General features: G+C 40.9%; 3 protein-coding genes and 1 non-coding gene across 9 annotated transcripts in view; 1 reads left to right on the top strand and 3 right to left on the bottom strand.

Moving 5' to 3' along the window:
- Positions 1-13,682: 13,682 nt before the first annotated feature.
- GTF2E2 (general transcription factor IIE subunit 2) lies at positions 13,683-88,411 on the top strand. Of its 3 annotated transcripts, none has more exons than XM_019921397.3 (8): positions 13,684-13,911; positions 18,208-18,377; positions 35,279-35,370; positions 41,517-41,624; positions 51,430-51,612; positions 57,145-57,238; positions 86,536-86,651; positions 87,908-88,411. In XM_019921397.3, the coding sequence occupies exons 2-8, from the start codon at positions 18,212-18,214 to the stop codon at positions 88,022-88,024; spliced, it is 876 nt and encodes a 291-aa protein (XP_019776956.1). In that variant the 5' UTR covers positions 13,684-13,911; positions 18,208-18,211; the 3' UTR covers positions 88,025-88,411. The 3 variants fall into 3 exon arrangements, with proteins under 3 accessions (XP_019776959.1, XP_019776956.1, XP_019776957.1); XM_019921398.3 differs by lacking the exon at positions 13,684-13,911 and adding an exon at positions 14,181-14,198; XM_019921400.3 differs by lacking the exon at positions 41,517-41,624 and having other exon boundaries at positions 13,683-13,911.
- SMIM18 (small integral membrane protein 18) lies at positions 24,559-24,888 on the bottom strand. Its single transcript, XM_019921407.2, has one exon. It carries the CDS (start codon positions 24,886-24,888, stop codon positions 24,592-24,594), a length of 297 nt encoding a protein of 98 aa, XP_019776966.1. The 3' UTR covers positions 24,559-24,591.
- Positions 34,609-34,715, bottom strand: LOC117310068 (U6 spliceosomal RNA). The gene has a single exon (XR_004524326.1). It is a non-coding gene; the product is annotated as a U6 spliceosomal RNA (small nuclear RNA).
- A 9,909-nt stretch (positions 88,412-98,320) lies between the features above and the next one.
- The window catches only part of RBPMS (RNA binding protein, mRNA processing factor), a 185,812-nt gene continuing 172,282 nt past the window's right edge, over positions 98,321-111,850 (bottom strand). For 2 of the 4 annotated variants that reach the window (XM_073798560.1, XM_073798559.1), the window contains 4 exons: positions 110,604-110,673; positions 104,932-105,363; positions 104,235-104,336; positions 98,321-98,426 (listed from right to left, as the gene is read on the bottom strand). In XM_073798560.1, the coding sequence (XP_073654661.1) occupies positions 105,330-105,363; positions 110,604-110,673 (104 nt within the window). In that variant the 3' untranslated portion in view covers positions 98,321-98,426; positions 104,235-104,336; positions 104,932-105,329. The remainder of the gene's footprint in view (positions 98,427-104,234; positions 104,337-104,931; positions 105,364-110,603; positions 110,674-111,850) is intronic. The other 2 variants (XM_019921405.3, XM_019921403.3) reach the window with 1 other exon arrangement.

The following is a 111,850-nucleotide window of genomic DNA, read 5'->3' as shown; positions in this document are numbered from 1 at the left end:
TCTGGTTAGCCATGGCTAGGCTGCTGCACTGACAAATTAAGTAAGTCCAGTTTCAAAGAAAGAAAAATACCACTGGTAACCAGGTAATGTAAATGTTGCAGCAAGCAAACAGGGTCTAAAAACCCGGACGTAGACTGACATGACACTGCCCCCTCTCCTCCACCAGCCTAAAAGGTAGTGGACCATGGTCCTGAGCTCCACTGACCTGGTGGGTTTCTCACTCTGCACAGGGCCCAAGCTTTGGGTGTGATTCCAGAAGGAAAAAGGAGAGGCCCCAGCGGTCATGTGTACTCTCACACCATGTGTTTTTTTTCAAGTTATTTTATTTTATTTTATTTATATACTTATTTTTGGCTGCATTGGGTCTTCGTTGCAGCACACGGGCTGTCTCTAGTTGCAGTGAGAGGGGGCTGCTCTTCGTTGCGGTGCACGGGCTTCTCACTGTGGTGGCTTCTCTTGTTGTGGAGCACAGGCTCCAGGCACGTGGACTTCAGTCGTTGTGGCACGCGGGCTCAGTAGTTGTGGCTCACGGGCTCTAGAGTGCAGGCTCAGTAGTTGTGGCGCACGGGCTTAGTTGCTCCGCGGCATGTGGAATCTTCCCGGACCAGGGCTCGAACCCGTGTCCCCTGCATTAGCAGGCAGACTCTTAACCACTGCACCACCAGGGAAGTCCACACCATGTGTTTTTTATCTCAGGAACCCTCTGCGCTGCTTTTTTTCTGGTTCTGGAGTAAACCAACCTGGAAGTAACCTTTTCCAAGGGTGGGTCTTCGTTCTCATCAGTTCTCGGCTCAGTCCAGCCCGCGAGCTGATCTGACCCTTTGCCGCCTCCGTTCCACAAGGCACTGGGGAAGGTACAGGTACACAAGGCAGCACATTGTAGGTGCTCAGCAGATGTTTATCGGAGGAAAGGCATGGTACTTGCTTTCTTTGAATAACCATATAATCTAGAATAGGAGAAAAAATTCTACACAACGAACTGCAGTTCAAAGCAGTGCATTAAGCACGGGGTGACCTTGTGATTTATTGACTAGGATGGGACACTTTGGGGAGTGAGGGGGCCACCGTTAATTAATTGGGACAGTAGACACAGATTTGTACTGTTGGAGGAAAATGGGACAGTGCCACCCTAGGGAGGCATTGGAGAGGTGGAAGTATACAAGTTCAGAGAAGGCAGAAAGTACCATTTTGCTGGGAGAACTGAAGAAGGCTATGAGAAGGAAAGAGGTCAGGTAAGATCTGGAATTTGGGGGTTGTGCAGGAGGTCAGAGCGTGGGGCAGGCACAGTGGGGCAGACGTGGGCCACGTATCCGTGGGGAATGATAGAGCTCAACTTGGTTGGAGCGCAGGAGAATGTGATAGCCTTGTATGGAGTGTTCTTCCCCACTTGTGAGCCTCATGATCTGGTTATATATTGCCACATAACAAACTACCTGGAAACTTAGTGGCTTAAAATAGCAATCATCATATCTCATGATTTTGTGGGTCAGAAATTGGAGCAGGACTGAGCTTGCAAGGATGATTCTTCTGTTGATGTTGATAAAAATCACTTGGTGGTAGTCAACTGGAGGATGGGCTGGTCTAGAGAGTCTAAAACCGTCACCCACGTGTCAGGCACTTGGGCAAGGATGACTGCCTGGAAGGCTGGCCTCAGCTGGGACTGTCAACCAGAGTTGCCCACGTGTGGCCTCTCCAGCATGGTCGTCTCCGAGTTAATGGACTTACGTGGAAGCTCAGGGCTCCCAGAGATTGTTCCGTGCTTCCTAGGCAACCGCTGCAAGCTTTATGACCTAACCTTGGAAGTTCTAGAATGTCACTAATGCTAAGTGTTATCAATTAAGCAAGTCACAAAGGATTTAAGAGGGAGTGAATTGGACTTCAGCTCTCAGTGGGAGGAGGGGTCAATTTGTGGTCACCTTTAATCACACACACTAACAGCAATCTACTCATTTTACAGGGCTTGACTAAAACCACCTTTGCGAAGACTTTTCTTTTGTGGTCTTATGCATGTATTATGTGTTCCCATAACACCTTGTCACATATGAGGTCTACACTCTGTGTTCATCTTGTGTATGTTACTTTCTACTTAGTGTCAATCATTTCTGTATTCTCTATTTCAGTTTCATAATATTCCTGGTATATCATACAGTAACTTTGGCTGCAAGAGGACAAAGGTTTGTTATTGTGTGATTTTTGACACTAGGATCTATAGTATAAAAAAGAGCCAACATTTTAATCCTTAACCTTTTTGAAAAATGGGTAGGCAGGATTTTCAGGTCTTCATCAAACTCTGCATGAATCTTTCCGTGAATCTGACCTCCTGGATATAAATGCAGAGCTGTAAGAGGTGGATATAGAAGATTTCCATTGTGCCCTACTCTAAGAAATACTATTTTATTGCCATTACCATTGATACAATAATTTAGCATGTTGATTCATCAATCAAGACCACAGTCAACATTTTAAAGGTAAGAATAATTGTATACAGTCATTTCTGGGTTTTATATAGTGTATTTTAAGTGCTATTTAATGTGTTAGGAGCAGTTTCAAAAAATAAAAAGTGGTGGATGGTAGAGCTGGGGTTAAATCTAGATTTTACATAAAATTTTTATGCAAAAAATTCCCCTTTAAAGTTCTTTCTCTGTAAGTTGTGTAAGTAGACATTTGTCCTTTTTGCCTGTTCAACCTCAAGACTCCATAAGTTTGGGGAATGCCAACCTTGTGAGCCTTGGAGACAAAGCCCAACTCCCCACATAGAACCCCAAAATGCTAGGTGCGTGACTTCTCAGGCTCCCTTGCAGCTAGGGAGGAGGCATATGACATAGGCTTGGCCAATCAGATGCACCCATTCCTGACTATTCAGAAACCAGTGATGCAAAGAAACAGGTATAGGAGAATCCATTCTAGTGGCAAGTGATGGCAGTTGTGGCAATAATATCAAGGGGCAGCCTGGCGGCGGTCCCAGTGCCTGCCATGTTGGTTTCTAGCTACAATGATTACAACACCATGACAGCAATGCTGACCTCACTGGCCCATTTGAGAGTCATGGTTTTGGCCACTGTGTCTCTGGCTGCCTAACTTCTGAACCTGGGTCACCAGCCCTCCCAAAATTCTGTGAGGTAACGTACATAGTATACCATTCCTTTGACTTAAATTAGCCCATGTCAATTTTCAGTGGTTCTCTAAGAACTGTGACTGATACAGTTTTATTTTCTTAAATTACAAGAAAGCTTATCCACCTATTACAGCGCTTGTGCATTGCCATTAAGTATGTGTCCATGTACCTGTCCTTTGCTCCTTTCAAAGCCAGGGAGCACGCCCTACACATCTTTGTACTGTGTGTTCCTCCTGTTTACTGCAGTGCCCAGTACTGTTGAATTGAATGACTGGGAGTAGTGGAAGATGACACTAGAAAATTAGGTTGTGATGTTTGGAGAGGACCTTGATAAATGGATGAAAAGATTAGCAATGAGGAATTATTGAAGACTGTGAAAGGAGGAAATGCCATCAAAGTGGGATTGGAAGTTGAAGGTGGAAATAGCAAGAAAGTAGAGACTTGGGTGGGGATGAGCAGTGAGGCTGTGACTGTCTTTGTGTGAGTTCATAAAGGGCCTGGACTAGGGTGGTGGTAGTGGGAATGGAAAGGAACACGTGCAAGAAAATTTGCAATAGAAGAATCTGCAGAATTTGTGAACTGATTTGAGTCTGGGGCTTGAGGGAAAGGGAAGAGTCAAAACTAGCCCTGACCTTTCCAGCATGAGAGCTGGGAGAAGGATGATACCATTAATAGAAAGACCATTAATAAAATACCAAGACAGACAGAAACTGGTTGAAAGGGAGCGGGTGCTAAGTTTTAGACATGTTGAGTTTGTGGTCTCAGTAGGGATCTGGAAATAAAAAAGCTGGAATTTGGGAGAAAAGTCAGGACTAGGGAGACAGATTTGTGAATTACACGCCTGGAGGTCATAGTTAAAGCCACAAGTATATCCATGACCCTTAAGACAAGGAGTGTGAAGAGAGAGAAGAGGCCAGAGCATCAATAATGCCCACATTTAAGGGATGGATAAAGGGCGAAGGCCTCGGAGGAAAGGGACAGAATAGAAGTAAAGTCGTGGGGAAGGAGCTCCAGGAAGAGAGAGAAAAGGGTCTTAGGCCACTGAGCCTAAAGGCAGAAGAAAGTTCACAGCAGTGTCAGTGTTCTTCAGCCAAGGGCCACAGGAATCTCTGTCTTTGAACAAGGTGGGTTATTACTTGGTGGTGGTGAGGAGTGACATAGAGGGTTATGGGGCGTGTTAGTAAGAGTTCTTTCTGACAGAACCTATTATAGGATATGGGCTTTCACTGGGTATCTTTGGGGAGGGTCTCAGGAAGCAGAGGTTGGCTGTAGACTGATAGCAGAAAGCGGGGGGCAATTCTATGACTGGGTATTGCAGTGGGGCGGCAGCTCCCCTAACCCCCATTACTAATAATTGGTAAAGAAGCAGCATTAACTCATTCAGTAAGAGAGGGGAGGTTTGGTATTTTGTGCTGCACAGCGACCTTGTCTAAATCTATGAGATTTTTGTCCAACAGGAGAACGATATGGTTCAGCTGTGAGCCTCAGATCCATTCTCAGACATCAGGGCTGTTCTTTTCTTTCCCAGGAGGTTATTGGGGACTTTTGAGATTCCAATTTTAGTAGATTTGTAGGGAGAAAGAGCAAAATAAAAGTGGCTAAAAGGAGATTCCATGGTTGAGAAAGCAGCAACTTCAAACTACTCAGTCATTCAAAAGAATTCATTTTCTGCCTATTAAGGCCCATCTCTGAAGATAAGAAGATTGCTAGGGAGGGCTGGGTGAAACTATTTGAAGATGAAAAAAAAATCTGCGTATTTTTCCTGAGGGGATGGAGCCAGTAACCAAGGAGGGAGGGGAATTGATGCTGACACAAGAGGTGATAATGGAAGGAATAGACTCTTTCACAACAAACCACAACAAACACTGAACATTTTTTAATGCCTCTTTTATTTTTTGGCTACACCATGCCGGCTTGTGGGATCCTCGTTCCCTGACCAGGGATCAAGCCTGGGCCCTCGGCACAGTGGAAGCATGGAGTCCCAACACCTGGACCGCCAGGAAATCCTCTTTTAATGCTTTTTAAGATGTCTTTTTTTTTTTTTTCATTTTGTGTGGGCAAAAAGATCTGTTTGCTTCAAGATTAGGGATAATGATGTGTTTATCCTTATTAATGCCATGCCAACCTCCGAGATAGATCCATGGTTCCTCAGATAGACAACCCCAAACTTGAACACTGGCCCCAATCTACCTTTCCAGCCTTATGTCCCATCTCAGACTCCACATTCCAGCCAGACTGGCAGGACAACTCTTCCATCCTAGCCAACACCTTCTGTCTGGTAAAGATAATGTATTTGCCAGTTCCAGCACCATCTCCTCTCATGGCCTCTTCTGGGTCTTTGCCTGTGCTATCCTGCACTTCCCTTCCATAGCACTGACTCCTGTCTCCCGGCCAAAGCACATTCTCTGACCTCTTTCCAAAGCACATTCTCTGACCTCTTTCCAAAGCACTTTTCTTTTTTTCTTTTGGCCTGGCCTCGGCTTGTGGGATCTTAGTTCCCCGACCAGGAATTGAACCTGGGCCCCAGTAGTGAAACCACTGGTCCTAACCACTGGACCACCAGGGAATTCCACGAAGCATTTTGATTATACCTTCTAGAGGACTTTTCACAGCCTGACTTGCACTCAAGATCTTTGTTAAACTCTTCGAAGACAGAAAGCATGTTTTTTTCACTCTAGTATTTGTTTATTCCTCCTCACACTCAAACATCACAGATGATAAACGTTTATTTGTGGGATCAAAGTACACCGGAGACAAGTGAATCAAATTATCCCAAAACATTAAACTTCTCCCTGTTGATAAAGTTAACACTTTTTGACAGGTCTATCTATCATCTGTCTATCTAGAGATTTCTCCAGTATACTGGTATCCAGTATATAGTATATACTATACATAGAAATAGAGATGTATCTATATAGAACTCTCTCTCTTTCTGTATATATATCCTATAAATTAATGAGAAGCTGTTCATTTAAAGTAGGCAAAAGAAATGATCAGACCATTCACATAAATGAAAACTGAATGGCTGGTATATGAGAAAATGTTCAACTTCTCTAGTAATCAGGCAAATAAAAATGGGTATAGATGCCCATTAGGTTTAAAAAATATATGTCTGATGATATATTCTTCTACATACATGGGCGCAGACCGTGGTGATTATCTGCTCAGTAATTACTCCCCTTCTTAGTTCTGTTGGCAAAACCTCAATTTTGTTCTAAATTTCACTTTGCTTATTCATGCACTCAAAAAAGGCTACTCCCTTCCCACCCACAGAAAAATGAATCATGTTTGCCTGAGGTTGTCAGTGGTTTCTTTCCCTTTAATAGTGATTGGTTTAGACAAAGGCATGAATCAATAACTTCATCCCGGCCAAGAGCTACCCAGGAGGAAGTCTGTTTGTGTGTCGAGGTAGGGGATCAGAGCTCTGGTAGAGGTTTTCTTTATCCATTAAAAGTGATACAGGGGGGCTTCCCTGGTGGCGCAGTGGTTGAGAGTCCGCCTGCCGATGCAGGGGACGCGGGTTCGTGCCCCGGTTCAGGAAGATCCCACATGCCGCGGAGCGGCTGGGCCCGTGAGCCATGGCCGCTGAGCCTGCGCGTCCGGAGCCTGTGCTCCGCAACTGGAGAGGCCACAACAGTGAGAGGCCTGCGTACCGCAAAAAAAAAAAAAAAAAAAAAGTTGTCTAGGCATTCTGTCAGTTCTCAGGCATTCATCCCGACCACATTATGGAAACTGCCCTTGTGAAGGTCACCAATGACTATATGATACGAAACCTAATGGTTAATTCTCGAGTCTCATCTAGCACGTCCTCCCACCAGTATTTGACATTTGGTCAACATTTCCTTCTTGAAATATTTCTTCACTTGTCTTCTGGGACACCCACTCTTTCTTGGTTCTCTTTCTCTTCACTGCCCCCTTCTCAGCATCCTTGGTGGTCTTCCTTCGTGGGTCCTAGCGCTCAATCCTTGGCCTTCTTTTCTTCTCTATCTTCATTCACTCCCTAGATGAGCTGATCCAGTTCCATGGCTTTAAGTACCGTCTCTAAACTAACTCCTATAGCCAACTGCCTACCCAACAGCTCCATCTAGGTAGCTAATAGGCATTGTCAACTTAATGTGGTCAAATGAACTCACTTCCTCCTCCAAACCTTCTTTCCCGGTGCTTGCCATCTCAGTACATGGATCACCGCTCACTCAGTTACTCAAAATAAAGATTTGTAGTCATCCTTGACTTCATTCTTTAAGTGAAAGTTTTTCTGATGGCTTATAATGAAGGCGCTGCCAGGCAAGGGGTTATTGGGACAACTCACTTTCATACTATGGACCCTAATTGAGAAAAGGATGGTGTTAAAGTAGAGAGAGACTAACTATAGATGTTGTGTGGGGAGATCAGTTGACTACTTAGGAAGAGTTTTGATGAAGTCAGTAGGACATAGGTTGGTATTTAGCTTTATGGGAGCAAAAGCTAAAAAGTTTCAGTGCATTCACACTCTGTCAGGCTAGGGATGAACTCAGTGGCTTTCAGCCATGAAGTTTATTTCTCATACATGCTACATGTCTATTGTGGATGGGCCATAGCTCTGCTCCATGTCGTCTTCACTCCAGGATTGGGTTGACAAAGTGCCCCAATCTGGAATATGGCAGGGGAAAAGCAAGACGGTGAATCACAAGCTAGCTCTTAAATTAAAGCTTCTCCTTAGATGTTACACATGTCCATGAGCCAAAGCAAGTCATATGCCACGCCTATGTTTAGCAGGGCGGACAGTATAATCTTCCTTCAGGAAGAAGAGGTGAATCATTATGAACAATTATACAACCTACCACAGAGGCCATTGGATTTGGCAATTGGGAAATCATCAGTGACCTTTGAAAAGAATTTAACTGGAGACTTGGGTTCTAATAATAAGAATAACTATAATTTAGTGATTACCTGCTATAGTCCACATACTGTGGTGAGTTCTTTACATTTATTATCTCATGTAATCTTTGTTACGGGCTGCATGTTGGTGTCCCCCTCAAATTCATACATTGAAACGTAACCCCCAGTGGGATGGTATCGGGGGTAGGGTCTTTGGGAGGTAATTAGGTGGGTGGAAGCTTCATGGTCGGGTTAGTGCTTATTAGAAGAGACAGGACAGGGACTTCCCTGGCAGTCCAGTGGTTAAGACTCCGTGCCTCCACTGCAGGGGGCATGGGTTCGATCCCTGGTCAGGGAACTAAGATCCCACATGCCACATGGCATGGCCAAAAAATGAAAAAAAAAAAAAAAAAGAGACAGGAGAGAGCTTGTTTCCCACCAGACACTGGTTCTTTTGCCACCTTGATATTGGATTTTCCGGCCTCCAGAACTGTGAGAAAGAAATGTTTTTTGTTTAAGCCACCCAGCCTGTGGTAATTTGTTATAGCAGCCCAATCTGAGATAATCCTTTACATTACAGGTGAGGAAATGCAGGTTTACAGAGATTAAATATTGGTTTAAGGTCATATGACTACTGGTAAGTGGTGGAGCAGAGATTCAGGCCAGTTCTGGCTCCAAGGCCAGTATTTTAACCCCTGCAGATTGAAACTTATCAAGCAGAGGCAATAGCAATTTTTTTTTTTTGAGAAAGCTTGTGAGAGAGAGGATTGTAGGGTCGCAGAATGTGCCAGCACAAAATATGCCACCTGGGCTTAAGGATTGTTTTGAGCTGAAGACAACTGAGGAGAAGCAGATATAAGAAAAGCTCTCTGTCCTCCCCCTGTTTGCCTAAAAGTAGGACATAAATTTGTGAAGGTGTGCCCCGTCCTCTCTCTACCAGGAAGGACAAAAGTTAATCAATGGAGACAACTTTAGACCCTTCTCACCCCAGAGATGGCACCAGAGGAAGCTATATAACAAACTTTACTAACTAGCCCTTATCTTCCATTAGTTTCCCCAAATGTTTGCCTTTACACAGCTTACCACCCTAGAAACTCAACGTCATTTTTGCTCAAAATCTCGTCACTTCTCTAAAAAAGTATTGTTCTTTTGTTAAGATGCTAAGTAAGAGAATTCCTTAGCAGTCCAGTGGTTAGGACTTTGCACTTTTACTGCTGAGGTGCGGGTTCAATCCCTGAATCCTTGGTCGGGGATGTAGAATCCCTCAAACCGTGGAGTGTGGCCAAAAAAAAAAAAGATGCTAAGTAAGCTCTAGTTCTAACCACCCCTTCTTTGCGTTACTCATCTCTTGGTACTCGTGTGTGTGTGTGTGTGTGTGTGTGTGTGTGTGTGTGTGTGTGTGTGTGTGTGTGTGTGTGTTGCACATGCTAATAAACTTCTGTTTGCTTTTCTCTTGTTAGTCTTGTTAGTCTGCCTTTTGTTAGTCTAATTAGAGGGCCCGAGCCTGAGAATTTAAGATGGATTGAGAGGAAAAAGACTGTTTTCTTCCCTCACGGGATGAATGCTTGAGACAGAAGCGGATTGGGCAGCCTGCATCAGAAAGCCGGGCAAAGGGGCTTCCCTGGTGGCGCAGTGGTTGAGAGTCCGCCTGCCGATGCAGGGGACGCGGGTTCGTGCCCCGGTCCGGGAGGATCCCACGTGCCGCGGAGCGGCTGGGCCCGTGAGCCATGGCTGCTGAGCCTGCGCGTCCGGAGCCTGTGCTCCGCAACGGGAGGGGCCACAACAGTGAGAGGCCCGTGTACCGCAAAAAAAAAAAAAAAAAAAAAAAAAAAAAAAAAAAAAGAAAGCCGGGCAAAAGGCTCCAAGGGAGCAGAGACTGTCGATGCTAGAGAAATGTAGGACAGGTGATGAGCAGAGTATTGACTACAGCTCTTGATCTGGGTAGATGTGGGCTAATTTGCTTTGCCGGCTATTTTGAGAATGCAGCTATTTGTTTAATTAGTTGAGATGGATTAACTGGTGAGGGGAGTTGAAAAGCAGTTGTTATTTGATGGCAAAATGAAGTGAATTTATTTGCCTTACCTCAGTTTTCCTCTGCCAAGCAACTGTTTAATGCGAAAAATTAAAATGTAAAATTAAGGCACCGCATTAAAAAAATGAAGTTCTGATACATGCCACAACATGAGTGAACCTTGTAACCATTACATCAAGTGAAACAAGCCAGCCACAAGAAGACATATACTGTATTATTCCACTTATATAAAATATCTAGAATTAGGGTAAATTCATAGAGATATAAAGTAGATTAGAAGTTACCAGGCGCTGAGGAGAGGAGGAAATGGGGAGTTATCCCTTAATGGGTACTGAGTTTCTGTCTGGGATGATGAAAAATTCTGGAAATAGTGATGATAGTTGCACAGTATTGTGAATGTAATTAATGCCACCAAACTGTACATTTTAAAATGGTTGAAATGGCAAAATTATATACATAGACCACAATTAAATAAAATAGCAAAAAAAAATTATGCAGCATGTTGAATTAATCATGTGGTTATATTGAGTTGTTTTGGGGGATGGGGGGGTTTGGACAGGCCAGGAGGAAAGGATGTTTTTTAAAATATGCAAAGTATATTTCCCTGAAGAAGTCACCACACTTTCTACTAAAGAGTATGCAATGTATTATAAGCATTCATGAGATAAGACATAAATTGTTATTGCGTGAATAGCTTGGATCCTTCTTCATATAATTTGACGTTCACCACACCCTTCTGATCTGGAAATACCGAGGCTGCCAATATGTAGATGGTTTTTATTATAAAGGTTTATTTTATTTAAGCATCAGTGGTGGAGACTTTGTGTATATTACACAGCCATGTCCTTATAAATAGCCATGGCCCTCACCTCAGAGTGAAATGTTTTTCATATGTCTTCCCTAAGCCCTGGCTAGAGGCTGCTTCAGAAGCAATTCACATGGTGTCTATATTGTGTAACAAGGATGAGAAGGCAGAATAAAAGTCTATATGTTTAACTCCAAACCATGAATTCTGTGAAATCTAGCTAATTTGGGCTGATGTTTGGCCACGTGGTTATCATGCAAATCATCATGTAGTCAACATTACCAGCAGACAAAACAGAATCCTTTTTAGTTCATGTGTAGTGTGGTGTCCATGTGTAAGTACATTTGACACAAAAATGGCCTAATTACGGGCCATATAGGGAGCACATTTTTCTCTTCACTTGAGGAGTACCTTCAGAGTGCAGGAAGTCACACCAAAGTATTTTGAATGAGTGCAGTCATCGCTTTCAGTGCAATGACCTAGTCACAGGCAGCAGGACGTATAAAGAGGAGTGATGCCACTGCTTGATGACATTGATCATGTATAGATTTTAATGGTTTGCCGGGGTGTGTAGGGGAGGGTGTCCAGTTGGGCAGTGATAATAATGGCTAATATTGGGGTAAAGGCGGGGGCAGTTGACATTTGAGGGTTTGGATTATAAATAACATATTCTAATACTGGCATTAGAAGGCAGTTAAGTGTCCTATAGCTGTTCCAACTGGCTGAAATGAGACAGGACATTGAAATAAAGGAATACTTGTGAGCATTTTGTCCAAGTAATTAAACAAGGAGGCCATAGACTAAGGTGGCTTCAGAGCCTTGGTAAGTCTACACGTGAAACCACAACCTACGTTGGAGTCACTGGAATCCGAGAAAACAAAATTTAAGAACTAATCACAAACAGCCAACCAGGATTTCCGACTAAGGCAACTGCTTAAGAGCTGTAGCCAACCAATACTTTCTTTTATTTGCTTCCTCCTCTTCTCTGTAAAAACCTTTCCCCTAGCTGCTGTCAGTGGAGTGTTCCTAACCATTTTTGGTTTGTTTGTGGCTGATTTGAATTGCTATTTGCTTAAACGTTTCAAAATTTTAATGTACCTTAGTTTATCTTTTAACAGTTCATTGTGTGCTCTCTGTGTGGTAGATCTACTTCTGTAAAAGCATGAGTCGCTAATTGTTAAACTCCTAAGTTTCAAGTGACTAGGTAACGAGCATGTGTGGAAGTTTTATTAAACACAGTGGAAATAAATGAAGACCACTCACGTGAGAACAGAGACTGCAACCCTTGCTATGTAGCAAGAGATTCAGCCACCATCTCTTTGGCACAGACTCAAAGGCAATCACAGAGAGGGGAAGTGTTATAGTGCAAAAAAGGGGGGGGGGATGCTTCTGGTATGTTCTGATTAAAGTTTGTTGGCAGGGGAAGCTGGGGGAAGGGTGTCTGAAATAGGGAAGTTTGAGTAAATCCTTACCATTCTGAGCTAATTGCTGCAAAGGTTGTGGCTTGGTTTTTTAAGTGGGCCAGAGTTTTATTATCATATTATCATATATGGTCTAGCCATATGTGGTCTAGTTTTATCATATTATCATATTTTATTATCATATATGGTCTAGCCATTGTCCATTTGTATATAAAGTCTCTCATTCATTAATAAGGAAGCTAACAGAACGGTAGAACTGATTCCACAAGGATATGGTAAATTGGGATTTATAAAATCATTGGGGAAAGGATAAGATAAAACTAAATTGATACAAAACTGGCTCATGTTTCTCAGGACAATGCAATTTTAAGCTTTGGGATTTTTTTTTTTTTTTTGCAGTGGATACCTGCTTCTCATTACACCTCATCAGTTTTTTACCAGTTAATCTCTGATTCTCCTGGGTTATAAAAACTCTGAGTCCTCATAAACTGTTATACAAATGAAGCTACCTTTCCTGAGGGTGTCAGATGAACATCAAGTGAGTTTATTGCAAAATCCTGTAGAAAGAAATCAATTTTAAAAAGACAATCGTCTTTTGGCTTTATTTCCAAATTTTGAATAAATATTTACGTATTATCTCATACAATCTTCACAACAGTCCAATGAAAGTAACGTATTGTGGTAGTACAATTATTATTCCCATTTCCCAGACCTGAAAACCGAAACGCAGGTTAAGTAACTTGAGGAGTAACCAGCACTAAGTAAACGACAGCTGTAGAATAGTTGAGCACTGGCTATGCGCAGCTTCAAGTTGGAGTGAGGAAAGGTCAGCCACACGAAATTTGACATGCTCCAATACTTTGCAGGTCGTGCGCAAGGCCAATTATTTTTTCCGTCGCCTTGTTTCTACCCCTTATGCAGCTTCTGAATCCGAAATCCTTTTCCAAGAGAGTTTACGGGGGGGGGGCGGTTGGGAGTTCAGAAACTGAACTTCACGTCAGGATTTGCCTTTGCTAGCTGTGCTGTCCCGAGCAAGTTATTTAGTTTCACTGGGCCTCTTGTTTCCTCAGTTGAAAAAGAGAGAGCTGGAACAATGTTCTTCGAAGTTTAGGTGATGGTGACTGACATTTGATGTAAAGTCACAGAACATCTGATAGACAGTAACTTGAAAAATCTCGTCGCCATTTGGGTTAAACAGATCCCAGAGCACGCTGCAGGAGGATTTAGTAGCTTTACAGTTGTATTTCTGTGAAGGAAAGATTTCTTCCCTCTCAGCTGCGGCTACTTAACTCTCACTTAAGCCCCGCTCCCAACCACCCTCCCGTTGTCATGGAGACCAGGGACGCCCCAGCTCTGGATTCCCCTCCCCGGGCAGGGTATATGAGGACGCATGCGCGTTCTCGGCGGCCGAAGGGCCGCGGTGGCTGCCGGGACTGAGCTCCGAACCCGCGGATCAGGAAGTGGCGGGCGGAGCCCGTGGCCGAGTAGCCGCCTGAGGCGCCGCCGCCGCCGCCGCCAGTGCGGGAACCCCGACCTGGCGGGGTAGCGCTGGGCGTGCGTGCGTGCGAGTGGGGGCGCTGACGACGAGCAGGAAGCGGCGGCCACGCAGGCGTGTGCGGCTGTCGAGGAGGAGGCTCCGGGAGGCGGCGGCCGGGCTCGTGGGGCGGCCCTCCTGGCTCAGGTAGGGGCCGCAGCAGCGGGGTGAGGGGCGGGGAGCCCCGGCCTGTTGTTCCTCCGGGCCGCCTCCGCCCGGGGGCGAGCGGGCCTCCCACCCCGCGGGAGGCTGGGACAGCCGTTACCGGCGCGAAACGCTGAAACCTGCTAACAGCTTCTCGGGAGCATCGTCTTTTAGGCCGGAGGTTCATTGAGCAAAGTTTTGGGTTAGAAAGAGGGGAAATTCACATCGGAGAGCTGATTGTGCCGCTTCCTGGCCCCCCAGCTTGCATTAGCAGCTGCCGTAGGAACCAGGTGTGTGGAGTTTGGGGAAACGGTGCCCAGCTACCCAAAGGCTGGGATGTAGGTGCTTCTTTCTGGACTGTTGTTTTCAGCTGCCTTTTGGAGACCTACTTTGGAATGATTCCTAAGCTTTAGTTATAATGGTTGTTTCCTGCAAAACCTAAAGACATTTCCCGAAACAAATAGCTGCGCTAACCACTTTTCCGTCCACCTCTACGTTTCTGTCATTTAAGAGGTGAGCAAGTGTCTATTCTCAGCTCGCCGGCTATTCATAGCAGTGTTGGCACCTGCGAGGCGCAGGCGGGAAAGAAGCGAGAGAGGAAAGAGCAGAAAGGTTGAAAGAAGTCAAATGATAAAGTGGAAAGAATGTGGGCTTTGGAGCCAGAAGATTTTCTTTTAATTTTTGGCTTCTTATTGGGGGAACACGTGGACTCTCTGAGTTATGGTTTGTTTTTTGTTAATGTCAGATGGGCAGGATGATGTGTCCTGTCTACAACACAGGTCAGTACATGTAAAACTCTACAGGTACTGCGTAGTCTTGTGAGGAAAAGTTAGGCGGAACATGTGATGGTGAAAGACCTTAAACCTGTTCTACGTGCCATTGAACTTGACCCATAACCACACAGGTCGCCTTTGCTTGGGAGGCCTTTACCAGTATTTCAGGTCTGGAGTGAGGGGCATCTGATTTAGGAGTCAGGATATTCGTGTCCTGGCTCAGGTACTTTCAGCTGTGTAACCTTAACGATGCCTCTTCACTTCAGATTTCACGTATTAAAATAGAAATAACGCGAAGTACCAGTTACCTCGTAGAGTTGTGAGGATCAAATGCTGTAAACATCAGGTTTTTGTAAACTGTAAGGCTTTTGTTTAAATCTGTGTTAAAATCATGGTTATAACAGTCGGGGTTAGTTATCTGTCTTTACAAGGTGAAATAAACAGATAACAGATGTTTCCTGTTTTAGGCTTGTTGCCCTCCCCTTATCACTGGGGAATTCTTTCTTCTTCTGACACTTTTCCTCCCCAAGACTGCCTCCTGCCTTCCTCACCCCAGCGTAATCATTCGGTTACTTCTTTTCAGATCCAGCTCGAAATAATAGTACTGAAATAACATATATTTTATAGCTTTACTATTTAGAAAATCATTTTCACAAACATTTTCTCAGTTTATTCTTACAGTTGGGCTAGATGTAGACAGCATTGGTAGTACCCTTATTTTACTTATGATAAAATTGGATTTAGGGAGGTCTAGTGGATTGCCCAGGTCATGTTGCTATTTGGGATTAGAACTGAGGGAAGAAGGCAGGTCTTAGATTCGAGGTCCCGTGCCAGTGATTCTTTTTTCGTTCCTTAGCTGAAGTTTACTCTGATTATTTCTTATCAATGCTTTTATATATGTATATATTTTAAATTTTATTGAAGCATAGTTGGCTTACGATGTTGTGTTTAATTTATGCTGTCCGGCAGAGTGACTCAGTTATACATATATATTCTTCATATTCTTTTCCATTATGGTTTATCTTAGGATATTGAATATTGTTCCTTGTACTATACAGTGGGACCTTGTTTATGCGTCCTACATATAATAGTTTGCATCTGCTAACCCAAACTCCCAGTCCTTCCCCCTCCCCCCCACCCCACTGCTTGGCAACCACAAGTCTGTTCTTTATATTTGTGAGTCTCTTTGTTTCGTAGATATGTTCATTTGTATCATATTTTAGATGCCACATACAAGTGATAGCATATGGTATTGGTGTTTCTCTTTCTGACTTCGCTTAGTATGATAATCTCTAGGTCCATCCGTGTTGCTGCATATGGCATTATTTCATTCTTTTTAATGGCGGAGTAATTATTCAATGCTTATATTTTTAACTTTTAGCATGCTAAGTCACGTTTTATTTATTCATTGCTTTTTTAAAAATAAATTTATTTGATTTATTTATTTTTGGCTTAATTGGGTCTTTCGTTGCTGTGTGTGGGCTTTTCTCTAGTTGCAGTGAGGGGGCTACTCTTTGTTGTGGTTTGCGGGCTTCTCATTGCGGTGGCTTCTTTTGTTGTGGCTCACGGGCTGTAGGGGCGCGGGCTTCAGTAGTTGTGGCGCACAGGCTCAGTTGCTCCGTGGCATGTGGGATCTTCCTGGACCAGGGATCGAACCTGTGTCCCCTGGATTGGCAGGCGGATTCTTCACCACTGTGCCACCACAGAAGTCCCTATTCATTGCTTTTTAACCGAGGTGCTCAGTGCTTTCATGTTCTCAAATGTAAGCTTATTGAAGGCAAGGATTTATCTTCCAGAACTTTTCATAGGTTGTAGTACAGTGCCTCACAAACAGAAGAAATTTTTTTTTAATATATTGGTTTTTTTTAATTAATTTAATTTTTAAAATTTTATTTATTTTTGGCTGCGTTGGGTCTTTGTTGCTGTCAGCGGGATTTCTCTAGTTGCCTTGAGTGGGGGCTACTCTTTGTTGCGGTGCGTGGGCTTCTCATTGCAGTGGCTTCTCTTGTTGTGGAGAATGGGCTCTAGGTGCGCGGGCTTCGGTAGTTGTGGTGCTCGGGCTTAGTTGCTCTGTGGCATGTGGGATCTTCCCGGACCAGGGCTTGAACTCGAGTCCCCTGCATTGGCAGGCAGATTCTTAACCACTGCGCCACCAGGGAAGCCCAAACAGAAGACATTTAATAAAGGATTGTAAAACCATTAACAATGAGGCTAGAGCAATTTAAAGATGTTCTTCTGTTCGTTATTCACTTAAATATTTATTGAGCTACCCCATGCTTGAAGGCTTTCAAAGTATAAGAGTCTTTTTCCTCTGGGACTTTGTTTCCCAACTTATGAACACTAGTCTTAGTAGTATAGAAATCATTTTTGTAGTCAGCTTGTGTACTTCCGAGACTCTCCATGGGGTTCTAGGGAGAGTTCAGACAAGAGAGGAATGTTATAAAATACTTGTTGAATGACCTGTGGCTTCCCTGGTTGTACTGAAGTTGCTTAGAATTGTAGAGTTTTTTTTTTTTTTTTTTCCCGTACGTGGGCCTCTCACCGCTGCGGCCTCTCTCGTTGCGGAGCACAGGCTCCGGACGCGCAGGCTCAGTGGCCATGGCTCACGGGCCCAGCCGCTCTGCGGCATGTGGGATCCTTCCGGATCGGGGCACGAACCCCTGTCCCCTGCATCGGCAGGCGGACTCTCAACCACCGCGCCACCAGGGAAGCCCAGAATTGTAGAGTTTTAAAACTGGGAAAAAACCCAAAGAAGTCTAGTCCCACCTCCTTCCAAATCAGGAATTTCTGTAGATATTTCTGACATATTAATCCAGCCTCTTCACTACTTATGAGAGTCCACCAGTTTTAAAATATACCTTTTAATTTACAAGCAATTCTGATGGTTCTCATTTTTTTGCAATGAGCCTAAATTTGTCTCCTAATTTCCACCCAGTAGTCCTGCTGTTGTTCCTAAAGCAGCATTGTCCAATAGGAATACAGTGTGAGCTGCAAGTGTGAGCCACACATGTAATTTAAAATTTTCTAGTAGCCATAATTTAAAAAAGAAAAAATAAGGGAAATTAATTTTAATATTTTACTTAACCCAGTATATCCAAACTATTATCACATTAGCGTAATCAGTCTAAAATATTTCAGTAATTTAAAAAGTTCTTTTCGTTGTATTGAGTCTTTTAAATGTGGGTGTATTTTACACGTAGAGTACATCTCAACTCTAGTCCCATTTCAGGCGCTCAGTCAGCACTTCTGCCAGTGGCTGTTTGTTATATTGGACAGTGTAGTTCTAGAGCTTTAGAGAATAATCCTATTTTTCTTTACTAGTGCCTAGCACAGTGCTTGGCATATAACAGGCACTAATTAAAGAATTTTTTGAGTGAATGAGTAAGTGAATAAATACAAGTGCTAGAGAACCAGTAATAAAAGGTAATTCTGTTTGGGAAATAACTCTTGTTGAGACCTGTGGATTTGGCACATAGATTTGAGTGGCTGGAATCTGTATTAAAGAAACTTATTTTTATCTTTGCAGCATTATGGATCCAAGTCTCTTGAGAGAACGGGAGCTGTTCAAAAAACGAGCTCTTTCCACTCCTGTAGTAGAAAAACGTTCTGTATCTTCTGAATCATCTTCATCATCATCAAAGAAGAAGAAAGCGAAGCTAGAACATGGAGGATCATCAGGCTCTAAACAAAATTCTGGTTAGTAGAATTGTCTTTTTTTTTTTTTTTTTTTTTTTTTTTTTTTGCCGTATGCGGGCCTCTCACTGTTGTGGCCTCTCCCGTTGCGGAGCACAGGCTCCGGACGCCCAGGCTCAGCAGCCATGGCTTACGGGCCCAGCCGCTCCACAGCATGTGGGATCTTCCCGGACCGGGGCACGAACCCGTGTCCCCTGCATGGGCAGGTGGACTCTCAATCACTGTGCCACCAGGGAAGCCTGACTTTTTAGGACTGTTCAGCTTTTATTTTTCGGGAAACCATTTAGTTCATTTTTCAGTTCATCATTCATATTGTTTGTTAGGTACTTTGTTAAGTGTAAGGGATGGGATGATGAGAATATTTTGCTCTTAAGATGTTAATAGTTGTTTTGTAGTTAGAATTTAGGTTATTATCTTTAAGAAGATAAAACACTTCACTGAGGTTTAATCTATATACTGTACCGTTCACTCGTTTTAAGGGTATAATTAAAAGATTTTTAGTAAGTTTACAGAGTTGTGCAACAACTATTACTACAATTGAATTTTTGTTCCCACTTCAGCCCCTGATAATTAGTAATCTACTTCTTTCTCTATATATTTGCCTTTTCTGGACATTTCATATAAATGGAATTGTACAATATGTGTTCTTCAGTATGTGGCTTCTTTTACCTGGCATCTGTTGAGATGATAATGTTGTTGTTCTTTGTTAATGTGGTTTATTACATTAACGGATTTTCAGATGTTAAACCAACCTTGCATTCTTGGAATAAATCCTACTTGGTCATGGTGTGTAATCCTTTGTTGTGGGATTCAGTTTGCTGACATTTTGTCCATGATTTATCCATGTTGTAGTATGTATCAATATTTCATTCCATTTTATTGCTGAAGAGTATTCCATTGTATGATATATACCACAGTTTGTTTATCTGTTCACCAGTTAATGGACATTTGGATTATTTCCACTTTTTGGCTATTATGAATAGTGCTGCTGGGAACATTCACATACAAGTCTTTGTATGGATGTGTATTTTTTTCCTCTTGGATAGAATTCCACTTAAGAGTGGGATTTCTTGGTCATGTGGTAAATTTATGTTTAATTTTTTAAGAAACTACCAAAATGGCTCTACCATTTTACATTTTCACCATCAATGCATGTGGGTTCCATTTTTTTTTTTCTTATTCTTGCCAACACTTGTTATTCCTTGTCATTTTGATTGTAGCCATTCTGGTGGGTGTGAGGTGGTATCATTGTGGTTTTAATGTGCAATACCCTAATGACTAATTATGTTGAACATCATTTCATGTGTTATTGATCATGTGTCTTTTGGTGAAATGTCTATTCAGAATTTTTTGCCCATTTGAAAAAATTGGGTTGTCTTCTTCCTACTGATTTGTAAGAGTTCTTTATATATTCTGGGTACAGTTTCTTGATCCAATATCACAAGTGTTCTTGGTGTCATATTTAAGAAATCTTTGCCTAACCCAAGGTCATAAAAAATTCCTCCTGTGTTTTCTTCTAAGAGTTTTATAGTTTTAGCTCTTAGATTTAGGTCTGTGATATGTTTGAGTTGATTTTTTTATGTATGGATTAACATAGGGTGTAAATTCATCTTTTTGTGTGTGGTTATTCAGTTATCCCTGCACCATTTCTTGAAAAAACTTTCTTTTCCCCATTGACTTGCATTGGCATCATTGTTGAATATCAGTTGACTACAAATGAGAGTTTTTTCTGGAATCTAAATTAGGTTCTGTTGACTCATGTCTGTCCTTATGCTAGTACGATATTCTCTTGATTGCTGTAGCATTCTAGTGACATTTTGAAATTAGGAAGTGTGGAAGTAAGTCCTTCAGTTTTGTTCTTTTTTGCAAAGTTGTTTTGGTTTTTCCTGGAGCCTTTGCATTTCCATATAAATTTTAGGATCAGCTTGTCAGGTCTCATCTGTAAAAGAGCCAGCTGTGATTTTGATAGGGATTGCATTGAGAATTGCTATCTTAACAATATTAAGTCTTTCAGTCAATTAACATGGCTCTCTTTCTGTTTTTTTAGGTTTCTAATTTCTTTCAACAATGTTATGTAGTTTTTAATGTATGTCTTGCTTTGTTAAATTCTAAATATTTTATTCTTTTTGATATTGTGAATGAAATTGTTTTCTTAATTTGATATTTGGTTTGTTAATTGCTAGTATATGGAAACACAGTAGATTTTTGTACACTGATCTCAAACTCTGCAACCTTGCTGAACTCATTATTTCTAGTTTTTTGTGTGGATTTTTTAGGATTATCTATATGTAAGATTTTGTCATCTGCGAATAAGAACAGTTTTACTTCACCTTGCCAATATGAATGCCTTTTCTTTCTTTTTCTTGACTGTTAATATTGGCTAGTAATAGAAGTAGTGAGTGTGAATATCTTTTGTTCCTATCTTAGGGGGAAAGCATTCAGTCTTTCACTATTATGTATGTTAGCTGCAGGGTTTTTGTAGGTGCCCTTTATCAGGAGTTCCCCTCTATTTTTAGTTTGTTGAGAGCTTTTAATATAAATGGGTAGTGGATGTTGTTAAATGCTTTTTCTGCATCTATTGAGGTAATCATGTTTGTTCTTATTTTTTATTAATATGGTATATTACATTAATCTGCTTTCAGATGTTAAACCAACCTTATATTCTTGGAATAAATCCTACTTGGTCATGGTGTGTAATCCTTTTTATTTGTTGTGGGGTTCACTTTGCTGAATAATCTACTTCTGTAATATTTTGTACAGAGTTTTTGGTGATATTTTGTACAGGATTTTTGTATCTGTACTCGTGAGGAATATGGTCTGTAGTTTTCTTCTCTTGTGCTTATTGGGGTATTTCTGGCCGCAAACGGTTTGCGAAGTATTTCCTTTTCCTCTGTTTTCTGGAAAAGTTTGTGAAGGTTTGATATAAATTTCTCCTTAAATATTTGATAGAATTCACTAGGGAAGCCATTTGGGCCTGAGCTTTCCTTTGTGGGATGCTCTTGGTTGAAATTTCTTCTTATAGATCTATTCAGATTTTCTATTTCTTCTTGAGTTAATTTGGTAGTTTGTCTTTTTAGGGGTTTGTCCATGTCATCATCTACATTGTCCAAAGTTTTTTAGAGTATTCACTTTTGATTTCTATAAGGTCAATAGTGATATCCCTCCCTTCTTTCATTTCTGATTTTAGGAATTTTTTGTTTTATTTGTTTTTGTTTTGTTTAGTCCAGTTTAAAGGTTTGTCAATTTTGTTGATCTTTTAAAAAAACAACTCTTTGTTTCACTGATTTATCTGTTTTTCTGGTTTTTAAAAATTTCATTTATTTCCACTTCAGCATTTATTATTTCCTTCCTTCTGCTTATTTTGGGTTTAGTTTACTCTTAGGCTATTATCTTTTAGACAGCTAGGTCAGTGCAACTTAACTCACAACAGAAATTATTTACCTCCTTCAAAGTGTAGCAGTGTAATCTTTATTGATGTCATCTTGTTAGATGTTCTTCAAGCTGTTGTACTGATGTTAAAGCAGAGCCAGTCTTTTTACCAAAGGAGGTTTATCATTCTTGTTAGCACGTGCATTAGGTTTGATTATCTCTCATTACAATGAAATTTACATGAATTCATAATAAAATTTTACAAATTGTTTTAAACATTAACAGAGACCTGCCTTAGACCTGGTCTCTTTGATCTGCTTAAGAATATCCTTGCTCCAAAATCTCAGTGGCTTAAAACAACAAAGGTTTGTTTCTCTTTCATACCACATGTTTATCATGTGTTGGCAGGGGTCTTAGCTCATTACAGTCACTCAAGGACCCAAGCTGATAGAGTGGCTGATATTTCAAATGTTGTTGGTTTTGTTTCAATGCCCGAGGGAAAGAGAGCTCTGGAAGATCTTGCCTGGCAGTTAAATGCTGTGGTCTGGAGGTGATACACATCAACTCCTCTCACAGCTCATTAGCCAGAGCTAGTCACAGGGCTCTACCAGCCAGTTCCATGTGCTCAGAAAGAGGGGAGCTGGAAATACTGGGTGTAAACACTAAAGACTACCATACCACCCTAGCTCGGGGCACTACCATTGGATTGCCCAGTCAGCTGCTTGTCAGGTGTCCTGGTTTAGCTTCCCTACTGGCCATTCTCTGTACAAGTCAGTGATTTTTCTAATCATGAATCTGATGATGTCATTCTCTGTTTAAGGCTGATCATTGCTTTTCAGACAAAGCCCACCTTTTCCTGCAGCCTACATGCTGTACTTGATCTTGTCCCCTTATCTATTGTGCCCGTATCTCATTTTTCTCCTTGTACTCTGTCCTAATGATACTGGCTTGTTGCTACTCTAACATGCTTCACTCTCTTGCCTCCTGGCCTTTGCTCATATTATTTCATCTTCCTGGAACGTTCTTTCTTACCTCCTTCCCTCTTTCCTTTGGTTAACTCCTATTCCTCTTCTAGGTTTCAGCTTTAAAGTCATTCCCACTTTCCAATTTGTGTTTATTGCTTGGCCTTTGAATTCCCAGAGCACTCCCTGTTTCTGACAAAGCTATGTGTGCCACTGTAATTGCATGATTACTTGTTTGCCATTGTAACCTAATCCCTCACACATGGAAGCACTCAGTACATATTTGTTAAATGGCTAAATAGATTACAGGGTAGGGTAGGGAAAAGGTAGTGTAGGTTATCAAAAAATCTAGTTATCAAAGGACCTGTATGCTTCCCATCTATGGCAAGGACCCCAAAGTTTTCCATTTATGAAAACGTGGTTTTAACAAGTGCTCAGAGTAGCTCTTGGTTACCAGAATATTTTGTATACCTAAGTTCCACAAGTCCTTTGAAAGTTGGTTATGTTATTTTTTTCTAATGTTAAAAAAATATATAAAAACATTGTGTGGAAAAGTGATTTCGGGCTGGCATGTAGGGCTCTTTAAGTTGAAAATGACAGATACTTATTTTTCACTTCCCATATCAAGTATTTTCTGTTTTGCCATAATTTTCAGTTGCTTCTTAATGTTGATGAGACACATTTAGTTAAGTGCCGTTACTTCCAATTATTTTGTTATTTTGAGTAATGCTATTGTAAACATCTTTGTATCTTCAGTTTTTTCTTTTGAAGTAATTTCTCAGAATAAATTTCCAGGAGTGACATTTCTGGTCTAAGGGCAGTTATAGTGTAGTGGTTAAAAGCATATTTTGGTTTGCTCATGGGTAGCAGCAAAATAGTGTCAGGGTTATAAAATATAATACTGTACAGCCTTTGGCATTCCAAGAAATAAGATTGCCATATTTCTTAACAGGTGTTAAGTGGTCCTAGCTTTTGACTTGCTCTTGACTTTTTTGGCAGTCTTTTTTTTTTTTGGCCACACTGCGCGGCTTTCGGGATCTTAATTCCCAGACCAGGGATTGAACCCAGGTCCCGGCAGTGAAATCGTCCAGTCCTGACTACTGAACTGTCAGGGAGTTACCTGGCAGTCTTTTTGCGTTGGGTATCTTAGTCTTTGGGAGTGTGAATGCGAGAGACATAATGAAAGAACAAGCTCAAGAAATGCAATTTAGGGGGGTATGCTAGAAAGTTTTAGTTTGAAAACAGCTCATCTTAGACCATGTATTTCTTACTGAACAGTAAGTCAATTTTATGAAAAGTTTATGCAAGTGTCCTTGTGACCTTGTTGAGTATTTTGAGTCTTTTTTTTCCACACTAATCCTACATAAAACTTAAATCTTTAAAAATATTTTAGTTGTCTTCAATAAACTAGAAAGTATTGCTTCTTAGTAAGTAGGGACTTACGTATAAGTGGGAATATTTTACTATGGATTTAGATAAGTATTTTAAGTAGCATTTTAATTACCAAAATATATGAAGGATAGTACTCTGTTTTTTAGTTCACATGGTTTGTTTAGGTATGTTATTTTGGGATCATTAGCCTTTCTTTTGGTTTCCAGTTTACTTTTTAATGCCTAGTATTGAGCTCTAGGAATCTTTTAACTAGTTTTTGAAGTGTTATTTTAAATAGATTGGTAAATTATTCACATTTGTGAAAGTTTTACAGTATATTTAATGAAATCGATACACACACAGAAAGTGCATATTTAACTTGTTTTTCCCTTCTAGTAGAAATCTTTTAATTATTCGTAGTCGGTTTTGTAATAACGGTTGACCTCAGAAATTTTTCTTTTTTTCTCAGTAATTGACGGCTGTTTTCAGAGCTTTTGTTCATCTTATGTAGAGTACTAGACCACTTCAGTTTCACGTTTTCTGATGTTGTCCATCATACTTCTAAGAGGGTTCGGTTCATTTTTCAAGTCTTTCACAGTTTTGTTTTTTACACAGCAACAGCAGTCAAGCGCTTCATAAAGGAAAGCCAGCACCACTAAAGATACCACTGTAAATATAAATAAAAGCAGAATGACAAAGCAGGCAGTGTTCCAGTTATCATGGAAAGGGTAAATTTTTTGAACTTGAAAACCAAAGTACTGATAAACAGATGTAGTTGTTTCATTCCAGAGGCTTGAGCTCTGGGAGGCCATTCTTAGAGATTCCACTTCTTATATAGCTCGTTTGAATCTGTAGAAAGGTAGAAAATGAATATATGTAACCAAACTCTACAGATTGGTCAATTCAAATGTCAATTTCTAAGATTTGTTAGTAAATTTATATAGGCTGCATGAGTATTCCTTATTTTCTGTCAGAATTAATGTCTGAATGGTATTCTTGAAATTTTTTCGATATTTATGCAGTGTACTCTGTAAACGATACTATGTAGTTTTTAATTTATTTTATTTTTTTATTTTTATTTTTTTGCGGTACGCGGGCCTCTCACTGTTGTGGCCTCTCCCGTTGCAGAGCACAGGCTCTGGACGCGCAGGCTCAGTGGCCATGGCTCATGGGCGCAGCCGCTCTGCGGCATGTGGGATCTTCCCGGACCAAGGCACGAACCCGTGTCCCCTGCATCGGCAGGCGGACTCTCAACCACTGCGACACCAGGGAAGCCCCCATACTATGTATTTTTTTAATGTATATCATTTGTTAGACAAATATTTATGATCAAGCTTCATATACAGAAATTAACTGCTAATGGAGGGAGAAAAAAGGCAGCTGAATTGGTTTAAAATTTGATTAAAGCACCGGTCAGAGAGCTGTTATCTACAAAAAAAAATCTTAGCATTTTAAAGTTGTGTTCTTCAAACTGTCTGCAGAAGAGCTTTTCCCATTACCCTTGTGGATCCTTCTCACCTTCTTGGTTCAGTGTATTTCTGTCTATTTCCACTCCTTTAAACTTCCAGGACAGGTGATCTGAATCAGGAAATAATGGCTGAGTGAAAAATAGTAGAGAAAGAAAAGCCAAATAATGACAGTTTTCAGAATAAGGATAAAACAGTTTTAGATTAAAGTTGCCTATGAAGAGACCTTAATCTTAGGATTTTTTTTGATTATGTATATGATAGTCTTAAATGTTTCATAATACCTAAATGACCAATGGACAGGAATATTAAAAAAAAACAGGCAAATGCAGCATCCCAAAGGTATGTATTATTAAATTATTATTCCATCTCACAGAATTAACCAGTGAGTTAAAGTGTCACTGTTCTTGCATTAAGCTTTGCTCTTGTTGACCTGATACTTGTTGGACCTTAAGTGGGACTGTAAAGATTGAAGATCTGATAGTATTAAAAATAATAAATGATTTTATTATCTTAATCATTCAAAAATATGTTTTTAAGGGGACTTCCCTGGTGGTCCAGTGGTAAAGAATCCACCTTCCAATGCAGGGGACCGCGGGTTCAGTCTCTGGTTGGGGAACTAAGATTCCCACATGCTGCAAGGCTACTGAGCCTGCGTGCCTCAACTAGAGAGCCCACGCGCCACAAACCGCAGAGCCCACGTGCTCTGGAGCCTGCATGCCCAACTAGAGAGAGAAAGCCTGAACACCACAACTAGAGAGAAGCCCACATGCCGCAATGAAGATCCCGCGTGCTGCATCTAAGACCTGACCCAGTCAAAAATAAATAAACAAAAACCCCCAAAATAGCTCAAGTTTTTTGAAAAAATTATAAAATATCTCTATATACTAAGAAACTTTTTGAAATGAGAGGAAAAAACCCCATAGTTCCACTTCCCTAATTCAGTGACTGTTGTCAGTTTGTGTGCTTGCTTTTATGAAAGAAATGTTTTGTGTGATTTTTTTGCTACATAGTTGTAAATAGACTTTCATTCTTGTAAACAAATGTTTATTGATTACCTACTGAGTAACAAATCCTTTTTTAAAAAATATTTATTTATTTGTTTGGCTGCGCTGGGTCTCAGTTGGAGCATGTGGGATTTTTGTTGGGTACACGGGATCTTTAATTGCGGCATGTGGGATCTTTAATTGCGGCATGCGGGATCTTTCGTTGCGGCACACGGGATCTTTTAGTTGCAGCATGTGGGCTCTTAGTTGCGGCATGTGGGATCTAGTTCCCTGACCAGGGATTGAAACCAGGCCCCCTGTGTTGGGAGCATGGAGTCTTAACTGCTGGACCACCAGGGAAGTCCCAACAAATACTTTTCTAAGTGCTGGAGATAACTTGTGTGTGAGAGTATGTTCCATTTATAGAAAATTTCAAGGTACTACAGAAGTATGAGTATAATAAACACCCATGTGCTTATAACACAGCTTCATTGATCAATTCTTGGCCAGTCTATATCTCTGCTCACTTCCATTCCATGGATTATTTTGAGGCAAATCCCAGACATCATGTCATTTCATCTAGGAATATTTCAGTATATATCTCTTAAAAGGTGAGGACTCTGTCTTTAAATATAACCACTATATCATTTTCACACCAAAAAAGATTAAAAACTGACTTAAAACCCCCAAACATAACAATATAATTCCTAAGATTTCTGTTTTCTTTATAAATATAATTTTAAAACTTTGGGGTTAATAAACTAATATTTTCTAAGGTTTTTTTTTCGTTTTTCTTTACATTTGATTTGCGTGGCGGATCATCTCACTTCTTTGGATGGACTTGGTCTCTTCCTTTTTTCCTTCATATATTTTGAAGGTTAAATTGATGATCTGAGGCCAAAAGTAAAGGCTTAATAAATTCATTTTTTCTTGTTGGATTTAAGAATCCATTTATGGTGCTTGGTCACCTTTCACCTTGAAATGAGGGACAAGAGACTAATGGACAGTAATTGAATTAATTGCTTCTTTTCTGGGACATACAAAAATGCACTGTCTGGAACACAGGTATTTGAGTAACTTCCCGTTACATTACAATATTTCAAACTATGTCAAGAGACCCAGCCTTTCAAAGTTACTCTTTTTTTTTTTTTTTTTTTTTTTTTTGGGGTACGTGAGCCTCTCACTGCTGTGGCTTCTCCCATTGCGGAGCACAGGCTCCGGACACTCAGGCTCAGCGGCCATGGCTCACGGGTCCAGCCGCTCCAAGGCATGTGGGATCCTCCCGGACCGGGGCACGAACCCATGTCCCCTGCATCGGCAGGCCGACTCTCAACCACTGTGCCACCAGGGAAGCCCTCAAAGTTACTCTTTTATCTTTTGAATTTTTCTCTTCCAAGCACACCCTTATAGAAAGCACGCTGCTGCGTTGTACAGCTCTGGGGAGCACCAGTCATGTTTTGTTGTGGGGTGGGTGCCATTCAGGTAGAATACAGTGTAAATTGGGGTTGTGCAGTGTGGAGTCCTGATAGGCTACCCCTCCACCTCTGCGTTGTTGCTGCCTCTGAACTTAACCACCTTTTACACAAATAGTCAAGTAACCTATAGAAACTAACTCAAACGGAGACAAAAGTTAAGTCCTTTTTGATCCAGCTTTGCTGATAGTGTCATGAATGCATGTGCACAGACACACAAATGCCTGAAAAATGTTCAGCTTTGGAACTCCCTTAGGATTTTTAGCACTGCTAAAATTCAGATATTCCTGGGAGGGGTAACAAACATTGTTACAATTATTTTTACTTCAGTGTGAATGAGTTTCAGATGCTTTTTTTTTTTTTTAAAGAGCTAATAGAGGAGAGGGAGAGGAAGAAGATTAGGACCTTGGTGAAATGGGGGATTGTGCGACTTATGTGGGTAGGTAAAGAACAGGAAGAATTGCTTGAGGGTCTGTCTAATAATTTTACCTTGGCCAACCTAGCCCTCTTCAGCACTGATTAAAGTATTCCTTAGACTTTCTGTTAAGGCCTTTCAGGTTGATTCCTTTTTAAAATTTGGGAATTTCTTTTGAAGATTTCTCTGGCATTGGAACTGACTGCAGGGGAAACAATGGTAGGGGAGGGAGGAGAGAGTAGAGTGAGGTAATTTCTACATTATGCCTCTGTAATTAATCTACCCTATTAATTAACATTAATTTAAACTGCTATTTCATTATTGATATCAAAAATATCATTACAGCAATTTAAAATAAAAATTAAAAGCATCACCTATGGGCTTCCCTGGTGGTACAGTGGTTAAGAATCCGCCTGCCAACGCAGGTGACACGAGTTTGAGCCCTGGTCCGGGAAGATCCCACATGCTGCGGAGCAACTAAGCCCGCGCGCCACAACTACTGAGCCTGCGCTCTAGAGCCCGCATGCCACAACTACTGAAGCCCGTGTGCCTAGAGCCCGTGCTCCACAACAAGAGAAGCCACCGCAGTGAGAAGCCCGCGCACTGCAACAAAGAGTAGCCCCCGCTCGCCGCAACTAGAGAAAGCCCGCAGCAACGAAGACCCAGCGCAGCCAAAAGTAATAAATAATTAACTTAAAAAAATAGCATCACCTATAATCTTATCTCTGTAACATATCAAACTTGTAATTTTTTTCTTTTATCCTAGACATTGGCTGTATAAATCTATAACTCATACCTGGTTGAAATTATACTGAATTTATTACTTTGTATTTTAATTTATTATGAGCAGGCCTTTTTATTTTTATTTATTTTAATATTTATTTCATTTATTGTTATTTTTATTTTTGGCTGTGTCCTGTCTTTGTTGTGGCTCGTGGGCTTCTCTCTAGTTGTGGTGTTCGGGTTTTCTCTTGTTGAAATGTGCGGGCTCAGTAGTTGTGGCATGCGGGATTAGTTGCCCTGCGGCATGTGGGATCTTAGTTCCCCGACCAGGGATCAAACCCACATCCCCTGCATTGGAAGGCAGATTCTTTACCACTGGACCACCAGGGAAGTCCCATGAGTAGGCCTTTTTAAATTTATGGTGACTTCTTAAGACTGGGGAGAAATTGTAAAGACTAATAATGTAGGTTACTGTTTCAAAATGAAATTTTAGAATGATTAGAAAGTTTGCTTAAGGAACTTTATATTCTATTTATTTTTGAGGTACAAGTGAACTGCTTAAAAAATTTTCAGGTCCCCTTGCTCCTAAAAAATAGAGCGGGAGGGAGGGAGGGGGAGAGATGGGAAGGGAGAGATAAGGGGAGGCAAGAAGCGGGGCAGGCAGACAGACACACAACTAAATTCACTTACTTTGAAGTTAACTTGTACCCATCAATGAACTGTTCTTCTGGTTAAATTAATGTAGTATACTCACACAGTCGGATGTTAAGCATGAATGAGGTGACTATAGTGACATGGAAAGATTTCTAGGATATGTTTTTAAGTAAACAAAGTGCAGGAGGAAAAAGGGAAATAATATATATTTTTAGTTGCTTGTATCTGCACAAAAATCTTGGGGATATATAGAAATTAATAACAATGATTATTTGTGGGGTTGGTTGGAGAGTAGAGTCGGGAGACCGGGATGTGTGTGAGACTTGTCAAGATGTGCCTTGTTATATTCCTTTGGTTTTTGAACCATTTGAGTGTATTATTTATTCAAACCCAGAAGTATTCCTTGCCTTTGGTTTTTAATAATCCATTGTGTTTGGATTACTTCTAAAAAATTAGGATTAGTAAATTGTGACTTTGGTAAGACTGTGTACTTTATCCACACACAAATATGCTTATGATAATTATACTTGTGATAGTGACTGGATAGCAGTATGTGCCATTGCCAAGGGTACTTGTAAGTTTTGTTAGGAGCATCTAAGCAGTTTTCAGAAAGAGTATATATACATGTCAGGTTTATGTTGTGAATGATGACAGTGTGCCATTTGTGAGTGTGTTGATAACTGATGAGCATCTCAAAACATTCACTTTTTGTTAGCTTCTGGGCATATCTGGAAAAAGTAAGCCCTGTAATATAGATTCATTTTCTACCTTAAATTTAATGTGGTTTATTCTTTCAGAGTACGGTAGAGCTCTAATAATTTTGTGTGTTAAGTTTAGGATAAAATCTAAATCTTGCTTTGATGAATTAGACATAATTAGATACATAGAAAGACATTTATCATTAGGATTTTCTTGTATTTTGAGACTATTTTTGAAATTAAAATGTAAATTTATGTGAAGCAAATGCTGTAACATGCCTTACGAAAAGTGAGCGCAAACAGTAAAAAGTAGGAACAGTCTCTTATATATATAATTTTTAGTTTATTATTATTTTCCAATATATTCCCATCATCTATTTTTCCTCCCATTTTAAAAGGCCCTAGTGAAATATTTACAAGGATAGGACTTGGAACTGTTCTGGAACCTTGAATTGCCAGATCAGAATAAAATTATACTTTTGCTCTATTTGTGGAAAAAGGCCTTGAATTGAATTCTCTAGTGCATTTAAGCATATCACTTTGAAATATGATCTGTTAATCGTAATAGCCTTTATATATAGAACAACGCACCCAACGCTGGAACTCTCTGGCTTAGGCCATGTCTTTAGTTAGTTTGGCTAAACAGCAATGAGCCTCCATCTGTACTAACTATAGATATATTGCCAGTAAAATGTAGGCTGATTATAATGTTTAAAAAATGTGGGTGGCAGGAGTTTTTGTCTACAATTTACCTGAAATTTGAGTTACGAGTTAACTGTTTTATTTGACAAAGTTATTTTTATTTGATCTGAGACTTTTTTTTTGAGCTCCCGTACTTCGTATAGCAAACAGGAATGTTTTCTAGGCAGTTAACCACATTGTACTGAACCTGGAGAGATCTAGTATCTTCTTACAGCAACCTTTGGGCTTTGTAAGGGATACTTTGCTCATGCTAGCAGAACACTGGTTAAGAAACAGAAGGAATAAAATTTATGAAAAAAAAAACCTTTAAAATTTAAAATAGATTTACCAGCAAAGAAAAGGACAGAATTTGGATCTTAGGTCAGTATATATAGGTAATATCCTGGAACTCTAGCATTTACTAAATAATTATTTTTTCATGCTTTAATATTGTAGAATTAGAAATTCGGTCAGCAGTTGAATAATAATTTTTAGTAGGCATGAATGATTGCTTTTAGCTATGAAAGTAATCATATTACCTTGAAAGGTACCCTCCTTCCTCCCATAACCAATTCTTCTTAGAGCATATTTTTATTTTAAAATTTAGTTTATCAAAACGACTTACTGTGTATTTTAAGTTTGGTTTAAGAATAACTTTAATATTATATACAAATACTGTGATAAATGTATATTTTTGTGGCATATGAAAAATGAAACACTGCTTAAGAAGGTTTTTATTTAATAGCATGATTTGTATGTTATAGTGATAGAGACTTTAAAATTTGACTGTAGGGAATTATTTTAATGAAAATGTATGAAAGTCTGAAGCTCTATAAATGGTCTCTTTGGTTACAGTATAATGCAGCCTACGTAATGGTACCTTTATGGTCTTTTTATTTTTATATAAAAATCACAGTATGATAATTTATTGGCATTCTCTGCATCTACACTCAAAGTCAAATAAAATTTTGAATTATTTTCTCATATTCCTTAAAATACAGCAAACTTTCTTATAAATGCTTTAAATTTGCACATATAATCAGAAAGCTTTAGTCCTGGATTTGCTTTTAGTCTAGATTTTTCTTTAAGAAAAATCCTTTGTTAAGACAAACCAAACCGCTGAAATGAAATAGCTCAGAGAAAATGAAATTTGCAAGCAACCTTTTAACATCACATGCATATGGCTTACTCTGAGGTCTGGATATAGATTAGGTTCATAGAAAATGTAATGATTTTCTGTTAAGGCACAGATGGTAAGGGTGCTTATCAAATAGCAAAGATAGTCTTCATGTTTTCATAATAAAATCCTGCCAAACAATGACATGAATACATTTCTTGGGGTCTTTAGTAGGAACAAAGCTTTCTGCTTCGTTTTTATGGTAAAATATTTATATTGTATCATAAGGACATGTATTATTAAATGAAAAGATCGTATAACCTACCTCTTGTCTGAAAGGCTGCAGTTGAAGCGATGGTATCCGTCTGTTTGTAATGCAGTCTAGTGCACAGCCAAGATGGAGCTGTGCTTCTATTGGTTGAACCACAATGGAGCTGACAGTTTCCTCTACGTGCATTTGCATTAAGTCCTGCCACCCTAGGAGTAAATCATTCATAAACTTGAATAGAGCCGTCTGGGTTCTCAACTGTCACCCCTTATTTTGGCCTTATTTTTTTGTCTTTCAGCTAAATTTCTGCACAGGAATTTGTGAGTTAGTAACAAATTGATGATTCCATAGTGCTTAGCTGTAGAATTTCAGATCCTTCAGTGATTATTTCAGTGCTAGGGCTAGAAGATAATGTCAAGAGAGGCAGTAACCTGGGAAACAAACAGTTCAGGTTTACCAGCGTGGTGTTTCCTCCATGAAGTGTAAGATCTCATAAATGATATTTGCTTTCTCTCTTTCTAATACTTGTTATTTACGTAAAACTTGCTCTCTGAAAGTGATTATTTCTATGTGGTGGTTTGATTTAGATGAAATTCTGAGGAAGAAGAAAAGAAATAAGGTTTTTATTTCTATTATTTGGGAGAAGGGTAAGTTTTGGTAGGTACACCACCTGTGTTAAGAAAAAAGCAGTCTGTGAAAGTTAAATTGCAAAAGAATCCTCAGTTGGATGTGTAGAGATAGAATGATTTTCTTACAGTGTATTAGAGTTGTGGTCTAAGCTTAACAGTCAAGGTTTTTTTTTTTTTGTGGTACGCGGGCCTCTCACTGTTGTGTGTGGCCTCTCCCGTTGCGTGGCCATGGCTCACGGGCCTAGCTGCTCCACGGCATGTGGGATCTTCCCGGACCGGGGCACGAACCCGTGTCCCCTGCATCGGCAGGCGGACTCTCAACCACTGCGCCACCAGGGAAGCCCAACAAAGTTATTTTTAAAGGAAAATTGCATATGAGGTCTCAAAAAATCATTCAATAAAGCCTTTTCACTAACTAATCTCAAAGGAATATTATGTTGCCTTCTAGAAGCTGTTCCCGTGGATCTCTGACAGTTGTTAATTTGACTTGTGGTTATTCTAATGCATTCTTTTGTTTAAATTATTATTACCAACCTGGTGCCAGAAATGGACTCTCCCCCCTTTTATTTAACCTCTTCCTTTGTGGATCAGCCACATGGGAACTTTATAATATCTGATCTGATGCCCGACTAATAGAATGTGTACTTATGAAATGTCTTCCTGGTATTTACAGTGACTTTTTTTTACTCTTCCTGCCTATGGCTAATAGAATGCATTTGTGATGCAATGGTAGCATTAGGATTTCTGCCTGTAAATATGCAACAGAATGGTATATGTTCTGAACCAAATGATCTTCTATGTAGATTGCTCCTTGTTTCATGCTACATCCTTTTTAAGTATCCACGTTTATGCAGTGGCAGTGCTTATGTGTTTTTTTTAACGTCTTTATTGGAGTATAATTGCTTTACAGTGGTGTGTTAGTTTCTGCTTTATAACAAAGTGAATCAGCTATACATATACATATGTCCCCATATCTCCTCCCTCTTGTGTCTCCCTCCCACCCTCCCTATCCCACCCCTCTAGGTGATCACAAAGCACTGAGCTGATCTCCCTGTGCTTTGCGGCTGCTTCCCACTAGCTATCTGTTTTACATTTGGTAGTATATATATATGTCCATGCCACTCTCTCACTTTGTCCCAGCTTACCCTTCCCCCTCCCCATGTCCTCAAGTCCATTCTCTACATCTGCATCTTTATTCCTGTCCTGCCCCTAGGTTCTTCAGAACCTTTTTTTTTTTAGATTCCGTATATATGTGTTAGCATATGGTATTTGTTTTTCTGACTGACTTTACTGTGTATGACAGACTCTAGGTCCATTCACCTCACTACACTCAATTTTGTTTCTTTTTATGGCTGAGTAATATTCCATTGTATATATGTGCCACATCTTCTTTATCCATTCATCTGTCGATGGACACTTAGGTAAAAATATGGAATGATTCACGAATTTGCGTGTCATCCTTGCGCAGGGGCCATGCTAATCTTCTCTGTATTGTTCCAATTTTAGTATATGTGCTGCTGAAGCGAGCACATTGCTTATTTTTTTTATTCCTAATATATCTTTAAAATTTACCTTAAAATAGTTATTGTATCATACTTTTTATTAATTCCCATTAATCAATACCCATTTATTTTTTTTAAGTTGATAAGCAGAAATTGATGTCATTGGTGATAAATTGAACTTTTTATCCCTTAGAAGTAATCCACTCACTTCTCATGGTTTTTAAGGTTGTTAGAAAAGCACTATGGATCAGATTGAGATTTGTATTGTCCTCCTGTTTAATAAACCTTGCTTCTAATTATGGTGGAAATCTAATCAGACTTAAGGAAAGGGTGAGATAAAGGTACTTATAAAAGAAATGTATTTTAATGCCTTTGAATTATTTATACTTTGCTTCCATCCTTGGTGAGAAAATAGTTATTATGCATGCAGATTTTGAATTTGTCACCAAAATTTTATAGGGTAGAATTTACTAGATAGGAAGACTCCAAAACAAATATTTTACCAGAGTTAAAATCATCTTAGTTGCTTAAAAGTCAGTAATCACATCTAATATGAAAATGTTATAATTGCTTTTTGAACCTCATTTTCAGATCATAACAATGGATCATTTAACTTGAAAGCTCTATCAGGAAGCTCTGGATATAAGTTTGGTGTTCTTGCTAAGATTGTGAATTACATGAAGGTAAGTACTTTTCTCAGCTAACAGAAATTCTGTTGACTTTTGGTGGAAGTAGGGGATTGGTATTTTCAGAAGTAAATTTGTATATACATGTCAAAATTTATCAAATTGTATGTTTCAATATTTGTTGTTTATGTTATGCCCATTATACCTCAAAACTAAAAAAAAAAAAAAAATTTACTGCCTGAAGCCTTTTACATTATATCAAGTTAGCATTGCAGTGAGTCATCTAAGTGTATTTGATTTACATTACATTAGTTCAAGTACACAATTTAAGCCCACCATTTCATTTCATAAAATTGTGCTCATGCAGTAGATACAGTCACCTCTTAATTAGTCAATAGCTGCTGACCAAACCAGTGAGAAAATGTGAACGATTTACAGGATATTACTTCCATTGATGTGAGAAGTAAAAAGCTACATAGTTCAGGCAGATGGTGGCTTTTCTACATCTTGAAGGAGAAAATTTGAGAATTACTGAGTGTCTCGGAAAAACTTTGACTCACAAAAGAATTGGAGTTTAATGTTTGATGAGAGATTTAGTATTTCTTGAAGTAAATTTTGAAGTTTTGATGGTATGACATTTTGACTTTACTAAGGATTCTGAACCCTAACTTAATTTATGAAAGTGAAATTTCATTTATAGCTAAAATGGCTAAGTGATTTCAGATTTACCCCCCTTGTCTGCCAAACTCTTATTCCCATTTAGTTACTAGTTGTATCTCTTGGAAAAAAGTCAAAGAAAGTACTGTATTTGTTATTATTTCAAATTTCAGCTATTCCTTAGTATATAAATCAAATTTTATGTGAAGTCTTTTCTTTCGTAATTTAAGAGACCTGGTGTCTGTCTAGCTATATCTGAAATCTGTGGTTTGTATTTGATTTCGGGTAGAAATGTGTTAGTTTACAATTTCCCATTATCAAATAATATACTCTGACACTTAGGCATTTACCTTTCATTCCATCCATCCATTCCCCCACATGGTAAGCAATACTAAAACCTACTATCTGCAGTTACGGCACGAATGGTATGAATACTCAGACGAAATGTATGCCCTCGAGGCTGTCAGTCTTTTGAGGGAGACTGACATTTAATGTCATGTTTTTGCTACTCTGCTAAAAACAGTTTTCATTTATCTAGAGACCCTTACTGCTTTGTTAATCTATGACAACGATCTTCAAATTTTTACTCATATGTTCCCTGAAACAATTTTGAAAAACTTTGTGTCCCTTTGCACATATTTAAATTGATAAGTGTAATTTTTCAGCAAAAGGTTTTTTTTAAATTGAAGTATAGTTGATTTACAATGTGTTAGTTTCAGGTGTATAGCAAAGTGTTTCAGGTATACATATATGTATATTCTTTTTCAGATTCTTTTCCATTATAGGTTATTACAAGATATTGAATATAGTTTCCTGTGCTATACAGTAGATCCTTGCTTATCTATTTTATATATAGTAGTGTGTAGCTGTTGATCCCAAACTCCTCACACCCCTCCCTTCCCCCTTTGGTAACCATAAGTTTGTTTTCTATGTCTGTGAGTCTATTTATGTTATAACAAAAGTCTAAATAGTGACACAGGATGCAATTTCTGGCATATTGTAATATTTCAGTAAAATACAGCACTCTTAAATTTATCTAAGGGAATCTAAATGCCATTTTTTAAAAATACGAAAACAAACTTTAGTGGTTGGAAATTTTAATTATTTTCCTTTCAACTTGTATGTCAGTTCGTTACTCCCACTGAATTTTATCCTAATGTTATGTATTTTAGTGTTTGGAAATCTTCTATTGATCATCTGTCAAACTCCTTTGTCACAATAATATGTATATAAATTTAAATTAGGGATGTTTTCCCTGTAACCATAAGGCTGTAAATATTTTCTGGTTTGAGCCATCATTGTAATTACTGTTACCACATAGTTGATTAGAATAACATAAATATATTAAAATTTTGATTAAAATTCACTTTGTATGTAATAATTATGCAACAGAAATCCATTTTTAATGAAATAAATGGAGCTGTCTTATCTCTCCAGTGGTTCTTGTGTCTGGAGATAATATATTATTTACTGATAGAATGAAACAGAATTTGGCACCAATTTCCTGTCTTATTTTGAGATCTTGTAGGTTTAAGTGCTGAGAAATAAATGTTCATATAAATAAGTTCATTCTAATTTTGTGATAGCAAAACCTTCCAATTATCAGTTGACACTTCTGTTAGGTCCTTCTTCAGTTTTGTTGAAAGCAAAAGAATGGGAATCACCTAGCTTGCCAGAGGATTTGTTACCTGGTCCTAAACCATCTACTTAGTTTCTAGGAAATGTATCAAAAAGGTTTTACCAAGACTCAGTAAATGTCTAATTATATCAGCTTCCTCTTCTTCCCCATATCGGTACTTTGGTTAATCTGATATATTCAGAAGCAATTGACAAAATAAAAATACTAGTTTCAACACACCTTTCCAGTGCAATTTTTTTTGATGAAATACTTTTATCTTAGGTGTATAAATATATTTTTGCCAGAACTGTCAGGTTGAAGGTTTAGCATACTCAGCTTATGGAAATTATTTTCTGGTTAACAAAGCTAGTCTCCATTGTCAGACCAACCAGATATACCAAACTTATTTTTTATCATATTTTAAGTAATATAAAAGTCACTGAGAAATATAGTATGGAATGAATACTAACAGATACTACTAAGGTAGTTGAGATTAAAATTATAAGGATCAAAAAGAATGAATTTTTCCATTTTTATATAATGTAAAAAATAAATACACAGTCTACCATCATGTAACATTGCATCATTATAAATAATCAAATGTTTATTAAGCAAGGATGTGTTAAACAGTGTGTTATTCCTTTTCTAAATGTGTGTGCTTGTATCTTCCATCTCTGATATTCAGCTTTTAGATATAAATAAAAGGGAATGATTCAAAAATAACTGTAAATTTTATCTTGGGGTGATTAATGAAGGAGAAGTATACCTATTGCTAAAAATGAATTGGTTTTACAGCTAGCTATGACTTATTTTTTTAATAGGAGGTAGAAATATTAAATATTTAAAGCATAATGAGAATTGACTAATTAGAATGAAAATTTCATGATATGATTTGATAAAGTAGGTTTTAACTACCACATTGAATAATGCAAACTCAATGTAAGTTCCTGTGTGGTTTTTGTCCATGGGTTTTAGGTAGCATGCTTTGAACATTTTGGTAGTCCAAGAAAGTATTTGTTATATTTGAAAGAATCAGCCTCCTTTATTGATACTGCTTCAGTTCTTTAAATGTGCGTTTTCTTCAGGCTAATAAATATTCAAGGAATGGATTTTTGAGAATTGCTGAAGAGAATTACTTATATGAAAATACCTGAAAAAACCTGTATTTATCATTAGATACTTCTTACCATGTTCCCTTTATTTGGAGATTCTCCCCTAAGAGTGATGCATTCTTGGACAGTATGGCATGGAGGTAGGGTGTGTGGGGATGGAAGAGACAGAATTGTTTACAGGGAACAGCTCTCAATTGCCCACAAACTGTAATTCATCAGAATTTAGAATGTCATAGCAAGGGCAAAATATCCTATTTTTAACTCCTAGAAAAATATTTAGGACTGGAAGAGACAAGAAGCCCCGTCTATAGTGGATAGTTTGATACCTCAATTTATCATTTATGAAGGCTTCCCCAAAACAATATTCTTTTGACTTGCCCTTTTGGTTGAGTCCCTGGAGTTTAATATACCTCCAGGTATTGCAGTCTAAATTCTGGGTGGAGGTGAGAGTTATCCCTTTTTTTTTTTTTTTTGTAAAAAGGGGCCAGGCCTGTTTTGAAAGGGAAAGAGTACATTCGGAAGATGATCTGTAAACTGATTGTTTGAAAGTCTTCAGCTGCTCCTTGTGTACCCTTTTTGAAGAGCTGATAAAACCAAGAACTCAGAAAGAAAGGAAAAAGGCAACACAAAATACTCCTCATAGTTTATTCATTTACTGATGGAAGAGCTCTTTAATTGCTCGATGAGAATTATGTAGAAATTATATGGAGAAGGTTCAAGAGATACCGTTAGGTCCATATGAGACACTGCTCTAGTTCTAAGATGACAAATCAGTTGTGCACTTTGTTTTTGATGGAATGATTTTTCTCTTGATCTCACTGTTATCCCTTTATGTGGTTGTATCTCAGTTATGTAAAAAATCATGTTGAAAAATTTGGTTAGTTTGGTTTAGCCTAGCTCATTGGTTCTCAATGTGTCATTCTCCAACCAATGGCATCAGCATCTCCTGGGAATTTGTAAGAAGTGCAAATTCTTGGGCCCCTTCCTAGATCTACTGATCTGAAACTCTGGGAGTGCAGCTCAGCAGTCTGTGTTTTCATAAGCCCTTCCTTCAGGTGATTCTGACGTACACCACTGTGCCACTTACATATGTTTTTTCTTTCTTTTTTTTTTTTAATTAATTTATTTTTGGCTGTGTTGGGTCTTCGTTTCCGTGCGAGGGCCTTCTCCAGCTGCGGCGAGCGGGGGCCACTCTTTATCGCTGTGCGCGGGCCTCTCACTGTCGCGGCCTCTCCCATTGCGGAGCACAGGCTCCAGATGCGCAGGCTCAGTAGTTGTGGCTCACGGGCCCAGCCTCTCCGCAGCATGTGGGATCTTCCCAGACCAGGGTTCGAACCCGTGTCTCCTGCATTGGCAGGCAGACTCCCAACCACTGCGCCACCAGGGAAGGCCCTACATATGTTTTTTAACTTAATAGTTTGTCCTGGTACATCTTTCCAAATTAGCACATAGAGAACCTCTGTATTTTCTTTTTTTTAACATCTGTATAGTAGCATAGATGTGCTGTAGTTTATTTAATCAGTCCTCTATTGATGGCCACTTGAGTTTTTTCAAATACAACTTAGTGTTGTAATAGTTCTAATAGTATGTCTTAATAAAACTAATGTTTCTGATTTTCCTTTTACAATAATGCTGCTTTTCTACATTGTGGTTTATCTGTAAGGTAAATTCCTAGAAGCCGACTTGTTGGGTCAGGGGTTTCAATGCATTTATATTGCCGAATTCCCTCTGTAGGAGTTGTATCAATTTGCATTCTTACCAGCAGTGTGTGAGAGGGCCTGTTTCCTTACAGCCTTACCAGTAGAGTTGTCAAGCATGGAATTTTGCCGGTGTGATAAGAAATACCTTAGTGGAAGTTGAGTATCTTTTCATATGTCTAAGGTCATTTGTATCTCTTTTTTTGTGCTTTTTGTGTTCCTGTCTTGGGTCATTTTCTTGTTGAGTTTTTGGACCTGTTAAAATATTAGGAAGGCTAACTCTTTGTGATATGAATTGCAAATTTTTTTTCTCAGTTTGTCATTTGATTTTATATAGCTACAAGTTTGAACTTGGTTCTGTCTGATTTTTTTTTTTTTTTTTTTTTTGTGGTACGTGGGACTCTCACTGTTGTGGCCTCTCCCGTTGTGGAGCACAGGCTCCAGACGCTCAGGCTTAGCAGCCATGGCTCACGGGCCCAGCCGCTCCGCGGCATGTGGGATCCTCCTGGACCGGGGCACGAACCCGTGTCCCCTGCATTGGCAGGCGGACTCTGAACCACTGTGCCACCAGGGAAGCCCAGTTCTGTCTGATTTTATAGTCCATTCTCTTCATCACTGTAATTGTACTGCCTTAAATAATACACATTCCGCATTCCTGAAAAGATTAATTTACTGGTAACTATTATTTAATGCATCTAGCATTTTACCTTTTTTTTTTTTTTTTTGGCGGTACGCGGGCCTCCTACTGTTGCGGCCTCTCCCGTTGCGGAGCACAGGCTCTGGACGCGCAGGCTCAGCGGCCATGGCTCACGGGCCCAACCACTCCACGGCATGTGGGATCTTCCTGGACCGGGGCACGAACCCGTGTCCCCTGCATGGGCAGGCGGACTCTGAACCACTGCGCCACCAGGGAAGCCCGCATCTAGCATTTTAAAACTGTCTTCCAGGGAATTCCCTCGCAGCCCAGTGGTTAAGACTCTGTGCTTTCACTGCTGAGGGCCTGGGTTCAATCCCTGGTCAGGGAACTAAAATCCCACAAGTTGCACAGCGTGCCCCCCACCCCCCAAAAAAAATCATTAAAAAAACCTGTCTTCTAATAACAGTTTCTTGCCACAATAGACACGGCATCAGCGAGGAGATACACATCCTCTTACTTTAGAAGAAATTTTGGATGAAACACAACATTTAGATATTGGACTCAAGCAGAAACAATGGCTAATGACTGAGGTAAGAATAGGCTTAAATTATTGTAAAAAAAAAAAAAATTGCTCTAACTAGGGTTTTCATATACTGAGATATGATAATTTTTGCTTTTTCTTAAAAGAATTGGTATAGGGTTTTTGTTCTTTAAACATACACATTTTGAGATTGACTTATTTTCATATAACCTTATGTACCTATTTAAAAATGTCAAAGACTTTAGCATAAAGGTTATAAAGAAGTCAGTCATTGTACCAGTTTTTAACTTTTTACAGAATAATTGATGCTTATTTTGAATTGCTGAATTTAAAGTGTACATGTTGGCAGGTTGTATTGTTTCTATATTTTAGGACATTTAAAGCATGAGGTATTATAGGGAAAGCAAGATATTTTGTTAAGCAAGATACTTGTTATACCGCTACTGCTATTATGATTTGATAGTGATGTTACTGCCTCTAGCAAATTACTTGGAAAAATAATCATGAACATTGTAATATGTTCCACACAACATTGGAAGAAAAGGAATCCCCAACCATCAGTGACCACGCTAATTTGGAAATGAGTAGCACTTTAAAAGTTGAGATATTTGTCTCTTTTCTGTTTAAGTATGAAATGACAATTTAATAAGACAACTTTCTAGGACCAGTGCTGATTCTAAAGACCAAATGTAAACTTCCTAAAATAGAATTTAATTTATTTTATTGAGCAAATATTGTTCTTGATTTTACTAATGTAAAATGAACCAGTTAGTATCGTTGTAGCTCATTATATTAGTGATATACAAATAGTGGTAATCCACATTTAAATTTTTTTTTTAATTTTTTTTAACATCTTTATTGGGGTATAATTGCTTTACAATGGTGTGTTAGTTTCTGCTTTATAACAAAGTGAATCAGTCATACATAAACATATGTTCCCATATGTCTTCCCTCTTGCGTCTCCCTACCTCCCACCCTCCCTATCCCACCCCTCCAGGCTGTCACAAAGCACCGAGCCAATATCCCTGTGCCATGCGGCTGCTTCCCACTAGCTATCTACCTTACTACGTTTGTTAGTGTGTATATGCCCATGACTCTCTCTCGCCCTGTCACAGCTCACCCTTCCCCCTCCCCATAACCTCAAGTCCGTTCTCTAGGAGGTCTGCGTCTTTATTCCTGCTTTACCCCTAGGTTCTTCATGACATTTTTTTTCTTAAATTCCATATATATGTGTTAGCATACGGTATTTGTCTTTTTCTTTCTGACTTACTTCACTCTGTATGACAGACTCTAGGTCTATCCACCTCATTACAAATAGCTCAGTTTCGTTTCTTTTTATGGCTGAGTAATATTCCATTGTATATATGTGCTACATCTTCTTTATCCATTCATCCGATGATGGGCACTTAGGTTGTTTCCATCTCCGGGCTATTGTAAATAGAGCTGCAATGAACATTTTGGTACATGACTCTTTTTGAATTTTGGTTTTCTCAGGGTATATGCCCAGTAGTGGGATTGCTGGGTCATATGGTAGTTCTATTTGTAGTTTTTTAAGGAACCTCCATACTGTTCTCCATAGTGGCTGAACCAATTCACATTCCCACCAGCAGTGCACGAGTGTTCCCTTTTCTCCACACCCTCTCCAGCATTTATTGTTTCTAGATTTTTTGATGATGGCCATTCTGACTGGTGTGAGATGATATCTCATTGTAGTTTTGATTTGCATTTCTCTAATGATTAGTGATGTTGAGCATTCTTTCATGTGTTTGTTGGTAGTCTGTATATCTTCTTTGGAGAAATGTCTATTTAGGTCTTCTGCCCATTTTTGGATTGGGTTGTTTGTTTTCTTGTTATTGAGCTGCATGAGCTGTTTGTAAATTTTGGAGATTAATCCTTTGTCGGTTGCTTCATTTGCAAATATTTTCTCCCATTCTGAGGGTTGTCTTTTGGTCTTGTTTATGGTTTCCTTTGCTGTGCAAAAGCTTTGAAGTTTCATTAGGTCCCATTTGTTTATTTTTGTTTCTATTTCCATTACTCTAGGAGGTGGGTCAGAAAGGATCTTGCTGTGATTTATGTCATAGAGTGTTCTGCCTATGTTTTCCTCTAAGAGTTTGATAGTTTCTGGCCTTACATTTAGGTCTTTAATCCATTTTGAGCTTATTTTTCTGTATGGTGTTAGGGAGTGATCTAATCTCATACTTTTACATGTACCTGTCCAGTTTTCCCAGCACCACTTATTGAAGAGGCTGTCCTTTCTCCACTGTACATTACTGCCACCTTTATCAAAGATAAGGTGTCCATATGTGCATGGGTTTATCTCTGGGCTTTCTATCCTGTTCCATTGATCTATCTTTCTGTTTTTGTGCCAGTACCATACTGTCTTGATAACTGTAGCTTTCTAGTATAGTCTGAAGTCAGGGAGCCTGATTCCTCCAGTTCCTTCTTTCGTTCTCAAGATTGCTTTGGCTATTCGGGGTCTTTTGTGTTTCCATACAAATTGCAAAATTTTTTGTTCTATTTCTGTGAAAAATGCCAGTGGTAGTTTGATAGGGATTGCATTGAATCTGTAGATTGCTTTGGGTAGTAGAGTCATTTCCACAATGTTGATTCTTCCAATCCAAGAACATGGTATATCTCTCCATCTATTTGTATCATCTTTAATTTCTTTCATCAGTGTCTTATAATTTTCTGCATACAGGTCTTTTGTCTCCTTAGGTAGGTTTATTCCTAGATATTTTATTCTTTTTGTTGCAATGGTAAATGGGAGTGTTTTCTTGATTTCACTTTCAGATTTTTCATCATTAGTATATAGGAATGCCAGAGATTTCTGTGCATTAATTTTGTATCCTGCCACTTTACCAAATTCATTGATTAGCTCTAGTAGTTTTCTGGTAGCATCTTTAGGGTTCTCTATGTATAGGATCATGTCATCTGCAAACAGTGACAGCTTTACTTCTTCTTTTCCGATTTGGATTCCTTTTATTTCCTTTTCTTCTCTGACTGCTGTGGCTAAAACTTCCAAAACTATGTTGAATAAGAGTGGTGAGAGTGGGCAACCTTGTCTTGTTCCTGATCTTAGTGGAAATGCTTTCAGTTTTTCACCATTGAGGATGATGTTTGCTGTGGGCTTGTCATATATGGCCTTTATTATGTTGAGGAAAGTTCCCTCTATGCCTACTTTCTGCAGGGTTTTTATCATAAATGGGTGTTGAATTTTGTCAAAAGCTTTCTCTGCATCTATTGAGATGATCATATGGTTTTTCTCCTTCAATTTGTTAATATGGTTTATCACATTGATAGATTTGCGTATATTGAAGAATCCTTGCATTCCTGGAATAAACCCCACTTGATCATGGTGTATGATCCTTTTAATGTGCTGTTGGATTCTGTTTGCTAGTATTTTGTTGAGGATTTTTGCATCTATGTTCATCAGTGATATTGGCCTGTAGTTTTCTTTCTTTGTGACATCCTTGTCTGGTTTTGGTATCAAGGTGATGGTGGCCTCGTAGAAGGAGTTTGGGAGTGTTCCTCCCTCTGCTGTATTTTGGAAGAGTTTGAGAAGGATAGGTGTTAGCTCTTCTCTAAATGTTTGATAGAATTCGCCTGTGAAGCCATCTGGTCCTGGGCTTTTCTTTGTTGGAAGATTTTTAATCACAGTTTCAATTTCAGTGCTTGTGATTGGTCTGTTCATATTTTCTATTTCTTCCTGATTCAGTCTTGGCAGGTTGTGCATTTCTAAGAATTTGTCCATTTCTTCCAGATTGTCCATTTTATTGGCATAGAGTTACTTGTAGTAATCTCTCATGATCTCTTTTATTTCTGCAGTGTCAGTTGTTACCTCTCCTTTTTCATTTTTAATTCTATTGATTTGAGTCTTCTCCCTTTTTTTCTTGATGAGTCTGGCTAGTGGTTTATCTATTTTGTTTATCTTCTCAAAGAACCAGCTTTTAGTTTTATTGATCTTTGCTATTGTTTCCTTCATTTCTTTTTCATTTATTTCTGATCTGATTTTTATGATTTCTTTCCTTCTGCTAGCTTTGGGGTTTTTTTGTTCTTCTTTCTCTAATTGCTTGAGGTGCAAGGTTAGGTTGTTTATTCGAGATGTTTCCTGCTTCTTAAGGTGGGCTTGTATTGCTATAAACTTCCCCCTTAGAACTGCTTTTGCTGCATCCCACAGGTTTTGGGTCGTTGTGTCTCCATTGTCATTTGTTTCTAGGTATTTTTTGATTTCCTCTTTGAATTCTTCAGTGATCACTTCATTATTAAGTAGTGTATTGTTTAGCCTCCATGTGTTTGTATTTTTTACAGATCTTTTCCTGTAATTGATATCTAGTCTCATGGCCTTGTGGTCAGAAAAGATACTTGATACAATTTCAGTTTTCTTAAATTTACCAAGGCTTGATTTGTGACCTAAGATATGATCTATCCTGGAGAATGTTCCATGAGCACTTGAGAAAAATGTGTATTCTGTTGTTTTTGGATGGAGTGTCCTATAAATATCAATTAAGTCCATCTTGTTTAATGTATCATTTAAAGCTTGTGTTTCCTTATTTATTTTCATTTTGGATGATCTGTCCATGGGTGAAAGTGGGGTGTTTAAGTCCCCTACTATGAATGTGTTACTGTCGATTTCCCCTTTTATGGCTGTTAGTATTTGCCTTATGTATTGAGGTGCTCCTATGTTGGGTGCATAAATATTTACAATTGTTGTATCTTCTTCTTGGATCGATCCCTTGATCATTATGTAGTGTCCTTCTTTGTCTCTTTTAATAGTCCTTATTTTAAAGTCTATTTTGTCTGATATGAGAATTGCTACTCCAGCTTTCTTTTGGTTTCCATTTGCATGGAATATCTTTTTCCATCCCCTTACTTTCAGTCTGTATGTGTCTCTAGGTCTGAAGTGGGTCTCTTGTAGACAGCATATATAAGGGTCTTGTTTTTGTATCCATTCAGCTAATCTGTGTCTTTTGGTGGGAGCATTTAGTCCATTTACATTTAAGGTAATTATCGATATGTATGTTCCTATTCCCATTTTCTAAATTGTTTTGGGTTTGTTATTATAGGTCTTTTCCTTCTCTTGTGTTTCTTGCCTAGAGAAGATCCTTTAGCATTTGTTGTAAAGCTGGTTTGGTGGTGCTGAACTCTCTCAGCTTTTGCTTGTCTGTAAAGGTTTTAATTTCTCCATCAAATCTGAATGAGATCCTTGCTGGGTAGAGTAGTCTTGGCTGCAGGTTTTTCTCCTTCATCACTTTCAGTATGTCCTGCCACTCCCTTCTGGCTTGTAGGGTTTCTGCTGAGAGATCAGCTGTTAACCTTATGGGGATTCCCTTATGTGTTATTTGTTGTTTTTCCCTTGCTGCTTTTAATATGCTTTCTTTGTATTTAATTTTTGACAGTTTGATTAATATGTGTCTTGGCGTATTTCTCCTTGTATTTATCCTGTATGGGACTCTCTGTGCTTCCTGGACTTGATTAACTATTTCCTTTCCCATATTAGGGAAGTTTTCAACTATAATCTCTTCAAATATTTTCTCAGTCCCTTTCTTTTTCTCTTCTTCTTCTGGAACCCCTATAATTCGAATGTTGGTGCGTTTAATGTTGTCCCAGAGGTCTCTGAGACTGTCCTCAGTTCTTTTCATTCCTTTTTCTTTATTCTGCTCTGCAGTAGTTATTTCCACTATTTTATCTTCCTGGTCACTTATCCGTTCTTCTGCCTCAGTTATTCTGCTATTGATCCCATCTAGAGTACTTTTAATTTCATTTATTGTGTTGTTCATCGTTGCTTGTTTCATCTTTAGTTCTTCTAGGTCCTTGTTAACTGATTCTTGCATTTTGTCCATTCTATTGTCCATTCTATCTCCAAGATTTCAGATCAACCTTACTATCGTTATTCTGAATTCTTTTTCAGGTAGACTGCCTATTTCCTCTTCATTTGTTAGGTCTGGTGCATTTTTATCTTGCTCCTTTATCTGCTGTGTGTTTTTCTGTCTTCTCATTTTGCTTATCTTACTGTGTTTGGGGTCTCCTTTTTGCAGGCTGCAGGTTCGTAGTTCCTCCTGTTTTTGATGTCTGTCTCCAGTGGCTAAGGTTGGTTCAGTGGGTTTTGTAAGCTTCCTGGTGGAGGGGACTAGTGCCTGTGTTGTGGTGGATGAGGCTGGATCTTGTCTCTCTAGTGGGCAGGTTCACGTCTGGTGGTGTGTTTTGGGGTGTCTGTGGCCTTATTATGATTTTAGGCAGCCTCTCTGCTAATGGGTGGGGTTGTGTTCCTGTTTTGCTAGTTGTTTGGCATAGGTTTTCCAGCACTGTGGCTTGCTGGTCGTTGAGTGAAGCTGGGTGCTGGTGTTAAGATGGAGGTCTCTGGGAGATTTTCGCCGTTTGATATTATGTGGAGCTGGGAGGTCTCTTGTTGACCAGTGTCCTGAAGTTGGCTCTCCTACCTCAGAGGCAGAGCCCTGCCTCCTGGCTGGAGCACCAAGAGCTTTTCATCCACACGGCTCAGGATAAAAGGGAGAAAAAGTAGAGGGAATTAGTAGAAGTATGAGGAAAGAAAGAAGGAAAGGAGGGTAGGAAGGAAGGAAGGAAGAAAGAAAGAAGCAAAGAAGGAAAGAAGGCAAGAAGGAAAGAAAGGAGGGAGGGAGGAAGGAAGGAGGGAAAGAAGGAAAAAAGACAGAAAGAAAGAAGATACAGTAAAAATAAAATAAAGTATAATAAAGTTATTGAGTTAAAAAATTCTTATTTAGAAGAAAAAAAAAGGGACGGATAGAACCTTAGGACAAATGTTGGAAGCAAAGCTATACTGACAAAATCTTACACAGAAGCATACACATACACCCTCACTAAAAGAGGTAAATGGGGAAAAATCATAAATCTTGCTGTCAGAGACCACCTCCTCAATTTGGGATGATTCGTTGTCTAAAGGAGGGAAGGAAGGAAAGAAAGAAAGAAAGAAAGAAAGAACGAAGGTAAATATAATAACGTTATTAAAATTAATTATTAAGAGAAAAAAAATTAAAAAAAAAAACAAACATGGACGGATAGAACCCTAGGACAAATGGTGGAAGCAAGACTATACAGACAAGATCTCACACAGAAGCATACACATACACATTCACAAAAAGAGGAAAAGGGAAAAAATCATAGATCTTGCTCCTAAAGTCCACTTCCTTAATTTGGGATGATTGGTTGTCTATTCAGGTATTCCACAGATGCAGGGTATATCAAGTTGATTGTGGAGCTTTAATCCGCTGCTTCTGAGGCTGCTGGGAGAGATTTCCCTTTCTCTTCTTTGTTCTCACAGCTCCCAGGGCTCAGCTTTGGATTTGGCCCTGCCACTGCGTGTAGGTCGCTGGAGGGCGTCTGTTTTTTGCTCAGACAGGATGGGGTTAAAAGAGCCGCTGATTCGGGGGCTCTGGCGCACTCAGGCCGGCGCGGAGGGAGGGGCACGGAGTGCGGGGCGGGCCTGCGGTGGCAAAGGCCGGCGTGACTTTGCACCAGCCTGAGGCGCGCTGTGCGTTCTCCCGGGGAAGTTGTCCCTGGATCCCGGGAACCTGGCAGTGGCGGGCTGCACAGGCTCCGCGGAAGAGGGGTGTGGAGAGTGACCTGTGCTCGCACACAGGCCCCTTGGTGGCGGCAGCAGCAGCCTTAACGTCTCCCGCCCGCCTCTGGGGTCCGCGCTTTTAGCCGCGATTTGCGCCCGTCTCTGGATTCCGCGCTTTCAGCCGCGGCTCGCGCCCGTCTCTGGAGTCCGCGCTTTCAGCCGCGGCTCGCGCCCGTCTCTGGATTCCGCGCTTTCAGCCGCGGCTCGCGCCCGTCTCTGGGGTCCGCGCTTTCAGCCGCGGCTCGCGCCCGTCTCTGGGGTCCGCGCTTTCAGCCGCGGCTCGCGCCCGTCTCTGGGGTTCGCGCTTTTAGCCGCGGCTCGCGCCCGTCTCTGGAGTTCCTTTAAGCAGCGTTCTTAAACCCCTCTCCTCACGCCCCAGGAAACAAAGAGGGAAGGAAAAGTCTCCTGCCTCTTCGGCAGGTGCAGACTTTTCCCCGGACTCCCTCCCGGCTAGCTGTGGTGCACTAACCCTTTCAGGCTATGTTCAAGCCGCCAACCCCAGTCCTCTGCCTGCGCTCCTTCCGAAACCGAAACCCGAGCCTCAGAGCCTCAGCTCGCAGCCCCGCCCGCCCCGGCGGGTGAGCAGACAAGCCTCTCGGGCTGGTGAGTGCCGGTCGGCACCGATCCTCTGTGCGGGAATCTCCCCGCTTTGCCCTCCGCACCCGTTGCTGTGCACTCCTCCGCGGCTTCGAAGCTCCCCCCTCCGCCTCCCGCAGTCTCCGCCCGCGAAGGGGCTTCCTAGTGTGTGGACACTTTTCCTCCTTCACAGCTCCCTCCCACTGGTGCAGGTGCCGTCCCTATTCTTTTGTCTCTGTTTATTCTTTTTTCTTTTGCCCTACCCAGGTATGTGGGGAGTTTCTTGCCTTTTGGGAGGTCTGAGGTCTTCTGCCAGCCTTCAGTAGGTGTTCTGTAGGAGTTGTTCCACGTGTAGATGTATTTCTGGTGTATCTGTGGGGAGGAAGGTGATCTCCGCGTCTTACTCTTCCGCCTTCTTCCCTAAAGCCTTGTATTGTCCTATGTTGAATGTCCTCTCAAAATTATTGTTTCAACTTTTCAACAAGAGTATATCCACCAATATGGTTCCACAGAGATATGACATCAGATATGACACACAGAAACAGCATTATTAGGGTAATTTTTGACATAGGAATTTCTAAATCAAAGTCTTTTTTTCCTATATCGACAAAGGCTCGAAAACTTCCCAGCTTATCCAAGTTCAGTCTCCTTCAGCGAATTTCAAACTTATTTTTCCTAGCTCCTTCTCCTTTCACTTACTACTAGAAAACCTAAGTATATGCTATGTAGTTAGAAGGCACTATTCTCCTTAACAACAATTTTTCTCTTAAAATACTTTCCACAAATTGTCTTAAACAAAGCGTCTCCCAGACAAGCAGTAAGACAACATCTAAGTCAGTATATCTACGTAGGTCCACATTTAAATTTTGATGCTTTAGCTAATCTTGAAATTTCATGGACTACCCACATTAGGTAAAGTTTATTTTAATTATTATTCTATTCTCCTTCCTTCCTTCTTTCTGCTTCTTCTTTTTATCCTTTCAGGATCAGGCTGGCAGCTGTAGAAGAAAATTAATAGGGTTGCTCTTTCTTGAAGGGCTTTCCTTCTGATACTAACTATACAACAGGACTGACTAGAAACATAATTATATTCAGTAATTTCTGCATTCCTACTCAGTTTCAATCTCAGCTGACAATGTTATAGGTAAATTTCTTATGCGCACTAGTCTGGTCCTTTTCAGTTCCTTCCACAGCTGCTAGTGCCATTTGATACCATGTGGAGAAGACTGAATATTGGTATTTTCATCCCACTGTAATGTTTCTCACATTATAATCCCAATATGTGATAAACTATACTTTGAGGGTGGGGTAGGCAGTACCCATTTCACTTTGTCTAGTGATGTTAATATGTGTTTTATTGATCCTTACCTCTTTTGTCTTCCGAAAGAATATGGGTACAGCGTTCTTCAAAGCAGTTGTAATAAAGTTGTTTCTTTCTCATCCAAAGAATCTATATAAATAATAAACAGTTTCTTTTATAAAAAATGAGCACCATGCTGGTTTCTACCTGTTGTTTTGGATCCTGGATGTCCGGTGTTTTAGATCTTTTGATATCCACAGGATACTTTTAGTTTGCCACTGTAATACGAGTATTGTGTTTTTTTTAATAATTGGTAGAATTAAATAATGTATATATGGTATTTCCTTTTGTTAATATGTCCAAATTGTGTCACTGTTACAGGCATTAGTCAATAATCCCAAAATTGAAGTAATAGATGGAAAGTATGCCTTCAAGCCCAAGTACAACTTGAAAGATAAGAAGGCCCTACTTCGGCTTTTAGATAAGCATGACCAGCGAGGCTTAGGAGGAATTCTTTTAGAAGACATTGAGGAAGGACTGCCCAATTCCCAGAAAGCTGTCAAGGTAACCTCTCTTTTCTTTCTATGCCTTAATATAATTTGAATTAATAATATCTTTTGGTTTTAAAAAATATCATGACTTAAAAAAAGTTATTTTTAAAACCTCCTCCATCATATATACTTGGGGTTGTTACGAGCCAGTTAGAGATTTGAAATTTGTGTTTTGTGCTGTAGAGCAGGACAGAGCATAACCATTTTTGTGGAACTTTTGACAGCTCCCTTTTGTGTTGTTGTGTATGATTGATTCTTCAAAATATTTCTGGAAAGATTTCCTCAAAGACAGTCTTTTTCTTATAAGTTGTTATGTTTGTATTTAAGAACTCCTTCAACAACGCTTGTGCATATTGCTAACCTGAGGGAATCAGAGGCATTAAAACACAAGAACATTTATAATTGGTTGTTTCGAATTCCTAAAGGGGCTATTAGTAAAAGTGATAGAGTCTACATTTCCTGTTTAAATTTTCAACTCTCTTGGGAAGGCTGCGAGTCTCTGTTATTCAAAATTGCTAGCGATTGATGTTAACCTGTAAGCAGGTTCATTCTTTTTGCTACCTGTGGAGAAAACATGCTTCTTTCTCTACTTCTTGGTAATTCAGTTACACACGTTAGCTTTTTTGGTATTGTCCCACAAGTCCCTTAGACTGTGTGTGTGTGTGTGTGTGTGTGTGTGTGTGTGTGTGTGTGTGTGTGTGTGTGTGTGCGCGCATGCACGCGTGCTTTTGGACTTTGTTGTTGTATTGATCTGTTGTTAATTGTACTGACTTTTTTTACCTCCAATTTGTTATTAAGCCCAATTGGTTAATTCTTTATAGATTGTATTTTCAGTTCTAGACCTTTCTTTTTTTTTAACAATCCCCTCAAGAGAGGTTTTTTGTTTTTTTTGGTTTTTTTTTTTTAATATTTATTTGGCTGCACCAGGGTCTTATTTGTGGCATGTGGGATCTAGTTCCCTGACCAGGGATTGAGCATGGAGTCTTAACCACTGGACCACCAGGGAAGTTCCATCTAGACTTTTCTTTTCATTCTTTCTTAGGTTTCTGTTTCTTTTCTGAGATTTTGTTTTTTTTCCATTCATTACAAGCATATTTTACATTACATCCTGCGTGTAATTTCTTGTAGCTGCTTTAAAATTCTCCTAATTTCAAGAGCTGGGTCATCTTGGGGATGGTCTGCTCTGAGACTTCGTCTCTTGAGTACGGGTCATGTTTTCTTTCTTCATATACCTAATTTCTGTTGAGTCTTGAACACTGAATTATATGGCTCAGGATTCTGTTATATTCCTCCAAGGAGTGTTTTTGTTTGTTTATTTTGTTTTTAAGTGGGCATTTGTCTTGACTAGAGTCAAACTTCAAACTTTGTATTCTCTGTGGTGGATGGCATACGACACATCTGTTTTGTTCTTTTAGCTCTATTCTTTTTAAAATGTCTTGTCCAGAGATTAGTATAGTAGTTTTCTTCCGGTGGGCTGATCCCTTAGGAGCTACTTGGCCATTACCAGATGAAGAACTGTTTTTAAGATTTTCACTTAAGTGTCTAAACTTAACCTGCACAAATGTTGCAAATAATATGTGACCAAAGTTGATAAATTGTGCACTATTTATAGCATGTTGAAAGGTAGAACTACTGAATCCTAGCTTAACAGTTGGGAGTGCTAGGTACATTTCCTGCTCTATTCTTTTTCCCATTTTGATACAGGCTAGTATTGTTACTCTTTGGTAGGCTTTATATTACATTCTAAAGTAGAATAGTAACGTAAACTGATAATTGCTTTTTCTATTTTAAATAATTTTGTGATGTAAAGTCACATTGTCACCCTATTTTTTTTTTTTTTAACATTTGGCTTCCACTTTTTTTCTTTTTCTTTTTTTTTTTTTTGGCTGCGTTGGGTCTCCATTTCTGCACGTGGGCTTTCTCTGGTTGCGGCGAGTGGGGGCTACTCTTGGTTGCAGTGTGTGGGCTTCTCATTGTGGTGGCTTCTCTTGTTGCAGAGCATGGGCTCTAGGTGTGCAGGCTTCAGTAGTTGTGGCATGTGGGCTCAGTAGTTGTGGCTTGTGGGCTCTAGAACACAGCCTCAGTAGCTGTGGCACACGGGCTTAGTTGCTCCGCAGAATGTGGAATCTTTCCGGATCAGGGATCGAACCTGTGTCCCCTGCGTTGGCAAGTAGATTCTTAACCAGGGAAGTCCCTGTTACCCTGTTTTTAATGGCTCTCTTCCTTAAGGAGTAGAGCTGAAAAGGGGTCATGAAAAGCACACAGTCTGTCATTTGCAAGCAGTATTATTTCTAAATTGTTTGAAGCCCCAAGTTTTTAAAAATCCTCACATTTTAAATATGTGAAGATATGTTCTAAGTAATTTCTCAAGGGAGAAATTTGGCCTAATTAAGTTAAATCCCTTCTGTGTTGTTTCCTTTTCTTCAGTTCTTGGTGGAGATAGAAGATAACTTTTACTGTCATTTTGTTGACCATATAGACAATGAGAAAAACCAGTGGCTGTTCCAGATTATTCATCTCTCAGTAGTTGTTTTTTGGGGGTTTTCTAATAATTAAATTAACTTCCAGAATAATTTTAATAACTCTGTGTTTGTGATATGGTTTAATTTTAAGATGGTGTATTGAATGAACTAAGGGTTTTTTTAATTAAAAATTCTTTAATTGTAAAAAATGATCATAGTAAGTCTGGTTAAATGCGTCACATACATAGTTATCAAAAAAATTATTTTGTGATGAGAACTTTTAAGATCTCTCAGCAACTTTCAAATATGCAATACAGTATTATTAACTATAGTCATCATAATGTATAGTGCATCTCTGACTTACTTTACAACTGGAAGTTTGTACCTTTTGACCCCTTTCTTGCATTTTGCCCACCCCTTGACCCACTCACTGCCTCTTGGGACCATCAATCTGTTCTCTGTATCTGTGAGCATATATATATATATATTTATTTATTTAAGATTTCACATATAAGTGAGATCATACAGTATTTGTCTTTCTCAGTCTGACCTACTTGACTTAGCATAATGCCCTCAAGGTCCATCCATGTTGTCGCAAATGGCAAGATTTCATTCTTTTTTATGGCTGCGTAATATTCCATTGTTTATATATAACACATTTTCCTTATCCATTCATACATCATTGGGCACTTAGGTTGTTTCCATATCTTGGCTACTGTAAATAATGCTGCACTGAACAAGGTGGTGCATATATCTTTTTAAGTTAGTGTTTTCATTTTCTTTGGATAAAAATACCCAGAAGTGATATTGCTGAATCATATGGTAGTTTTATTTTTAATTTTTTGAGGAACCTCCATACTGTTTTCCAAGGTGCCTACATCAGTTTACATTCATACCAACAGTGCAGTAGGGTTCCCTTTTCTCCATATCCTCACCAAGACTCATACCTTTATTATGTTGAGGTATGTTACCTTGGTATCCACATTGTGGAGAGTTATCATAAGTGGATGTTGAGTTTTGCCAAATGCTTTTTCTGCATTTACTGAAATGATCATATGATTTTTATCTTTCATTTTGTTAATGTGCTGTATCACATTGATTGATTTGCAGATATTGAACCATCCTTGCATGCCTGGAATAAATCCCACTTGATTGTGGTGTGTGATTCTTTCAATGTATTGTTAAATTTGGTGTGTTGACTATTTGGTTGAGGATTTTTTGCATCTATGTTCATTAGGGATATTGGCCTGTAATTTTCTTTTCTTGTAGCATACTTTATCTGGTTTTGGTATCAGGGTAATGCTGGCCTCGAAAAATGAGTTTGATGAACTGCTTCAGTTTTTTGGACGAGTTTGAGAAGGATTGATATTCTTCTTTGTTCAGTAGAGTTCACTAGTGAAGTTATCTGGTCCTGGACTTTTGTTTGTTGGGAGATTTTTGATTACTTATTCAATTTCTTTATTAGTAACTGATCTGTTCAGAATTCCTATTTCTTCATGATTCAGTCTTGATAGCTTATATGTTTCTAGAAATTCATCCATTTCCTCTAGGTTGTCCAATTTTGTTGGTGTACGTTCATAGTAGTCTCTTATTCTTTGTATTCTGTGGTATTATTTGTAATGCCTTTCATTTCATTTCTGATTTAATTGAGTTTTCTGTCCTTTTTTCTTGGATAGTTGAGCTAAAGGTTTGTCAATTTTGTTTATCTTTTCAAAGAACCCGCTCATAGTTTCATTACTCTTTTCTGTTGTCTTTTTAGTCTCTATTTAACTTTATTTCTACTCTAATCTTTGTTAGTTCCTTCCTTCTACTAACTTCATGCTTCATTTGTTCTTTTTCTAGTTCTTTGAGGTGTAAATTTAGGTTATCCGATATTGTTCTTGTTTTTCGATGTAGGCATTTATACCTATGAACTTTCTCTTAGAATTGCTTTTTTTTTTTAACCTCTCATAAGTTTTGGTATGTTGTATTTCCATTTTCATTTTTTTCAAGGTATGTTTAAATTTCTTCTTTGACCCAGTGATTAGCAGCATATTGCTTAATTTCTGCATATTGCTTAATCTCTGCATATTTGTGAATTTTCCATCTTGTAATTGATTTTTAGTTTTATGTACCATTGTGGTCAGAAAAGGTGCTTGATGTGATTTGTTAAGGCTCGTTTTGTGGCTTAACATATTAACTATCCTGGAGAATGTCAAGTGTGTACTTGAGAATAATGTGTATTCTATTGCTTTTGGATGGAATGTTCTTTATATATCTGTTAAGTCCATGTAGTTCACACATTGATGCCTATGGCTGAGATTATTGTTATCTAAAGGCTCATAGATTGAGACTTTATTTCTGTGATGAATTTTACCATCATCATTATAGTCCAGATTACTGCTATCAGGCTTTCTGCATTCTTGTTCTCATTAATTAATAATAATGAAATATCTTATATCAATTTTCTTGTCATTGCTAGAGTAGTAGAAAATGAAAAATTTTTAATTGTCAACTGTGCTCAGTGAAAGCTAAAAGATAGTAAAGACTACTCAAGTCTTTATATTTTCTTTAAAGATGATGCAGTATTTTGGGCAGTGCAGGAAGAAAACTGAAGGATGGCTATTTATCTCATAGTTGCACACACATTTTTAGGTGATTTAATCATTCTTCCATTTTCTTACTATTCTAGCTTTTCAAAGCATAATTGGAAATGATAGATGGATAATGATGAATAACAAAATATTTCAAGGTAAAGGAAAAGTAAGAACAATGAGTTTCCACAGTTTTTCTCACAGATTAATGAAAGGGTCCAGTAGACCCAAATTGTAATTGCAACATAGATTGAATTTTCTATTTAAAACAATTTTTTTCTTTATGTACTTTGGATGATCTCTAAGAATAAAAGTCTCAAAATATCAATTCTTAAAAATAGAACTGCTCAAGAAAGAAACTCAAGAATTAAAATTTGGTCTAGTGGACCCTAATGGTGTACTGAGGGTTAAAGGAAGTGGGAGTCCTTTGTTGTTTTTTAAAAAAAAAAATGTTTTTGTCTTGGGTGATGTAATTTGGAGTTAACTGAAAATTTTTTCTTTATCTTTAAGGCTTTAGGGGACCAGATACTATTTGTAAACCGTCCTGATAAGAAGAAAATTCTTTTCTTCAATGATAAGAGCTGTCAGTTTTCTGTGGATGAAGGTGAGCCTTTCTGTATAAATACTTTCTTTAATTTGCAGATGTGTTACAAATTTAGGGTGACAGAATTTATAATATTATAATACAATTATAACTTAAATTTTATAATACTGCTTTTTTAGCATTATCATCTCAACGCTAATAACTTCTATGTCTAATGTATTGTTTCTCACAATGCAATTTGAAATGTGTAATTTGAAAGATTTTAGGTACAGTCATAGTATAGCAGTTCATGATTTCTTATGCTCATAGCTCAGCTGTACCAAACAGCAGTTTATTTATTTCTGTTGTTTTACAAATATTACTTCATATCTTGATATGAAAGCTTGTTTCAGGATGGGAAAAAGAATAAACTTTTTGTGGAGACTGATAGTCTCTTAAATAACTTAGAATTTTTTGATTATGAAATTGGATAAGAAAGGAGATTAATTTTTTCTTTCTGGCAATTTTAGAGTTGTATGCTAAGCTATATGTTGTCTTGTACTAAATGTGTGATACTTACATTTTGGATTTTAGTTTAAAATATTTCATCAATATTTTCCAGTAAAATAGTAATTAAACAAGGGTTTAGTCACAAGAAATTTCTTTTCTATACAAGTAGATATTCTCATGTAAGCAATTATGTTTTACTCTAAATTTGTATTAATTTTGAAGTTTTATCAAAAGGCAAGAAAAGGATTGAATGTCATTTTAATTATAAAATTTCAAAAGTGATACAAACTCCCAGCAAAATATTCTAAAAATATAGAGGGACATATAGTACGATAGTAGTATAGACTGCAAACAGTGAAACTATTGCTGTGTCAACCTGGTAGTCATATTGACTTTTTTTAATGACATTAAATGAAAGAGTTTCTGTTGAATGAGTAATTTTGTATAAGAAGTGCATTTACAAATATTGTCCCTATAGAGCCCAAACCTGTCTTGATTATGACTTGTAATTTGTACAGTAACCCTAAGGTTTTCTCTTATGTGTTATCTGGCTGTAGATAATCAGGCTTGTGGTGCTGTAGTTTAGTCAACCTAAGGTTACTTAGATGACCATGATTTTTTGTAGGAAATAGAATATTGTATTTTTGGGAAAATCTTCATCCAGAATACCTTGTATTGATATATAGTTGGTTCTCGATAAATGTTTGTTAATTAAATGAAATTTGCAAAGTATTCCGGCTCTTCTATAATGCCATTTCTAATAAATAAGGTAAGCTTCCTGTATGTAAACAAGTTAGTAGTCAGCTCCTTCTGTACGTTGTAATGATAGGTGCTCATTTAAGAAAGATTTGGCTGAGCAATGTTTGTATTGCCTGAGTCTCTTTTACTTGGAATTTTGGTGTTATGTAAACTTTTATAATTGTCAAATTGATTTCTTCCTTTTAAAAACTTGATTTTTAAGTCCTTCTGAGTTTAAACAAAGAAACAACTGATTCCTTTATTCTTAAGCATAGTTAATCCATTTGAAGAAGATTTTCACAGTATTAAAAAAAACTTATCACAAGTATCACATGTTCAAATAGTAAGGAAGATCTTACAATAAACAGCAGATGTGCTTTTCCTTTCTCTAGTTCCAGTCCCTTTTTTTTCTGGCAAGTAACTTAACTGGTTTTATTTTAGATTCTTCTGGTGGTTTTTCCCATCTTGCTAAATAATATGCTCATACTGTTATTTTTTTAACTTGAAACATCGTCTAATGACTTATTCTTTATCATCTCTCTGATTCCAACACGTATTTCTCTTTTCTACTTCCCAATATAGTACATCGCTATTTTTAGTTTCTCTTTCATTTATCTTGGCACTTTCAACAACGTAAACCTTCTCAGTGGGAATTTTTAGTATTAAGTCTGTTCTGTAGATGGCAGCATAGTGTAGCATATCTGTTCTGGAAGTAGATGTTTAAATTGAGGCAAATGTTTGATAGGAGAGAGATTGCAGTAGCTCTGTAAGAGTAGCATGAAACTGTAGGATTTCTTGATGGTATTTCATTGGAGAAATTTTAGGAGTACACTTGGATTTAGCAGTAACCCTCATAGTACTCCTTACACTAAGCCATTGTGATTTTTGTGTGCCTTGTGTGTGCTTTCTGTGGATACTGTTGTTTTAACTTTGGTCAGTGTTTTCCTGTTTATTTTTATTTTTTTTGCGGTACGCGGGCCTCTCACTGCTGTGGCCTCTCCCTTGCAGAGCACAGGCTCTGGACGCGCAGGCTCAGTGGTCATGGCTCACGGGCCCAGCCGCTCCGTGGCATGTGGGATCGGGCCCAGCCGCTCCGTGGCATGTGGGATCTTCCCGGACCAGGGCACGAACCCGTGTCCCCTGCATTGGCAGGTGGACTCTCAACCACTGCGCCACCAGGGAAGCCCCTGTTTGTGTATTTTTTACCTACAGTTCTGTTCCTTAGTATTACCTGATTTCATTTGCCATGTTATATGGCCTTTCGCAAGGCTTAAACTCCTCCCATCTCCTCATTACTTGGCTATAAAGACAAAATGAGGATTTTCACTTTTTGCACCTCAGATTATAAAAGTAATCATATATGCTTTTTAGTAAAATCCCACACATCTAGAAATAAGTGCTGTAAATAGTTTAGTGTTTATTTCTCTAGTTTACTTTCTGTATACTACAGGTATTCAGTGATGCTGTGTGGCTATTTATTTATTTTTAGGATATTATTTATTTTATTATTTATTTATTTATTTGGGTTGTGCCAGTCTTAGTTGCGGCACATGGGATGTTTGTTGTGGCATGTGGACTTCTTAGTTGCAGCATGCGGGATCTTTAGTTGCGGCATGCCTGGGGAATCTCGTTCCCTGATCAGGGATCAAACCTAGGCACGCTGCTTTGGGACCGCAGAGTCTTACCCACTGGACCACAGGGGAAGTCCCCCTGTGTGGCTATTTAGTATTCTGTTTCATAGGTGTCTCTGATGCATGGATTTTTAAACACTTAACATTGCTGCAGCAAATATCCTTACAGACCTGATACGGTGGATATATGTATATGTATTTTTTATGTTAATGAAACAGCCATATAAATCAGGAAAATATTGGGAAGGTAAACAATAAATTATTTTTGCATCTTTTAAAGATCTTTACTGCTATTGGTGAAATACGTTACTAGATTTCTCAATATTGAACCATCCTTTTAGTCCTAGAATAACCCTTCTTTGGCGCCTGTATTTCTGTGTTCCTTTTACTAATGTATTTAAGGATTTTTGCCTTTTTCTTTTTTTGTGTGCTTTCTCAGGGTTTGGTATGGGTGTATGCTGGATTCATAAAAAGAGAAGTGCAGATTTATATTTTTAAAATTTATTTCGATATTTGTAATTGTTGAAGCACATTATACATACTCAGATATAAATGGAATATAAATGAAATAGCTGTTTACATTTTTATATAGAATTACCATTGAATGTGGTAGCTACAAGTGAACTAATGAAGGTGTGATTCATTGGCAACTTATATACCATAATTGGTGTTTTCCTTAAGTGATAAAGAATTCTTGGTAAAGTTCTAAAAAACAAAAGGTGTAGCTTTTCTGTGATTACAAAGGTTAATCATACTGTATTCATATACATTATACACTTTATATTCTTAGAAAATCAAGTGTGTATTAAACCAGTATAAGAAATACTTTGTTTATATACATAAAACAGAATTGGGTTCTAGGCTCAGTTTATTATAAATTGGTATTTATCATTAATCTGTATACTTTCTAATAAAGATAGTTGGGAGGATGCAGGTTTTTCAGTCTTGGCAGTATTGATATTTGGAGCTGGATAATTTTTTTGATAGGGTTGTCACAGTGCATTTTGGGATGATTAGCAGTATCCCTTGCTGCTTTAGATGCCATTAGCATACCTTTCCCCACAGTGTGACACCCAAAAATGTATCCAGACATTACCAAAAATTCCCTGGGGAGCAGAATTGCCCAGGTTGAGAGTTATATTAAAGGTACAGTTTATGTTCATAAAACAGAAATATTACGATATGTTGTCTTCAAGCTTCTTTTCCTGCGTTCCTTCATTCAGCACATTCAGTGATATGAGGGATAGCAAAGTGAATGAGATTTCTGTCCTTGAGCCCAGGCGGAGGGTGGAATGACATGGGTACACATATGGTACAACATGTTGCTCTGGTGTTCATACAGTGCTGTAGAGACCCTGGGGCTCACAGCCACCCACAGGATCCTCAGGGGTAAGATGCTGTTCTTTTAGTTGAAAGTGTCGGTATTGCGTAAGTCACTAATTTTAAAAACGGAGGTTTTTTGTTAATGATTAAATTATGTGTTTCCAGAGAAAACCTATTGAAAACAGATGCACATCTTTTTATATATATATATAAATTTATTTATTTATTTATTTATGGCTGTGTTGGGTCTTTGTTGCTGCTCATGGGCTTTCTCTAGTTGTGGCGAGCGGGGGATACTCTTCATTGTGGTGTGCAGGCTTCTCACTGCGGTGGCTTCTCTTGTTGCAGAGCACGGGCTCTAGGCTTGCGTGCTCAGTAGTTGTGGCTTGCAGGGTCTAGAGCGCAGACTCAGTAGTTGTGGCGCACGGACTTAGTTGCTCCGCGGCCTGTGGGATTTTCCTGGACCAGGGCTTGACCCGTGTCCCCTGCATTGGCAGGCGGATTCCTAACCACTGCGCCACCAGGCAAGCCCACAGATGCATATCTTAACATTTGTCTTTCTCACTGTCCACCTGTCTGTCTTTTTTTGTATTTTATTTCTCAAAATAATTACGCTGATCAAGTTATTTGTTTTAGCTCACTAGGTGGCAGTCTTAGCTCTAGAGAGGAAATGTTGAGTGGGCAAGCTTTCAGTCACACTGAAGATTCACCCTTCATTCTATCTGTGATAGAAGCAAATGTCCAAAAATGAGATATAGCATAAGTAAGGAGAAAGTCTATTGTGTAGTAATTTAAAAAAATTAAATAGGTAAGTGAACCCAGAGTAGTTGGACCTAGGTATGTGTTTTATTTCAGAGGTATTTATTTTCTTAAATCAGAATCTTATTCATTAGAGGCAGTATAAATGCAGTGGTCAAGAGGATGGTCTGAGTAGTTGATCTGTAGGTTTAACTCTTGGCTCTGCTCCTTACTAGCTTAGGCAAGATACTGCCTAGTAATACTTAACCCCTCTCTGTCTTAGATTCCTCACCTATAAAATAGGAATAGTGCTATCTGTACTTCAGTGGTCCTTATGGGGATTAAATGAGCTAATATAAGTAAAAATGCTTAGAGCTTGGAACGGAGCCTGGCACATAGTAAGAATAGTAGTATCAGCAGGTTAACTATTATTAGTAACATTAAAAATATAAAATAGTACCAAAATATTAGGTGTTTTAATCTTACTCATCTGGTTACTTTATTCCGCTATCTGGTTATTAACTCAGTGGATCTGTGGTTTTGCAGTTGGTTAGACAGGTAGCAGAGAAGCAGAGTCAGTTCAGTCGGAGTGCTGATGTGTGGCAGTGACATACTGTTAGGTGGTGTTTCTGTATGAAGTCCGATGACAATCTGACTGTCCCCCCATTGCTGGTAACTTGTTCTTTTCTGCCTGGAAGCTTCAGCGATTTCAGCTTTATCCTTAAAATCTAGGACTCCTCCCAGTAGCTACTCCCCTGGGGCCCTGATACTGTTTTAGGTCATTTTTTAATAGCTATGTGGTATTCCAGATAGGGACATACTTTAAAACACCTTTTCTTATGCTCCACAAAGAGAAACTTAGTGTTTGTTTTATTTTTTTGCTATATGCTATTATAAATAATGCTCAGTCCTTGCACATAAATATATGTACACTTGCTTGGTTATCTCCTTATTGTAGTTTTCTTAAAGTATAATTGGTGGGTCAAAAGATAAGGCATGTTTGAAAAAAATTTCAGTAGCCTGCCTAATGCCCATCCTAAAGTTTGCACCAATTTTTGGGACCAATTTATATGCGAAGGTATCCATTTCTTTACCCTCACTAGATGTTTTCAGTTGACTTTGCCGGCCTCACAGAAAATACAGATTATCTTGATTTTAATTTATATTTTCTTGCCGTGATTTTTATAAAATTTACACCAGTTTATTTCTCTTTGTACCTCTGTCAGAAAATCTGAGCATTTTCTGTCCCTACAAACATTAACAAGTAATTAAATTTGGGATCTTGTGAGATCCTGTTTCTAAAATTAGGCCCTGCCTTCCAGTGTTCATCTTAAGTATTTATGCAGCTGTAATACATTTACACAATAGATGTATTATTTAAGTACTGCAACAGCATTGAGCTAAGGAAAGCCATGGATTAAAGTAGAAATGTTTCATTGAAACAAAGACATTGAAGAGTTTTTATTCAGGTATTTTCCTCCGAATACAGCTCAAGTGATGTTTCTTTTAGCAAAAGGAGGTAGTTAAATTTTGTTTTAATGTCCTTTCAATTCCACTGTACTATGAAAATATATAGTGGTGTATATTCTTTTTGGTGGTACAGTAACACAGACTGGCTTTCCAGACCATTCCTGTCACATTGCCTCTGTCCTTGTGTCGTAAGTGGCCTGAGGTATATAAGCTCTGTACACATCAGGTGCAAAGTGAAAGTAGTTTCAGTCTTCAAGGAACTGAAATTTTGCAATGCTGGTAACACAGAGGTTTGGTAAAAAGTGAACTGAGTGAAGTTTAACACTGAATGAAAGGTGTTTTTATTACATGTATTTTTTTCTCTTTACCTTTTTGTTATACAGAGAGAAGTACACAGTATAGTTGTTATACAGTTACATCATGTATTACTTATTCTAAATAGTACAATTTTTACACGTTGATAGTTAGAATTTAACGTCATATTTAAAACGTCAGAACTATTGTGTGTGACATAATTCCTTCAGCAGCTATGTAAATCTGACATGTAAATTCCCTGATACGGTGTACATTTTAAGATAATTTGTGTGCCTTTTTGGGATTAGATGTTTTTGTTGCTGACGTGGAAGTTTGACCTGAAGCTATTTTCTCTCGTATATGCCTGATGTGAGCAGAGCTAGCCATGTTAGTCACATTGTTCTCAAAGCTTGGCTAAGAAGTAGATAGTTGGGGGCTTGTAGCTTTCACTTAGAGAAAGCTGGAGAGAGCACTGTTCCCACTCTTGCAGCAACAACAAACCCTGGGCAGCTGCAAAGTTGCAGTTTTCTTGACTCCATCAGAGAGCTGAGGTTGCAGGGCAACCACCTAACCTGAAATGGAAGGAAAGGCAGGCACTTCCAAGAAAAAGGGGGGATGGAAACACTTGTTTACCTGGCACAGGGAACATGACCACTGCTCAGAAGAATTCAGTTAAAATGTTTAATGACCTGCTAAACGCTTAGTGTGGACTAGCAAGCGAGTATAGAACCCCTGGGGGCCACAGACACATGAGAGTTCGCACCCACTCACAGGCTCTTCTCCGCAGACTGCCCTCGCTGCTTACAAAGCAGAGGCCAGGGTGGGGGGAACTGGCATTATAGGGCAGGTCTGGAGGAGGGGAGCAGTAGACGCTTCCGAAAAGACATGAAGCCCTATCTGGCTTCTCCTTCCTCCCTGTCTCCTATGAGACAGAAGCCTTCAACTCCTGTGAGAAGAAAAGAAAGAAAAACCCTCTACCTGGGGGAAGGGAGGAATATATGCTGGGCCCAGAACTTTGGCAGAGGGGGCAGGGCAGGAACACTGAGAAGGCTATCCCCAGACACCTCGGAACATAGGGCTTGTCTAAATAAAGCTGAGGCTTAATCGGAATATCAGAGAACTCCCACCCACCCCCATACAGGCTGACAGATTTGGAGTAACAGGTAGCAGTGGAATTCCATGAGAGTCGCAAGAGCATGGAGGCTGACAGACCATCCCGGGTGCAGCATAGGGAAGACCTAAAAAAGCAGGTTGAGCAGACACTGAGGAAAAACCCTCTGGCAAAGCAGGCTCTACCCTAAACACCCTTAGGTATGGCTAGAGGCATTCGGAGCCTGTGGTGCATTGTGGGTAACCATAGCAGCAACAAATTCCAAACCAAGTTCACATTCTGACAATAGAATGCCTCTACCTCCACACGCTGAAGGCCTAGCAGAAGGAAAGGCGTGCCCATTTCCCAGCACAGAAACTATTTACCTCAGTCTCAGCTGTCCTACAGAGGATATCCTGCTTTCAAAAAAATTATGAGGCATAGAAAGAAGCAAGGAAAAGCAAAGCACTTTTGAGACAAGGGAATTTACAGAACCAAATTCTTAGGGCACAGATATTGGAACTGTCAGACATGGAATTTAAAATAACACTGGTTGATATGTTAAGGCCTACAGTAGAAAAGGCAGACAGCGTGCGTGCTCAGGTAGGATATTTCATCAGAGAGATAGACATTATAAGAAAATCAAATGAAAATTCTAGAAATGAAAAGCACAGTAACAGAGACAAGAAAGCTCATTAGTCAACTTGGCATAACCAAGGAAAGAATCTGTAAACTGCAAGATAGGCCAGTACAAATTAAACTGAAATGCAGAGACAAATGCGAAGAAATGCAGCAGAGTCTCCAGGAGCTGTGAGATGACATCAAATGGTCTGAATTTCTAATTAAAATCTCAGAAGGAGAAGAGAAAGAGAATGGGAGAGAAGAAATAATGGCTAAGTATTCTGTAAAATTAATGATAAACACCAAATCAGAGGTCCAGGAAGCTCAGAGAACATGAGGCAAGATAATCCCCCAAAAGAAACAAATGACAGAAAAAGCACCTAAGCATATCATTTTCAAACTGCCAAAAACTTGAAGAGAAAATATTGAAGTAGAGGAAAAAGCTCATTACAGAGGAAAAAAGAATTACAGCAGACTTGTCATTTGACCCTGTGCAAACCAAAACACAGTGCAGTGACATCTTTAAAGCACTAAAAGGGAAGAAGTTTTCAGTACAGAATTCTGTACCCAGCAAAAGTAATCTTTAAAAAACAAAGGATAAATATTCTCTCAGAGGAATATTCTCTCAGTATCACAGAAACTGAGAGAATTCACTGTCATCAGACCTGCATTATCAGAAATCCCTTAAGGAAGTTCTTAAGGCAGAGGGTATGTGATACTAGACAGAAAGTTGGATCTATACAAGAAAGTAAGTGTGCTGTAATGGAATAAATGAAAGTAAATATAAAATTCATTTGTCTAATTAAAATTTTTAATTAAAGATTTTTAATCATTCTGAAAGATAGCTGACTATAATGCAGAAATATTAGACATGAATTTGTGTTTAAAGCATATGTAAAAGTAACATTTATGGGCTTCCCTGGTGGTGCAGTGGTTGAGAGTCCGCCTGCCGATGCAGGGATGCGGGTTCGTGCCCTGGCCGGGAGGATCCCACATGCCGCGGAGCGGCTGGGCCCGTGAGCCATGGCCACTGAGCCTGCGCGTCCGGAGCCTGTGCTCCGCAACGGGAGAGGCCACAACAGTGAGAGGCCCACGTACAGCAAAAAAAAAAAAAGAAAAAAGTAAAATTTATGACAGTAGCTCAAAGGTGAGGAGGGAATATACTATTATAGCATCTTTACATATGATCTGGTATAATTTACTTGAAGTTAGGCTCTGGTTAGCTAAAGATGTGTATTGTAAACTCTAGGACAACCACTGAAACCATTAAAAAGAAAAAGTATAGTTAACAGTACTATATTGTATAGTTGAAAGCTGCTAAGAGAGTAGGTTCTCATCACAAGAAAAAGGATTATGACTATGTGAGGCGATTTATGTTAACTGAACTTACTGTGGTAATCTCTTCACAATATATACATGTATCAAATCATTATGTTATACATCTAAAATTAATACAGTGTTATGTATCAATTATATATAGCTCCATAAATAAAACTATAAGTAATAAGACAATAATAGAGAGAAAATGGAATCATAAAAATATATTTAGTTAATCCAGATGAACACAGGAACAGAAGGAAAAAGGGAGGAGACAAAACATAGAAACAGTGAGCAAGATGATAGATTTTATTCCAACCACATTAAGTGATAATTATGTTAAATGTAAATCATCTAAACATACTAAGACAGATTTTCATCTGTCTAAACATACAAAATCATATAACATACTTTTCACTGTAAAATCATCTAAACATACTAATTGAGATAGATGTAAATTGCCTAAACATACTAAGACAAATTTTCACATTGGATGCAAATGCAAGACCATAGTATACGCTGTCTATGAGAAACTTTGTAAAAATGTGGGTTAAAAGTAGAAGGATAGGACTTCCCTGGTGGCGCAGTGGTTGAGAGTCTGCCTGCTGATGCGGGGGACGCGGGTTTGTGCCCCGGTCCAGGAGGATCCCACATACCGTGGAGCGGCTGGGCCCATGAGCCATGGCCGCTGAGCCTGCGCGTCCAGAGCCTGTGCTCCGCAACGGGAGAGGCCACAACGGTGAGAGGCCCGCGTACCACAAAAAAAAAAAAAAAAAGTACAAGGATATAAAATGATGAATCATGCAAACACTAATCAAAAGAAAGCTAGAGTATTAGTATCAGGCAAAGTAATCTTCAGAACAGAGAAAATTACCAAGAATAAAGAGGAATATTACATAATGATAAAGGGTTCACTTCTCCAAAGTTATATAATAGTCCTAAATATATGTATATTTAACAACAGAGCTTTAAAATACATGAGTTAAAAATAGATACAGGACTTCCCTGGTAGTCCAGTGGGTGAGACTCCGCACTCCCAATGGCGGGGACCCAGGTTCGATCCCTGGTCGGGGAACTAGGTCCCGCATGCATGCCGCAACTAAAGATCCCACGTGCTGCAGCTAAGACCTGGCACAGCCAAAATAAGTAAATAAATTTATTAAAAATACAGCTATAACTGAAAGGATAAATAGACAAACCCACAATTAAGATTGAATTTCACAGCACTCCTCTCTCAGTAATTGATTGAACAAATAGATGGAAAATTAGTAAGGATATGAAAGTCTTAAACAATACTATCAACCAACTTGACCTCATTGACATTTGTAAAACAAGACTACCCAAAAACAGGATACATGTTTTCCATTGTACATGGGATATTCACCAAGACAGATGGTATTCTAGGCCACAAAACTTTAATGAATTTAAAAGAATTGAAAGCATATAAAAGATGTGTTTGGATCATAATGGAATTAGACTAGAAATCAGAGATATATTTGGAAATGCTCCAAAGTATTTGGAAATTAAATAACACTCTTAAATAACTCGTGGTTTGAGGAGGAAATCACAAGGGAAGTAAAAAAGTATGTTGAATTAAATGAAAGTGAAAGCACAAGATATCAAAATTCATGGGATGCAGCTACAGCAGTGCTTAAAGGGAAATAGAGCATTAAATGCGTACATTAAAAAAGGACATTACATTATGGATATACAACATTTTATTCATCCATTCATCAGTTGATGGGCATTTGAGTTGTTTCTACTTTTTGGCCATTGTGAATAATGGTACTATGAACGTTCATGTACAAGTTTTTGTGTGGAAATAATTTTTCATTTCTCTTAAGTACATACCTAGGAGTGGAATTGCTGGATAATACGGTAATTCCGATGGCTAACTTTTGAGCAATTGCCATACTGTTTTGCAAAGTGGCTACATCATTTTACATTCGTAGCAGCAGTGCGTGAGGGTTCCAATTTCTCCACATCATTGCCAACACTGATTTTAGCTGTCATACTGGGTGTGAAATGGTATCTTATCATAGTTTTGATTTACATTTCTCTAATAATGAGCATCTTTTTGCTTAATGGCCATTTGTATGTTGTTTTATTTTTAAAATTTTTATTTATTAAAAAAATGTTTATTTTTATATTGGAGAATAGTTGATTTACCCTGTTGTGTTAGTTTCAGGTGTACAGCAAAGTGATTCAGTTATACATGTATATTATCTTTTGAGAAATGTCTGATTAAATTCTTTACCTATTAAAAAAAATGTTTTTTCTTTTTTTTTTGTGGTACGCGGGCCTCTCACTGTTGTGACCTCTCCCGTTGCGGAGCACAGGCTCCGGACGCGCAGGCCCAGCGGCCATGGCTTACGGGCCCAGCCGCTCCGCGGCATGTGGGATCCTCCCGGACCGGGGCACGAACCCGTGTCCCCTGCATCGGCAGGCGGACTCTCAACCACTGCACCACCAGGGAAGCCCTAAAAAAATTTTGTTATTATAGAATTTTTTTCTGTGCTACACTACATACCCTTGTTGCTTATCTATTTTATATGTCGTAGTTTTTGTATCTCTTAATCCCATCCCCCCAACTTGCCCTTCTCCTCTTCCCTCCCCCCCACTGGTAACCACTAGTTTGCTTGCTATATCTGTGGGTCTGTTTCTGTTTTCTTATATTCATTTGTTTTATTGTTTTAGATTTCACATATAAGTGATATCATACAGTCTTTATCTTTCTCTTTGTCTTACTACATTTAGCACAATACCCTCCAGGTCCACCCATGTGGTTGCAAATGGCATTATTTCATTCTTTTTATGGCTGAGTAGTATTCCATTGTATATATGTACCACATCTTCTTTATTTATCTGCTGATGGACACTTAGGTTGCTTCCATATCTTGGCTACTGTAAATAGTGCTGCTGTGACTATCGGGGTGCACATATCTTTTTGAATTAGTGTTTCATTTTCCTTGGATATATACCCAGGAGTGGAATTGTTGGGTCACATGGTAGTTATATTTTTAGTTTTTTGAGGAACCTCCATACTGTTTTCCTTAGCGGCTGTGCCAAGTTACATTCTCACAAACACTGTACAAGGGTTCCCTTTTCTCCACATCCTTAACAACATTTGTTATTTGTCATCTTTTGATGACAGCCATTCTGACAGGTGTGAGGTTATGTCTTATTGTATTTTCCTGACGATTAGAGATGTTGAGCATCTTTTCATGTGCCTGTTGGCCACCTGTATGTCTTCTTTGGAAAAATGTCTATTCAAGCTTCTGGTCATTTTTTAATCAGGTTGTTTATTCTTTTGATATTGAGTTGATAGAGTTGTATGAACCATTTATATATTTTGGATGTTAACCCCTTATCTGTCATATTATTTGCAAGTATTTTCTCCCACTTGGTATGTTGTCTTTTCATTTTGTCAGTGGTTTCCTTGGCTGTACAAAATCTTTTAAGTTTAATTAGGTCTCATTTGTTTATTATTTATTTATTTTTTTAACATCTTTATTGGAGTATAATTGCTTTACATTGTTGTGTTAGTTGCTGCTGTATATAACAAAGTGAATCAGGAGGGCAGACAGCAGAAGCAAGAAGAACTATAATCCTGCATCCTGTGGAACAAAAACCACATTCACAGAAAGATAGACAAGATAAAAAGGCAGAGGGCTATGTACCAGATGAAGGAACAAGATAAACCCCCAGAAAAACAACTAAATGAAGTGGAGATAGGAAACCTTCCAGAAAAAGAATTTAGAATAATGATAGTGAAGATGATCCAGGACCTTGGAAAAAGAGTGGAGGCAAAGATCAAGTGGTTGCAAGAAATGTTTAACAAAGACCTAGAACAATTAAAGAACAGGGCTTTCCTGGTGGCACAATGGTTGAGAGTCTGCCTGCCGATGCAGGGGACGTGGGTTTGTGCCCCAGTCTGGGAAGATCCCACATGCCATGGAGCGGCTGGGCCCGTGACTCGTGGCCACTGAGCCTGTGCGTCCGAAGCCTGTGCTCCGAACGGGAGTGGCCACAGCAGTGAGAGGCCTGCATACTGAAAAAAAAAAACAAACAAACACCTAGAAGAATTAAAGAACAAACAAAGACGAACAGTACAATAACTGAAATGAAAAATGCACGAGAAGGAATCAATAGCAGAAGAACGGATAAGTGACCTGGAAGGCAGAATGGTGGAATTCACTGACGTGGAACAGGATAAAGAAAAAAGAATGAAAAGAAATGAAGACAGCCTGAGAGACCTTTGGGACAACATTAAATGCAACAGCATTCGCATTATAGGGGTCCCAGAAGGAGAAGAGAGAGAGAAAGGACCCGAGAAAATATTTGAAGAGATTATAGTCGAACACTTCCCTAACATGGGAAAGGAAATAGCCACCCAAGTCCAGGAAGCACAGAGAGGCCCAGGCAGTAGAAACCCAAGGAGAAACACGCCGGGACACATAGTAATCAAATTGACAAAAATTAAAGACAAAAATTATTGAAAGCAACAAGGGAGAAACGACAAATAATGTACAAGGGAACTCCTATAACGTTAACAGTTGAGTTCTCAGCAGAAACTCTACAAGCCAGAAGGGAGTGGCATGATATATTTAAAGTGATGAAAAGGAAGAACCTACAACCAAGATTACTCTACCTGGCAAGGATCTCATTCAGATTCGACAAAATCGAAAGCTTTACAGACAAGCAAAAGCTAAGAGAATTCAGCACCACCAAACCAGCTCTACAGCAAATGCTAAAGGAACTTCTCTAAGTGAGAAACACAAGGGAAGAAAAGGACCTACAAAAACAAACCCGTAACAACTAAGAAAATGGTAATAGGAACATACATACCGATGATTACCTTAAACGTGAATGGATTAAATGCTCCAACCAAAAGACACAGGCTCACTGAATGGATACAAAAGCAAGACCCATATATGAGACCCACTTCAGACCTAGGGACACATACAGACTGAAAGTGAGGGAATGGAAAAAGATATTCCATGCAAATGGAAATCAAAAGAAAGCTGGAGTAGCAATACTTATATCAGATAAAATAGACTTTAAAGAATGTTACAAGAGACAAGGAAGGACACTACATAATGATCAAGGGATCAATCCAAGAAGAAGATATAACAATTATAAATATATATGCACCCAACGTAGGAGCGATACATAAGGCAACTGCTAACAGCTATAAAAGAGGAAATCAACAGTGACACAGTAATAGTGGGGGACTTTAACACCTTACTTACACCAATGGACAGATCATCCAAACAGAAAAGTAATAAGAAAAGAGAAGCTTTAAATGACACAATAGACCAGATAGATATAATTGATATTTATACGACATTCCATCCAAAAACAGCAGAATACACTTTCTCCTCAAGTTCGCATGGAACATTCTCCAGGATAGATCACATCTTGGGTCACAAATCAAGCCTCAGTCAATTTAAGAAAATTCAAATCATATCAAGCATCTTTTCTGACTACAACACTATGAGATTAGAAATGAATTACAGGGAAAAAAATGTAAAAAACACAATCACATGGAGGCTTAACAATACATTAATAAATAACCAAGAGATCATTGAAGAAATCAAAGAGAAAATCAAAAAATACCTAGAGACAAATGACAGTGAAAACATGACAATCCAAAACCTATGGGATGCAGCAAAAGCAGTTCTAAGAGGGAAGTTTATAGCAATACAAGCCTACCTCAAGAAACAAGAAAAATCTCAAACATTCTAACCTTACACATAAAGGAACTAGAGAAAGAAAAACAAACAAAACCCGAAGTTAGGAGAAGGAAAGAAATCATAAATATCAGACCAGAAATAAATGAAATAGAAACAAAGAAAACAATAGCAAAGATAAATAAAACTAAAACCTGGTTCTTTGAGAAGATAAACAAAATTGATAAACCATTAGCCAGACTCATCAAGAAAAAGAGGGAGAGGACTCAATAGAATTAGAAATGAAAAAGGAGAAGTTACAACAGACATACAGAAATACAAAGCATCCTAAGAGACTACTACAAGCAACTCTATGCCAATAAAATGGACAACCTGGAAGAAATGGACAAATTCTTAGAAAGGTATAACCTTCCAAGACTGAACCAGGAAGAAACAAAATATCAACAGACCAATCACAAGTAATGAAATTGACACTGTGATTAAAAATCTTCCAACAAACAAGTCCAGGATCAGATGGCTTCACAGGTGAATTCTTTCAGACATTTAGAGAAGAGCTAACACCCATCCTTCTCAAACTCTTCCAAAAAATTGCAGAGGAAGGAACACTCCCAAACTCATTCTCTGAGGCCACCATCACCCTGATACCAAAAGCAGACAAAGATACTACAAAAAAAGAAAATTACAGACCAATATCACTGATGAACTTAGAAGCAAAAATCCTCAGCAGAATACTAGCAAACAGAATCCAACAACACATTAAAAGGATCATACACTATGATCAAGTAGGATTTATCCCAGGGATGCAAGGATTCTTCAATATATGCAAATCAATCAATGTGATACACCATATTAACAAATTGAAGAATAAAAGCCATATGATCATCTCAATAGATGCAGAAAAAGCTTTTGACAAAATTCAACACCCATTTATGATAAAAACTCTCCAGAAAGTGGGCATAGAGGTAACCTACCTCAACATAATAAAGGCCACATACGACAAACCCACAGCAAACATCATTCTCAGTTGTGAAAAACTGAAAGCATTTCCTCTAAGACCAGGAATAAGACAAGGATGTCCACTCTCGCCACTTATTCAACATAGTTGTGGAAGTCCTAGCCACAGCAATCAGAGAAGAAAAAGAAATAAAAGGAATCCAACTTGGAAAAGAAGTAAAACTGTCATTGTTTGCAGATGACATGATACTATACATAGAGAATCCTAAACATGCCACCAGAACGCTACTAGAGCTAATCAATGAATCTGGTAAAGCAGCAGGATACAAAATTAATGCACAGCAATCTCTTGCATTCCTAAACACTAATGATGAAAACTCTGAAAGAGAAATTAAGGAAACACTCCCATTTACCACTGCAACAAAAATAATAAAATACCAAGGAATAAACCTACCTAAGGAGATGAAAGACTTGTATGCAGAAAACAATAAGACACTGGTGAAAGAAATTAAAGATGATACCAACAGATAGAGAGATATACCATGTTCTTGGATTGGAAGAATCAACATTGTGAAAATGACTATACTATCCAAAGCAATCTACAGATTTCAGTGCAATCCCTATCAAATTACCAGTGGCTTTTTTTTTTTTTTTTTTTTACAGACCTAGAACAAAAAATCTTAAAATTTGTATGGAGACACAAAAGAACCCGAATAGCCAAAGCAGTCTTGAGGGAAAAAAACAGACCTGGAGGAATCAGACTCCCTGACTTCAGACTATACTACAAAGCTACCATAATCAAGACAATATGGTACTGGCACAAAACCAGAAACATAGATCAATGGAACAGGATAGAAAGCCCAGAGATAAGCACCTGTGGTCAACTAGTCTATGACAAAGGAGGCAAGGATATAGGAGAAAAAACAGTCTCTTCAATAAGTGGTGCTGGGAAAACTGGACAGCTACCTGTAAAAGAATGAAATTAGAACACTCTCTAACACTGTACACAATAATAAAGTCAAAATGGATTAGAGACCTAAATGTAAGACTGGACACTATAAAACTTAGAGGAAAACATAGGAAGAACACTCTTTGACATAAATCACAGCAAGATCTTTTTTGATCCACCTCCTAGAATAATGAAATAAAAACAAAATAAATGGGACCTAATGAAACTTAAAAGCTTTTGCAAAGCAAAGGAAACTACAAACAAGATGAAAAGATAACCCTCGGAATGGGAGAAAATATTTGCAAATGAATGAATGGACAAAGGATTAATCTCCAAAGTATAAACAGCTCATGCAGCTCAATATTTAAAAAGCAACCCAATTGAAAAATGGGCAGAAGACCTAAATAGACATTTCTCCAAAGAAGACATACATATGGCCAAGAAGCACATGAAAAGCTGCTCAGCATCACTAATTATTAGAGAAATGCAAATCAAAAGTGCAATGAGGTATCACCTCACATCAGGTAGAACGGACATCATCAGAAAATGTACAAACAAATGCTGGAGAGGGTGTGGCAAAAAGGGAATCCTCCTGCACTCTCGGTAGGAATGTAAATTGATACAGCCACTATGGAGAACAGTATGGAGGTTCCTTAAAAAACTAAAAATAGAACTACCATATGACCCAGCAATCCCACTACTGGGCATATACCCAGAGAAAACCATAATTCAAGAAGACACATGCACCCCAATGTTCATTGCAACACTATTTACAATAGCCAGGTCATGGAAGCAACCTAAATGCCCATTGACAGACGAATGGATAAAGAAGATGTGGTACATATCTACAATGGAATATTACTCAGCCATAAAAAGGAATGAAATTAGGTCATTTTTAGAGATGTGGATGGATTTAGAGACTGTCATACAGAGTGAAGTAAGTCAGAAAGAGAACAACAAATATTGTATATTAACTCATATATGTGGAACCTTGAAAAATGTTACAGATGAACTGGTTTGCAGGGCAGAAATAGAGACACAGATGTAGAGAACAAACGTGTGGACACCAAGGGGGGAAAGTGGTGGTGGTGGTAGGGGGTTGGTGATGGGATGAATTGGGAGATCGCGTTTGACATGTATACACTAATATGTATAAAATGGATAACTAATAAGAACCTGCTGTATAAAGAAAGAAATAAAATTCAAAAATTCAAAAAAAAAGTGAATCAGCTATATGTATACATATATCCCCATGTCCCCTCTCTCTCGTATCTCCCTCCCAACCTCCCTACCCCACCCGTCTAGGTGGTCACAAAGCACCAAGTTGATCTCCCTGTGCTATGCGGCTGCTTCCCACTAGCTATCTGTTTTACATTTGGTAGTGTATATATGTCAGTGCTACTCTTTCACTTCGTCTCAGCTTACCCTTCCCCCTCCCCGTGTCCTCAAGTCCATTCTCTACGTCTGCATCTTTATTTCTGTCTTGTCCCTAGGTTCTTCAGAACCTTTTTTTTTTTTTAAAGAGTCCATATATATGTATTAGCATATGCTCTTCGTTTTTCTCTTTCTGGCTTACTTCACTCTGTATGACAGAATCTAGGTCCATCCACCTGACTACAGATAACTCAGTTTTGTTTGTTTTTATGGCTGAGTAGTATTCTACTGTATATATGTGCCACATCTTCTTTATCCATTCATCTGTCAGTGGACACTTAGTTTTCTTCCATGTCCTGGCTATTGTAAATAGAGCTGCAATGAACATTGTGGTACATGACTCTTTGAATTATGGTTTTCTCAGGGTATATGCCCAGTATTGGGATTGCTGGGGCATATGGCACTTCTATATTTAGTTTTTTAAGGAACCTCCATACTGTTCTCCATAGTGGCTGTATCAATTTACATTCCCACCAACAGTGCAAGAGGGTTCCTTTTTCTCCACACCCTCTCCAGCATTTATTGTCTGTAGATTTTTTGATGATGGTCATTCTGACTGGTGTGAGGTGATACCTCATTGTAGTTTTGATTTGCATTTCTCTAATGATTAGTGATGTTGAGCATCCTTTCATGTGTTTGCTGACAGTCTGTGTATCTTTGGAGAAGCATCTATTTAGGTCTTCTGCCCATTTTTGGATTGGGGTGTTTGTATTTTTGGTATTGAGCTGTATGAGCTGCTTGTAAATTTTGGATGTTAATCCTTTGTCAGTTGCTTCATTTGCAAATATTTTCTCCCATTTTGAGGGTTGTCTTTTCATCTTGTTTATGGTTTCCTTTGCTGTGCAAAAGCTGTTAAGTTTCATTAGGTCCCATTTATTTTTGTTTTTATTTCCGTTTCTCTAGGAGGTGGGTCAAAAAAGACTCTTGCTGTGATTTATGTCATAGAGTGTTCTGCCTCTGTCTTCCTCTAAAAGTTTTATAGTGTTTGGTCTTACATTTAGGTCTTTAATCCGTTTTGAGTTTATTTTTGTGTATGGTGTTAGGGAGTGTTCTAATTTCATTCTTTTACAGGTAGCTGTTCAGTTTTCCCAGCACCACTTATTGAAGAGGCTGTCTTTTCTCCACTGTATATTCTTCCCTCCTTTATCAAAAATAAAGTGACCATATGTGCGTGGGTTTATCTCTGGGCTTTCTGTCCTGTTCCATTGATCTGTATTCCTGTTTTTTGTTCCAGTACCATATTGTTTTGATTATTGTCACTTTGTAGTATAGTCTGAAGTCCGGGAGCCTGATTCCTGCAGCTCCATTTTTCTTTCTCAAGATTGCTTTGGCCATTCGGGGTCTTTTGTGTTTTCTTAGAAATTGTGAAATTTTTTGTTCTAGTGCTGTGAAAAATGCCATTGGTAGTTTGATAGGGATTGCATTGAATCTGTTTATTGCTTTGCGTAGTATAGTCATTTTCACAGTGTTGATTCTTCCAGTCCAAGAACATGGTATATCTCTCCATCTGTTGGTATCATCTTTAATTTCTTTCATCAGTGTCTTGTAGTTTTCTGCATACAGGTCCTTTTTGTCTCCTTAGGTAGGTTTATTCCTAGTATTTAATTTTTTTTGTTGCAGTGGTAAATGGGAGTGTTTCCTTAATTTCTCAGAGTTTTCAGCATTAGTGTATAGGAATGCAAGAGATTTCTGTTCATTAATTTTGTATCCTGCTGCTTTACCAAATTCATTCATTAGCTCTAGTAGTGTTCTGGTGGCATGTTTAGGATTCTCTATGTATAGTATCATGTCATCTGCATTGACCGTTTTACTTCTTCTTTTCTGATTTGGATTCCTTTTATTTCTTTTTCTTCTCTGATTGCTGTGGCTAAAACTTCCAAAACTATGTTGAATAATAGTTGTGATAGTGGACAACCTTGTCTTTTTCCTGATATTAGAGGAAATGGTTTCAGTTTTTCACCATTGTGAACCATTTTGCTGTGGGTTTGTCGTATATGGCCTTTATTATGTTGAGGAAAGTTCCCTTTATGCCTACTTTCTGGAGGGTTTTTATCATAAATGGCTGTTGAATTTTGTCAAAAGCTTTTTCTGCATCTATTGAGATGATCATATGGTTTTTTTCCTTCAGTTTGTTAATGTGATTATAGCATTGATTGATTTGCATATATTCAAGAATCCTTGCCTTCCTGGGATAAACCCCACTTGATCATGGTGTATGATCCTTTTAATGTGCTGTTGGATTCTGTTTGCTAGTATTTTGTTGAGGATTTTTGCATCTATGTTCATCAGTGATATTGGCCTGTAGTTTTCTTTCTTTGTGACATCTTTGTCTGATTTTGGTATCGGGGATAGTGGCCTCGTAGAATGAGTTTGGGAGTGTCCCTTCCTCCTTTATATTTTGGAAGAGTTTGAGAAGGATGGGTGTTAGATCTTCTGTAAATGTTTGAGAGAATTCACATGTGAAGCCATCTGGTCCTGGGCTTTTGTGTTTTGGAAGATTTTTAATGACAGTTTCAATTTCAGTGCTTGTGATTGGTCTGTTTATGTTTTCTATTTTTTCCTAGTTCAGTCTCGGGATTTTGTGCTTTTCTAAGAATTTGTCCATTTCTTCCAGGTTGTCCATTTTACTGGCATATAGTTGCTTGTGGTAATCTCTCATGATCCTTTGTATTTCTGCAATGTCAGTTGGTACTTATCCTTTTTCATTTCTAATTCTGTCTTCTCCCTTTTTTTCTTGATGAGTCTGGCTAATTGTTTATCAATTTTGTTTATCTTCTCAAGCAACCAGATTTTAGTTTTATTGATCTTTGCTATCGTTTCCTTCATTTCTTTTTCATTTATTTCTGCTCTGATCTTTATGATTTCTTTCCTTCTGCTATCTTTGGGTTTTTTTGTTCTTTCTGTAATTGCTTTAGGTGTAAGTTTAGGTTGTTTAAGATTTTTCTTGTTTCTTGAGGTGTGATTGTATTGCTATCAGCTTCCCTTTTAGAACTGCTTTTGCTGCATTCCATAGATTTTGGGTTGTCATTGTCATTTTTTTCTCGGTATTTTTTGATTTCCTCTTTGATTTCTTCAGTGATCTCTTGGTTATTTAGTAGCATAATGTTTAGCCTCCATGTGTTTGTATTTATTACAGTTTTTTTTCCTGTAATGGATATCTAGTCTCATAGCGTTGTGGTGGGAAAAGATACTTGATAAGATTTCAGTTTTCTTACATTTACTAAGGCTTGATTTGTGACCCAAGATATGATCTGTCCTGGAGAATGTTCCATGAGAACTTGAGAAGAAAGTGTATTCAGTTGTTTTTGGATGGAGTGTCCTATAAATATCAATTTAGTCTATCTGGTCTATTGTGTCATTTAAAGCTTGTGTTTCCTTATTTATTTTCTGTCTGGATGATCTGCCTATTGGTGTAAGTGGGGTGTTAAAGTTCCCCGCTGTTTTTGTGTTACTGTCGATTTCTCCTTTTATGGCTGTGAACATTTGCCTTATGTTTTGTGGTGCTCCTATGTTGGCTGCATAAATATTTATAATTGTTATTTTTTTCTTCTTGGATTGATCCTTTGATCATTATGTCATGTCCTTATCTCTTGTAATATTCTTTATTTTAAAGTATTTTATCTGATACGAGTATTGCTACTCCAGCTTTCTTGTGATTTCCATTTGCATAGAATATCTTTTTCCATCCCCTCACTTTCAGTCTGTATGTGTCGCTAGGTCTGAAGCAGGTTTCTTGTAGACAGCATATTTAAATGTCTTGTTTTTGTATCCATTCAAACAGTCTTTGTCTTTCGGTTGGAGCATTTAATTCATTTACATATAAGGTGTTCGGTGATATGTATGTTCCTATTACCATTTTCTTAATTGATTTGGGTTTGTTTTTGTTGGTCTTTTTCTTTTGCGTTTCCTGCTTAGAGAAGTTCTTTTAGCATTTGTTGTAAAGCTGGTTTTGTGGTGCTGAATTCTCGTAGTTTTTGCTTGTCTGTAAAGCTTTTTATTTCTCCATTGAATCTGAATGAGATCCTTGCTGGGTACAGTAATCTTGGTTGTAGGTTTTTCCCTTTCATCACTTTAAGTATATTCTGCCACTCCCTTCCGGCTTGCAGAGTTTCTCCTGAAAGATCAGCTGTTAACCTATTGGGGGTTCCCTTATATGTTATTTGTTGGTTTTCCATTGCTGCTTTTAATATTTTTTCTTTGTAGTTAGTTTTTCATAGTTTGATTAATATGTCTCTTGGTGTATTTCTCCTTGGATTTATCCTGTATGGGACTCTCTGCACTTCCTGACTTGATTGACTATTTCCTTTCCCATGTTAGGGAAGTTTTCAACTATAATCTCTTCAGATATTTTCTCAGTCCCTTTCTTTTTCTCTTCTTCTTCTGGGGCCCTTATAATTTGAATGTTGGTGCATTTTATGTCCCAGAGGTCTCTGTGACTGTCCTCAATTCTTTTCATTCTTTTTTGTTTATTGTGCTCTGCAGTAGTTATTTCCACTATTTTATCTTCCAGGTCACTTATCCGTTCTTCTGCCTCAGTTATTCTACTATTGATTCCTTCTAGAGAATTTTTAATTTCATTGTTCATCATTGTTTGTTTGCTCTTTAGTACTTCTGGGTCCTTGTTAAGAGTTTCTTGTATTTTCTCCATTCTGTTTCCAAGATTTTGGATCATCTTTACTATCATTACTCTGAATTCTTTTTTAGGTAGACTGCCTGTTTCCTCTTCATTTGTTTGGTCTGGTTGGTTTTACTTTGTTCCTTCATCTGCTGTGTATTTCTCTGTCTTCTCATTTTGCTTAACTTACTGTGTTAGGGGTCTGCTTTTTGCAGACTGCAGGTTCATAGTTCCCATTGTTTTTGGTGTCTGTCCCCAGTGGGTAAGGTTGGTTCAGTGGGTTGTGTAGGCTTCCTGATGGATGGGACTGGTGCCTGTGTTCTGGTGGATGAGGCTGGATCTTGTCTTTCTGGTGGGCAGGACCGTGTCCGGTGGTGTGTTTTGGGGTGTCTGTGAACTTAGTATGATTTTAGGCAGCCTCTCTGCTAATGGGTGGGGTTGTGTTCCTGTCTTGCTAGTTGTTTGGCATGGGGTGTCCAGTACTGGAGCTTGCTGGTCGTTGAGTAGAGCTGGGTCTTAGCGTTGAGATGGAGATCTCTGGGAGAGCTCTCTCCCATATTATGAGAGGCCAGGAGGTCTCTGGTGGACCAGTGTTCTGAACTTGGCTTTCTGACCTCAGAGGCTCAGGCCTGGCACCTGGCCAGAGCACCAAGACCCTGTCAGCCACACAGCTCAGAAGAAAAGGGAGAAAAGAAAAAACAGGAAGAAACAGAAGTTATTAAAATAAAATAATTAAAAAAAGAGCAATTAAACAAATAAGTCCACCAATGATAGCAAGTGCTAAAAACTATACTAAAAAAACCTGGACACACAGAACCCTAGGACAAATAGTAAAAGCAAACCTATACAGACAGAATCACACAAAGAAGCATATACATACACACTCACAAAAAGAGAAAAAGAAAAATATATAAAAAAAGGAAGAGAGCACCCAAATAAATAAACAAATCTACCAATGATAATCTCTAAATACTGAACTAAGATAAACATAAAACTAGAAACAAATTAGATGCAGAAAGCAAACCCCAAGTCTACAGTTGCTCCCAAAGTCCACCGCCTCAGTTTTGGGATGACTCGTTGTCTATTCAGGTATTCCACAGTTGCAGGGTACAGCAAGTTGATTGTGGAGATTTAATCTGCTGCTCCTGAGGCTGCTCGGAGAGATTCGCACAGCTCCCGGGGTTCAGCTTTGGATTTGACCCGCCTCTGCATGTAGGTCGCCTGAGGGCATCTGTTCTTCGCTCAGACAGGACGGGGTTAAAGGAGCAGCTGATTCGAGGGCTCTGGCTCACTCAGGCCAGGGTGAGGGAGGCGTACGGAATGCAGGGCAAGCCTGTGGTGGCAGAGGCCAGTGTGATGCTGCAATAGCCTGTGGCGCGCCTTGTGTTCTTCTGGGGAAGTTGTCCGTGGATCATGGGACCCTGGCAGTGGTGGGCTGCACAGGCTCCCGGGAGGGGAGGTGTGGATAGTGACCTGTGCTTGCACACAGGCTTCTTGGTGGCTGCAACAGTAACTTTAGCGTTTCATGCCCGTCTCTGGTGTCCACGCTGATAGCTGTGGCTTGTGCCCGTCTCTGAAGCTTGTTTAGGCGGTGCCCCTCTCCTTATGCACCCTTTTAGGAAGTATGAGGTCTTCTGCCAGCATTCAGTAGGTGTTCTGTAGGAGTTGTGCCACATGTAGATCTATTTTTGGTGTATTTGTGGGGAGGAAGGTGATCTCCACATCTTACTCCTCTGCCATCTTGAAGGTCCTATTATAGAATTTTAAAGAGTTCTTTATTCTGGATACAGGTCTGTTAAAAGAGTTATGTTTTGTGAATATTGTCCATTCTATGAGTTGTCTTTTCAGTTTCTTGTTGGTGTGCTTTGAGATACAAACGTTTTTAATCTTGATGAGGTACAATTTATGTATTTGTCTTTTTGTTGCTTGTGTTTCTGTCATATCTAAGAAACCATTCCCTATTCCAACAACACCAATATTTACTTCTGTTTTTTCTTCAAAGAGTTTCCGTTTTAGCTCTTATATTTAGATCTTTGATCATTTTGAATTAATTTTTGCATATAGTGTGAGGTGTAGGTCGTCATATTTATTAGTATGCTGTAATACGTATACTGTATGTATGACCCAGCCGTACCACTTTTAGGTTTTTACCCAAGTTCACTCAAAATCCATGTACATATCAGCTTTATTCATAACAGCCAAAACATGGAAACAACTCAGATGTCCTTTAACAGTTCTTTCATCGCCCCCAAGTGTGGTACATCCTTACAATGGAATACAGCTTCGCAATAAGAAGGAACGAAGTACTGACATGCCCAACAACATGGATAAATCTCAGATGAGTCATGCTTATTGAAAGCAGCCAGATTCATCTGCCTTCCTTAAAGGCATTAGCACTCAGAAATAAGAGATGATAGACCTCAGAGGATGATGGTAACTATGACAGATATAGATAGTGCTTTTTCCTTTGCAGGCATTATTCTCAGTGCCTTATAGATATTAACTCATTTTATACCCACATCTTTATGAAATACATATTATTATCCCAATTTTACAGGTCAGGAAACTGAGCTAGAGAGGTTAAGTAACTTCTCCCATGTGACATAGTTAGTAAATAGTGTCACTGGGTTCCACATCCAGGCCCTCTTTTGCCACAGTCTGTACTATTCTACTAGTTTTGTATTTCATAGGAAAGCTCTGGGTGTAGCCAAAATATGAATGAGTTATTTGGGAACTTAAGCAAAGCCTTATTAATGAATTTGCTTATTTTCTTTCCTTCTCGGGCATACTTTGTTACACAGTTTTCATTCTTAGCTCAAGTAGGACAGGGTTCCCTTCAGTTGAAAGGGTCAAATCTGAGTTTTAAAATTCTAGCCTTTCTTTTCTGTTAAAAGACAGCAGATTTTTAAACAATTCCTATTTTATTTACCCTTATAATTTAGAGCCTGACTGACTTCCATGATACTTGGAGATAATCTCCTAAAACAAATCATTTGTCTTTAAATTTCATGTCCCCTAATCATTTGCTGTTTTCAAAAAAAGAAAAGTGATTGCTAGAAAAAGAGACTAGGATGCCTAGATCTTGGTTTCGAAATACCATTCTCCAGTAAAAGGAGTCAGGACTCCTTGGTGAAGAGTTGATTCCAAGTTTGGGGAAATGCAAGATGAGCTTGGAACATGTTTTGGTACCAGAAAGTAAGAAAATGCTCAAAAAACCCCCAAACAACAAAAAAGGGAAGCAAGTCAAAAAGAGCCAGGGACAATTTGAAGGGACTCAATGACCAAAGCCAGGATATTTGAACAAGAAAATAAATAATGATAGTAATGAGTTATAATCCATGAAATAAAATAAATATCCATGAATCCATACTAAGTTAACAATTGAATAGATAGATTGGATCGAGAATCAGATCCATTTGTTCAGTAGTCTTCCTTATAGAATCCTAATCCATACGCATGAAAGGAATGACGGAAGTAACATGCCGTTAGGCAAACCCACAAGGATCAGTTGTTGTAGGCACGAGCCATCAATGGATGCTGAAATTAGTGAGCTAACGTGTGCTGAGAAACAGGGTGTTTAGGCATAGTCTCAGTAGATCTCCCCACAAGTGCTTATTAATTACAAAGGGAAAAATAATAGCTTCATGGTGGAGAAATCTGACAGACACCACCTTAACCAGTGATCGTCTGACAGCCCCAGTAATAAGCCATGTGAACATCATGGACCCTTGATGTTAGGTCCTGAGAAGGGCACAGTGTCTTCTCTGTGATGTTCTTGCCCAAAATGTATAGCCTCAATTTAATCACAAGGAAATAGCAGACAACCACACATTGAGGGCCGTTGTATAAAATAACTACAGAAACTCCTCAGAAGTGTCATGGTCCTGAGAGATGAGGAGACACTGGGCACACTTAAAGCCTGGAGCAAGGAGACACGGCAGCTAAACACAGTGGGATCCCAGGTGTGGTGCCGGACCATGACGACCAGGATGAGGACGCAAGTGCTAAAACTGGTGACATGTGAATAAGATCTGTGGATTAGTTAATAGGCTTGTATTATTAGTTTAGATAATTTTACTAAGATCATATACAGTGTTAACATTAGGGAAAGCTGGGCAAAACCTGTACTGGAGTTCTGTGTACTAATGTTGCAACTCTTCTGTTAATGTAAAATTATTTTAAAATAAAAAAGTTTAAAAAATGTAAAAAGAAAACAGATACTCTGTGATGCCCAGAGAATAACATACGTTCAGTGATCAGATTGTTGAGGATGTGCTAAATTCAGTGCCAACCATACTAGGAAACTTAAAAAAAATATCCGCTCCCGAGGAGCTTATAGCCCTTCAAGGGGCTGAGAAAGTCATGCAAACAATTGATTGTCATCTGCTAACTGATTTCTGTAATCTATGCAGATGAAAGTTCAGGGAGCATATAGGAAAAAGAACTCTTAATGTATTGAAAGAAATAAAAAAAAATTTTTTTTCTTTTTAATTTTATTTTTGCGGTACGCGGGCCTCGCACTGCTGTGGCCTCTCCCGTTGCAGAGCACAGGCTCCGGACGCGCAGGCTCAGCGGCCATGGCTCACGGGCCCAGCCGCTCTGCGGCATGTGGGATCCTCCCGGACTGGGGCACGAACCTGCATCCCCTGCATCGGCAGGCGGACTCTCAACCACTGTGCCACCAGGGAAGCCCTAAAAATTTTTTTATTTAGAGATGTTTTGGATTGAAATAACTTTGTGCCCAGGTTGAATTCTTTGTAGTAGATTGTCATTTTTGCATTTGGTCACCATCAGCAAAAGCCTTTCCGTGTGTGGCAGAAAACGGATTTCCTAAGTATCACTGGAGCCCCAGCTGTTAGAGCATCATTTGCTTCTTGTAATACGTATTGAAATAGGAAAGAGGAGAACAGTCTGGTTCAGCACAGTATCTCATGCCTACTTTGTTTACAGCTTGTGAATGGACCCCTCTCCATTGTCACTTTTTACCTGAAAGTAAGGCAGGGGGCGGTGCCGGCGCCACCTGGATTAGGCCTCCAGGATGCCATGCCAAGGAGGAGGGTGGGGATGGGGGTAGGTGGTGTTGCAGTGTGAGTGGGCGTGCGCATGCACATGCGAGAGAGGTCTCTGGTGAGCAGGGGCCCAGCCCCCAGCCTCAGGGCACCCAGCGAACTTGCCTCTTTTACCATCCAGAGTACAAATGTCTTATGATTTGCCATCATAAGACATTTTTTGTGTGTTGGAATGTAGATGTTAATAATGAAGTGAAACCTGGTTATTTGAGCCTCTCTTTAGGGACAGAATTTAAGATGCATTCGAGTTTCATTCTGGACATGTCCCAATTGTGATCTCTTTTGGTTGCAGAAATGGTGGTGTGGCAAAGGGGCCGGGGTCTCTGAGAACAAGGAGTAGGCTGGATGGAGGGCCTTTCTCCTTTGTCTTACAGGGCATGTGAGACAGTGTTACTGTCTCAGTATTCCTCCCCTCACTTTTATCACCTCTTAGTCACCCATCCCCCATTTGTTTGATTTCAAAAGGCCTTTTTTGCAAATAGGCTGTTGTAACTCCTCCGTATAAAACTTTGGTTCCTCATCTCCCTGTTTCTCTTTTCCTGTAGGAGAGGAAGTGGGCTATACTGAGCTCATGAGAGATGATCAGGAATTTGAACTATTTCAATGGAGAACTGATTTCTGGGATTAAAGGAGAGGGTCAACTGCCTTTCTTCCCAGGAAAGCTGGGAGGCTCAATCACATGGCCTTCATTTACAGGCTCTAAAAATAGAGCAGTGCTGATCTGGTCTGTAGGGATGCAGTTCGTGTTCCCAGGCCCTTCTGCTGCTGTGTCCAGCATCTGAATGTTCCTGTCTTCCTTTGTTTTTATAATGAAATCTCAGATGTGCTCATTGAGATCAGAGGAGATAATATCGAAGCCTGATTTCGATCACACTGAGATGTTATAGCTTGTAAACATCTATTGTACAGTAACTACTGTCTTGTTGGCACAGAGTTTCAGAAACTGTGGAGGAGTGTCACTGTGGATTCAATGGATGAGGAGAAAATTGAAGAGTATCTGAAGCGACAGGGTATTTCTTCCATGCAGGAATCTGGACCAAAGAAAGTGGTACGTACTCTCTAGAAGAAAATGTAATCCTCTGCTCTTTGAACCGTTAGCCTGTGTCCTGTGCAGCTCTCGGAAGAGCAGGTAGGTAGTTAGTTCTCCCTTCCAGTTTTTTCTGTGTCCTAATCCTGTGACCTTGGTCAGATGCATTCAGATCACGTCTGGTGTACTGAGGGCCAACGGATCTCTTTGCCCTCAGGGGCTGCTCGCCAGGTATGTGAGAGCCTCCCCGGCAGTCAGTGCCTGCCCTTAAGCTCCAGCCATAGGGCGTGCAGTGCCCACGTGTTGTGCTCCCAGTTTCTGCCAGGGGCTTGCTTCATCGTTCTGGCCTTTATGGTCTTCACCGCACCCCCCACCCCTCTTGCTCCCGGAGCCCGGTGGTCTCGGTGCCTGGCTTTGCCCTAGCCCTGATCACACTGAATTATCCTTGTTGACTTTCAGATCCCTTAGGAACCAGATATTACTGTCTTTATAGCCCCCAAATCCTGCTCATTGGAGGGATTTGTAATTGAATGAAGACCTGTGAATTCCTTTACCAGCTAACCAGCTCTCTGCAGCCCAGGGTCAAAGCCAGGATGAGAACTATTTCACTAACACCCTCCTTCCCTGTCCACCATCGTGCCTTTGTAGCTTGACTTGTTTGTGGCTTAGTGTTTTATTCAGTGAAGTTTTAGGACTCCTTTAAAAGGGGAAATTTATTGCCAGTGATCTCCAAGAATTAGCGTGATTGCAGCACTTCATGGTTTCCCGTCATTGCTTAGTTTGTTAATATTATGTGATATTAGTATTTCAGGTATACAGTGAAGAAAAGAGGATAATATTTAACAAATCTTTCTGTGTTCATCCACTTCCCAATTTGCCCATATCTCTATATTTTGCTGTATTTGCTTCAGGTCTTTGTTTTATTGGTAATTAATGGTGGATAAAATTTTAAACCTGATAATAGAGATGAAAAACAAAAGAGATTTACTGTCTCTCTTTTTACCCACTTCATGCCTACAATAGTTCTGGTTAGTTTTCATGCCAGCCCATTTATTCCAGGTGGAGGTATGCACTTCACTGTAACAGAAAGCCCTGGTCTGTGTTTTCGAACAAGGATTGTGTGGATTGGTGTGTGTGAGGCTGGGCTGCAGAACAGAAAAAAGGTCACAAACCCTGCATCTCTTTGCTGCTGGTTTCTGGGGCATCTTTTGTAAATCCTCCCCATATTACCGCTCTGAGTAGCCATTGTTTCTAACTGTCTTTACCTTTTCCTGTAGGCTCCTATTCAGAGAAGGAAAAAGCCAGCTTCACAGAAAAAGCGACGGTTTAAAACTCACAATGAGCACTTGGCCGGGGTGCTGAAGGACTACTCTGACATCACTCCTGGCAAGTAGTGGACAGTTTTGTCTGAGAGCAAAGAGTTACAAAGTCAAGATCTTCCTTGTTGACGCTGGGATCTGAAGACTGACCGTCTTCCCATTCTACTTCTTAGGACCGAGGACAGGAGCAGTTCAGTTTACAGAACTAGTGCAAATTACCAAACTTGAAGCTTATTTTCATTAATGGGCTAATGAGAAATGTTATGTCCCCTGTTAACCTCCTTCTTGGGGGAAAGGCGCTCAGCATGGCATACAGGTGACTTTGCTATTTATCTCTACTTCTAAGTGGTTCCTGGTTCCATTTTCCTTTTCATTACCTTAGAACAGGTTTGCCGATAGTCTTGAATGCAGTATTTGTTTATTCCAAAAGAGCATATTTATAATAAAATCGTTGTAGAAGGAGCTCTGAGATGTCAGTGAGTTCAGTTTGCTTCTTTCCATTCTTGGCAGTGACGGGTGGCAGCTCGTCTTTGACTCCCACAGGTGGTGTCTGGAATGCTGTTGGAGACCGAGGTCTGGGCTGCATTGCTGAGTGTGTGGATTTCACAGTTGGAACCCAAGGTGTGCCTCTTGGTAGCAGGTGAAGCAGTAAAGGTACACTACATGTGATTTTTTAATGCTTGCTTTTAAAAGGGTAAATCAGTATTTAGCCTCTTGGATTTTGCACGTCATGTTCTCATGCCATCTCCAGCAAGGATGAAGACATGACTGTGTCCCAGCCCTGATGGGGCTTGGCCCTGAGGTTCTTCTTTCAGAGACTCCCTCTGTCTCCCAATCACTGGCTGAGCTCAGGAGAGCTGCTGTCACACATGTGGGTTAAGAGTTGTGGTGACTTTTGGGGAAATCTGTGGTCATTCCATCACTCTATGGTAAACTACCCATTTTCCTTATCTGTGCTTGTTTTATGGTCTGTGGTGGCCCTTCGGGGTGATAGTTATGGTCCTCATATCACATTGTGGTAGATTATAAAAGCAAGGTTTGGTGTTCTCAGAAAAGGTATGATGATAGTCCAAAGCAGTCAGTACTTTGTGCAGATGACAAGGAGCCTTTTTGCTGTTTTAGTTTTTATCCTTTTTGTTTACTTCTCATCCATTATCAGTGTCATCCTATTTCAGTGTCATCTTACCTCCTTATATCCAAGCCCCAAAATATGGCATGAAAAGATGTAAAACTGAGACTCCTCAGGATAATTTAGAAAATGGGAAACTCAATCTGTCTTGCTTTGTAGAGGATTTTTGCTAGTAAGGAAGAGCTTTAATATTTTATGGCATAAACTAGCTCTCTTTTTAAAAAAAAAAAAATCTGGAGCTGGCTTATCTCCAAGTATACCTACTTTTTCTGGTCTATACATACCCACCCCCACCAGTTTTAGTGAGATACAGTTGACATACAGCACTGTGTAAGTTTTAAGATGCACAGCATAAGATTTGACTTACATACATCATAAAATGATTACCACAGTAAGTTTAATGTCACTCATTTCATATACATACCAAAAACAAGCGATGAGAACTCCTTAGGATTTACTTTTAACAATTTTCACATGTATCATACAGCAGTGCTATCTGTAGTCCTCTTGCTGTACATTACATCCCTAGTACTTATTTATCTTAAAACTGGAAGTTTGTACCTTTTGACAACCTTTGTCCAATTTCCCCTCACCCTGGCCCACACCTCTGGTAACCACAAATCTGATCTTTTTCTGTGAGGTTTTTCTTTTAAGAATCTACATATAAATGAGATCATTTGGTATTTGCTTAGTCTGTATGACTTACTTAGCATAATGCCATTAAGGCCCATCCATGTTGTTGCAAGTGACAGGATTTCCTCCTTTTATGGCTGAATAAGGTTTTATTTGTGTGTGTGTGTGTGTGTGTGTATGTATGTATGTGTATCTGCGTGTATCCATTCATCCACTAGGGAACACGTCTTGGTTATTGTAAATAATGCTGCTGTGAACATGGGGGTTCAGATATCTCTTTTTTGACTTGTGTTTTTGTTTCCTTCAGATATATTCCCAGAAGTAAAATTGCAATATCATATGGTAGTTTCTGTTAACTTTTGGAGGAACTTCCGCCCACAGTGGCTGTACCAGTTTACAACCCCATCAACAGTGCGCAAGGATTCCATTTTCTCTACATCTTCACCAGCACTTGTTATCTCTTGTCTTTTTGATACTAGCCATTCTGACAGGTGTGAGGTGATAGCTTATTGTGCTTTTGATTTGCATCACTAATGATTATATTAATGATGTTGAGCATTTTTTCAGGTACCTGTTGGTCATTTGTATATCTTACTTGGATGAAGGTCTATTCGGGTCCTTTGTCCATCTTTTAATTGGATTATTTTTTATTTATTTTTTTGTTATTGAGTTGTATGAGTTCTTTATATATTTTGGATAGTGACCCTCTTATCATAAGATAAATGGTTTGCAAATATTTTCTCCAATTCCATAGATTGTCTTTTCATTTTATTATTTCTTCTGATGTTCAGAAGCTTTTTAGTTTGATATAGTCCTACTTGTCTATTTGCGATTTTGTTGCTTGTGCTTTAGTTGTATCCAAAAGTTTATTGCCAAGACTCGTGTCAAGGAGCTTTTTTCCTGTGTTTTCTTCTAGGAGTTATATGCATTTTGGTCTTACATTTAAGTCTTTAATCCACTGATTTAATTTTTGTGAGTGGTGTAAGTTAGGGGTCTAGTTTCATACTTGTACATGTGAATGTCCAGTTTTCCCATCACCATTTAGCTGTGGACTTATATGTCCTTTATTATGTTAAGATATGTTCCTTCTGTACCTAATTTGTTAAGAGTGTTTTATCATGAATGGATGTTGAATTTTTTGGAAAGCTTTTTCTGCATCTTTTGAGATGATCATATGATTTTTTTCTTTCTATCAATGTGACATACCAAATTGATTTATGTATGTTGAACCATTCTTGCATCCCAAGGATAAATCTTACTTGATGATGGTGAATGATCTTTTTACTGTACTGCTGAATTCAATTTGCTAGTATTTTATTGAGAAGTTTTGCATCTATATTCATCAGGGATATGGACCTTTAGTTTTCTTTTCTGGTAGTGTACTTTTTTGGCTTTGATATTAGGGTAATGCTAGCCTTATAAAATGAGTTTGGGAATATTCCCTCCTCTTCAGTTTTTTGGAAGAGTTTGATAAGGATTGGCATGAACTCTTCTTTAAATGTTTGATGAAGTTCCCCTGTGAAGCCATCTGGGCCTGGGCTTTTCTTCATTAGGAGACTTTTTTTTTTAATTTATTTATTTGGCTACACTGGGTCTCAGTTGCGGTGTGCGGGATCTTTAATTGCAGCATGTGGGATCTAGTTCTCTGACCAGGGATCAAACCTGGGCCCCCTTCATTGGGAGCACGGAGTCTTAGCCACTGGACCACCAGGGAAGTCCCTGGTGGAAGATTTTTGATTACTGACTTTCTAGCAATTGGTATTTTCAGATTTTCTATTTCTTCTGATTTGGTCTTGGTAGGTTATATGTTTCTAATAATTTTTCCATTTCTTCTAGGTTGTCTGGTTTGTTGTATATAGTTGTTCATAGTAGCTGTTATGATTCTTTGTGTGTCACTTGGAATGTCTCCTTTTTCATTTATAGTTTTGTTGATTTGGATCCTCTCTTTTCCTTAGTGTAGCTAGAGGTTTATCAGTTTTGTTTATCTCTTCAAAAAACCAACTCTTAGTTTGGTTAATCTTTTCTACTGCTTTTCTGTTTTATTTATTTCTGTTCTAGTCGTTTTTATTTCCTTCCTTCTGCTAACTTTGGGCTCAGTTTGTACTTTTTCTGTTTTCTAAAGGTGTAGAGTTAAGTTGTTTGAGATTTTTCTTGTTTCTTAATGTAGGTGTTTATTGCTATGAACTTCCTTCTTTGAACTGCTTTTGCTGTATCCCATAAGTTTTGGTGTGTTGTGTTTCCATTTTCATTTGTCTCAAGATACTTTTAAATTTCTCCTTTAATTTCATTTTTGATCCATTGGTTGTTCGGGTGAGCATTATTTTCATATGTTCAAGAATTTTCCAGTTTTCCTCCTTTTATTATTTCTAGTTTCATCCCATCTGGTTGGAGAAGATACTTGGTATGATTTCAGTCTTTTTGAATTTGCTAAGGCTTGTTTTGTGGCCTGACGTATGGTCTGTCATAGAATATATTCCATGTGTGCTTGAGAAGAATGCCTATTCTGTTGTTGGGTAGAATGTTCTGTACAGTTGACCTTTGAAAAACATGGGGGATAGGGGTGTGGAAGCCCCACACAGTCAAAATTCTGCATGTAACTTTACAGTTGGCCCTTGTGTCTGTGGTTTCAACCAACCATGAATTGTATAGTACTGTAGTGTGTATTTATTGAAAAAAAATCCACACATAAGTGGACCCATGTAGTTCAAGAGTCAACTGTATATGTCTATTAGGTACATTTAGTCTCTAGTGTTGTTCAAATCCTGTTTCCTTACTGATCCTCTGTCTGGATCATCTGTCTATTGTAGAGAGTGGGATATTAAAGTCCCCAACTATTACTTTATTGCAGGTTATTTCTCCTTTTAGTTCTATTAGGTTTGGTTATATGTTTGGGTGCTCTGATTGGGTACATAAGTATTTACAATTGTTATGTATTCTTTTTTGTTGTTGTTTTTTGGCTGCGCCACACGGCTTGAAGGATCTTGGGTCCCTGACCAGGGATGGAATCTGGGTCCTGGCAGTGAAGGTGCCATGTCCTAACCACAGGACTGCCAGGGAATTTCCAACAATTGTTATATATTCTTGATTGATTGATCCTTTTATCATTGTATAATGACCTTCTTTGTCTCTTTTTACCATTCTTAAAGTCTATTTTGTCTTACATAAGTATAGCTATGCCTGCTTTTCTTTTGAATACCATTTGCCTGAAATATCTTATTCCCTTTGCTCTCAGTCTGTGTCTTTAAAGCTAAAGTGAGTCTCTGATAGGCAGCATATCATTGGATCTTGTTTTTTAATCCATTCAGCAGTTCTGGGTATTTTGATTGGAGGATTTAATCCACTTATGTTTAAAGTAATTATTGTTAGGTGAGGACTTTACTGTTTCCATTTTGTTAATTGTTTTCTGGATGTTTTGACATGTGGGGAGGGATATAGTCTTTGTGGGAAATTGTGATACGAACCCAGTTGTATTTGAGGGTTGTAATAAAAAGAAAGAAGTTCTTTACCAGTTTTTCTGGGCACCTAGAAACATATCCACCAGAAATTCAAGTTAAAGTCAAAGTCACGTTCTTACCTCTGCCCGTTTCTGCTGGGTCTGTGGCCTGTTTAACAGAAGGAAGTTGGAATGGGCGTGTCTGGGTGTGTTGAAAGTTTAAGACAGTCTGTAGTGCATTTGATCTATAATTCATCACCGTAAGCCGAGGCTTTTAGGGGATAGCTAAAATATATTTGAGCCCAAAAGTGTAAAAAATGACATTTGACTGTTGCTGTTACATCCTCTAAGTGTGGCGAGATGATGGTGGGACTCGGGGGTTGGAGCAGCGCTTGATACGTGTGGAGCAGAGTCTCAGCGACGAGGCAGTGCAGCTACTTCCCGTTCCATTGTTTATAGCAAGGGCACTGCAGACATACAGCCCTTGGTCCTTGTGTGAGCTGACTGAAGTCACTAGCAGAAAGAACGTTTTGGATGTGGGAATGGGGCATTTGGATTTGTAAGTTCCCCAGTTCATATCAGCTAATAATGGTTTTCTGAGGCATAGAAAATGAGACTTGGTGTCCCCTCTTCCTCCTAGCTACTGTTTTTACTTGCAAAAATGATTTATGGGGAAGATAATCTTGTGTTTTTTAAGGTTTTATTGACTGTTCTTAACAAGCTGGGTCCAGCACTGTTGCTGTGTAGCGAAGCTGGGGTGCTGTGTGTGGAGACAGCGCGATGACCTGTATCACGTGTTGCCGCCCTTGGAGCTTCACGTAGGACAGTCCATCCTCTCCTCGGGTGTGTTTTTTGGGCTTGTTCTGAGAGACTAGATGTTCTGTGGGGAGCAGAGGGTGGGGGAGGCCCAAGGACCTCTTGGAAACCACTTCTCAGATGAACCGGACTTTGGAATCCCTGTCCTGTGAGCGTCATGTTGAATGAGCACTTTGGAAACACAGAGCTAGAATAGGCCCTGGCATTGTGCTGTCGACCTTCCTTCTGGCCACAGTTCAAAAAGCAAAAGTGCATTTTCCTTCCTAATGGGATTTCCATTAGAGATGTGCTGGTGCTCTCAGGCGAAGTGGCAAGGCTGCTGCCATGGGCCCTTTGGACAGTTAGGCCTGTAGCACTTGTCCAGCTCTCCTGGTTTGGAGATGGGCCAGCACGTTCCTGTGACTCAAACCATGTGGTCTCAAGACCCTGTGAGAACCCAGTGACTTTCAGCCACCCAGAACTTTGCAGGGGTTAAAGGATGTTCAGTGCAGACTTACCTTAATTTTTTAAAAAAATACGTGAAAACACAGAAGGATACTAGTAGGAGACACTGCTGTAAGTCATAGCCTGACCTTGGCAGGATCAGCTTCAGAAACACCAAAGTCAGGTTTACCTTGCACTTGACTTGTCATGAGATTTTGGACTTTTCTGCATTCTAGTTTTAGGGGAAAAGTGCTCTTTTGTCCAGGTAAATATTTTAACCTGAGCATCATTTCCTATTCCATGTAGGTGTGTCCTTTTGCCCAGAGAAGAAGTTTGGGTTTAATTTAATCTAGCCTAAGTAAGTTTCTAATTTACTGTTAGTTAGCATGGTGAGAGTTTCACTTCAAATGAGAGACGGGTGTGAGCAGTGGGGAGTGGAAGGCTTCCCTGGGTCTTGATTTATGGGCATGTTGTTACGGTTCATGGTCACAGGGCCCTTTCCCCTCATAAAGCAGGGAAGTGTGGTTTGTACTGTGGAAGCCCTGGTGAAGCAGCACCTGAGGAAGGTCAGGAAGGTTCCTCACGGCATATTGGCATCTGGGGGCTTGGGGTGGTTAGAGCCAGGCCAGTCTAGGGGAGTTGGGTACCAGCCAGGACGTTCTGCAGCAGTAGACAGAGCTTCACTGTGGCAGTTAAGTGTTTTCCTGTTTAGAGGGCCTTATCAGTTAGCTGACTCAGTATGGTTTTTCAGCATCACAGTCATGAGTTTCAGTGCAGGCGTTTTGAGGACCAACATTTCAGATAACACATCACTAGTAACACACTCTTCTGCCTTCTCAGAATGTTGTCCAGTTGTTTGATGTCATGAGGAGGTGTGATAGAACAGGGATGACATTGGAAGAGTGAGAGAGCAACTGCGTGCTGAAAATTCTCTTCACACTGGGTAAGAATACACTTTTCACCTAACAGTTGGACGTCCCAGTGATAAGTGGGGGATACAGTAGGAAGTCTGCTTGTATTCCTTGAGCTAAGCATGCCTTGCCCAAAGCACTCAGAAATAACTAGTTGATTCCTATATGTCACCGTGACACAGACACCAAGAGTTCTTGGGGTGTCCAGCCATGCTTCCTCTCCTATGAAAGTAGGTTTGGACATGTATTCAGGTACTGGGAATTTGAAGCCTTTATGATTATACTGTAACTTTCATTTTGCAAGTTTTAAGGTTCTTTTCTAGATTCCTTTAATTTGTAATTTTGTTATAGAGGTAGAAGGCATAGTACTTAATTTTAGTACTTAATGCCAGTTTTATGACATTAGTCCTGTGTTCTAAGCAGCACATCTCCCCTCCCAGTGGAGGGTTTACTTGGTAACAACGGATGGCTTAGTTATCATCTTGCTGGAGTCTACAGACTGGGACATTATGTGCAGAAGTAAGAGGGAACAGACAGACCTGCCCTTTTCTTATCGCGAATTCCCAGTTCCAGTGTTTGTGCTCCGTGGGGTGACACAAAATGAAGCTGGTGGTCAAGTGTTCAAGTGGGGTTGTGTCTGGAGCTCATGCTAGACAGGTAGGTCCTGTCCAGACTTGTTACTTGCACAGCAGTGGTGACCCAGGCACTCACTCATCCACCCCAAGGCCCTTTGTGCAAAAACCTATGGCAGTGACTGTGTTCAGCCCTTCCGTGGGAGGCACCCTCAATTCCTAGGCTGTCTGGCTCGTCTCTGGTGCCTTGGAGTTGGGAGGTCCCAGATGGGCGGAAGGCAAAGCGCATCATCAAGCCTGTCCCAGAGCCATGGCAGATGTGGCCTGCAGAGCCTGGGCAGGGCGCTGAGCCGTGTGGTCCTTTTCTGCCTTCACCCACTTTTGGTGGCTAGTCTTCTCTGTAAAAGGAACGTGAGATCCAAACCACAGAACCAATAACATCAGTGCCCAGCGAGACGAATAGCTGCTCGTGGTGGTTGGTTGCCATTAGTTGGAATTGAGTGCTAAGGCCCCCTCCCCCTTTTGGGGGAAGAGGAGTTGGTGAGAATATATTTATATAAAGCACTTTATGGTCTTGGCTATCAAGGCCTGGCTTCTCAATAGAATATATTTCTTACTCTAGGTCCGTAGAAAACCACAAATACAGATTTCAGATAGGCCTGAGCTCAAGCTTTGTAGCCTGAGGAGGATGTGGGGTCTGCTGAGTGCAGTAAAAGGCATCAAGAAAGGTGTGTGACTCTCCCTGGCGACCCTCCTGTGGGTCAGGAGGCTCTGGTCACGGCCGCTGCGTCCGTCAGTTAGCAGGTGCCCCCAGTAGAGCCCTGGCATGGGCTGTCCAGACGCTCCCATCCCTGCCCCTTTCTTCCCTTAGCCCCTCTGTCCTGGGCTCGAGGGCCAGTGCTTAGCTCTGTCCAGACCTGAAAATGGGAGCAAAAACGCTCCCTGGTCTGCAGTGTGGATGCACTGGGTTGCTCTTACAAAAAGGAATATGGCAAGCAGTGGTGTGACAGCTGGAATTAGCACTTTATTCTTAAAAATGACAATAGAAAAGTACCTTTAAACAGTTTATAAAAGCATAATAGACTGGGTGGAAGTTGCTGTTTTCCTTAGAAACAAGAGTACAGAACTGTCACCACGAACCAGGAGGCGATGAAGGCCTAAGCAGGGCTTGGGTGTGGCAGGGACGTTCCTTCCTGTCATTTATTGTGAGGGTGAGTGCCCCTCACCCCTGGCTCCTTTTGTTTTTTTTGTGATGAGCTTCTAAAAGTGTGTTGATCTCTTTACTTCTGATGGAAAATAATGAAACTAGAAAACCTGACACCAACCATGTATATATACTATAGTCATTAAAACATCGAAATCTTCAGCACAGCGTGAGCAGATCAGTAAGAAAGCTTGTGGTCATGTTTAGCTATATCAGCAGTTAAAAATTCTTAGGTCAATGTATTTTTACACCCGGCTCTTCTCCAACAAGGGGGAGAGTGAGCTGCCACAGACTCTGGAAGTGTCGGCTTACCACGCTAGACTGACCGGCTTTGATGGAGTCTTGAAGCAAGCTGATGAGTACTCATTCCAGACGCCAGGTAGTGTCACGGTGAGCACATGGGATTCAAGATCATGTTTTAAGTGGTGTGTCTGGCCTGCTGCTGCCAAGGCTCAGGAACACCAGCTCAGTTCAACCCATGTTTTGCAAAATCACTTGGGAGATGGGAGCTGCCCATTGCAGCCAGGTGGGCCGGGCAAAGGTGGCTGCCTCCTGGGCCCAGGCTGGCCTCCCAAGCCAAGGCTTCCCCTTAGACTCAGCACGTTCACCGGGGGAGTTGCGTGTCAGCTGGGCACACACAGGAGCGTGCTGGTAGAAGAAAAACATAAGAAAACGGCAAAACCCAACACTCAGCCCACAGTTTGTATAGTTACCTCGGGAGCTGCCGGGCTCTTCTAAGTGAGGAATGTGCTCCAAGGAAAGGCTGCTTTGCCCCGCTGGGAACCTGCCACCGTTAGGATAGAAGCTCCTGGAGGCCTTTGATTGTCTTGCAGGGTGACCTACTAGACCTGGAAGTAAACCCCAAGTACCGCACTAGCAGTTCTAACATCTAACCCTGCGTTACTCGTGGACTCAGGCCAGGGAAACAGATTTCTATACATTCACCATATGATTCTGGAAATTTTGATAATATTTAAAAACATGCCTTAAACATGCAGCTTCTTTTAGAGGAAAAAAATAGATATTTTAAATTACAAGCATTCAAAAGTCAAGCACAAAATCTGTGATCCAGCCCAGTGTAAGATCATCCATCCTGTCATACTTAAAATGTTTGTTTGGTATAAAAATACTCACTCTCTTGATTTTATCGTTGACATCTTTTATGTTTCATTCGAAAATATCTCCAAACTGTACAGAAATGGCAGACCATGCGTTCACAAATAACACGGTTTCTTACAAATTATACAGTGTAAAAGAGTAAAACATTTTTATTGTATTTTTTTCTTCGAGAAAAACAGATGTGTGATAGAGGCTGTGGCAGAGTCTTGAAGGGACCAAAACTGGGCGGGTTCCAGCCTGAAACAGAAAGAAAGCATGTAAGGGCAGTGGGTCTCACAAGCGCGTGGTCTTCCTCTGAGCCACGGGGCTGTTTCGGGACACCAGTGTATAGAAGCCACGGCTCAGAGACTCCTGGTGATTCCCCACAACGGCGCATGTGTACACCTTTCTGTAAACACGGAGTATCCTCACTGACCCTCCAGATGAAGACCACTCACAAGCCAGACGCTCAGTGGTCTGGCTTTACAAACACGGGCAGTGGGTATTTAATTTCTGTTTATCTTTCTCTTACTAGAATCTTTTCAAGCCCTCCCTCCCCTGCAAGGAAACGTTCATATTTGTTTTGCTTCGTGGCAGAATAAAGGGCCTTTGGACAATCATCTAGACTTCGTCCCTGGCAGACCCCCGCCCTGGTCCCAGGAGTTTCGTAAACACTTCTCAGCTCCTTTGTGTCTGGATTTACTCACTTACGTGAAGGCTCTATTGTAGGTGCTCTACTCTTATTCTGTCGCTCATTTTACTTTCATCTCTCCAACTCCCCAGTCCCTTGTTTTCTTGCCATCTTACCAACAGGTCAGACTCACATAAATCTGTGATTGCCGGAAAGGTATACGTAGAAGTAATCAGCATATACTACTAGAATTTTGTATGTGGGAGGAAGCCGTCCTTGCTGTTAACAGCCCCTGTCCTGCCCTGAGTTAAACTCTTTCAGACACAGCTAATTGGACGATCTTAATGAACACTCCTCTCCCACCCAGATCCGTCCAGTGCCAGCTGGATCTAAACTATGTCCCAGTATATCTTGTCAGAGCCTAGTTTTTGGTTGACAGTACAAATGGGTAAAACTAATGAGCCACAAGTCAGAAGACCAAATACAATAACCACAAACCTGTGGCTCCTGGAAAACTCCACGGGGAGAAGGTAGGACACTGCTCTCAAGAGTAGGGATCTGGACATCCAGAACCTCTTCTCTGAAGTTCGGTTAACACTTACCTGTCTCTTCAGCTTGTTGTAACTATTAAATTAGTCCTCGCCTATCATTTAGTTACGATTATAGAAAGAATAACGAGTGTCCCCTTCGGTTTAGAAATGTTCCCAACTCGAGCTCTGGGAGCCAGGTCCCCGTGTCCTCCCTGCAGTTTCTCCGAGTTCTCTGGTACAGGATTTGTCCAGCAGGAGGTGATCACCTCCTTTAGGAAAATTCCTTTGCTTCCCCTGGTGCCCAGCACAGTAGTGGGGATCAGCCCCCCAGACTCACTCAATGCCGGAGGAATCGAAGCGGGCCAGGACCCTTCACTCCCCATCTTTGGTGCAGGTCACACGTACTGTGACACTCAGCAGGGCCAGCAGAAGGACCCCCCCCCCTCGTGAAAGCTACATCTCTTCTCCTGCCTGATTTCTACCCAGCAGGGGGTGGGGCACCAGGACCCCCGATCCAGCCCAGGTGTGCACGGCCTGAAGCAGGCCCGGGTGGGTGGCAGGAATGCACGTGCCCAGGGTTATGGGGGGTCACAGGGCCGGGCCTGGTCCTTGGTGCTGTAGCAGCTGACGTCCTCTAATGAACTCACGAGCCTCGGTCCCCACGAGCGTCTGATCTGCGGCCCTCTGGCTGCCAAAGGGGCCTCCCCCACCTGCCAGTCTCTGTCCGTCCACGGAGGAGGGAAACCAGCTTTGGGGACCCGGAGACGAGGCCAGCTTCCTTCCTCCTCAGTCTTGGCTTGTCAGGCCTGGAATGACAAGTCCCACGTCATTCCAAACTTGACCCCATGCCAGCAACCCAAGCCGTGGATGTCGTCGATTCCAGGAAACCAGGGCCAAGGAACAGCAGTTCCCACTTCGGAACAACTCACAGGGGACAGCAGCGGGCAGCCCGCAAGCTCTGGGAACCTGAGGGGCGTCTCACAGAGCATGGGCTTGGAGAGGGCCGCCCACTAGTTTAGGAAGGACAAAGCTCTTACAGCCCCTGGCTCGGTGAGGCAGGGCCTGCCTGGTCTAGGTCTGCTTGCTTCTCCGGAGCTCAAAGGCCACCTTCAGGCAAGTGCACGTTGCCAGCTCCCGGGCAGTTCTCCCCATTCCCATCAGCTCTGCCCTGGGCGTTTCTGCCATGACCTCAAAGGCAACGCGTCTCTACCGAGACTCACCACTTGGCCTTCACACGGATGCGTCCCAGACACGCCCTGCACTCTCAGGTCACTCTGACACCGCCATCACCGGCTTGGTTCGCCTCTCCCGGTACGTGTTTCCACTAGACCATGCATTTTGCTTTGGGCAGTAAGGTGACAATTCCTAAAGCACCTCCTGCTACCTGGCTCAGATCTCCGCTGCCTCTCCAAGACCCTCAAAACCTTGATCAAAATCCATTTTCCACAAGACCACACAGTCATTCTTACGTGCCCCGCTTCTGTTACTGTATTTCCGCATACACAAACCCTACTATCTGTCAAAACTCAGTTTAAGCACCACTTCCTCCAGCCTTTCCTGATCCCTTCAGGCTGCAGGGCTTTCTCATCTCCTGGCTGGAGCTCTCACGGTCCAGGCCACTTACTTGGCTTTCACAAGGATTACTTCCCTCCCTGAGACCGTCTCCACCATCCTCTACTCCAGACATAGTCACTTGCATGTAGCAAAAATGCAGACACCTGGACTCTAGGACAAATGAAACGGGAACGATGGGCTATTAATGGGACGTGGCCCCCAGCCTTGATCATGCCCAGGCTAGGCTGAGAGCCAGGAGACTGTGCCTGGGGCCCACGTGGGGCTCTGCACACCAGCCCTGACAGGGCCTCTACAGAAAGCTGATGCGGGGACTGGGAAGGCGCCCCAGCTTTCTGAGGCGATAAGCAACACACCCGACTTAAGGGTCCTCTGTCCCCTTCCTGGGCCCCTGAGCAGGAAGAAAGATGGACGGGGCTGGTTAATCTAAGGCTGCGTAGAAAGTCGGATCTTTTGAAGTGAAAAAGAACAGGGAGGGAAGAAACAAAGAAAGGGGTGAGAGTCGATAGTTTCCTGAGCTTTTCTGCTTTTCCATAACTGTGTTGGGTAAATGCAGTTCTCACATGGGAAAAGAATGCGTCCGCATTGCCATAGATGTTCCAGACTGAATAGAAGGTCAGAATGTGGCTATTTCAATCCCTGTAAACAAGGAAAGGGGTTTAGCTAGGAACGGAGTTCAAACCTTGGAATGTATTAACAAGGACATTTTAAACAGAAAGCAAAGACATCCGGGAACACAGAGCACCATGGGGGGTGGGAGAGAGTCAGGCTCTGTTTACAGAGCAGACTCTCCTCACAGAACCTTTCCGGAAAGGAGGTCAACTATGACATGCATGTGATGGGATAAACAAGGGAAGAAAATGTGTATAAAATCTTGTCTGAAGCAGGTCACCACTGTCTCTATTTGAAGGCAATGGAGTGTCTCCCTGTGTCTTAAGGAATATTACACAATTCTAAACCAGTTCATTTCAGCTGTCCTCGATGGAGATCACTGTGTGTCCCTCAGCGCTTGGGGACAGCTGCCGATGGGTATGGGTCATGGTGCCGGCTGCCCTGGTGGGGTTAGGGGTGGCCAACGCCGAGACCCACGGGAGAGGCTGCTCTTCCCCGAGGCAGCTTGGTAGGTTGGTAAGTTAGAGTGTGTTGATCCAAGCCCCTTGTGAGTGTTTTCTCCCAGCAAGAAGAAAATCCTCTTTCTGTTTCCTCCCAATCCATTTGTATCTATACTTGGCCTATTTACTAATGATTTTTTCCCCAAGAGTTTTTCTAACATTTATTCATTTTTACTATAAGGTAAGAAATATTCCCTTCCATCCAAATCCCAACATCATATGACTAAGGTTTTTAATAAGAGTGGTTTAGTTTTCATTTTATACCTGTCAGCTTGACTTTTGAAAAATCAAATGCTGGTATTAATTTGTAACACAAAGACTAACATTTTAAAAGCTTCACAGTCTATAGAGTCTCCAGGGAACAGTCATCTGTGGTTAGAAACTCCTCCCTATTCTAAAGATGCATGCCCTGCACCGGCGCACCACTGGCCACAGACACGAGCTCACGCTGGCCGCCCCCACTGTGGCCCTGGGTGGACGCCAGCCCTCACCCTCAGGAGGCCCGCCCTCGGGGCCAGAGATCCTCCCTCCTCACAGGCCAGGCCTATCTCTGCAGTGCTGGCTGACTTCAGAGCTGGGAGGGGAAAGCCTCCTCCACACTCTTGTAACCGATGGGTGGCCTGGGGCTGGTAAGCCCCACCGTGAACACGGCTAGTGCTGAAGACCCCGTCCACGCGGGCCACCCAGGACCGAGCCGGTTCTCCTCCCCACTGTCACCAGGCCCTTCCACTGTCTGCAGAGAGTCACCACACGCTCCAGCTGCTGCTGCTTCCTGACGGGGCTCATCTGCTTGTGCCCGAATTACTGAGATATGGGCTGATTTACTACACTAAAAATAAATAATAATAAAAAATCCCTACTCTAAACCTGCTTCTAAAAAAATTGTATGGGTGGCTGCTAATTGGTCCTTAAATTTCCCCAGAGGAGAGAGAAAGCAAAGCAAGATCTTGCCTTTTTAAACAGTTTTACTGAGTGGTATTATCCATAAGAATACCGTGGACACTTCTGTTAAGGACCACGAGAAGAGGAAAACCTGATGGATTAGAAGGCTGTAGAACTAGTGGGACATCTCTTGGCTGCCCTGTGTGATGTGGAAAACTCTTTACCTGTCGGTCAGCTTCGTTAGTGTGAGAAACAGACGTCAGTGGGAAAAAAGACCCCAAGTGCCTGATGCCGGCTCCCCAACCAGGCAGGGTGGGCAGGCTGCACGCGCCCACTACACGCGCCTCTGGGGGGCACTGAGAGGCGGGCTTCTGAGCACGAGATGACTTATGCCCCGAATGTGGTAATGACCTCCTAGGCCCAGCTGCCTGGTTCTCTGCCCTTAGCAGGAATCCTGTTCTCTTTATGACTCATCCTTTCTTTATAGGCCCCTCACAGGGATGAAATCTGCCACCTTATTTGGGCTGGGACATAATTGCTGCTGGCCTGCCCCTGGCATTCCTGCTGTTCTAGGTCAAGCTTTCCAAAGAGACTGGAAGCCCCACGTGTGGTGCCCAGCAGGCAGGTCGCCTCCTGGAACCCTGCTGCACGACTGTTCTGAGACAACGCTTACTGCCCGCAGTGAAAGAACTGAGCAGTGACAGCTGGTAGTGACGGAGAAGACGGACAAATCACCCAAATCTTCACCACTAGAAAAGCCGCGCAGTTTAGGAGTCCACTTAGACTCCATTATAGTTCAGTCATGCCCAAGGGCAATCGCCCTGTTTCTTGAGAGGCTCAGAATGTCTCCAAGTCATCAAGAAAGGGCTGCACTATATTCAGTATAACTGGATTAATAGATCAAAAGGAATATACATACTACATCTGAAGATTTCCACCAAAATGGTTAATTAAAAAAAAAAAAAAGCCTTAGGGCTTCAAGGGAAAAACTTCATTCATATATATGTTCCCTTTGATGGAATACCTCATACCCGGATACTGCTGGAGGAGGTGTTGACAGCCTCACCCAGCAAGGCTGTGAGGACCAAGCACTGGGTGACGCGCTCTGAGAGCCCGCAGAGCTCACCTGCTACCCCGGGACGCCTTTCCCTCAGCAGACGGCAGCTGGAGGAGACGAGCGCACGCCGGTCCCGAGCGCCCACCGCAGCCCCTGGAGGGGCCCCACCCACCGGGGATGCTGGTGGGATGGCCCCGACTACACCACTCCACGCGGTCGTGCCCTGCCCGGGACACGCTGCTTCTTGGGAGGAACCGTTCAGTCTCTGAGTTTGGAACTCACCAGCGCGCTCCAGTTTTGTAGAACAGCTCGAGAACAGGAGCCACTTGAAGATTGCGTTAATACCCACAAGACAGATTGCAGCCACCATCACACACCTGGAACCTGGGGTGGAGAAAGAGATGAGCCGTTAACACCCGCGGTGACAGCAACCCCGGCTGCCGGCTTCCCTGGGCCTGTTCCGAGGGTAAAGAGCTGCCAGGCAAAGGCACCAGCACCAAAGGCCTCCACTGCTGAGCTTGAGGACAAGCTCCAACTGGGAGTGCCACGAAGAGCTCTCACTGGGACGTGGTGCAGCCAGCGGGAGGCGGCTCTCGGGGGCCGGGGTGCCCGGCAGCAGAGGGTGGCTCCCAGGGACTCCCTGCAGCAAGCCCAGTGGGGAGGGCACCTGGAGAAAAGCGTGCCCCTTTAGGAGCACCAGGGCATAAGCCCCCTGGGGGCAGACAGGCAGGGCCTCCGCACACACGTCCCCCAGGACTAGACAGAGGAAAGGCACGGGATCTGAGGGCCCCCGAGAGCAGCCCGAAACCTAACCAACTCCAGGGGCCGCCCCAGACCCCAGGGACAACTCTGGTCAGCCCAAGGCCCCAGAAGCAACCCTCCAGGAGAACCCTGTGCTGTCACGTGCACCAATGAACTCGACTTTGCTCCGGGCACCTACTAGGAAACAAAACCCAAAAGCTAACACTTGGGAACATACCCTGCTATTCCCAGTGTCTGAGAATTCTGAGACAGGAAGAGGCAGACACTTAGCGAGGAACACATTTTTAATATTCTTCCTGCAGGCATGGCTGCCTCCGCGCTGGCTGGTTTCATCAAGAATTCCTGGTGCTGAGGAAGGAAGGCCTTCGCCCAGCACGTGGACACCGGTGCCCGATTCCCCGCTAACGTTCCTCAAGTCTTCAGCGCTGCTCTCCTTCCCAGGACAGAGAACCTGCTTCTGGCGCACAGGGCTTTGTGGACAGGAGCGCACGATGTGCTGTGGAAAGCTGCCCCGGGATGCTGCAGGGAGACCATGCCCTGCGCTCAGACGGCCTCTGGGGTGATGCGGCAGGCTGAAGGAAAGATCGCCTTCCCAGGGCATCTCTCTTCTCAGAGTCAGGAAAAAAAAAAAGTTTTCCCCAGAATTTCACTATAAAAACATTGAAAGATGAGTAGATGTGATTCTAGTCTCCTGGTAGAAGTTGGGTTGAGGACAGAAAAATAAATGTTCACCCCTGGAAACAAAACCTATCATCTGACCCAAGTTTCCCCGGCCGTGTCCACACTTGCCGGGCACAGGCAAGGAGGGAGGGAGGGTGTGCCTGCAGACCCAGGGTGCCTCCTGGGGCGGCCAGACCAAGGCTGCCTTTTTAGGATGGCTGTCGTTTAGGAAATCACACTGATGACCAGATTCCTCTCAGCCTCTGGGCTGAAGCTAGTTGGGAGGACTGAGGACTGGTGGTTTAGGAGTCCTGGGACCCTGGCTTCTGGGCCTGGGTTCTGGGAGACCAGGGTTTTATCAGCAAGCCGCTCTTTGCAGTTACTGTATCAACACTTGTCCGCACGCCGGGCTCAGCGGGTGGGCAGAGAGAACACGTGGGCCAGAGTCTGCTTTGCAGAGACCCCGGGAGCGGACTCCCCAAAGAACACAAAACACCAGAGGGGAGTCCCAACGCGTTCACCTCTATGTAGAGCACGCCGGCTTTCTGAAGCTCTCAGCCACTCAGAGAGCTGATGGCAGTGGACGGTCGGCTCCTGCAGGTGGCCTTGCCCTGCGACTGCGGAAACGCCGAGGCTCAGTGTCCTGATCTTAACATGCGGCCGCGATCTGTGACCTTCCTCCAGGGGCCGGGCAGGCAGCTCCCTGGTGCACGTGCTCGGGGGCCTCCGTGTCCCAGCCAGACTCACAGAATAGACCACGGGTGAAGGGGGAGCCACAGCTGACTGCGCTGGCTGTCACAAGAGTCCTGGTTGGCACATGGCTCGGCAGGTGCTAGGAGGTGGTTAGCAGAAAGCCAGAAGGGACGCCACCACCCCAGTACCTGGCAGGAGGCAGGTTCTCAGGCCCGTCCCTACTTTCTGACTCACACAGGAAGCAAAACAGACCCTGGGGCTCAGGGTGAGGGAATCAGAACCAGGGCACGTGGAGACCCCTCTCAGGGAAGGGCTCATCCACTCGGGCCGCCGGGCACCTTCTGCCAGCGCTGCCTTCAAGCCCCACCCAGCCCAAGCCTGTTCACTTGGATGAAGCAAAAGGGAGGGGAGAAGAGGAACAGAGAAGTTAAACTGCCCTCTAAGCTTGAGTAAAGTGAGGTCTGTTCTGAGAAAAGAACCCCATATAAATCTGGGAGAGCTTTCATCTCTGCTCCCGTGTGCAGGGAAGCACCTGCTGACCCCTCACAGTCGCCGTCTTTCCTTGATTGGCATTTTTCCATTAGCCCTTCTCACCACCCGACCTACTGTTTACTTTAGTATTTTATTACTCTTCTCCCTGTTACAGAATGTCACCTCCACCAAGTCAAGGGTTTTGTCTGCTTCTGTCCACTGTAGTATCTGCAACGCCCAGAACAGTACCTTATATCCCGCAGATGGTCACTGAATATGTATTGTGTCAATGGCCTTACGTGTGACTGAAAGACCTTAGTTCATAGAAGACAAGGGAAGGACCCTGGGGCCTCTTCTAGGCAGAAGGCAGGGGGTGAGTGCCTGAAGCCACAGCAGCTGTCTGGGCTTCCATGAAGACTGCCCTTCCTACCCTGCTAAGCTCTAAGTGCTGCCTGGACATCCAGCAGCTGGGGCTCTCCGGATCGTGGCTGCATCCCCAAGGCGCTTGTGCTCACAGCCAAAGACAGACTAGGCCATTCCTCCCCAAAACTAAACAAAAGGAACAAACAGGTTCAAATTTTTATCCCTTGCCATGTTCTCCTTTAGTTCGGTGAGGCCGTGACTACACGTGCTTATAATTTCTATGCTGTGGTCTCAGTCCCCGGCCAGGGAAATTTCATGAGTTCTTTAAGAACACCCTCCCACGTCCACTCCAACTCTAATTCTTTCTCCCCTCTTTTTTCTGATTTATTTAACTACATTTGGATACCCAACCAGGAAGACTGCATAACCCTTATTCCTTGTAAGGAGTGACTACAGAGCTGCTCATGCTTTTCTATCCTCAATTGGCAGGGAAATTGATCACTGCCAATCATTACTGTGTTTCCTGGGGTTCTCGGCCACATGGCTGACCCATTAGCAAAACTCTGTAGGGATGTGCACACGCTGTAACCAGACTGAACACCGTCTGTCAAGCAAGATGTTGAACAAATTAAAACGTAACACCCACCCCTCTGACGACCACCATTCTGATGGCCTTACTTACGCCACTGATGGCGGTCCGCACGCACACCCACCTCCTTTGGAGCGCTCCTCTCTTTGGAGCATCCTGGGCAATAATTCTCCTTTCTCTTTAAAACTTGTGTCCATGGCTCTTGCCCCTTAGAACTGAAGCTCTTCAGGGGCACAGGCCTCGTTTCACACATTTTTTTTTTTTTTTTGCAGTATGCAGGCCTCTCACTGTTGTGGCCTCTCCCGTTGCGGAGCACAGGCTCCGGACATGCAGGCTCAGCGGCCATGGCTCACGGGCCCAGCCGCTCCGCGGCACGTGGGATCCTCCCGGACCGGGGCACGAACCCGTGTCCCCTCATCGGCAGGCGGACTCTCAATCACTGCGCCACCAGGGAAGCCCTCACACATTTTTATATCTACCATATAGTAGATAAATAACACATGTTTAAAGAATAAAGAGCTTATTTACTTTTCTAGTCTAGTCACTGATTTCCCTTTAGAAATAAGCGCTCAGACTGGGTCAATTAAAAATCCCTGAAGGACCTCCGGGAGAACAGGCCTGGAATGTTCAGGATCCAGGAGGAGGCAGCCCTGACGTTCCACACATCAGAAGTGACGCCGGTCTGCGTACAGGTCCTTATGTCTGATACCAGATGTCACTCCTGCCCCCATTCTGGTGCTGTCTTTCCGGGGGGGAAGAAAGCCCCTTCCAGTGAGTGCAGGAAGGCCATGTGGGCCAGTGGTTCCACTGGTGGCACTTTTGCCCTTTTCTGGAGACTCATCTTGCTCTAAAATGTTGGTTATTTCATCAGCACCACTGTTTTCAGTTCTCACTTACGTCTCCTTAAGATTACACAGCCTGGATTATTAGCTGTCTTGGAAAGGACTTGATCCAAGAGACGAGAAGGAGCCTGGGTAATGGAGCCATACTGAGCTGGTCTAACTTCAGGCAGGATGGGAGTCCCAACCCCAAGTGCAGTGCAATGAGTTCAGTGATCTATCCTCCTCCCAAACTACCTCCTCTCCCCCACTCCCTTGAGACCCCAAGGAAGGAGCCTGGCCCATGGCCCAAGTTTATCTCAGAACAATGATGCACCCACCGGAGACATTACATCTTTATGCAGATCCTACAGTGTTTCAGAAGCCATACTTCCAGGGCAGTGGGGAGCAACTGCTGGCCCTTCTCTGGTAGCCACACCGCCTCTAGATCTCTGGGGAATGGAGCTAGATCTCTTCGACTGCTTACCAATCCTGCCTTCTCTCTCCTTGGGGCCTATGCCACCACCATCTTTTGCCAACTGGAACTGCCAAAATCTTACTCAGCTTTCCTACAGCATTTGACGCTGCAGACCAGGCAGCTCAACACTGCCCTCCCCGGGCGCCGTGCCGCCCCTGTCCCTGGTCACTCTTCACTCTCAACAAGCGGACCCCTTGCATCCAGGAGAGCCTCCAGGTTCTGTCCCACCGACCTCACCTCCGATTTCATTCATTTCCTCAACTATCAGCTTCTGCAAAAAATGCCAGATCTACATTTCACCCCATGAACTCTCTCATGAGCTTCAGAATTTCTGGTTTTCTTATCCTAGACGCCTCTAGGTGAATACCTACCAGCCTCCGAAAATTAAGAGACAAACACTGTCACAGAGAGGTACCTGGGAACAGTGCCTTCTGGAGCTGTATAACACGACAGCGCTAGACCAGTGTCATCCAGTAACGGAGAAGGTTCCCACACAACAAATGCCTAAGGCTTTTCGGAACAGAGAAACAATGGCCGGGGATATATAAATTAAATTTAAAAATTAATTATGGGCACATGGATATGAAGCATGGATTCAGGAAATTCTGGACTTAAAGGGACTCCAGAATATACCTCAAAAGCTTAAAATTTATATTTTCAGGGAGAAAAAAGTCACCCTTAAATAGCAAACTAAGATTTCACACAATAGTAAAACATTGTAAAGAACATTTTAGGTGTCTAGCATGGACGGCTGACTTCACCTTTCTAAGAAAGGACGTTGGAAACACACTGTCACTAACATTACCATTTCATTTTAAAAGGGTACTTTAACACACAGAAGAACAATTTCAGAATAAGGGACAAATACAAGTCGCTTTAAGGAAAGAATCCTGGTGTTCCCCCTATAATCACATATTAGTGACAAGTGTCAAGAGGTGACTCCTGGTCCAAGGGTTATACGTATGGGTGCCCCTGGTGTAGGTTCTGGATAAGAGGTGAGGGCACGGTTTCCCAAGGCGTGTGCTATGTAAAACATTAGTCTCCTAAGATGGTGCGAGAAAAGGGTTTCCTGGTCTCAAATAAGTTTGAGAAACACTGCATCCTAGAGTTTCCTAATCTTCAAGATTCACGATGCTCATATTGTTATAAAGGCTCTGAGAATCGTTTGGTAAAAAATCTTTTTAACTCTGACCTTAGAAGCGTGTAAGTCTCTGTCCACGGTTACACCCGAGGCCAAGTGCTCTTTGACCATACTCAGAAATATGTCAGCTCAGGGGAAGAAAAGGTACAATCCTAACTTATTGAAGTTGATGTCTTAAAGCACAAAAGTGTCATCCTTTGACTTACTTATTGCCAGGGCCAGAGAAAGAATCCTCACTGGTCGGGGTGTGGGTTGACTGGCCCCTCCGACGCTCCTGTGTGGGATTTCTGGTACTCTGACACCCAACACTAATCCTTCTGTTTGGTGAGGCCCTTCCTTCTGACCTAGGACCGAAGCCCCCTGGAAGCGCTGACCTTTTACGGTGCTAAGAACTTCAGTAACTGAAATCTGCACTCAGCGGTTCCCCTGGTAATTGAAACGAAGGTGACATGAGCCACTAACTGAGACTTCAGGTCAACAGGGCAACTTGCCTGTGCAAAGTAAACCCCGGAACTCTCTGGGCCACAAGGAGTTTGCCGGGTGACTGTTAACGAGCACGGACAAGCCCAGGAGTAGGCGCTGAGGCAGGATGACAGCCACCCAGTTATCAAACGTCTGCTCTGGCCTGGGCTCATCCAGGCACTGGACACAGTTCTCATTGAAACCAAGTACTTACATGGGATTCAGCAGAACTGACGGGACTTCCAGCCCTGAGAAGTAGCCTCGGAGGGAGGGAGCCAGCGCATCTGGAAAGACACAAGGGGAGAAGGTGTGAACCAGGGCTCCCCCTGCCCGCCCATACATCCACACTCCTCACAGGGCGTCCTGCTGGGCTGCTGCCCCCTTTCCTGTCCCCAGGCAGCGCCCACTCATCCTTACCCCCGGGCAGCTCTCCCCCCAGGGGCTGGAAAGCATTGGAGCCGCATCCTGAGGAATCCTCCACAGGACCAAGCTCTCACGGAGCAGCCGGGGTCCAGCAGCTGCCCCGCTCCCAGCTTCCTTCTCCGCTAACAGCCACTGCTGGGCTGAAATCTGGCCCAGCGAGCCCCCTTTTCCATGCTCACTCGGCAGCACCTGGGCTGGGGGCCAGGCTGCCTAATGGCTTTCTGAGTAGCCTGTGGCAACACATATCAGCTTTGATAAGGAAGGGATGCTTCCCGACACCATCCACGCCAGTGGTCTGGCCAGGAAGCCTTTTGAGATTCTGCTCCTATTCTTTTAGAAAGGGTCCTGGCCTCTTGGCCCTGCGGGGTGTCTGTCTGCTCACTCTGCTGAGCCCCACCTCCCCCATTAGGTTTCCAAAATGAAAGACCAGCCCCAAACACAAATGGATGGCGATGCTCTGTGCACTGGCAGGATGTTCCCATCCTGTAATGAGGAGAATGTGAAAAAACAAACAAAAGGGCGAGTGCACTATGGCTTTGACAGATGTCCATCTATTGGCACCGTCAGTTTTGACCCTAAGCCTTTGGACAGAGGCGAGAGATGCCCGTTTACCGCTGCGTCTGTTTACACCGAAGAGGGACGACCTCCCCACCGGCCTGTGAGCAACACAGGAAGCAGCGCTGGGCGTGGTGGCGGGAGAGCAGATTACAGTGAAGGGGGAGGCTGCCAGCACAGGGAGGTGGCATACTCCCAAGCATGGCAGGAGGAAGACTGCTCTTTACTTGGGTCTGGCCCAAACCGGTTCACGTGAGAACGTTTCTAGGGTGGAATGTGATGCTGGGAGGAATTTTACCCTGGCAAATCAACTTCCGTAGTTTAATGAAATAAAATCTGCAGCAGAACCCCTTTTTCATGTGGCATCTTATTCACATCTCCAAAGCATAAACAGATGAAGCAGCAGTCTGGCTGACACAGAGGTGCAGGGGGCCTAAGGCATTGATGGAGACCTTCCGCCTCATCTTACCTGACTTGTACAGG

This window comes from Tursiops truncatus, chromosome 21 (genome assembly GCF_011762595.2).
Source record: "Tursiops truncatus isolate mTurTru1 chromosome 21, mTurTru1.mat.Y, whole genome shotgun sequence".
Lineage (NCBI taxonomy): Eukaryota > Metazoa > Chordata > Mammalia > Artiodactyla > Delphinidae > Tursiops > Tursiops truncatus.
This window is presented reverse-complemented; position numbering and strand designations above follow the sequence as displayed.

Excerpts from the sequence above, each read along its gene's own strand:
- GTF2E2 (XM_019921397.3), top strand. The coding sequence starts at position 18,212 with ATGGATCCAAGTCTCTTGAGAGAACGGGAGCTGTTCAAAAAACGAGCT. Across the intron at positions 18,378-35,278 it reads AGGCTCTAAACAAAATTCTG|ATCATAACAATGGATCATTT; the intron begins GTTAGTAGAATT and ends CCTCATTTTCAG. Across the intron at positions 57,239-86,535 it reads TCAGTTTTCTGTGGATGAAG|AGTTTCAGAAACTGTGGAGG; the intron begins GTGAGCCTTTCT and ends TTGTTGGCACAG.
- SMIM18 (XM_019921407.2), bottom strand. The coding sequence starts at position 24,888 with ATGGCCTCCCAGAGCTCAAGCCTCTGGAATGAAACAACTACATCTGTT.